The 144179-nt window shown below is 46.5% G+C and overlaps 1 protein-coding gene across 1 annotated transcript; it reads right to left on the minus strand.

Annotated features, from left to right (window-relative positions):
- Positions 1-16913: 16913 nt before the first annotated feature.
- On the minus strand, positions 16914-55841 carry PTP4A3 (protein tyrosine phosphatase 4A3). Its single transcript, XM_059867789.1, has 6 exons — positions 55704-55841; positions 23878-24695; positions 22511-22603; positions 19119-19249; positions 18710-18784; positions 16914-18291 (listed from the first exon to the last, which is right to left on the minus strand). Exons 2-6 carry the CDS (start codon positions 23980-23982, stop codon positions 18174-18176), a joined length of 522 nt encoding a protein of 173 aa, XP_059723772.1. The 5' UTR covers positions 23983-24695; positions 55704-55841; the 3' UTR covers positions 16914-18173.
- Positions 55842-144179: the final 88338 nt, after the last annotated feature.

Below are 144179 nucleotides of genomic sequence, written 5' to 3' on the forward strand. Positions count from 1 at the left end.
ATGCAGTGGCATGGATTTGAATGGCTGTGGAGAGGAATTTTTGACAAGAGCATACAGAAAGAGTACTGGGAGAGCAGCTTTAGGCTGAAGGAGGGTAGATTTAGATGAGGTATGATGGAGAAATTCTTCCATGTGAGATAAGGTCCTGGAATTGGTTATCCAGAGAAACTGTGGATACCCTACCCTTGGAAGTGTTCAAAGCCAGGTTGGATGGGGCTTGGAGCAACCTGGTCTGGTGGGAGGCGTCCCTGCCCATGGCTGGGGTTGCAACAAGATGATCTTTCACATTTCCCAACCCAAAATATTCCATGATTCCATGAAGGATTTGATCAAATCAATATGTGACTGAAGACAGAAACCTGTGTCTGGTCCCAATGTATTAATTTTCAAGGAGGAAACACTGGGGAAAAAGCTGTGAAGGTTTGTAGTGAAACAGGCCACTAAATATATTCCAGCACAAAGCTGACAACAGCTAGGGCCACATGTGATATGCCTCTGGAATCCTAGCAGGGTTGATTTATCTTGGTGTTAGGCCTAATATACTTAAAAGCCCTTTATAAATAACCCAGGACCTTTTGCACTTGCTGTTTTACAGACTTGCTTTGTTTATTTGACTGGTTGAGCTGGGCCTGTAATTTTTAATGAAAATAAACTCCTTGTCAAGGACCTTTTCCTTTTGGGACCTTCCAAAGGACACATAGAGCAATTCTGTGCTTCTTCCCTGCTTCCCAGCAGTCCCATCAGTTTTTATCTCTTTGGTTTATGAAAGGCAAGGCCTGGGGAAAGGTTAACTGAGCCCCCATGGGTCGTGTTTCTTCAGGCCCTCAAAGCAGAATCAAAAAAATCATAGAATCACAGAAAGGTTTGGGTTGGAAGGGACCTTGGAGACCATCTAGTTCCCTGCCATGAGCAGAGACACCTTTGACTATCCCAGGTTGCTCCAAGCCACATCCAGCCTGGCCTTGAACACTTCCAGGGATGGGACACCCCCAGCTTTTCTGAGCAAGGAGTCTTCTAATTTTGGGTTTGGGTTTTTTTGAGGGGTAGGCATTCAACATGCATGTAGAGCTCAAGTTCAGCCCAAAGGATCAAGAGGAATCTACAGTGGAGGGTGGGTGAGGGGCAGGCAGGTGACCATGGTCACGGTTTGGAAAGGGGATAGGAGGATAAATCCCATCTGTTCCTTTTCCTAACATCCAGCCTAAATCTCCCCTGACACAGCTCCAGCCATTCCCTCAGGCCATGTCACTGGTCACCAGAAGGAAGGAATCAGCTGATAGGAGGAACTATATTTGCTACATCTTCATTTATCACTCTGTTTTTTCTCTTCTGCCCTCTGAGCTTCAGGTATTCTCCCTCTGGGATGAGTTGGTTCATTTTTTGCTATGGAGCTGTTTCCCCCCTTTACTTATCTCTGGCACCAGCATTTTTCTTCTAGCAGATCCCGGGATCAGCAGAGGGAGTGCAAGAGCAAGGAAAAGAGAAATGCACACGCTGAATGTGAGGGGGTTTGATCTGAGTGCTCCGAGAGCCTGGCTCAGGGATGAATGAGCCCTCTGGAGAAGAGACCCTTCTGGCCACCTGCTGACTGAGTCCTTCTGCATTTTCACACAAAAAATGGGACATCAGATGTTCTCAGTAATTCTTCTTCTTGTGCATATGAGAAAATCTCCTGATTACATTACAGCAGCAGCAGAAAAAAAGCAAATAAAGCAAGTGTGAACTTAGGATCCAGGTTAAAAGATTTTCACTCAGGTAATTTAGAAATCAACAACATTCACACACAAACACACAAAGAAAAAAAGTAGAAACTTGTGACAATCACCTAGTCAGCTACTATTTCACCATTTCAGAGAGAACAAAGGGGATGAAGGGCTTTGTGCTAGTCAGCAACGTGACTTGGTGACCCTTGGTTTGGCAATGACAAATGTTGTCTTTGTTATCCAAAAAATCCAAGGTCCTCACATCTAGCACGTCGCACAAGGTTGCATTTAAGTGCCACTGAGGCCAAGGAGATCTGAGCACACAGCTGAGAGTGCTCTGCTGAACCACAGCCCCAGCCTGTAAATATTTGTTAACTTAGCCCAAGAGCACAGGGAACACAAATCTTAGAGATCCAATGAGTGGCTGGTTTAGCAGTCAAGGCATTCGACCCTTTCTCTCATTTAACAAAACCAGAAAAAAAATAGTACTTAACTCTTCAAATATCTGCCCTTCATTAATCTTTTCCCTGTAATTATTCACCCAATAAGGAAGCACATCATATAGCTACCTATAAGCACAAGGCATTATTGCCCATTTCATTTGCACTGGAAAAAAGCAAAAAAAAAATTCACCCCAAAGCATTTAAACTGTGTAATTAAGATAAAGCCCCCCAAAACCAAAGGCCTTCTCTCACATCTCTCTGCCTCACTGTGTGATGGGACCATTTTTTTCAGTGTCAGCTCCCCAAATAATGACACAATAGTAATAAACACAAATGACCTGAAGGAGGAAAAAACCTGAGACAACACTCACAAAGTATCTCAGGGGTTTCAGCTCCCCTTACCCAGTTTGATGGAGGCACCATGAAGATCTAGACTGAACAGATCAGCTGAAAGGGTGCTTAGATATTTTGCTGAATTTGGGGTGCACCCAGCCTATGCTGTCTGATCCCAGGCTGGGGAAGCCTCTTTCTGTACATTACTACTGAGAAATGCTCCCCAGGAGACAGCTCCTACCTCCCCAGCCTCTGCACTCCTGAGGAATGCTTTAACTGGGAGCACTGAATGTCCAAGGTGAGATGTGTGGCTTTATAAAAGGAAGGTGTTCTCAAGATGCTGTGGTTCTCCTTTTGGAAAACCTCTGGAAGAGCACTCTCCCTGGTGCACCCTCCTAGGACCACTGCTCTGGAGACTGCTGGGTTTCTTAAAAGCCAAGATCCAGGAGCAATTTCTTGGGCTGGCCCTGAGAGAGTTCATTCAAGAAGGGTTGGGTCCAGCTGCTCCAAGCAGTGAGGTTATTTCATGAACAATCTCCTGTAAGGATTGTGACAGAAACATCCCTTGCTGTGCACGAGGTCTGCCCACCAGCCCCTGGGAATCTGCTCCCTCAGTCTGCAGAAGACCCTTCTGCAGAGCAGAGCCCAGGGAGCAGCAGATCTATGCCCACAGAAGATTTCTACCCTCGTGCATGGCACTGGCTGGAACAATCCTGGGGCCATTTTTCTGACACCAGTTGCTTTTCCATCACCAGTTTGCTGTGAGTGGCTGCAATTCTCCAAGAGCCTGGAGCAGCAGGGCAGAAACACTGAAGAAAACTCATTGCAAACCTGCTGTGGGTGCTGCAGCAGAAGGCTGAGAGCTCTGGAGTGTCAGCGTCTTGGCCAAGGAAAAGACCTTGGCCATCCCAATGGGAGCCTGTGGAGGGCTCTTGGTTTCATTTTCAGATGTGTCTTCCTTCTCTTGTGTCCCAGAGCTGGTTTGGTTAGCCACCCTGGGGGCATCCACCTGAGCCAGGAAGGCAGGAGATGTGGAGGAGCCTTGTGACATTCCAGTGTCCAGGTGACCAGCCATGGCCCATCCCTGACACCCTCAAGCCACGAGAGTTGTTATTCCCAGACCTGTTTAACCACTGTCACATTTCCTGACAGCACAGGGTGGTGGAGGTTATCAACAATGATTGTTTGATGTGTTTAATTGGCCTACAGTTAATTATATAATATTTCTTTATAAAGAAGCTCATGAAAGAGAGCTGCCAGCATGGCTGATGCATTTGTCATTCACGTGGCCTGCCTGGGGGATGGCAAGGTTGGCCTTGTTCAAGTGTTTTAGGCTTGGTTCAGGAACAGTCCACTCCACCTGGAGTCACAAAGACCTGCTCCCAGGTGCTCTCTTTTGTTCTATTTAGTCTGTTTTATTCTACTTAGCCTTTTATATTTTCCTGCTGTTTTCTTCAGGGAGCTTAGTGGGGAGGAAAGAAGGAGAAGTGAGTTTGCCTTGTCATGAATTACATCCCTTCTGTCTCCTTCTCTCCTCTAAGACCACGGAGTTTGCCTTAGGACCCTTCCCTGGTGCTGCAGGGCTCCTGGAGAGGTCATTGATACCCCACATGTGGCTGGGCCAGCACTGGGCTGGGCTGAGAGCAGCTGGGCTGCAGCTCTCCCACCCCAGCCACATGTGCCAGCCAACCCCACTGTTCACTGCCCACCACAGACAAGGGAAACTGTGCTCCAAAAATGGGTCAGAATGCTCCAAAAGAAGAGAATTGATCAACCAGCAGATCAGTGGCTGTTTGAGGCTGCACCTCAAGCCTCCAGTTTTCTCTGCCTCTGCATCCATGCCCTCATCTGCTGCCTCATCCTCCAACCCACAGTGGTGTTTTCTTACCCCAGGCTGGTGGCAGGGTCTGAGATGCCTCCAGAAGGAAACAGGTGCTCCAAATGTAACTGAGCATCCTCATGAAGCCAAATCCTACAGCTCCTCCTTCCCAATCCAGCATGTATCCCACCCTGACTTAAGCCCAGACCTGAGGCTTACATCTTCCTACATCTTCTCTCACTTTTTATTGCAGGCAAGTCTGGTGTGATGGAAAATGCACCATAAACCAAAGCACAACTGTACAAGGCTGTGCAGAGACTCCACAGTGAGGTGCCCCCTTTCTTTTCAGGGGTCAGAGCTGAGAAATGGTCATGAGCCCTTTTTTCCCTCAGAAAGGGATGAATCCACAGCTTGTCCACCCTCCACACCAGCAGGGCTGGGCTCAGAGCAGTTTGTGTAGGTCTGCAGAGAGGACATTGTTCTCCATCACCCCTGGGGCTGGCAGTCCCCAAAAACATGACAGGCCAGTGATGGTTTATGGTCTCCCCAAAGTGCCAGTGACAGAGAGGGGTTGCAAGACCCCAGGGAAGGCTTTGCAAACCCAGCAGGGATGCTCTTGGCACAGCAAAATGCTTTGACACAACAGCCCAGCTTTCTTCCCTTGTTTTCCTAAAGAAGCAAGATTTATGTGAGTAATCCAGGCAGTTTCAATCCAAATGATGCTGAGTAGAAGAGCCCTCGAGGAGATTTTGTTGAGGGAAAAGCAGCCCCTGCCTTTGGGATTGTGGCACTGAGGGGCCCCTCCCTGTGCTTGGAAAGATGGAGGACAGAGAATCACTGGTGCAAAAATGGGCTGAGCTGTTCCTCTCCACCCTGAAAGATGTGCCTGAGGGACATGGTGCAATCCAGAGGGACCTGGACCAGCTCGGGAAGTGGGCCATGGAATCTCATGAGGTTCAACAAAGCCAGGTGCTGGTGCTGCACCTGGGTCAGGGCAATGCCTGCTATCAATCCAGGTACAAGACAGACATGGACCTCTTGAAGTGGGTCTAGAGGAGGGCCATGAAAAAGATCAGAGGGCTGGAGCACCTCTGCTCTGGAGACAGCCCAGGACAGTTGGGGCTGTTCAGGCTGGAGATGAGAAGGCTCCAGCAAGACCTTTTCAGTACCTAAAAGGGGCATATAAGAAAAATGAGAACAGACTTTTTAGCAGGGTCTGCAGTGATAGTTCAGGGGGCAATGGCTTTAAACTGAAAGATGTCAATTTAAATTTGGTATTAGAAAGAAGTTTTGTTACAATGAGGGTGGTAAAACACCAGCTCAGGTTGCTCAGACAGTTGGTGGATGCCCCGTTCTTGGAAACATTCAAACCAGGTTGGATGAGGTTCTGATCAATCTGATTAGTGGGGTCTGGATTAGATGACCTTTTAAGGTCCCTTCCCACCCAAACCATTTTATGATTCAATGAGCCATGGAAGCCTCTCTACCACCTGCCTCTGCCCAGCCTCCATGCAGGCATCCTCATCCACGGCACACTGGCTCTTAAAGCCCCTCCCTGTCTCCTGTGCCAGGCTGGATCAAGGCTTGTGGAGGGGTGGATGCTGGGCATCACCTCTCTTGGCTGTTCACAGCAGGACTGACTTCCATAAATCCCATTTGCAGCCTGTTTTTCAGGAGGGGACAGTGACACTGGAATAAATCATGAAACCAGGTGGTTTTTCACCCAAGCTGCCTCTCAAACCAAAGTGATTTTCCAGGCCAGCTGGCACTGCAATTCTGTGCTGGAGAACGTGGCTGATCCTCTCCATGGTCTCACAGGGGAGAGCTCATGGCATCTCCTTTTGCCTTCAGCAGGACAGGGAGGCCGGGACAAGCTCTGCTTCCCAACAGGAGCACACTAAGGAAATGCCCCACTCATCAGGGCTCATTCCCCATCCGGGGGCGATGGTGGATGATGGGACCAGGCAAGCCCGGCCATGTGTAATGGGAGGAGGAGAATTGAAAGGGTAGGACGCTTGGATTCGTCCCGCTGGGTTGTCATCTCCCCCCTGGATTTATCACCCCGCGCTAATGAGAGGCAGCCGGCGCTGTGCGATGCGGACAAGCCCCGGCTCCGCGCTCGCAGGCGGGAAGGGCAGGGTTTGCCACGTCCTGGCAAAGATGCTCCAGCTCAGCTCGTGTCCTCAGGAGCTCTCGGGCTGAGCCGGGGGAGGGTGGGGAAATGTGAAGGGCAGCAAAAGCGAGACAGGCTCTGCTGGGGCAAGCACAGCCCTGAGCCAAGCTTTTCTTCTGGCAGCCGGTTCCAGGCATTCACAGGGGGATTATCTTTTCTTTCTTCTCTCTCTCTTTTTTATTTTCCCCCCTCCTGAAGTGTCTTGTATGGGTCCTAGCGGGGAGAAGATTATTTAAACCTGACGTGTCCCCTCTGGTCCTTCTAATGGTGCCAACCCCGCAAGGCTGAGGATGCTTTTCCACCTTCGCTCACTGCTCCATCTGCCAGGAGCTGCGGAGCCCACCCTCCACCGAGCCAACCCCCAGGCTCTCTTTGGATGGAGGAAGAGGAAACCGCCCACATCACCCCGAGAATCCCCCCATTGTCTTCCCCACTCCTGGGAAGCCCCGGTGACACCGCCAGGGCTGCAGGGAGGGGAGGAATCTCGGACAGGATGCGAGAAGTGGGAAGGACCCGCAGCGCGGGTTTGGTTTGGCAGCCCCGTTCAGACAATAAAAGGTCAGGCTGCAGAGAAGCTTGTTTTGTTGATTTTTTTTTCTTTTTTTTTTTTTCAATTTCCCTGGCTTTTGTTCAAGGCTGTGTCCTTAAGGACGGGGATTCTCTACGCCGGTGGCAGGCTGAGAGCACGGGTGGGCGGCTGGGTCTTTGTCTGGCGGGGTTTTTAGTGTGCAAATGATTTTGCTGGAGCACCAGCTGCGAGAGGAGGAGGAGGCTGGGCTGGGTGTGAGCTTAGGGAGAGGAGGTGAAACTCTGCACCAGGATTTGGTTTGGTTCGATATCTGAAGTATCTTCTTTTTCACACTGAAGTTTTAGAGGTTTTCAGAGGACCCAGAAGATGAGGAATTGAAGCACATGCTATGGAGGAAGCTGCATATGTGGAATAAAATGAGGGCAAACAGCCCCAAGGAGAGCCTGAGATGAGGCAGCAGGAGAGTCTGTATGGAAATGGTCACACCGGGTTTGAGAGCATGCTTCAGTGGTCTCAGCAGATCAGCTGCTTCACCTTTTGATTTTGGGTAGGATTTGACATTTTTGGAATGGTCCTGCTGCTTCCTAATCTTTTTGGGGCAGGGACATTTTCCTAAAGCTGTGCACCCTCCACTGTATCACCGTCCCTGGAAGTGTTCAAAAGACACTGAGATGTGGCCCTTGGGGACATGGTTTAGTGGTGAACACAGTGGTGCTGGGTTAATGGTTGGACTCAGTGATCTTAAGAGGTTATTTCCAGCCTGAATAATTCTATGATTCTGTAATCACACCCAGCCTGATCCCTGCTGTCCCACAGCCCAAGGGTCAAGGACCCCAGTACTCTGCTGTCACACAAGGAGTTTTGCAGGGTCACTGTGACTGTGCCTCTCCTCCAGCTCACAGAGGTGAGCTCAGACCTCACCTGGTGTATCCTGCCAGGCTCCCCACAGCCATCTCCTCTCCTTGGCTGCTGTGCAAAGAGACACAATGCACCCTCATGACTTTAGAGGCTGCCATAATATCTGTCTTCTATCTGAGTTTCATACAAACTTCAGGACAAAGTAAGGAAACCGGTTTTTGGGATGTAGAACGGCTGCCTCAGGCTCAACCCAAGCAAGCCTGGAGCTCAGATCCTTGGAAGGTGGAAAGGCCTTGATGCATGGGCCAACATCTTCTCCTGGTCTCTGGTACCAGTGCTAACGAGGTGCTGAGCCTCAGGAGCCTGCTGAGCAGCAAAACTGCCAGGGTGGGCCAGACATGGCTAGGGGTGATGTCAGGCTAGTAATAACAACAGGCTGATTGTTAATAAAAACAGTCTGATCTAGAATCTGATCCATGAAAGCATAAATAATAGAAATATAAAAAATGCCGGTCAACGTGGTTTTCTGGAGCAGGGGTCCTGTTGTACCAGCTTGATGCCATTATTTTAGATCATAAGGTTGGCCCATAAACATAACTGTGTATTCAACATGCTTGTAAAATATTAAATTTGTACAGTGTGGTGTTCCAGTGGGGAGAAAAGCACCACACATCAGTAGAGCACGTGTTAAATGAGCTAAGAGTTGGCTGTCTGACAGATCTCAAAAAGTGGTGATCAGTGGGCCATCACCAGGGTCTGGACCTGTTTCTTCAGTGGAAAATCCTTGGCCCAAAGCTGTGCAGCCTTTTCCTCCAGTGAGCTGGAAATAAATGTGAAATTGCTCCTGAAGAAGCTGTGGGGGGAGAAAAATGGGGTAGAAAATGGGCAAACACCCACAAGGACTGGTCAATCCCTCTTAGTATGAAACCATTTCACAGAATCATAGAATCATTAAGGCTGGAAAAGACTTCTAAGTGTATCAAGTCCAACCATTAACCCAGAACCACCATTTTCACCACTAAACTGTGTTCCCAAGTGCCACATCTACAAATCTTTTAAACACCTCCAGGGATGGTGACTCCTCAGCTTCCCTGGCTGGCCTGTTCCAGTGCTTGATCACTTTCTGAAAAAAAATTTTTCCTGCTATCCAATCGAAACCTCCCCAGGTACAACTTGAGGCCATTTCCTCTTGTCATTTGTAACTTGGGAGAAGACACCAGCCCCCACCTTGCTCCAACCTCCTCCTTTCCTCCAGGCCTCAGCTCCCTCAGCCATTCCTCCTCAGATTTGTTCTCCAGACCCTCCCTCAGCTCCACCTCCCTTTTCTGGACAGGACATGCTTTCCACCTGCATTTCCATGCAGATTTCTGTCTGTCCAGCTGGAAAGGACCCCAGTGGTGGATTGAGAGATCAAAATGTGAGGGGCCCCAGCTCAGCCTCTTCAGGACATGATGGATCACAGCTGATGGAGACAGAGACATCTCATTGCAGGGCTTTGAGTGTGGTAAATCTGCATCTCTTGATAGAAACACTCCCAAGAGAAAACAGAAAGTTTGGGTGCCTAAGTTGACTTTGAGTTATGGGTGCATGTAGGGAAGTGATGGAACTGCTTTAGATGAGTTTGGAATACACATCTGAGGAGCTGTGGATGTTGAAATCCTCTGACAAGCTGTGGATGCCCCATCCCTGGAAGTGTTCAAGGCCAGGTTGGACTGGGCTTGGAGTAACTTGGGATAGTGAAGGTGTCCTTGCCCATGGCATGGAGTTGGAATTGGATGATCTTTGAGACCCCTTCCAACTCAAATCATTCTGTGATCCCAGGATTCTATGGAACTGAGTACAATCACACTTTAGAGAGGATCCTGAGCTGTCTGTGGGGGTGGCAGGCAGTCTGGTCATAATTCCCTCTGCAGCCAGGGACATTTTAACCATAACAGACGGAGCTGGAGGGGACAGGTGCAGTGTCAGGAGAAGGTACATGCCCCAAGGGGAGTATCTCTCCAAAATCTCCTTCAGTGACCCAGTTTTGCACACCATGAGCTGTAAGAAGTCCTTTTCTTCTCTGGGATCTTCCTAGGACTACAGAATGATTCAGGCTGGAAGGAGGTCTCCTGCTCAAAGCAGGGCAGTTATGGGGCTGAGCCCAGTTCCTTACAGCTTTACCCTGAAATATTCCCAGAATGGAGACTAGATAGAACGAACTGGGGAGCTGCAAACAGAAGAACTAGACTTCTCTTGCCAGGTGTGTCCCTTGGCTGCAGCTGGGGCAGTCACAGCCGTGCCTCCCTGCATTACCCAGCTGTGTTGCCTCACTCAACCTGGCAGATTTACAACGCAGACAGAGCCACAAGACAGCATTTGGCAGCTCCAGGTGAGGTTTCATGATAAGCCCTTTATCACAGCCCTTGTTTTGAGTGCTGAGCAGCCATCCATGAAAACCGAGTGCCCTGAACGGGGCCCCCCAGAACCACCCTGGCCGTCCTTGCCCGTCACCCACGGCTGCCTGAGCGCTGCAAAACAAGGCGGCGTTGTTTGCTTTAAAGATCAAAGCTCATTTAAATGCATTGCTTCTCCCTGTCTCCACCTGATATCCAGACAAGATGCCCTGGCTCAGGTGAGTCAGCCCCCGGCTGAAGTCAGCCGCAGTTATCTCTGCGAGGCGGAGGCAGCTCTTGCGTCCTCCCCGTGCCAGCGCCGAGCCGCCAGGTCTCTCTAATCCCCTCCGCCCCCGGTCCTTGGACCGAGCCCCGGCTTGGCCGTGACACATCCCTGGAGGCTCCCCGGGTGCTGTGGGAGAGCAGCGCTGCCTCCGCTGCTCTGTGAGCCCCAAGGGAGGTGTTGCAACAGGAGCCAGCACCTGCAGCCAGGGAAGGGCATTTTCATTTTCACAGCCACCGCTTCTGCACGGAGCTCCCCGGCTGCGTGCGGCACATTCAGCTTTCCGGTGGGATGCGGTAGAAGATGGCAGTTGAGATGTTTCCTTTTTTTTCCTTTAAAAAAAAAAAAAAAACCCAAAAAACAAAACGATGAGCTGACAAAGCTCCAGGTGGCTCTTTGGCAGTCACGCTTTTCTCCTCAGTTGCTGAGGCCGACAAGAGTGACTCAGCCCTTTCCGAGCTCCCCGCAAGCCTCTTCTGCCACTCAAATGTTCTTTCTCTCCCATGCTTAAAACAAATTCTGCCCCGAGGTGCTGCCCAGCGACTGGCTCAGACAGGGCAGCACGGCTCCTTGCTGTGGTCATGGCACGAGGCAGGGATTTGCAGGATTCCCTTTCTGAACCGTGGGGGCTGTTGCGTGAGCCTGGGCAAAGAGTTTCTTCTTCCCCTCCTTGTTCTGTTTCCCAGGGAAAGCTCCCAGGGCAAAACCTACCCCTGGTGATCCGTGTTCCTGTACCTTTGCCAAGCAGTGCCTAATTCCCCACTTGACCTTTCAGCTATATTTGTTGCAAACATTTTAATTTTCTTTCCAACCCAAGAGTTGCCCTACATTTTCATCCCTACCAGCATGGGAGTTTCCAGATACTGCAATGCAAGCAGGGCAGCACCTCCCACCTTCCAGCTCTGTGTGCCCAGACCTGGGGTCTGCCAGGTCCTGGGGGGAGGTGAGACCTTTGCCCCTGCACAGCTCATGGTTCAAGACTCCCTGGACACAGAGGGAAGTGGGGAGACCCTTTCAGGCAGCAGGATGTCCTCAGGTGGAGGTGTTGCAGAAGTTCTGATCCCAAGAAGGTAGATGGGATCTGTGCTGAGATCTGTGCTGAGATCTGTGCCTGGGAAGAGCCAGTGTTGGCCATGGCAGCCAGCAGCAGTCCAAAATAATCAAACGAAGGTTTCATCATGGTTCAGAATGTACCAAGGCAGCCCTCAAAAAACATTTTTTAATCCAGTCTTATGAGACTGGACTGTGGCTGGTCTGGACTTTACTGAAGACCCTGCAACCTTTGCTTCCTTGCTCTGTGGAGACCTGGCTTGCTGAGGTGGGGTAGGAATACAGACAGGGAGAGCTGTGAGCCATGGCTCATCTCCCAGGGCTTTGGAGTCTCCAGCATGGTCTGTATGAGTTGAAAGGTCTGGGGGTCCCTCTGTGGTGGTGAAGCTCTGACAGGAGTGTCCATGACAGTCTGAGATGAGTCCCTCCTGAATCTATGGTGCTGTCCCTCGACCTCTGATGACTGGAAAGGGATTCAGGGATGAACCCAAGCTGTGGATGTCCACCTTGAAGTGTGTGTGTGGGGGGGTTTCACTGATTTTGTTGTTGGCAGGACTAAAAGCACTGCAATATGTGACTGTGATGGGCCTTGCAGGTACCAACATCCTCTGCTGAGAATGGTTTAAGGCACTGTGGACCATGGCACCAGTTGGGAAGAGATCAGAGAATCATAGAATGGTTTGAGTTGGAAGGGATCTTAGAGATCATCCAGTTTTGCCCCTGCCTCCACTATGGGCAGGGACACCTTCCACCAGACCAGGCTGCTCCAAGCTCCATCCAACCTGGCCTGGAACACTTCCAGGGATGGGGCAGCCACAGCTTTTCTGGGCCGATCCCTGTGAGTGGCCAATTTAGCATTTCCCAGAACCCTCAATTTAATGAACTTTCATATTACTCCTCTTAGGGAGGGCAGGGACTTGTGCATGGAGTGGCAGCAGCCGAACAGGGAGAGTTGGGATCGGGCTTGCAAAGGGGTGCACGTTTTTGGGTGACGGAGAGCAAGGAGGAATGCAGCAGGTAGGAGCCAGCATGTACAGGCAGGAGCGTGGGTGGGTGTTTCTCCAGCACACACGTTGTGCTCAGCAGTCCCCTGGCCCTCCTGCTTAGAAGAGAGGCAGCAATTAGGCTGATTGAAGGCCCAGTTGCTTCTTGCACAAGGAGGAGGCAGTGCCCCTTGCAGCTGCGGTTCAAAGCCTGCAGGAGATAAGGATCTGCCGTGCCAAGCACTTGGGAAGTGCTGGGGGAATCCAAGGACAGCTCTGGCCACACCACCCTGCTTCACCTCTGTCTTCTTCCCAGCTGGCATCTGGCTTAAAATCCTTCCTTAACCTAAAGCAGCACAGAGGGAGTTTCCTCCCCACTCTTCCATGCAACCCCCATGTAATTACCTGGGAGCTCACACAACTTTATGTCAGCTTTCCTTGCTCACCAGCCTGTTTGTGCAAGCTCCAATGCCTCAGCCTCCATGGAGACTCTGGTCTTTGCCTTCCTTGGTCATAGGGAGCAGAGTCAAAAACTGATTTAATGAGATCAGGTGAGGTGTGCGTAGTGTGTCCTCTGGGTGTGTTCCAGGGTGTCCAGTCAAGGTTAGGGCTCTACTGGATAAAAGATCATGGAATGGTCTGGGTTGGAAGGGGCCTTAAAGATCATGGAGTTCCAACTGCCCCACCATGGCCAGGGAAACTTTCCCCGAGAACATGCTGTTCCAAACCCCATCCAAACTGGCCTTAAACACTTCCAGAGATGGGGCAGCCACAGCTTCTCTGGGCAACATGTGCCAGGGCCTCATCACCCTCACAGGCAAGAATTTCTTCTTCTAAACCTGCCCTCTGTCAGTCTGAAGCCATTCCCTGTTGTCCTGTCACCCCAAGCCCTTGCAAATTCTCTCTCCAGTTCTCTTGTAGGACTGGAAGGTGCTCTAAGGCCTTCCTGTAGCACTTCTCTCTTCTCCAGCCAGAACAAACTCCCCCATACACTTCCACCCTTGGCCAGAATTCAGCTCTGCCTTTGCCTCCCACATCCTGATAATTCCCATTAGCAGCACCAGGCACACAGGGATGTACAAAACAGTGAACGCTTTTTATTTCGCTGCTGGAGTGTAACCACTGTAATTTCATAAAACTCAAAAAAACAAAACAAAAAAAAAAGTGATTACCGAAGGCATACTTTTTTTTTTTCCTTTTAACACAAGACGTTAAGTAAACAGACAAGTTTCTTTTTAAAAAGGTTATAAAGTGTCAAGATCCTATACCTCATCTGCATATTCAGAGTGATGCCATCTGATACAAAAAGCATTGGGTACAATAATTTAGCAATGGCTCAGACAAAAAAAAAAAACAAACCAAGAAAACAAGACCAAAAAAAACCCAACAACAACAACAAAAAAGTCATCTGGGCTCAGTCTACACACTACTATGGTTGCCCAGGGGGTTAAAAAGGAAAATATGCAGTTCTTTGTTGCACAGAAAGGAACAGCAGGGAAGTGGAGAGTTCATTGGGAGATCATAGTCTGAAGGGAAGCAGCGGAACGCCCCCTCCCCGGGAATGTCTGCAAGAGCTCGGCCCAGGACTCCCCCTCTGTGCCAAGAACCAGCCACATTTGTCTCCCACCAGACAGAATCCCATCCAAAGCCACCCGCCAAGCTGCACCTACCCAGAGTGCTGGCAGCAAAATAGATCCAAGACCTTGGAAACTGCATGGAAGTCACGAATCTCCCTGTGCGCTTTCCCACTGGGACTAATAAAAACCAAACAAACCCAACGAAAAAAATAAAAAAGGAAACGACTCGTTCTATTGTGGGTAGAGCCAGACTCTGCTTTCTCGGGAAATTTGTTCCACATAAACCTCTGAAGCTCCCAGCCCAAGCACCAGTGTCAGCCTTACTGCAAGACTCGTAATATCAATTTACAAATGCAAAGTCTTTACATGGGTGTCACCAGAACTTTCTGAAATTAAAGGCTGGACATTCGTGATGGCCACATTTCCTTCCTTCCCACCATCCCACCCCCTCCACATGCTCCACCTGACTGGAAACAAACAACAGAAGGGATATTTGAGGGCATAGGTGTGCTGTGTGCTACCGGTGAGAGGACACAGCTACAAGCTCCTGCTCAGATTTATTCCCTCACACGAGGCTCAGACACGACTGACTCCTGGGTAAAGGCTACAGGCTCTTGGTTTGATGGTTGGGGCACCTCTGCTTTGCCATCCCTTGGGTCTCCAAAGTTCTTGCACAAATTTGGAGCCTTGTCCCTGCAAATTGTGGTGGCTTTCCATGGAGGGTGAGGGGGTGGATAGGGCTGAGAAATTATTAAAACCCAGTTTGAGCCTTTGCTTCTGTTGAAAAGGGCAGGATGAGGTGGCTGGTTTGTAGCCAAAGCCATGGGGGTGTCTGCTCCCTGTGACATCTGCCAGGACTCGACCAAAACAACCGGAGCAGTGACAGCATTGGCAAATACATCAGATTTTTAAGGCTCTCCTTTCAGCATCTTGGCATGAGGGGAAATGAGGATTAGTGTACAAAGAGAGAACCCAAGACCAGCCCAAACCATGAGCCCTTGGCTGCTTAAGCCCCGCTCTGTTGTTGTGTACTGAGCTTCAACCTTCCCCTTTGCTTGTCTCAAGACTTTTGAGCTCTTCTTTGAGATTCATAACCCAAATCCCCCTTGGAAGAACTCTCAATTTCCCCAACCTCTTGCTTCTGTAACCTTCTCTAGGCTGAAACATCAAGGAGCTGGTAGCTCAGAGGAAGGAGCCCAAGTCCATTAAAAAAAAAAAACAAAACCCAAATATTTGGCAGTCCAGCCCAGAGAAACTTTTGAATTCAGCCCTTCATGCAAAACAGCAGCTCTTGGGCTGCCAAGGTATCCTTTCCATGGAAGCAGCACATTTTAGGGTTAAGGGGGAGATATTCATGAAAACAAAAAAAAAAAGGAACAATATCTAGGACAATTAAATCAACATGATTTGGTTTGTTGGTTTTTGTTTTTTTTCAGTGAATCATAAACTGAGGAGGATCAAGATGCCACTGCCAGCCAGATGCCCTCAGGATTTGGCCACATGGCCAGATCAAGGACTGCTTTTATACCCGAAGCTCCCTAATTTTAAGGTGATTGAGTTGATGCTACATAAAGCAAAGCCTGTCCCCCTCATGTTCCCCCCAGGCCAGCCCCCCAAGCTGAGGCCTAAATGAAGTCTTGCTCAAGGACTGATAGGAAGCTGAATTCAAATCCCTCTGTCCCAAGCCTGAGTCCAACTCAAAGGCATCGTGGCTGAATCCCAGGACCTCTTGCCCTGGGCAACGTTCCAGGTGATGCTGCCATGAGCAGGGGTGAGGAAAACTCATCTTGCCAGGACAGAAAGGTCTCCAGGCCCATAAAGCAACAGTTCCCACAAGGAAAGGCATGGGACTGGGAGGTTTCCTGGCTAGCAGGGACTGGGGCTGTCACCACCACAATGCCAAGCCACCTCCTATGTCCCTGGGGAAGGAGCAGCACCTATTTTAGCAGCAGCACAGACCCAAGCAGGAAGGGGATGGTGACCCACCCAGCAGGGTGCTCTAATACAGGGTCAGGCCTTTTTATCAGCCCAATCCACACTATTCCCAATCAACACAGACCCTCCAGCCTTCTCCACGAGTCATGGGAACCAACAGCCTGGGATAGAGCAGGAGAAACTCAAGAGACTGAGGGCTCACCCACAATTATGGGCAGGCCCAAGGTGTGTGGTGTGACAACTCCAGGGTCACATGTGGAGGGTCCCCAGCTCATTCAGCACCACAGCTTATCCCAAAGGATGACCTTCCCTGCCCTGCAGTGGGGTTGGCTCCCATCAGGACAGGTGAAGTGGTGCTGGAAACAGCTCCAAACACCTCAGCTGCTCACCCATGTGGTGGTACAAAGCAGGCCCCAGCCTCCTGCAGGTACTGAAGGTGTCTAACCAGCCTTCCTCACCACCTGTCCCAAGAGATGAACGCCCTGAAGCGAATGTCTCTGGATATCTACATTTTGGAAGGCACACTAACCTTTGGAGAGACCGAGCTCAGGGTCAACAGAATATACTGAGGGCATCTCAAGCTGCTCAGCCTAAAACCCCAAGAGATGGAAGATCAGCCCTCCTTGTCCCAACAACTGTGATCCTCTGCAGCTGAAGTGTGAGCAGCAGTGAGCCCAGAGGACACCTGGAGCATCCCCTGGGCCACATGTATGTCCTGGTGGTAGTGGAGGGCAGCCAGCTGTGACACAGTGCTGGGCATCAGTCTGGGGGAAAGTGGGTCACCTCCTGGGCTCTGCTGGGCAGTGACAGGAGAAAGAATGGCCAGAGGATGTGCGGAAGACAGACAGGGTGTTTTTTAAGTTTTTTTTTCCTTTAATTAGCAAATTTCTTGTTATCCTCATTAAAAGAAAAAAACCCACCCCCACACCCCCTACGTGCCCACTGCTCCAGCTGCTGCAAGCATTCAAAGGCAGAAAGTTGAGAGATGTTTCATGTCCCAGCTCAGGGGCAGCTCTGAGCCCACCCCAGCTGGGTGTGTGCCAGGTGCCTTGGTACAGACATGGAAAAGGCAGGTGCAAAATTAGGTGATGTGCTCTTGCCAGGAACACCCAAAATCCCCTAGGAGAGCTGCAGCCCAGCCCCTTGGCCAGCAAATGCAGTGGTGGTGGAGGACATGGATGTGCCTTGAGAAGCACACTGTGTCCCCAGGGCACTGCAGCCAGAATTGGGGCTTGTGCCACAGCTCAGGGGTGGGGACAGGACAGCAGAGAACCCACCACCCTGGGCACTGAATTTGGAAGCTATAAATAAGAGCACCCCACACTTTGGGGGACCCAGTGCTGATCCAGCACCCCAGCAAAGCTGAGTGCCTCAAAGCCCTGCTGTGGTCCCCGAGGTTCCCAGCAGCTCTGCCTTCACTGGAGCAATTCCCCAATGAGCCCCATCTGCAGCATCCTGGCTGGCACTGAGGCAACAAGGAGGTGGTCAGGTGACAGAGGGGCGAGGAGAAAGGGAATGGTGCTGGGGGTCTTAGCTCAGCCCTTCCCCTGGTCACAAGGGTCACTGAGCTAAGAGCCCCTGTCACCTCTCCCTGCTATCACCACCTTCCCCCGAGGCCACTGTGCCATCCCCACCTCCCTCCCTGCTGCTGCAGCCCTTATTTATAGGGAAGAGGTGGGGAAAGGTTTTTCTGGGGGTGCTCTGGCCCTTCTGCACCCCATCCCTTCTCAGCTGGCAGAGCCCTGCCTGCATCACTCCAAACCAAGCACCCTTTGCCCACCCCTCTCAGTGCAACAGGAGGGGAAAGGGGGGAGGAGGATGGTGATGAAGAACAGTCACACGAGCTCATTGCCTGCTAACACCAGGAGTCTAAGGGCAGTGCTGCCTTCCCTCCTTGGGGCTGCAGCTGGAGGGAGCAGCCTTTTTTGGGGATCCAGCAAGACGAGTGTGCTGTGAGTGCCGGAACACACTGGAGATGCTCCATGTCCCCAGCCCAGCCCTGGCAGAGGGGCAGCACATGGGGAGTGCAGGGCTGGGCCAGGAGGTGAGGGAGTGGGATGTGTGCGAGTGCCTGGGGGTCTGTGCACGGATTTTGGCAAGAGGTCATTGAGGTTACATGATGCAGCATTTGTTCTTGTGGTTATGAGGGTCCTTAAATCGGAGTCTCTGCTTTGGTCGGTATTTTTCCAAGTACGTCAGCTGCTTGCTGTTGATGGCTCCTCTGCGCTTCCTGGGGGGACAGAGAAATGCCAGAACAGTCAGAGGTGTGGCACGAGATTCCCCCCATCTCAAAGCCCCCCTGTCAGGGTGCTGAGCCCCCCTGCCTGGAGCAGAAAGGGATTTTGGAGGCTGAAGCCAGGTGCACACTCCAGGGATGGAGACAGGCACTGACCCCAGCAGCTTTCCTTGCTCATCCACCCTTTGAGTCCCAGGACATGGAGAGCTGGGGAGGAAACATGTGGGGCAGAGGTGGGGTGATTGCCAAAAGCCCCTTGGGGATGCTCCATGCCAATGCCTTGTTTTCCCACTCCCAAAGAGAAAAGCAACCCCAGTGTCACCAAAAACCCCAAACCCTGGGACATGCCAGATGTCTCCATTCCCTCAGAGAGGGACTTTCTGCCCTAACACCACACCACTGCTCCACTTACTGTCGGATGAACTGGATGGCATCTTCATACTTCATCCCACTCTCGATCAAGGCCAGCGCGACAAGGACGGGAGCACTGGAAGGCAGAAACAGTGGCTGTTACTCCCCAGTCACGCAGTCCAAAGGCTGATATCCATCATCTGAAGTTCAAGGAGAAGCTCAGGTAGCAGATCCTCCCCATCAACACCTATTCCCACTAAGGTTTCACAAAACTCTGCTCAAAGAAGGACTAGGAAAAGGAAGGAGGAGTATTGGCATGGTTGTCCCTCTCCTGCTTTCATGGGGAGGTGGCAGCTGTGACAAAGCCAGGCTCAGAGGGGGGCTGGGGAAGGGAAAGAGGAGAGCTGGCATGGTTTTCCCTCTCCTGCATTCATGAGGGGCAGCAGCTGAGGTACTGGGCTCAGACTCACCGCCCCAGGCCGGCCACGCAGTGCACAGCCACGCAGCACCCGGGGTCCTCGCAGAACTTGGTCTTCAACAAGTTGAGCCAGTCTTCCACAATCTTGCTGGGAGGAGGTGCTCCATCATCAAATGGCCAATCCTGCAAGGTTGGGAAGAGAGAAACGCTGTCAAGTCTCTGGGGAAAACCTTTATGGGGTTGGTTTTCACTCAGGGTGATGGTGTTTGGGGCCTCAGCTGCAGGGAGGTAGAAGAGTGCCAGAACTGAGCTCACAGCCATAGCTCTGTGGGGATACAGGTCGTTTTGTGGCATCATCTGGCATACAGGAATTCCCTGGCTGCTTTGGCTCAGGGTTTGAAGCCACACAAATCTAGATCTGGAGACCTTTGGCCTCCTATGGAATGGACAGGTTCAGCCTACAGGAGCACCTGTAGGATCTGCAACATGGTCCCCATGACCTCCTGCTTCTGCAGACCAGGATGGCCACCCCATGCTCCATCCCAATCCAGATGAGCTCATGGAGCTTTGGGATTATGCAGTTCCCATCCTCCCCGCTGCCAGCTCCTAATTCCAGAATTTGGGAGCTCACTGTAGGAACTTTGAGCAAAGGTGGTTTGAAATGGTTGGAATCTCAGAGCTTGATGTGGTGCTGAAATTCAGCTTCCTGCAACACATGGAGGGGAAGACCAAAATAATGGTCTGGGGACTCACTAACACAGCCCTAGAGAGGGAGTCAAAGGAAGGGAGATCACTCCAAATGGGGCCATTTAAAAACCATCCTTCAGGAAAAGCTATTAAAAGACAAACAAAAATATCCCATCTTCTGAGCTTCATCCTCAAGTTGCAGGGGTTCAAAATTGGAGCATGGTGAGGAAGTTGGTCAAATGGATTCTGCATTTGATACCCCTCAGTCCTGGGCTCAGTTATGATGGGTAGATGTCCCAAAATGGGGATTTCTTTCCCAAAACAGATTTGTCAGGAGGAGTGTGGCCACTGGCTGTGCAGCACTGGAAGAGGGAGACAGGAAGGGCAGCATCCTTTGGAGAGGATGTGGCTTGGTGAGCCCCAGAGGGTGGGGGTACTGGGCCCTAATCCTAGATTTTGAGGAGTGAGTCACTAAGCTGCTGTGCTGGAGTCACCCTTGGTGTAAGATGGCAAAATAAGCTGCTTCACTTCAGTGTTTGAACAGGTGGTGAGATTTCTATTGGGATTTGATAGCAAAGGAGCACACTGGGCTTCAGGGTATTTGTAATGTTTGAGCCAGCTCCCCTGGCTGGCCTGTGCCTGTCCTGCAAGGCCATCTCCTCCTGCAAGGCCATGTCCTCCCTGCAGCCATGAGTGCAGGTCAGGGGCTCACACCAGGGATGACACAGCACCCTACAGAATCATCTCCTGATGGAATGGTTTGGGATGGAAGGCACCTTCAAATATCATCTAGTCCAACCCTCTGCCATGGCAGGGACACCTTCCACTATCCCAGGTTGCTGCAACCTGGCCATGAACACTTCCAGAGATGGGGCAGCCTCATTTTCTCTGGGCAACCTGTGCCAGTGTCTCACCACTCTCATGATAAAAACCTTTTTCCTTATGTCTCATCTAAATCTGTCCTCTGTCACTCTAAGGACACTGTCCCTTGGTCTATCACTACCTGCCCTGTAAATAGTCCAGTTCTCCTGCAGCCCCTTTAGGGACTGGAAGGGGCTTTAAGGTCTCCCCAGAGCCTTCACTTCTCCATATACAGACCTATATGTGGTCTACATATAGAGGCATAGAATTGTTTATGTTGCAAAAGCCCTCTAAGACTGTCAAGTCCAACTGTTAACCCAGCACTGGTAAGGCCACCACTAAACCATGTCTCCATGTGCCACATCTACAGCTCTTCTAAACCCCTCCAGGGATGGTGACTCCACCACTTCCCTGGGCAGGCTGTTTCAATGCTTGACAACCTCTTCAGTGAAGAAATGTTTCCTAATATCCAATCTAAACCTCCCCTGGAGCAACTGAAGGTCATGGCCTCCTGTCCTGCTGCTTGTTACCTGTGAGAAGAGACTAACCCCCACCTGGCTACAACCTCCTTTCAGGGAGTTGTAGAGAGGAAAAGATCTTCCCCAAGCCTCCTTTTCCCCAGGCTAAACACCCTCAGCTGCTCCTCATCAGACTTGTGCACCAAGATACATTTACATGCCAAATATATATATGAGGATACAGATAAAAATATACCAAACTGTGTATATCAAATAAAAATATATACCATGATATCTCAATAATATACAGAGATTTGATATAATTATAGAGATATTTCTGTATCTGCAGAGATACATCTATCTATAGAAAACCAGGTTATAGATATCTCTGGATTTGCCTTATATATTTTCTATATGGTTATAGAAATATTCATATAAAAACTATTTAGTTTCTATACAGTCTTGTATAGTTTGTCTAACTCTCTCTATAAAACATATCCTAGATATGCATCTCTCCACATAAGAGGGATATAAGAGACGTAAAGAGGTATGGATACCCTAGATATAGAAACTCAGACTGAAGGCTCCAGTCAGAAATGGGGTAAAATGCAGAATTTGGTGTGTAAGTGAGCAGATATGATCTCCAACATACAGATTCTATATATGCAGGATGCAGTGATCTTTCCAAGATATAACCAGTAGAGACACAGATTGCATCTATATCTAGAGACATCTGCATCTGGATGATCTGTACCTAGAGAGCCATGGGATTATCCACCCATATCCCTGAGGATATAAGATAGAGCCTCCTCTCTCCCTAGGATATACATTATACAGACAGAGCTATATAAAGAGGTCCTACACACAGAGGACCACCCCAGGCGTCACAAGGCATTTACAAACCCTTCCCTAAATAAGGAGCAGAGCCTCACTTCCCAGCTGGAGCTGATCTCCCTGGCAGGGCTATCACTCCTGACATCATCTCCAATTACCTATCAGCCAAGATACAGCCCAGGCAGCTGCATGCTCTGCCTTTCCCAGCTTGCTGCCTGCTCCCTTTCATCCCCCCCAGCTGCACCAGCCAGCTGCTGGAAGAGCAAAAAACCCTCACAGCACCCCCCAGGATAAGATAACGCGGGGAGAATGGGAACCACGCGCATCTTCCCCGTGGGATCAGATGCTCTCATCCCTGGATGCTTCAGAGCCTAAGCAACAGGCAGGGAGGCAGCTGCCGACTCAGCCAGTGAGTCACAGTTTCGGCTGCGTGGGCAGCACGTCTCTTTTTAAAGCACCAGCCTCAGCTCAGCTCAGCTGGGCTTCCAGCTCTGCTCCTGCCTCAGTGTAATGCTGCGCTGGGCTACCGGGGCGTTTAACAGCCCCAAGGGATGAGATTTTTAAGGGTGGTGTTGGGGCAGTGCCCATCCTGCTGCCCACCTACCATGACAGTGATGCCGTCCTTCTCCAGGGGGGTCTTGTCATAGGTCACTTCACACACTCGCACGACCGTGGTGGCACCGTACTTCTTCAGGTCCTGGGGAGGGAAGGAGAAGGAGGGGTCTGAACAGACTCTGCCAGATGCACCCCAGTTAACCCTGACACATCCAAGCGCTGCTATGACCACGTGAAGCAGTATGGACCCTAAACAGTATTGTGCCCCTTTTCTGAACCCTTCACACATGGTCCATCCCTGTCAGGCACAAGGAAACGTGAAATCCCAGGACACCAAAGCCACGTGGCCTTGTAGGATTTCTAACCAGCATCTTCATGACTCCTCAGAGTCATGAGTACCAATGGGGCCATTTATTTTTAAGCCCTGACAGCCTCATCAGCAGGGATTTTATACCTCAGGCAAAGAAACATCCCTGACATGGGTGCCAGTCCTCTGAAGGAGAAATTGTTTGTGCCTGCTGAGGTCACACTCCTGATGCAGAAATGCATGGAGGCAGCTGTGGGGGAGTCGTAGCATGCCCTGCCAAGCCGAGCTCAGCATCTCACAGATGGCTCAGGGGGGCTCCACCTCGCTGCTGTATCCCATCATCACTCCAACACGCTGCAGGCTCAGGCGTGGGACTTGGGATGTTTCCAGCATGGCTCACTGCCCGGCTCGAGGATTGCCCCCGGATTACGCGCCTGGTGCGCCGGCCTCGCCGGGAACCATGAGATCATCCCCAGTGATCCACCTCCTTTGTTCCCCCTTGGGCGCTCACCAGACCGTGGTGAGCCCCACATGCTCAGCAGCCCGGCGAGCTAAGAGACTGGAGGAAAGGGGAATTTTTCTCCCTTCCCGCTGGTGTGGTTCCCATCGCCCTCTGCAGCGAGTATGGGGTGGCTGTCCCCAAATCACAGCCACCTTCCCGTCACCCTGAGGCAGTGGCACTCACACAGCTGCTACCAGTGCTGGCTCTCCAACACCAAGCTTTCCAGCACTACCCAACACACTCTGGGCATTGGAAATATACTGGGATATTTGGGATCAAAAGCCATTATTGAGGTGCTGGGAGGGGCAGGATAGGTTGTGTGTACCCATGTGCATGGCTTCAAAACCCTGCGAACATGACGTGCTAGTGGATCAGGCAAGGTATGCAACAGGAATGGGGAAACTCTGCTCCATCTCTACTGTGCCCAAACATCACACTTGGGGTGCTGAAAAACATCCTATCCCAAACAGCTGGCAAAGATTGGACCCACTGCCCACCAGGTGCTATGGTACCAAAGGGGATGTGCTGTCCTCTCATCAACATCAGCTTTTAGCCCCAAAAGATGCAACTGGACCCTGGTCCCCACCTTCCAGTCTCCCCTCCTTACCTCCAAAAAGGTGCTGAGCGTGGCATTGGTGGGGTTGTGGGTGATGAGGAACCTCATGTTTTTGTAGCAGACCTCCACGGGTGCAGGGCGGTTCATCCGCGCCATGGTGGGGACAGAGGGAAGGTGAGGTGGTGCTGACAGTGGCAGGGGACAAACCCAAGAAAAGAGTGGTGTGGAGGGGCAAAAAAAAAAAAAAAAACAAACAAAAACCCAACGACCCCTCTGCGCCTCAAAAATAAAAATAGAAGGATCGAGAACTCAATATACAGACGTTGTGCAAATAATCCCAACTCCTGGGAGCGCACCGGCTTCCTTGACACACCACAAGCCTCCCAGGGGGGAAAAAAAAAAGCCGAATGGAGGGGAAAAAATAATATTAATGAAATAATAATAATAATAATAATTAAAAAAAATCCCTTTGCTGTAGTGTTGGCGTCCTCTGCGTGTGTGCGATGGCGAGCGGCTGCTGCCTCCGGTGCCGCGCGCTCCCGGGCGCTCTAGAAAGGCCTCTGCATATGGGGGGTGGTTGGTGGTGGCGGGAGGGTGGCCCCCGTCACGTTACCCCATCGGGGTATGTGGAGTACTTGGGGGCGGCACGGGGGGCCGGGAGCCTACGGGGCGGCGTCGGCGGCGTCGGGCAGCGGTGCCTCGCTGGGGCGATCCATGCACGGGAGCCTTGAATGGTTGAGTCGGAGGGTCGGGGTGCTGGGTGGGACGAGGAGAGGCGGCCGGGGGCTGCTTCACAAGGCGGGCTGCCGGGGACTGCGGGGCTCACAGCTGCTCCTCAGCACCTCCATAAATCCCAGTGCAGAGCGAGGCTGCGGGGGAGAGAAAGGGAAATGCGGTGGTGAGAGTGTCCTCCTCCCCAAGGAAGTTCCTGCCTGGTGTGGGCACCCCTGAAGGCACCATCACTTTCTACATCCCCTGCGAGTATCCCTGACCATTCTCATCTTAACAGCAGACCACAAATGAGAAAGCGAGGTGGGGTATTTAAAGCTAAAGCTGAAATATCATCTGGAGAGCTGGAATGGCACTGGAAAGCCAGAGGGGTTAACTCTCATTTCACCTGCAGAACGGAAAGCACATGGCACAGAAGGCCTTGCTCCCATATACCACCCAACATCTGCACCTGCTGGTGGATTTAAGCACCCAATTAATTCCAGCTGACCCCCCTGACACCCATCCAGATCCCCCAGACCTCACCTTTGTGTCCCCAAAAAGCACGTTGAATATCTCCACCCCAAATGCACGCTGTGCCTGAAACCAGCTGCCGCTGCCGCTAATCGGCCACATGCTCCTGGCGCTGGGCTCATGTCCACTAAATGCACCTCTAATGCTCTTAGGAGAATTAAGCTGCCTGCAAATGAGCTATCTTGGGGAGGGGGGGCCGAGGAGGGGGTTGTGTGTGTGTGGTTTTGCCAGGGTTAGTGATGGATGTGTCTCCCTGCCTGCTCATCCACATTCCCACACCGCCGGCACATCGCTCCCAGTAACAGAACCCGGCCCCTTCACCCGTGGCATCTTTGCTTTCAATGATGGCAGTGGGAAGAATTAAGAAAGAAAATCAACTCCCACTGTGGAAATACTCAAATCCATGAGATGATGGGCCCAGTGGGGAGGCAAGGGCTCTGCCAGCCCCACTCAGAGCTGAGGGAAACCCAGCCAGAGCCTCCCCAGGTTGTTCCCCACTGGACTCTTGTTTTGAAGCCGGTCCTTCCCCAGGTCAGCGGCTGCTTAGTGTCGGGTGGCCAGAGCCTCAAAATAGACCATAAGCACATAAGTAACCCGAGCCAGGCCAGCAGGCACCCCCTTGGCTCTCCTCACAGCAGCCAGAAACTTTCCCCTTTGGATTGTTTCACCCTTATGCAATGAGACAAGGTGGGAGTAGGGAGATGAGCTGAGCCCTGACCAGCTCATAACAGCATCTGGGTGCTGACAATGGGTTTGTCCAGGCCTGAGCATCATTTACAACGTGTTTAACACCTCCCATTTCTCCAGTGGTACCCAGGAATGAAAAAGTTAAATAGCAACAGGAAAAAAGCCAGGTGAGGTGTCAGGGGAAGCAGAGCTGCTCTGCTGAATGTGCCCCAGTTTGGCTGCTAAAATCATGAACTCTTCCCAACAACCAGCTTCTATCACACCTAATTTTTTTTTGCCCATTAAGGGGATAATGCTATCCCAGAGTCCTGCAAGGATGTTCTGCAAAGTTCAAACCCTGCTTGGGCTTCAAGGGATGAGTGGGACATTCAGGGGGGACAACTTTCCAGTCCCCAATGAGAAATCAGATTTTAGCAGCTGATGGAGGCTGGGAGCTTGGCTGAGACATGGGAGTGAGGTGGGAGCTGCCTCTCTGCAGCATTTTAGGTGTGATTTGGAGCAGCTAAGCCCACAGATGATGCTGAACCCCCCAGGGTAACTGATCCTCCCCACCTGGACCACAGCAGCTGGAATTTTTGCTCAAAGCTTGTAATGATCATGCAAGGTGGGCTGGAAAACCTGCTTCCCCCACAGTGTTCACCGAGCTTTTTCAGTGATGATCCCACCTATCACTTTGTCTGTGGGGTCTGCTTCTTCCCAAGCCAATCTCACAATGGCTGGGTAAGAACCAATTTGTTATTTCTGGAGGGTATTTCTGGGCTGGTTTTGGCTGTGTGGCTCCTACATGTCCAGCTGCCAATCTGCTGGCCAGCACAACTACAAAAAGGGATGGGAGGTGGGAGAGACGGGCAGCCACAGTTGCTCAAAGGGAAGGGCTGATGCAAAGTAGGAATTGCCCCAAATCATGAGCTTGAAAGCCCAGTTTCTCTGAAACAAAGAACTTGAGGATATTTTGCTTTTACTTTTCATGCCTTTGCTCTTCAAGCTTCCAGTGTGTTTAATGCCATCTGTCCTAATGATTTGATCTGATCCTGACAATCTATCTGATTCGACACATGAGCACCGGAGGTGCACAAGGGAAAGCATCAAAAAATGACTTTTCTCCCTCCAAACAACCTCATACCTTGTTTTAACCTGCTGCCAGGGACATTAATACAAACTGTGCCCATGTTTATCCATGTGCTGGATTAAATCCCACCTGCTGAGCTCCGTGGGGCTGGGAGCTGCTGCCAGCACCAATGCCAGCACTGCCCCCTGTCATCATCCAGCACACAGTTCATGCTCCATTGGTGCTCTGGATCCTGGACAATTTTTTATTGGCTTGGGTGAGCTCGCTGCCAGTAAGGGAGGCTCAGTGGGAACCGCCTGCCTACGAGAACAGCGAGTGCTCCTTTCCCACAAGGTCTCCTCTCTCCAGTGGAAGCGTTTCAAGTATTTTGGCAATCACACATCCCAGCAATTCAGTCCCGAAGCCCATAAATCCCTAATGGGTATTCAATCACAAATCATCCCCGGCGGTTCAGGCTGCGATGCTGATCTCCATATTAAGCGTGGCAGAACAATGTGGAAAGGGGAATTTCAGCTAATATTAATAACCTGCCAAGTGGAATATAAATCCTTCTCATCTGAGCGCTCCGGGGGATCTAGAGGAAGCATGTGAGGACACAGTGAACAAGCTCTGGATGAGGATGCTCAGCAGTGCAGCAATGGCCTGTCAGGCTCAAACCCGTCTTGGGGAACCTCAATTAAAGGAGCTGTAGCCAGGTGGGGGTTGGTCTCCTTCCACGTAACAAAGGACAGGACAAGATGAAACAGCCTCAAGTTGTGCCAGGGGAGGTTTGGGTATAAGGAAAAATTTCTTCACTAAAAGGGTGCTGAGACATTGGAGCAGGCTGCCCAGGGAATTGGTGGAATCAGTATTCCTGGAAGTGTTCAAGAGGCATGGATGTGGCACATGGTTTAGTGGTGGACCTGGCAGTGTTAACAACTGATCTCAGAGATCTTTTCCAACTTTGATTCTATGACTTTCTTTTCACTATGACTGTGGAAATTTCTGCTTCTTACACAAGAATTTTCCAGCCAAGAGCCCACTGAGGATCCAGTATGAACACACACCAGTGTGGCAAGGGAGCTGTGAAGGCTGCTGTTCTTGGGAATGGGGACCACTGAGCCATCATCTCCTTGTCTTACACCCCTACAGCTGAGGGGATCACAGGGGTCTCTGAAATATTCCTTTGCAGTGTGGCAAGACCATTACGAATGTCCTGGCGACATCTCAGATATCCAGGGACTGAGCCTGCAACAGAGGAATGAGGCTGATCTTCCTCAGGGCAACCTGATGGAAAATAAAGGTCAGATCTTCTTCACCCAGTGACTGGAACAGCTTGGTCGGAGAGACAAGCAGCTGTCTGACCTGATGGCTGTGCTGCTGGTACCCGGCTAGTGGGACACAGATGGCGGAGTCAGGTTTTCCTAAACACAGCACATCCCCAAGAGAAGGAAAAGGAAACTCTGCAGAGCCAAAGTGTCGCTCCACATGATTTTTAGCAGCGGGACTCGGAACAAAGGCTCTTACTCACCCAAACAATGTGTATTTCACCCATATATAAATATAGCGATCTCGCAGTGAGCACATCTCCTGTTCAAAGTTCATCTTCAGAGAAATCCAACAAAACACCCAGATGTGTCACACTTTCTTAACCTCTCTCCTGCTTTCAGCTCACCTAGAAAGACACTGACCAGCCCTTTCCCCTTAAGGCTGATGAAGGCCGGCTCTCCCTGCTCCCAACAAGGACTTCCATCACCCTGAAAACTGAATCCAAGTTTCTGAGTATTTCCAGTTATCATCATGCAGAAGTTTCTGCACACATCCATTGCCACTGAAAAGAGTGACCACAAGGAGCAGGTCTGTGAGGCCCAGCTGCACACATAAGATTTGTACCAGCAGTACCACCAGTGGCACCATTGCCACCACCATGAGCAGCACCACCAGCATCACCACTGCCACCATTGCCACCACCATCACTGCAACCAGAATCAGCAGAACCACCACTGTCACCATTGCCACCACAACCACCACAACGACCACTGCCACCACTGCCACCAATACCACCACTGCCACTAACATCAGCAGCACCAGCAGCACCATTCCAAGCACTGCCACCAGTGTCACCACTGCCACCCCTATGAGCAACACTACCACTGCCACCACTAGGTTCTACCAGCACGAGCAGCATCACCACTGCCACCATCACCATCACTGCCAGGGAGAACAGGTCCCAGGACACAGAAAGCCACAATGCTGTGACTGTCCCCAGCCTGTGACTGCAGCTGGGACACAGCCAATGTGCTGAGATCTCCTCCAGTTGCATCCGCGCGGAAGGAAACAGGAAAGGTCCAGGAGGAGAGCGACGGAAACAAAACACCCAGCAGGAGCCGGCATCTGTGGGGAGAGGTGTAAGCAGCACCAGCACGTCCTGCTCCAGGGGGGGCAGAGCTGCACAGAGCAGATGGGATGTCCTGGAAAAGCCATGCTGGGTACCATGGTGGCTGTCGGGTACCTGCTGCCAGGAGTGAAGCAGTGCCCAGCACCATCTGCCAGGGAAGCACTGTGGGGTTTTCCTCCAAGGGGTTATTTTTTTTATTTTCTTGCTGCACGTGATGTTTTCTGAGCAAAACACGACAAGAAGGATTAAAAATGCACAGGTGTAGAGGGAGAGTGATGGGGGCCTCTTGACAGCCCATGAAAACACACCTGCAAGATAAACCAGGTCATGCATATTTCCCCACATCCTTTTTGGTGTGCAGTAAATACTGGCTAACACGAAATTTTGCCAAAGAAAGCTGTGCAGCCCTTGATTTTACAGCTCCAGTTGGACTTAAAGGAGTTTGATAACATTTAGAGAGCAGGGAAAGATGCCAGCATGATGTTGGTGCGGACATTTGCAAGCAGGAGGCACTCAGGGCACCAGGAGAGAGGGAAGAATGGGGAAACTGATGCAACCAGTCAGCCAGATAAAAAGAAGAGCAAAGTCTTCCCAGCACTGTGCAAGCTGGGAATGCACCGGAGGCACTGGTAACATGATCAACCCTTTCTTATCTTGTATTTGCACCTTTTGTCTTTGAAGAGAAGCTGAGGCACAGAGTGGAAAGTGTCTACAAAGGTCCTTTGGGAGGTTGTTTTTCCCTCTCACCCAGATTCACAACCCCTGAACATGGACCCTGGGCTCACACTGGAATTCCTGTGATGCCACCAGTGTCAGGGCTGACTCTCCTGTCCAGAGCTCACAGGGCAATGCCCTGGAGGAAACATGATGCTTCAACCACCCCTTCAACAGCCCTTTAGCTGGAATTTCAGCTTTTCCCTTCTCATGCAGCCCCCAAGCAACTTGAATTTGAGGTCTCCATGGACATTAATTCCTTCTTGTACCAGAAGAGATTCAGCAATCAGAGAATCATAAAAAACACAAAAAGGCACTAAACCTTCCACACTGGGGAAAAGGAACCCCCCCCAGCTGAACACAGTCCCCCATCCATCCATCCCACCCTGTCCCCAGCACTGGACAACTCACAGGCAGCCACCGGTGGCCCTGCTCACAGTGAGATCCTGGTTTTATGATTCGGGATATCCCCTCCACTGCCTTCCCCCAGCAGCCACGAGGAGCTCGCAGCCGCGTGCCGACGTCAGAGATTTTTCCTGGCTTGGATTTGAAGGGAAAGGAGGAAAAAAAAAAGAAAAAAGAAAGAGGGGGGGAGGAAGAGAGGCCAGCTCCAGGGGGAAAAGTAATAACAGGCTTGGGGCTGGCTGCCTCCCAAATCTACAGAGGGTGTGCCCCAGAGGGTTTTTTTGAGGAGGGGTGAAAGGCTCGGTCATTTGGGGATGGATGGTCCCCACGCTCCGGGGTCCAATGCACAGGGAAGTCAGGCACCCCAAATACTGGGGGCCAGCTCCCCCCATCCTTCTGGGATTTCTTTTGGCCAGAAGAATAAGGGGAAAAAAGCAATTCTGTGCGTGATTGGGCATTTCCAGGCTTCAAGCCTTGTCCAGCAGTATCTTTGGAAAGAAAAGAATCCCAAAGCAGCATCCTCACCCCAAAACACACGCTGGGGGCAAACTGACCACAGTGGCTCCCCCCAACAAGTGCCACTGCCATGTGTCTCTTCCACCTTGAAACTCTGGTGCAGCTGAACATCTGTTCAGCTTTTTTCTTGTGGTTTCTCACAGTATTTTGAGCAAATTTAATACTTGTGGCAGGTGGCAAAGCTTAGGGGTGGGGGTGCAGAATGATATGTTTTTTGGGGGAAACACAAGAAACAGCAGCACACTCCTGGGAAGGGCAGGGAGGAGCTGCCATGACCTCCCATTTGAGGTACAGTTTGAGCCTGAACTTCTGTCCCACGAGACCTGAACTTTGCTATTTGCAATGTCCCTCCTCGGTGGGGGGGATTCTGATGGGAAGCTGTCCCTACATCACCTGGTCAGGCCACCAGGAGCCCTGACCCAAGGCCAGCAGAGCCCTGTCTGCGTCACTGGCGCCTCTTGCACAATCCCCAAGCCAGGCTGCGGTGGCTTTGATGGAAGTTTGCTGATGAAGGGGGCTCCAAGGGACTCAAATCTACCCAAAGGGTGGATTTTGACCTGCAGATGTTGAAATGGTGTTCTGTGACATGCTGGGGATGCAACACAGGACAGAACATGCTCTGCCTGTGATGTGTCCCATGGACAGATCTCTGGGGGCATCAAGCTATGGTCAGGATTGTCCAGAGAAGCCAAGCTCTGGAGAAAGGCAGCTATTCCGAGTCAATGGCATCAGGTTTAGATGGTGTTTGTGGGTCTCTGAGTTTCCTCCACCATCCAGAACCTGTGCTGCTTGGGGTTGTCCCCCCAAGCCATCTTGCTGCTGCTCTGCACTTTTTTGTTTTACACATTTCACCCCATGGAGACAGGATCACACAAATCATAACAGGCTGCTGGGAGATGGCAGCCCCACCAGCCTTCTCCTGTATGAGGGACACAAAAGCACTTCTGAAGGCAGCCACCAAGCCCATGGGGACAGTGCTGCAGGGAAACCCCCTGGGTTGTCTCCTCCTCATCCTCTCCAGCCATGGCTATTGTCACTTTAACAGCAGAAACTGCCCCTTGAAACAGCCCCTCCAGGGATGTCCCTCTTCCAGCAGGATGGGACAGAGATGCTCCATGTAGGTGAGAAGTGTCCCCTCAGGAGTATCAATAATACAGAGAAGTCCTGGGGGAAACACAATTGAGTGTCAGCCAGGATAATTAAAAAGCCATGGAGCAAGTGACTGGAGATGGGAAAACAGGCTGCTCCTGGGTAGGATGTGGCAAGGTCTGGCAGTGCTATCAAGACCCCACAACACATCGTGCTCCTGGCTCCTCCCATTAAGCCCAGGTCCTGCAGAGATGGTTTTCCCTAAAACCCTCTTCCAGAAAACTCCTTAGCTCCAGCAAAAAGCCACAGCAGAGCTCCGTGGTTGCCACAGGACAAGTGCTCTGCAAAAGCAACATGTCAACAAAGCTCTAGGGACAAAGGTGAGTACTTCCAAGCTGCCAGTTTTGGATGCATGGCTACAGCAGGGCCTGATCCTGTAGCCTCTCCTGTTCCCCTGCACCCTCTCCTACCCTCCTGGACCCAGCCATCCTCAGCAACAGGGAAAAAATCCTATGGTCCTGCCACCCTTGTGCAAAACCCCAAAGCTGTGCCAAGAGATGTTCCCCACCCGTGGGAGCTCGCAGAGCCAGTGCAGGTGGTTTTCTTTCAAATAGAAGATCAAAGGGCATGAAAAGCTGAAAGTCACAGCTGTTCTTGAGAGGGACAGCAATGTCTCCACTCACTCTCCCAAGCCTGCCTGGTGTGTAAAGCACTGCCTCGTCCTCAGCCTGATTTGCACCCTGTCCACACAGAAGATGGGCGACTAAACTGGAAGGAGGAGCAGAAAGGATCAAGCATCACTTTGGAGGAAGGAGATCAAGGCAGTACAGAGCTCAGATTGCTCAGGGTCTGCAAACCATAATCACAGAATTGTAGACAGATTTGTAAAATTATTCAGGCTGGAAAGGATCTCCAAGCTCATCAAGTCCATCCTTCAACCAAGTACCATCCTGCCCACCAAACCACATTCCTGAGCACCATGTCTACCCATTTTTGAACACTTTAGGGATGCTTTCCACCACTTCCCTGAGTAGTTCATTGAAATACTGAGTTGCTCCTTCAGTGAAGAAACTCTTCCTGATATCCAACCTGAACCTCCCCTGGTGCAACTTGAGGTTTTTTCCCAACTACAAAACTCCTGAAACTCAAAGCCCCTTGGAAATGCACCTTGCAGCTGAGCTCAGATGGACATAAAAAGGTGAGGATGTGGCAGTGGCTCTTTCTCCAGCTCAGGAATTGGTGGTCAGGGAGACTTCACTGCAGGCTTTCACTGTATTAAAGAGAGGTTGAAAAAAAAAATTAAAAAATACTTTTACATGGGCCTGTAGTGATAGTACAAAAAGCAACAGCTTTAAATTGAAAGAGGGCAGGTTCATATTGAACATAAGGAGAAAATTTGTTATGATGGGACTCATGGCACACTGAAACAGGTTGTCCCCAGAAGCTGGGGCTGCCCCATCCCTGGAAATGTTCAAGGCCAGGCTGGATGAGGCCTTGAGCAACCTGGTTGCAATGGAAGGTGTCCCTGTCCATGGCAGCATGGTTGAAACTAGATAATCTTTAAAGGTCCTTTCCATCCCAAACCACTGCATGATGCTCTGAGTGCCTGATAGCCAAAGTGGTTGGGTGTCACCATGAGCCTTCCTCTGGGTTCTTCACATCAGCTCTCACTCAGCTTTCCACTAGCAACTTCATCAAGAGGGGTTCAAACTGGATTCAAGTTAACCAAGGTATTAAAAAAACCTTGCTGGAACAGGACATCCTGAGAATTAGGAAAATGAGATGAAAAACTGAAAAATCCTTTGGGCTGGAGCCCTATAATGCTGCAGCTTGGGACTGGTGGTTTTGGGCTGCAAAAATGGGCTCCCCAATTACCATCAAGCCTGTCCCTTTCTGGGCTGCACACCAGAAACAGGGAGCAGCTGCTGCAGCCCCAGATGAGCAGATTTTAAATCCCATCCTCACTTGTCACACAGAGATGCTCTGGCATGCCAAGGCTGCTCCCAGCCACTGTTAGAGGCAAAACCAGCTAAAAAAAGATGGCTAACTATACGGATCCTGGCACTTCTTGAACTTAAATGAACTGTCTTTTGATACAGAGGATGAAGAGTCATCTAATCCTGTTCCTGTCATTCACAGGAAGGATTTCCAGCAGTGGCTTTGTAAAAGCCAGCAAACGCCCTGGTATTTCAGGAAAGGAAATTGCAATGATTTGCATGAGCAAAAAGCTCATGTCAGAGCCACTGTGGGATGATGATACTTGGTGCTCTTTCCATCCTGTCAGGGAAAGCAAGGAGAAGGTCATGCAGCACAGCCAGCTGGCTTTGATGGACTGCACCCAGGTGATTTTGGAGATCACTGAAGGAGAAGGACCACATCCTCAGGAGAATGTCAGGATGAGGAAGAAATCCCTCCTGTCTAGAGAGGAAACACCACCTGAACACCATAACAAGTGGGAATGGTGCACCCAGAAAAACCAAATCCAACAGGGGGATGTTGCAACCTCAAAGTACCTTTCCAGATACCACTCTTGGACAACATGGAGGTGAAGTGGTCATTACCAAGTGTTTTTGGGGCTGGAAGAACCTGCAGTCAGCATCACTTCTCCCCAGAATGCCAAAAGGTTGGAAGGAGAGGGTCTGACTGTTCAGGAAGTACCCAGGAAAGCTTACTCACAAGCATGCTTTGCCTTTGACTCTCTTTCATCTAGATTTTTGCATAAATCTGGTGCTGCCTTTAGGGAAATGCAAATTCCCTGGAGAAAGGGGAGCGTTTGAAGGTGCTGGCTGTTCTGACGTGCCAGGCAAGGAAGCGACGCTTTTATCACCTGAAAATTAAATAAAGGCTGAGATGTGAAGCCTCTCCACCCTGCTAAGCAGGAAAACTTCCTCAGCTCCTAGGGCCGGATCCAGCAGGGATGGGACAGGCAGGATGCAGTGTTTCATCTGTGCTCTGCACATCCTCCCCAGCCCCAGGGGTGAGCTTTAATGGCCTGGAGACACGCAAGCTGCTCCGGCTCCTGCTTGGTTTCCCGGCTCCACTTGGCTCCCTGGCTCCTGGATGGTTTCTGAGGCATTTTGACACCCCGGTGTGGGTGGCATTTCCAAGACACCCTTGCTGTGCTGGAGCAGGCTCTAATCTAGCTGAAAGCAAATGAGCTTCCCTGGGTAAAGGAAGCTGCAAGCCCAAATTCATCATTTATGATGAAGCTAACTGATAATAGTAAACGTTTCTGGGGATGCACACGCACATGCTCTGCCTCTCAGCAGGGAAAAAGGAAAAGGAGGTGAATGAAAAAGCAACACCAGAAAGAAGCTGTCTGGGTTAAATATTGGCTCTGAAATCCATCCAGAATGGTCCCTGTCCCTCTGCTCCCAGGGGCACATAAGAGGGTTTCAGCCTGGGGAGGAGGCAGACAGACATTCTCTGTTCTGTTGGCCGTGCATGTATCCTGGGAGGGGTTTTCTCCACCTCTTTTTCCTGCTGCTTCCTAAAGAGCCAGACTGCTGCAAACAGAAAACAAAACATTGAGGAATATCTATGGAGACTTTGCAGAACACCCAGTGCTGAGTTAAGGCTCAATTAATTCCCCAATTGTAAGCTCCTTTGGTAAAGAAAAAGCAAAATTAGGGCATTCCTATTAATATACTTGGCTCCATGCTGAAATCCATACTATTTCAGCTATCCTAGAAGAAAAACCCTACACACACAGATGTGTACACAGTACTTCAGCAGTTAGCACAAAGATGTTTTGCTACTTCACAAATAATTTCAATTTGGCATTGCACATGACAACCAAGAGCAAAACAAGCCTGGTGTGGGCTGGACCACAGTGGGACAGAGGAAGCAGAGACAAGGGACACTGAATATGTTCCCTCCAGCTACAGGACATGGGGCTCATCTGCTCCAGGGTAAAGTCAGCAGGTATTGGTTAGGCTCAGTTCTACCAGCATGAGGTTGTCTTGGCAAAGGCACCATGGAGCCGATCTTGCCTTCGGGGAGTTAAAAAATAAATAAAAAAGTTTATTTTCAGCTTGATCCGTTCCCAGCCCATCTCTCTACAAACAGGCAGCTCTGCTGGCAGGGCACTGTGGGCAGCACTGGGACAGGCAGCCAAGGGTTGCTAAATGAGCACTGTAATTCAATGCTGAGGCATGGGGTGAAACTCTGCTGTGTGTTCCCACAGGGAATTTCTCCGGCATTTTCTTTTATCAGCTGGTCGATAAAACATCCCCATCCTGTTTCCAGATCTCCTGTAAGTGTCATTTGTCACACAGATGGAGCACATCCCCTCTGCTGTCATTAGCACGTCCTGGGCTGGCATTTACTAGAAACAGAGGGACTTCCCTCAAGCTCCACCAGATAGTGGCACCTGAAAGATTGTGGAGACCTCAGCAAGAGACTTCCCTGCAAGGTTTGGAAATTCCAACCAACCTCTCCCATGTGGATGGACCCACAGCCTCCCTCTCTGAGCCTCGCCAGCCTCGGCAGGACCGTGGTGATCTGCATCTGGCTGGGTGCACCCATGAAGCCATCACCTAACTCAGGCACAGAGGAACTCCTGCCCCAAATCTGCTCCCAGGAGATTGGCACAGTGGAGGAATAGGAGCCTTTAGTTAACACTAAGCATCAACTCTGAGCTCACACACTTCTCCTGCAAAACTGCAGGCAGGAGCATCATTGCAGCATCACTGCCTCCAAAGCTGGTGACAACACCACCAACTCCTCACCATCCCAGCCACTCTTCCAGCTTGCAGCCACAGCACCCAGGATGAGGAAGATTCACAGCACACAGGACAGTAGTGCATCCCTCTGATGCAGGGCATTGATAAAACCCTGGTCTTCAACCTGCCCACTTCAATTAAACAAACAACAGCTCCACGAAATTCTCCCCTAACTTTAGTGGATACCAATTTTAGCCCAGCTGCCTGCATGACGCCTCTGCTGCATTTTTATGCCTAGCTTCAGGCAATATTCTGATTCTTGTAATGCCTGAAGACAGTTGTAGGGAATACACAGCCATTTTTAAAGCAATGGCAAAAATAAATCAGTGTTTTAAAGGGAAACGGGGTGGGGTGGGGGGGGGAATAGCCTTGTTCTGAAAAAAAACCAAACAAACCTACTAAGATTTGCTGACAAAAACCACCAACATGTGAGACACTCCTATTCTGATCCCCATCTCTGAGCCATGAAATCACAAAGCTGGACCATGGGCTGCCCCACTTGTCCACAGCTCACTGCCACTCTGTGCTTGTTACCTTGGGGGAATGCAGTAAGGTTCCATGGCCGTCCTGTGCAAAAGCTTTTTACACATTTGTTGTCATTCGGATGGGTTTAAAATCTGATTAGTTTTTTTCAACTTTCATTTTTGGAAGTGATTTATCATGCCCATGGATTTTAGCACTAAATGGATGGAGGATGCTCAAGAGCAACTCTGGGATATACAAAAGGTATTTCCATGTCACATTAACCCAGCCTTGTACAATATGAGAATTTCAGACAAACTTTGTCTCCAAATCACGCCTTTCTCAATGAGTTCATTTTCAGGAAGCTGTCCCATCCACTAACCTCAAAAAATGAAAAAAATGTCTCTGGCTCGCATCCATCAAACCAGATAAATGAGAGTTTGTAAGTTCATAACTTGAACTGAAGTTACTAAGTTTTGTCTTTCGTTTTCTAGAGCTGATTCACGGCCAGCCTGACCCGAAATGTGGGCTTGCTTAAAGTTTTTTGTCATTTCAGGGGTCATTTGCAGTTTAAAGTGACGCTGTTTTCCTGCCTGAAGTCTCCTGTGCTCTCATCCTAGCTCAGTGCTGGCACAGCTTCTCTCTGCACTCCCCAAAGCCTGTGTGGACACACTTTTCAAACTTGATAAAGTGAAATGCCCCTGGATTTGCTTCTTTGCCAGAAATTCAGAGGGATGTCAGGCAAGGATTTCAATCCTGGGGCTGTCTGAGCAATCATCCCTGATGCTGAGCACAGGAGAGAGCACCACCTTGGACTTATTTTTATCTCTAGGAAGACATTTGAGCTTTTCCAAATTGAGCTTTTCCCCTCTCTGCTACACCAGCACAAGAATTGTGAGCTTCCTTATTTCACTGAACCCAGCTGTATTTCTGGTCTGCAGAGTCAACAAGAGGAGCAGCCAGCTTTTTGGCTCCCTTGGAAACTCTGCAGTCCAAGAAAATCAGATGAAACATTTGAATGTGCTCAAGCTTGTTCGTCAAGAGTCTGATTTCTGAGGGACCTGACCCCGCACCCAGGCCGGCCGACGCTGCACCGACAGCAAGATTTTTGGGCCCTGTGTGGAATACTCCTGCAACAGCCCTGCTGCCAAGTCTTGCAAAAGTTCCCAGGCTGAGGAGCTGGACTTGAGGAGCATCCACTGCAGGGTTCATGTGAGTTGCTGAAATATCTCAGCTCAGCGGGGAAGGGTCAGAAGTAGGGAAGGACGTGCATCGTGTTGACTACAACTCAACAAAAGCAACAAAATGCCTACAGAGGACTGTGTGACATCTCACATTGACTGTCACAGGAGGGCTGAGGTTGGAAGGGACCACCTCCAACCTCCCCAAGGGTGAAGCATTGCTATAGGCATCCCAACCCTGTCCCCATGCACCCTCATGGACATCCTGCAGATCAGATGGTCACTGCAGTCACACGTTACCACCATGCCTGGATTGATGGATGAGATTCCTGGTCTCAGCTACTCGAACTGTGCTTCTCTGAGGAGATGGAGCACCTAAAGCACATTTCTAGAGTTAAAGGATATAATTTCCTCCTTTTGCCCTGCTCAAAGTCACTGAAGGACATGGAGACACAGATCTCCCTTCCCAAATGCCTTCCCTCAGCTCCAAACAGCACCAAACTCTTTCACTAGGGTCCTTCAGAGACAGGAAATGCACCCTCAACCCCAAAATGTGGTGATCACTCTGGATCCTCCAAAGAGGCTCATCCACAAAGCCCATCTGAGGTGTGGTGCCTGTTCATGGCCCAGGATAAGGCATCTGGCTGAGCCTGCAAGGTGGAAAGTTCAAGTGGCTGTTGTTTATTTGGCTTTGCAGAGAGCAGTCGCCCAGGCTGAACGTGGGCCAAGCACCTTCCCATGGCAGGAAATGCTGCTGGAGTCTTTAAATAACCACCAGTGGTCAGGGCTTTGGTTTACAGCTGCTCTGGATGGAAAACCATTCCTCACTCTGTGTCTACCCCAGCTCTCTCCTCGGTGTAAATGTCAACACTTCTCTCATTACCTCCTAGGTCTTCATGTCCATATCCACCAGCCCCACGTGGAAGCTTGACAGAAGCAGGAAAAGTTCTCCAAGCTCAGGCATAGAAACACATGTGGGCTTCTCATCCTTTATGAAAGAGAAATTTTATGTCCTACAGTCAAAGCTTCCCTTTGCTATTGTGTAAATTTGTAGCTCCCTGGGGCTCTCCTCACCCTCCCCATCCTGCTTTAAGGTCCACACACATCTCCTCACACTCCAACACTGAACCACACCACCATAAGTGCTCCTTACCTTCCTGCAGCTGGACTGGTGTGTTACCAGTTCATATGATTAAAATCAAGAATAAAATCCTTCCTCCAGGGCAAGTAGAAAATGCCAAGATCTCTCCACAAAGGCTTTTCTCAAGTATTTCCCTGGGGTACTAGAAATCAGAAATCTTGCCAAGAACTTGGGTAGAATGGGTCACCCAGCAAATCCTGCTTTACTGATGGAAAGTTCCCAAAAGCTGTTTCACTGGGAAGCCTGGCTACTTGGGGATTTTGGCTTGCCAAGACTCCAGGGAACATAAATGATTTTTTTTTTACCTATAGCTGTTAACATACTAACCTAAAATGATGGGCTGGTGAGAGGAAGCTCTGTAAATAAGCAAAATAACATTTTACAGTTGGAAAACAAGACCTTGTCCTGACCTCCTCTCTTGGGCAGATTCACTGGCGCACAGCAAACCAGTATTTTATTTTAAACTGTGCTTGTAAAAAGTTAAAAAAAGCTGCTTCCTTGACATTTAAGTCAGGTAAGGACACAGCAGGCCAATCTGCCACATAAATAAGCCTGCTCTTGTATACACATGTGTTTTAAAATAAGCTTATGAAATGTAAACACATGGACTTTAACAAAAAATAATTCAGCCTCACTGAAACCATTTAAGTGGGACTGAGCCAGGCTTCAGGGATTCTGCCCAGGGCACGCTAACTTTGACCCAAAAACCCCTTAGAGACAAATAGAACACTTTCATAAACATGCAAAAAGGAGCAAAATTCAGTATTTTTCTGAAGGATCATCCCTAGAGCTGCATTTCTGTCTTGGTTACAGGAAGAAGAGATTGGGGGGGGAAGAATTTCTTCCAACCCATGTGAGCATGTTCCACACTGCTCCCCTTCTTTGTACCACTGAGATGGGCAATTTTTCCATCTGTCTATTTGTCCCTGACCTGTACACCCCAGGAGAGGAGCCAACCACCAAGAAACTTGGGTTTTAAAAATAAAACACAGCCTTGGCTTCAGAGGGGCAGGTGCAAGGTGGAAAACTACTTTTAACCCTCATTCTGCAAGAGGGGAATGCTGGGACCCCTCTGAGTGGTGCTTGTCTGAGTTTAGAAGATTTATTTGGAGTCGATGGAGACATCTGACTGGTGGTTAATCCTGGTGCTGGGCACTGGGGCTGGGGAAGTGGACATCAAAGCATTCCTGCATCTGCTGGGGAAATGGGAGAGGCGGCAGACAGAGCCCTGCCTCCTCCCTGTGTGGCTGCTGGGGCTACAGGCAGCACAGACATCAGCTTGGGGCTCTCCAGGACCCAGAAAAGCTGTCTAGATGTCTGAGCAACCCCCTGAGGATGAATCTTCCCACTTGATTTGCTGGGTTTCCACCCTGCTGCAAACACAAACATGAGGAGAGCTCTAGCCCTCTGATCATTTTTGTGGTTTCCTCTGGACCTGCTCTGACAGGTCCATGTCTTTCTTGTGCTGAGGACCCCAGACCTGGGCACAGTTCTCCAGGGGGGGTCTCACAAGGGCACATTCTGTGATTCTGTGAAGATGAGTTCCCAGCAAACTCACGAGATCTAGGTGTCCCTAGATCCATCCATCCTGGGATGCATGGTAGAAGCTTTTCCTACCACTGACAGAGGATGGTTCAAACCTCTTGTGAGCTGGTTCAGCAGCAACCCAAGAGTTAGCATCTGGCCTGGAGATGAAGAGCACATTAAGGATTTAGCAGGACCTGACAGCTCATAAAGGGCAGCTGTGGTGACTTAGTCAAAGGCTGGCATTCAGGACTTCTCCATCCAAGGAGCCAAACAGCCTCAGGCCAAGCTGCCTCAGGGGAGTTCTGGGTACACTGCATAAATCTCCAACCTTATTAAAGCTCCAAAGACCACAGAATCCAGCTCCTGACCTTCCCCAGAGCAGAAAACGACAAAACGTTTCCTGTTATTTATAGCAGCTGGAGAGCCTGATGGGAAAACCCCACTTGTGAAACGTGGGCTGCTTGCCACGGCTGCTCTCAGGGAACGGTCAAGCTGCTCTGAACTCCAGCCTGGATGGACCATTTCATCTCTGGAGCCACTTCAGCCTGGGCAAGACCACATCTAGAGGCTGCACAAGAGGAACAGGCAAAAGGATCTTGCTCCTGTTGGCTGTTCCAAGTCATGTTTGCATGGCCAACTTGAATTACACAAGGCTGAGCATCCCAGAGAGGAGGCTTCATCTGTGGGATACAGGCACGTGGCCACCTTTGAGGAGCACAGTTAATCTATATGAGGCTCCACCTGGATGTAGCTGACCTCAACTAGGAGGCAACTGTCAGCTTTTCAGGGAAACTGAGGAGGTGGGCCCCTTTGCCCACCTTCACTAGGTGCCACCCCCTCCTCAAAGCATGGCAGGACAGGCACAGGCATGTTTATCTGCTGGTAGTTGGATTTCCACCACTCTGGCACACATGGAAGGTGCTTTCCAGCACGTTCAGTCACGCAGGTGCAGGAAACCTCATGGCCCAAGGCGAGCTCTTCCCGCACCAGGACGGGCTTTGCTGCTGGGAGCCTCCCAGCACTGGCCCTGCTGGAGAGGAGCTTTTACTGTCATGCTGTCGAGGAGGATTCCCAAAGCTTCTGTCTTGGGCCAGTGCCAGTGTGGGTATTCTGCTCGCTCCCAGGCCGAGAGAAGCAAGCTGTTCCTCAGCAGGGCCATGAGATGCTGTGAAGGAACTCACCAGCCACGAGAGGAGCAGACAGCTCTGGAGCTGCCATGATGGTGGCTGAAAGGCTGTGGTGGCACCCAGGGACATGCACTGACCACTGCCCTGCCACAGTCAAAAATGAGCCACTGGGCTGAGGGTAGGGTGACAGTGAGTGTCATCAGTGTCAATGCAGCAGTGAACAGCTGTTGGGATTTAGGAGCACACTGGGAACAGCACAGGTCACACTCTGGAACTTCATCATGAAGCTTCTGCTCCTGTCCAGGTAATGATGCTTTGTGTAGGATTCATCTTGAGAGCAGAAACCTGAATTTAAGGACCCAGGAGCCTCATTAGAGTCATCACAAAAATCACAGAATGGTTTGTGTTGGAAAGGAACCTCAAATGTTGTCTAGCTCAACAGTATTTACTCCTGCAATGAGCAAGGAGACCTTCCCGTAGATCAAGAGACCATTTCAGTCACCTGGTCCCAGGCTTCTTGACAGGCTCCTCCTGTCCTCCTCTGCCACAGCTCTGCTGTTGGTGAACCTGTGTGGCCCCATGGCCAGTGTGGAAGACTGAGACCTTGACACATCCTCAACAACAAAACCCCAAACCAGAGCCATGGCCAAGGCCTAGGCATAGATTTTCTCCCAGGGAGATCTCAGCCCTTGCAATGGACAAGTTCCTTCCAAACATCCCCAGGCAGTTTGCCTGCAAGTCCAATTAATAACTATATTTTGTCAACAAAGTCGGGTCAGCAGCAATTCATAGACTTCACACTGGTTAACCTTTTCCCACCAAACAAGCCCAGGGATATTTTGACTCTCTGCCCTTGAGAAGTTTATTTGTGTAGGATCCATCCACTTACCAGCTTCCGGCAATGAAAAGACACACAAGGAGCGTAACTGCTTTCTAATAGTTGGGGAAAGATTTGATGGCTGCGGTCAGGGCTCCCTGGCACTGGCTCTAGAAAAGCAGAGCACTTGCCAAAGCCACCTGAGAGAGTCCAAGAGGCTTGTAATTAGCCCAGGAGAGAAATCAGAATGACTGCAACAGCCCAACCATGCCCCCAGATGCAACAGTATCTTCTGCAGAGAACCTGGAGGTGTTCTACTTGCTGGAGGCAAAACGCATGGTCTGGGATTGTGGAATATTGAAAGAAGACTCAACAGAGAAGAAACATCAGAGAAAGCCATCCCCGCTTTCAGCCTTGTCCATATGCCACCACCTAGGAGGAGATGACTCAACACCAAACCAGTTCAAGATTCCCCACTGCTTTTCACTGCCCAGGACCACATCTCATGCTGCTCACTGGATTTTGAAGCAAAAGCAGAAGAGAGGGATCAAGGAAAAAGGCGATCTTATCCTTGGCCTGGTGAGGATTTCACACCTCTCAGAAGAAGGACTAAGGAGCAAGATTTCTCACCTTCCTCCTGAGATGTGTGGGATGCATCCCTCAGACCAGGATCACAGGCTGCTACAGCTCACAGGTTGTTTCAGCTCCAGGTAGCCCAGAAAGCTTCACCGTGATTCAAAAGGATTGGCCAAAAGGGATTCAGCTTGAGACTTCCTCACTGCCTGGGCTCTCCTGGCAAATGATTAACAGATGCTGCACTGGCTGGGGAGCTCTTCACCCACACAGAACAGCATCTGGCAGGCCCATTACTGCCTTGTGTGGCGGGTGTGCCCTAGAGAGCCTGGAGATTTATTGCCCAGATATAAAGTGACTGAGCTCTGTCCCAGGAGCACCACGAGGGAAAAGAAAAATTTCTTCATAAAAGAGCCTGCTTATTGCAATTTCAATTATTTGCACATGAAGGGGAGGCCAGGAGGGCAAAGACACCCCAGGTGATATGGGGAGCTGACACAGTGCTGGCTCCAGTGGGTGCTGCCAGCTAGAGGAGGATGTCTGGTTCAGTGAAGGAATGGCCATCCCAGAAAGGGGTAGGGAAAGCTGTGCCTTTTAACAGCAGTTGGGATATTTTCTTCAGCACATTCCTCTCCCTCCAGTAATCTTGTGGGAGCCTGGAAAGACGGGTTGTGAAATGCAATTTCTCCCTGCTGGCAGCTCTGTGGGGACGCCAGGAGCCAGAAGAGCCTTGCACAGAGGCAGGACCAGTGTCCATCACACTGCAAACAAGAGACACCCGTAATTAAACCGGGAGATGAGGAGAAAGCCTTTCCCACCATATAGCTCCTCCCTGGCCTGGATTGCCCCTGCATCAGGATGGACTCAAGAGTGTCTCAGACTGGGTGAAAGGATCGAGGGCATGCTCATCGTGATGCAATATTTACCTCTTGAGATCTGGGTGAGGTCACGCATTTGCATCACTTTGGGCTGTATTTGCTTATGGATAGAGAGTAAAACCCTTCAGGTTTCAGAATAAATCCCAGTTTGGAGCAGTAACTGGGAGAAGAGCACAGTGTGGGATGCACTGGCTCCTGGGTGGCTACTCCAGGCCACATGGGTCCTTATGTGGTGCCTGAAATCTCAGTCCATCCCATGGATGGGCAGAACACTGGGCAGTATCTGGCAGCAGTTTGAGAGGACACTAGTCACAGCCACGTGCTGGGCTGAGCTGTGCACACTGTGGTGTGTCTGTGTGACGTGCCTTCATCCACCTCTGCTTTCAATTAAAGCCACTAATGATTTTAGAGCAAGGAAAGACTGAACCAAGTGCATCCCTGGCAGGCTCGCTAACACTTGCCAGATGTGCTGCTCCTGGCAGGTGCCACAGTGGTTGCAACTGTGCAGGTGGCTTTGCAGGGGGGAAAAAAACAGTAAAAAGAAAAAAAAAAAGTTATGGGTCATTGCCATCAAACCAAATCTTCCAGACTCAGAAAAACTGAATGGAGCCGGTCCTGGATGCTTTGCGGTCTGGGCTTGGGTGAGGCCCCAGGGCTGTAATGGTTTTATTTAGGGCATGCAATAACCTTTGGCTCCTATTGTATTTGGGTCTGCCAGAAAGGCAGTTGGTCTGGCTGGATTAAAGCTGGTGGTAATTACATGCCAATGCCTCCTCTGTAGCGAGGAAGGGCGAAACTTAAAAAGAAAACCACATGTGCATACCCCTATTCGCCACTTCATGTGGGGACACCCTTTAACCTCCCACGAGCAGAAATCCAGTTCATACTCAGCATTAACACTTTGAAAAGTTATTGACAGCACAGTCCAAAAAGGAGGAGAGATGTGGGAATGCTGCTGGTGTCAAAATGCATTTTGTAAGCGACCAGATTCATCCCCTGAAGGACACCCTCTGCCTCGCCCAGCCATCAACCCACCCAGCAGCCTTCCAGCCTTCCCTGCTTCCCCCAGTGAACATGCCAAATACAAACCAGATGCTCCAAAATGCCTGCTTGAAGACATTCCCTTTCATCTGGTAATTGCTGCTTCCGAGGAAAAAGATTTTAAGTGGTCCTCAAACCCTCTTGAGTGACCCAGACACCTATTTTTGTCCCTTTTGGGCTTCTGAGCATCTTTGGCTTTGGCATCTGAGCCACCCTGCTTCTCCTCATCCCCGCTTCCCGGCAGCTGATGGCCAGTCCCAGCCTCCTTGGCAGCATTTGCACCCTTAGGACTGGGTTTATTGCCACCCACTTGCCATCAGCCACATGCAATCCAATCCCACTGCATGGGGTGCCATGATGCCACAGAGATGGGCACCACTGCTCCCCCAGCATCAGATGGGCATGGTGCAGGATACTCAGGCTGTGGGGTGAAAAAATGAGGTGCAGAAGGCAAAACTAAGATACTATCTGCAGTAATAGCAGTGATAACAGCTCCATCTAAAACTGCAGCAGGAGGAAATCCACACAACCCCCAAATCTGACCTACACAAGCCTGAACTTAAATGAGGTACATCTGCACTGAGGATTTTCTCTTGTCCTCCTCAGTCACTGCATTTCTAGCTTTGACAAATAAACAGCCAGTCCTCAAACCTCAGGCTCTTTACTGCTTGTGGTTCCTTCCCCTTTGTTTCTAAGAAATTAATAACAGGAGGAGAAGGTTGCAAAACACACGCTGACCTCCCTTTAAATACAGTGAGAAATCAAATAAATAGGGAGAGAGGAACAAGGAAGATCCACTGCAGGCAGAAAATGCCCAGCTGTACCCACTCTGAGTGCTGGACGCTGTGGATGCTGATTTAGGCAGCGAGAAAATGCGATGCACAAAGCAAACCCAGAGATGAGCACAGGGTGTGATGCACTCCTGTGCTGGAGCTGCAGCTGTGAAGGAGCCCACAGGCTGCTCAGAAAAGATTCAGGAGGGGAAGTTAATGCCCAACATGATGTGCTAAACAACCATGGCCTGGAGGAGTGGAGCTGGGGGTCAAAAATCACTTAATGTGGAAAGATGCAATGGGGTCTGCTGGTTTCCTCCTGATATCTGCTGCTGATGCTCAGTGCCCCATCAGCATCACTCTCCCTGACAGTGGAGATGAGCTTTAGTGGGAATTGTGTTACACCAGCCCAGCAGCTTCACTGGAAACTGGGAGATGAGAATAATCCTGCTAATAAACCGCAGAGGCCAGCTCCTCCTTGATGATGCCAATTTCCGCGTGGTTTAACGAGGGCACAGAATGATGGAAGGACACTGCAGGGGAATATGAAATCCTGCCTCAGATGGACACAGGCTGGTGCAGTTTAGATTGGAGAGAAGGAAAAAAACTAAAAAAAAAAGGTTCTTAACTAAAGGGATACTTGGAGGAAATAAGGAGCAGGTGAGTGATGGCACCTGGAGCATCCTTCCTTCCATCAAAGGTACAAGTTCTACCTGCCAAGGTGAAAGCAGAGGTCTAAATTGGGATGGATAAGCCAGCATCTCAGCATCACCAGAAATAAGTACAGAGATCTCAAAGAAAGCACATAAAAGGCAAAGAAAACCCGTGGCAAAGATGCAGCAGTGAAAAGTGTGGCGAAAAATTATCATCCTGGGGGGAAAGCAAACACCTTGCAGCTCTTCTCACACCATCCTGCATAGTCCTACAGCTCCAAAAGGGGCCAGTGGTAAGAAGCCATGTGTGTATTTTGACCTGATGAACTTTCACATTTTAAATCCACTTCAGCCTTTGAGCAAAGTGCCTGGCACAGCTGTGCATGGGAAATATCAGCTTCACAACACCAGGGCTGAGATTAGCAAGGCCAGGAACACGAGCCCTGGCACTACCAGAAAGAAGAGGGAAAGGTGCTACCGAAGGCTGCACCACGGAAAAAAAAAGCTTATCTTCTGCCAAAATGGCATTAGCATTGCAAAAGAGAAGTGTGCCAATGAAATTAGATAATGGTTTCAAATCTGAGAGCCTTTGCCAGTGGAGAGGATGGTTGGCGTTGTCCTTTTACAGGCTGGGACCGTCCCCAGTGAGGATGTTAAGAAGCAGCATGGTGTATTTTCTTTTTCAATGGGTGAGCTGCAAATCAAGTTGCTGGGGCTGTCTTCACTGCAGGAATGAGAAAGCCTAGATGCCCTTACACCCCTCCCAGCCATGCTCCACCAGGAGCTCTGGGGTTATTTAGGTTGGCAGACACAGAGCACTTGGCAAAGCCTGCCAGAGGATAAATACCAGAGCAGGGAAAGGAGCCATCCAAGCTAAAAGCCAGTGCGGGTACAAGAAGAACAAGGCCAAATGGGTACGAGTCATCCACAAATAAATTTAAGCTGGAAATGAGAGCAGTTTGTATCCGTGCGAGCAGCAAGGCTCTGGCAACAGCTTTCCCAGAGGACTTGCCAGGGTCAAACAGCTCATTAGTTTTAAGAAGGAAGCTGGCAGGGGGTTTGTGTCATGGTTGCTTGCAACAGCAGGGGGGGACCAGCCAAAAATTGGTGGCGGCCCTGGGGCTGCCTTCAGCAGGACATGGGTCTGCAGCCACAGCCCACATCCCACCTGTGCTGATGGGATACGGAGGGATGCAAGCGCATCTGCTTGCTCTCAGAGAGAGCAAGAAGCTGCATGGGGAGGAAAATAAAAATGCACAGCTCCGTTTTTCCAGCTGACAGGAGCTTAAACACAGGCTGGGAATTGGGCTCAGGGCCCTGTGTGAAATTCAGCTTGGCTTGTCTTGAGACAGCAGCTCTACTCCCCGAGCACCCTACGAGCATTTCGGTAATAGCAGGGGAATCAGACCTACTTGTCAAGCGTGTTGCTATTTGTGCAAACGCTCTGTACCAGAGGGAAGCTTGAAGAACAAGTCCCCTTTTTATAGTGCGTTGGATGCTGGCAGTGAGCCTGCAAATTAGAAGGAATTCAGAGAGAAGCAACAACAACAACAACAAAAAAGCCTAAGGGGCTGGAGGGATTAGTTTGGGAGGAGAGGAAAAAAAAAAAAGGAGCTAAGTGTGTGGTCCAGTGGATGCGACTTTGGGTTGGGACAGCACTGGGTACATCCATAGCAAATCTCCCTGTGCCATGTGCAGGTTTCCCTACCTGTCCTTAAGAGGCAAGATATGTTTTCTGCCACCTCAGGAGACAGCTCTGTCATGCCCACACAGAAAAAAAATTATTTAAAAACTACATATATGATAGAAAGTTCAGTAAGAAGCTGCCAGAGTAAAGTTCAGCTGATGAATGAAATCAGTTTGAGCTGGAAGCAACTTAGCCAGGGTGTGTTTGGAAGAATCCCCTGCTACAATGTTTTTTTTAGGGTGGTTATACCCCAAATTAGCTCAGTTCACCCCCAAACCTGCTGAACTGCTCAGAGAAGTACAACATCCCCAACTGGATGTAGTCTTGCTATCGGCATCTTTATTTTTTGGGGCACTGAGAGGGGCAGGAGTGACCTGGATCATGGGTTTAATCATCAGCCTTCAGCCTGGCTGCACTTGCACTGGTGCCAGGGCCCTGGAGAGGGGACTTGGGCAAGAGCCCAGAACTGTCTCTGCAGGGAAAAGCTTGGCTGTCCCCAGCTCGGGGTACTCAGACTCATGGGGACATTCCCGTGACCAAAAAGTTACACCACTCTGGATGCAGCAACACATCACCCTGGGGAGCACCAGCACAGGGACATCAGAGCCTTTCAGGGATGAGACCAACTTTCCAGTTTTTTGACCAAACCTTCCCCTTTTAGTGTCTGTCACACAAGCGTGGATGAAGCTGTAATTTGCCATGACGGGATGTAGGAGAGGAGGGGACACAGAGGATGAGACAAGCCTTCCCTTAAATGCCCCCTAACGCCACCTTAAAAAATAATGAACCAGGGGCAGTGGAGGTTACTAGTTTGGTATGAGAACTTTCATAAGCATGAGAAAAAGAAAGACCACATTGCTCTAAAGTTTTTTTTTTTTTTTTTTGGGTTTTTTTTTCTTTTTAAGCAAGCTTCAGGGGCTCTGGGAGAGTAAAGTTTGCTGCAAAGTTTGTTTTCTGTTGTGCCCACGTTACCAAGCAGAGCTGGCCGTGGAATGTGCGGCCAGGGGCACCCGGCTGTGCTGCACCCCTGGGCAAGGCTGGTGGCCAGGTAGGATGGCATGGTGAGGGTCACTGAGCCTTGCGCATTGCCTCCAGCCCAGGACATTTTCCAGCCACCCATCTTCCCAGTTTAGCACTACTTTGCTTCCAGCAGTGCCCCATTTCCAACAGTTGTGCTGCACATGCAGCTAAAAAATAAACATCATATAGACATCAAAAAAGTGGTTTTTAGATGTTGGGATAATCAGGGCAATTGCCCTGGCGCCTTTCCCCGGCGTGCCAGGGTGCAGTGCGGTAGCCGGCAGCTCCCAAACCCTTCTCCGGAAAAGTTCAAACCCTCAAATACTTGGAATTGCTCTTTGAGGGAATTTATTTTAAAGCTGCTTTAACGGCAGCTGGGAATTACCAGGGAGGCACTTTGCTCTGCTATTTCCCAGCTGCTGACCCCGTTCGCATGAAGGGGGCCCTGGGCAGCCACCCAGCTGGGACGCTTAGGGACATGTGCCGAGCCAGCACTGCCTGGAGTTGCACCCAAAATTCTCCTTGTCCCAGCTTGCAGCAAAAGCACAGAGAGGGGCTGTTGTGCATGGCAGCAGTGAGAAAAATTAACTCCCACATCCAGCAGTGAGGGTGTGAGCTGTGATGTGGTAGAGTTATCTTTAAAGAGCCTGTTCCCATGAGGACTGAAAATTGCACCCAACCATGTTGCTTACTCCCCAGAGCAAAAGCAGAACTGGGAAGCTGTGAGCCTCCCAAAAACTAAATCAACATCCCAACATGTTGGTGGCATGTTGTTTTTTAAGAAGCATTTTAGTCTAAAAAGAAAAGGGTTACTGAGAAAAATCAGTGACAGCAAGTCAGCAGCTAAATGTCATCAGGACTGTGAGTGACAGGTCCTGATGGAAGGCTGGAAAATGCCATTACCAGAGCTGTGGTTGTTCCTCCTGCAAACCTTCCACATCCACATTTCCCTGAGAGGGTTACGGAGCCCCTCTCCCCTCCACACCTACATAGGGACACCATGGCCACCCTGCCTGACTCAAGCCCTGGGGATGAGCTGGGAGCCCTGGAATAGGTGCAGGTGGCTGGGTTGGGTCTCGTGGCAGACAGAAGCAACTCCAAGCCCAACAGCTGCCAGATGTGAACCCACCTGCAGCCACTGAGTCACTGAAGTGAAGGGGCCCCAAAGCCACAGGCAAGGGTTGGCCTGATAGGCATCAGCTCCCTGCAGCACTCGTGGCTTTCTCCTCCCTGCTGTCATGCTTGAAAAACATTTGTGGAAAAACACAGCAGAATGAAGAGGGTTTGAGTGGCAAGCTGGAAAAGGAGCTGGGGGAAATAAACAACTTGGCAAGAAAGGAGGAGCTGAAGGACACAAGTGTTCCCATTTTGGTTCCCAACTCCCTAGGGTGCCGCTTGGAGCATTTATTGACCAACTTGCCTGCCCTCGATGAGCTGGCCTTGCAAACTGTGGCAGGAGGGAGGCTATTCCTGGTCAAGGCATGTACAGCAGCAACACTTCCTTAACTCTATAATCAACCAGTGACACACAAAACACACAGTCAAGGACTGTTCCTGGAGAGGGCTCCGGCTCTGCAGCTACTGCACCTGCAGCATCATCACAAAAAGCCATCAGGTGTTCTCATGAAATGCTTCAGAAGTCCCCAAAAAAGAGGAAAAAAAGAGCTAAGTCCACCCAGGCAGACACAATCTGCTTAAAAAAATCAAGGTGCACCCTTGACTCCAGCAGTGCAGCAGACAGAGAGGACTGAGTTGCCTCTCTCAGTATTAGAAGGAAAATGATCATTGTCACAATAAAAAAAAAATGAGATGCAGCCAGGTCAGGTTCATTAAGGGTGAAAGGCAATGGTTTGACTCCAATTCCAGCTGTTCTCCCCAGCATTGATACGGATCTTCCCAGCACAAGTCTACGCAGGAACTCGTCATCCCCCCTTTCCTTGCAACACGATAGCACAGCACATCGCCCCCAGCTCCCAAGTTAAACATCTTATTAACTGCAGTGACGTAAAAGAGGAAATCTCCGAGAACTATCACAGAGATGAGAAGGAACACATTTACCATCAATAGGCAATGATACCGCTGCAGACAGATCTGCACATAAAGCAGCACCCAGCCCCTCCTTCCCCTCCCTCCTCTAATCACTCCGTGTCATGGGAAACTAAACCTGACATCCAAACAGCCCCGATACGAGACACTCGCTGTAAAAATATTTTTAAGATTGAAAAACAACAAAAAAACTTGCCTTCCAGGAAACCATTTGGATACAAACCCTGCGCAGCTGCAGCCACCCTCGGTGTCGTATTCATCCCTCCTGCTTCAGCTTAGAAAACAGGCAGGGTGGGGAAGGGGAAAGGAAATAAACAAAAACGGGGAAAAGAAGAAGCGATATTGCAGCTGATGAGCTGCAAGAGGCTGTTGGCAAAGTGGTCCAGCAATCATCTGAAATTCAGACATCACGTGTGGGTTCTGTCTGCAGCTCCTGTGCAGCCCAGGCTCAGCACTTCGCCCAAGTGCACACGCAGCAATTCCCCGTGCCGAGCTCTCCCGCCCCACTCCCACATGCTTCCCAGCCCATGCCCCATCCCAACCATACCCAGCAGGTTTTGGCACTGCAAGGTGACCCAGCTGCTCTGGCCACAAAGGTGGATTTTTGCCATGCAAGCGCAGGGCACGCTGAAAAGCATCACTAAGCTGCAAAACCACCCTCCCTTGCAGCTTCTCCACCTAAATCCCAGCCCTGCAGGCAGTGCTGTCTTCTCCACCAGGATGTGTCAGTGGCCATCACCCCACTACATCATCTGGGGCTGGTGGGGGTCCCACTGGCCTGGAGGAGTGCCCAGAACATGCTGTACCTGCTCCCGAGGCCAGCCTGTCCCTGGGCAACCGCAGGCATGTCCAAAACCAGCCCTTGAGCTCCCTGAGCTGCTGTGCTTGCATCAGAGAGCAGTGGGTGAGCCCAGACACCTCTGAGGTGAGGTGGCAGCCAGCTTTTTTCTTTCTTTTTCTTCCCTTTAATTTTCATCTGGGACATTGCTTTACAGCCAAGGGATGCCTCAGGCTCCATCCTGCACTGTCCCACACTGCAGCAGCTCCTGGGAACTCACCAGGATCAAACAATCACCAAAAGTCCCTCTGCAAAAGGCCATGATGTGGATGCAGAGATCCAGCCCCACTGTTCCATCCCCAAAAATCTTCAGGAAAACTAAAATGATTTTTTTATTTTTTCTCTGCTTGCACCCGTTCTTCACACAAATTAGCAAGAGGAATCAGGAGACTGAATGTTCCACACTGCCTCAGCTTCATCACCCGGCTGGAGATGCATCGCATGGCACTAAAGTCAGGCAGATACAGTGGGACTAAAAAAAGAGCATGGTTGCTTTTTTTTTTCTTTTAAAGCCGGATTGCCTTTCACGGTGACTATATTTATAGGTAGAGCTGTTGAAATTTTAAGGGCTCCTTGCCACAGGAATCTGGTCGCATCTCGTGTTCGCAAAGTGGCGTAACTTGGCAAAAATGCACATTTAATAGGCCAATGGGTGCTGCTTCCCTTCCTTAATTTTGGGTTAAATCAGAAAGGGAAAAGGACAAGACGTAAAATTAGCCTCGCACGCTGCTGCCATGTGCCACAGTCTGTATTTTCCAGATTAGGAGCGTAACGAACATGGGACTTCACACCCTCCCCTAGACCGGCACTTTCCTTTTCTGTCAATGACCAAAAAAACCCAGCTTTCGCGGGTGTTTATTTTTGCTTTCGGTTTGTCTACCCGTGGCATACACAAAGCCTCCTCTGCACTTGGTTTTATGGTTGAAAAACCCCGTCAGGGTTCAGCTGCAGAGTGGTAAAACTCGCTCTCCCCGTCCAAAGCTGCCCGTGAACACCACCCGCCAACACGCCGCAGCACACGATGCCCAGAAACCACGCAGTCTCAGCCCAAAAGTTGGCAGTTTTCTTACACAACAGCATGCTACGCTGCTAAACCCCTTTTTTATTTTAATTTATGCTATAAAAGCGTGTTACACCCTGTCCAAAGACGCTACCACCCCACTGAGCACGTCTGGATGCTAAACTTTGATTCCCTATAACAATGCATGTCTATTTAAGACAAAACCCAAACCATAATTAAAGTTATTGATAGGAGACGATGTTTACTGCTTGCTATTTTAACATCTAGTGCCATTGGCTTTCAAGCCACTGATTTCCATGGCTTGCAGGAGATGATGAAGCTGGAAACATGCCCTGATGTTGGGGTTTTTGATGTCTCTCTGGGCACTTCTGCTGTCAAATCAAAGAAATTCACTTAACAGGCCAATCCCAGTGGATGCTTCTCACTCAGGATCGCCTTGACTGGAAGCTGAGTGATTTTTGAGCCATCAAAGCAAACATAAAAATAAAATAGCTGTAACAAAAGCTTTTTGCTTCTGCAAGCAGCCATCTCCCTAAGCAGAACCAACGGGCGATGGCTCATGGCACACACCATTTGACACAAGTTAACCAAAGTTAAAGTTTTAATGTTCCCAAAAGGAACAAATTTCAGGTTGGAGCACTTACCAAAGATTAAACGTTGCTTCACTTGCCCAACTGGCAAATTTGGTGGCATCTGAGATCCCCAGAAAGTGGCTGCGTCAGGGACTGTGCTGCATCAGCCCCTGCCAGCTGGGCAGTTAACTCTGAAGTCAAGTGGCAACACACTGTTAAGTCCCTGGATGCATATAAATATCGATGCAGAACACTGCTGAGCACACAAGGCCCTCAGCTTTCAATCCACCTGCAGCATTTTTAATATAAACTATTAGCAACAATGTGATTAAAAAGAAAAAAAATCAGTGATCCTTGTAACAGTGGAATTTAAATCCAGCTCACAACCTTGTAGGGAGATTGATGACATTTTGTATACAAACAAGACACCAGCCCCATTTATTCATTTTACTCTTTTTCCACTGCTGCCAATAAATATACAACTTCATTAAGGCTCAGTTGTCTTGCTGATCCTCCTTTGGCCAGAAGGTTGCACATAAACCAAACCCAACAGCTCCAGACACTCAGCTGCCCTGCTTACATTTCAGTTCCTTCGAGCAGAAAGATGAAGCTGTAACCAAATGAACCAGAGAAATTGGCAGCAGCACAAACTTGACAGATTCCAGCTAATTGCTTGGATTAGTAATTCCAGTGGCACGCAAAAATCCACTTTACCTACGGCAGAGAAAGGCATGGCACGGGTTGTCCCCCTGCTACGTGACCTGCCTGCCCAGGGAATGGGAACCACTGGCATTCCCAAGCCCCCACTCCATATCAAGGCCAGGAATGGCTTGTCAGCCTAACGAGACACGCTCAAATACAGAATCACTGAATCATCCAGGCTGGAAAAGACCTCCAAGATCACCAAGTGCAACCATCAATGCACCACCACCACGTCCATCACGGAACCGTGTCACCAAGCGCCACAGGAACACGTTTTCTGAACACCTCCGGGGACGGTGATTCCACCACTTCCCTGGGCAGCCTGCTCTAAACACGGGCCAGGAGAGGCCATCCCCGCCGCAGCTACCGATGCAGGGCAGCCCCATTCGTTTGACGTTAACATCCTTAGGGATGGCGAGACCGGACAGCCTGGAACACGGCGCTTCCCCCCTCGGGCCCCTTGTGACACCGATCGCTGCGTCCGGCCCCGGACGGGGGTGGAGAGGCCCCGCGGAGCCCTGACGGCGCCCACGCTGCATCCCACCCACGGAGCGCAGCGGGATAGGCTCTGCCGGGATGCTCCGTGGTCGCACACGGGGTGGGGGACTGCGGCACCGCGCGTGGGCTCCCAGCGGGACTACGGCGGGGAGGAAGCAGCGTGCGTGCCCCCCGCACACCGGTGCTGTGGCTCCCCTCCCTTCATTTTGGGCTCAATCTGAAGGTGCCGTAGCCTCGCTGGGAGCCGGGGGGGGGGGGGGGGGGGGGGGCACGCACGCTGCTTGCTGCCCCCCACCAGAGCCCCAGGATGGCGGCGGCAGAGCCATCACCCCGCTCCGGGGGGACATCGCACGGCGCAGCCTCCTCCGCACGCCGCGGTGGCCCCGCAGCCGGCGGCGCACGGACCCCTCCCGCCCGCATTGTTGAGCGGGCGGACCCACGTGCAGCCACCGCCGCCGCTTCCCCTAGCCCGCCTGCCTCCGCGCCCGCGCACTGACCTGTCCGCCGGCTCCGCTCGGCTCCTCTGGGCTGCGCTCGCCCCGCGCCCGGCTTCGCTCGCCGCCCAGCCGGCCCCGCTCACGGCCCCGCTCCCGCACATGCAGCCTCCGCCGCTGCCGCCGCCCCGAGCGCACCCGCGCACCCGGCCCCGCCCCCGCGCGCGCCGCCGCCGCATCACGTGGCGCCCGCAGGAGCCAATGGGGAGGGAAAGGACGGCAGAGGGGGCGTGGTCTATGGTGGGTGTAGGCGGGGCTGGAGAAGGGGCGGTGCTTGTGGGAATGGGCGGGGTCAAGGGAGTGAGGGGAGCGTGAGGGAAGGGGAAAGGGAAAAGGGAAAGAAATGGAAGGAGAGGCGCTGGAGCAGCTCTGCTGTGGAAACAGGCTGAGAGAGCTGGGATTGTTCAGCCTGGAGAAGAGAAGGCTCCAGAGAAAACTTAGAGCCCTTTACGATGCCTAAAGGGTCTCCAAGAGAGCTGGAGAGGGACTTAGGACAAAGGGCTGGAGTGACAGGAGAAGCAAGAATTGCTTTGAACTGCAGAGGGCCAGGTTTAGATGGGATATTAGGGAAAAAACTCTTCCCTGTGAGAGTGGTGAGGCACTAGCATAGGTTGCCCAAAAAAGGTGTGGATTCCCATCACTGGAAGTGTTCAAAACCAGGCTGGATGGGGCTTGGAGCAACCTGGGATAGTGGAAGTGGTTCCTGGGAGAGTGTTGGAACTGGATGAGCTTTGAGGTCGCTTCCAACCCAAAATATTCTGTGATTCTATGATTCTGTGATTCTTAGAAGAAGAAAATGAAGATGATGAGGAGGAAGAGGAGGAGGGAGAAGAGGAAGAAGAAAGAAAATGGTGATGACGAGGAGGAAAAGAATAAATATGAAGGAAGAGGAGGAAGAAAGAAGGTAAATATAAAAAAAAGAGAAAGACAAAGAGGAGAAAGAAGAGGAAGAAGGAAGAGGGAAGAGAAAGAGGAAGAAGAAGAAGAAAAGGAGAAGGAGAAGGAGGAAACAAAGATGACAAAAAGGAAGCTGAGGAAGACAAAGAAGAGCTTGGGGGCAGAGTCAAGGGGACCCAGCACAGGCCTGGGCTCAGTGCAGCAGTGTCCCCTGTCCTCTGCGGTGAGATGCCCTTATCCCCTGACCGATCAAGGGCGGAGGCTGCCCATTCCTGAGGCTATACAGGATATATTTAACATCTCCCATCAGTGGTTCTGAGTACGTGTGGGGCACAGGGGTCACCCAGTGTGTCACAGACTCAAGCTGGCACAATTCAGGAGCTGCTGTCATTTTACAGCCAAGGCCCTCACCTCAGGTTGTCTACCTTTGTGTCTGCAACCTGTGTCTAGATCTGTGGTGTAAAGAACCACCATAAATTCAAAGGAACAGGAGCAGAGCACCTGATGCCATTGCAGGTTTTCATTTATTTCTAACTTGCTGTGGACTCTCTTAGCAGAAGTCACTGCAGAGGCAGCCAAGGGCTTCAAAAAGTGAAAAGAATAATAGGGGGCTTGGGGTCACAGGCACAGAGGGATGAGGTGATTCCTCAGGAGACCCAAACACGTAGAGATGAATATCAGGAGATGCTCAGATGTTATTGCATTTTAAGGATATTTTTGCCTCTTCCCTGAAAGACACTAAACTGGTGTCCTTTAAACCAGAATAGTCTGAGGGTGCTTTATGTTTCTGAGAACATTGTTAAAGGATGCAGTCCTCCTCTCTGGTTAAGGGATGGCCTGGAAGCAGAGATCATAGAATATCCTCAGTTGGAAGTGACCTACAAGGATCATTGAGTTCACCTCCTGGCCCTGCAGAGGACAACCCCAAAAATCACACCTGAGAGTGTTGTCCAAATGCTTCTTGAGCTCTGTCAGGCTTGGTGCTGTGACCACTTCCCTGGGCATCCCATTCCAGTGCTCAGCCATGCTCTGAGTGAAGAACATTTCCCTAATATCCAACCTAAACCTTCCCTGACACAGCTTCAGGCTGTTACACAACACAGCCTTGACATCCCAACCTGTTAGGACCTACAGCAAGTCCTCCAGCAGGGCTTGAGTAGGGCTGATTTGGCATATGACTGTCTCAAAAGAGTAAAGGAAATAAAAAAAATTACCAAATATTACCAAAAATTTACCAAATTTACCAAAATCTCTTTAACACTTATGAATCTTATGCAACTACAGTGTTATATGTGTAAATGTATAAAATGGATCCTTGGATAAAAACTTTGGAATCTGTTGATTGATTTCAAAGGATATTCAACACATTTGGTGTCTGCAAGTTTGAAACACGCTGCTGGATGAAAGGGATTTTCATTCTCTCCTTCCCCTTCCCCTCTCAAAGCAGAGCATAAGTTTAACCTTGGTTAGGCATCAGCAAATTCACACCTTGCAAAGAAGTCTGCTGAGAACAGAAAAAAACCTGTGATTTCCCTTGCTATTGACATTTAGGTTCTGCTGTCTGACTCCCTGCTACTTTTTCGAAGTGAGAAAATTATCTGGTTTTCACATTGACTTTTTTTAATGAAAACTCAGAGTGTGACTTTTGGTGGTGCTAAAATCAGTCTGGCAAAGCCCAGGGAAAGCTCTGGGGGGCAGAGGTCCCTTTGCTAACACTGGTGATGGTGGGACACATGGAGAAGTCTGCCTGTGACTGCTTTCTTTAAAACCCCAAAAAACCTGAGAACTGAAACAAACAAACAAAAAATACAAAGAGAAATCTTGCAGTTGCTGCATTTGGTTGGGTATTTTTGGTCAAATCTTTTCTTGTTAGAGCAGCATTTCCCTTCCACGGGGATTCCCAGGCACGATGGGGAACTGCACTTGGCTCTGTGGGGAATACGTTTGTTTTTCTGCATCCTTTATTGTTTGTAAAAACGACAGACCCGCCTTTTTCTCAGCCACAGCAAATGTCAGGAATCTGGTTTTTATTTAGCAGAGAACCTGAGAGTGGTGGTTGGCGCAGCCATTCTTTTGCTTCCCATCTGAAATGTCACAGGACAAATTGTAGCACTCGAGCACAACCTCAGCTTGACAGCTCTGGCAGAAGAAAAAGGGCCAGCAGCATGAGGCTCCACCACATTCCCTCAGAAGTGCTGTCAAACCCAGCTTGATCCCTCTTGCATGGGTGAGGCTGAAGGGTTGCTGTGCCTGAGAGTGCTGCTTCTTGGCCGGGGGTGTAAATTCATACCAGTTTGGCTGATGCTCTTGGGCACTACAGAATCAGAGAATATCCTGACTAGGGGAGCTTTTGTCCATTGTGAGCTGGAGGGGAAATGGAGGCATGAAAAATTGATGGGCAATGCAACTGGGGAACACCTTCAGGTCTCCTGGCAAGCCTGAATCCATCTTCAGTCAAGCCTCTGCCTTGCTTCTTTGTATTTTAGAGAAACAAGCAAAGAGAAATGTTTCCACAATCAGGTCACAGCCTTAAGAGGATCAAGTAGGCTTCATGTTAGCTGTAATTTCTGAATTTGAATGGATTTTCAGCACAAATATCGACAATCTCCTGTGCACGTGAGCATCCTTGAGCATGTTTTTCAGCCTAATGCACTGAAAAGCAATGTGGAAGGATTGTAACCTCTGCACAGATGCTAATCCCAGCGGGCTGTGTTTGCCTTAGTGTTAGTGGAAAGCCTGGCTATGTTTTAATGTGTACTTGTCAAAGTGCTTGTATTATAGCTGGGACACTTTCCTGGATCTAGTCCACACAGCCTCCATGTTTGCAGAAAGGATAGACATGCAATCCATACACCTGCTTTGTCTAAATTTCTATAATCTTTTTTTCCCCTGCCCCTTCTGTCATTTCCATTTCAGCCAAACTCAACTTTCTTCAAGCCAGGACACCATTAACAGTGAACTGATGGAAAAAACAACTCTGTTTTTTGCCACCTGCAGACAGCACTTCTCACAGCCTTTGTGTTAAGAGGGGGAAGCAGCAGAAAAGTGATAATTCTGGGTTGGAAAGGTTGAAGGAGGAACCACTCCTCCAGGGTAGGAAGTAAAACATGAATTCTTGAGATGTCAGTTGTTGGTGTTCCAGCACTCATACCTCCTTTCCATCCACCAAATGTTCAAATTGAGCAAGTCCTCCACTGAATTTCTCTGCCACTGGTGCTTGACCCTCTACACCAGGTACTTTTGGTCCTTTGGTGAGACAATTATCACATCATGTTCCTCTGGGGCTGCAACATCTCAGTGAGGTTTCCTGACTCAGACATCACATTCATGGGCATGAGAAGCAACCTGGATTTCTCCAGCCAGCAACTGCTATGTGTTGACTACTGGTTACTTTTTCTTTCTGGGAGAGATAAAAAAGTTGAAAAATGTGAAAAAACACCCCAAAACAACACACCAAAAAACCCACCCCCAGAGCCTTTGCAATAGTTCTGATTCAAATAATATTTTTTTAATTTAGTTTTCCTCCAGTAGAGGCTAAAGATGGAGCACTTAGCTCTTCAAGAAGAGTAATTTAATAGCTAGACCAGCACTTGGAATTCACTTGAAGGCACTGACTAATTCAGCACATGAGCGAAACTGAAGTTCACTCATACGTGGTAACGCCTTTCTTTTTCCCACACTCATCAAAACCGTGTTTGCCTACTTCACAGATTCCCCAGGTATTAATAGCCAGTAAAGGCTTCAGAACAGAAAGAGCTTGGTCCAGAGACTCCAAGGTTGCACTTGCATGTGAAAGAGATGGGGTAGGCTGTGAAGGGAACTCTACCTCGGCTGTAGATATCCTGGTTTCTTACAGCTGCCCGCCTACACAGCTGAAGCTCAGTCCTGCTTTCTCAGGCACAGGGCACAGTCCCGGGCTTTTCTCTGGGCTGAGAACATCGTTAAATCCTTGCAGGCACCACAATCTGGAATGGCATTTTTAACCACATCAGGGAAGGCGGGATGGGTCTCCCAGGGCAGGGCTTCTTCACATGCGATCCCTGCACGCCTGGTGGTCCCCAGCATGTCTGAAGGTGGTCTGCAGGATGATTGCAATTAAGAAAATGAAACCATACACGTTGCATTCCCATGCACGCAAGCAACCAGTCAGAAAGGATGATGAAATAACAGTAGCAGATAAAGATTTTGAGTTTTAGGTCCTGGTGATGGTTCCTTCATTGATTCTCAAATTTTGTGCTTTTTTTGGTGAAAGGAGCTGAATTGATCATTTGGTTTAGGGAGATTGGTGTGGGGCAGCTGGTTGCCCCACCTCATCTGGCACTGGAAACCAGGGCTGGTCCATGCTGCAAGAGCACTGCTGCTGCCAGAAGGTACCTGCAGCCAGCCCCACATACCTATTCAAAGCACCTTCCTTATCCTCATTACAGGACATTCTTGCATAATCTCCCTTGTATGATAAGGAACAGTGCCTACTTTCTGTCTCACACCCAGGCCTCCAGACATAGCCAGGCCTAAGGAAAGGACTATTCTGTGTAACCAGCTCTGCCTGGGAGTGTAGACACATCCTAAGGACATGATACTATCTGGACGGGGGGAGAGGGTGCTGCCCCAGGCATCCAGCACTGGGGCTCAGCTGGCTGGTTTGGAGACAGCAGTTTGAAAAGGGTGAGAAACACAGCACTCAGAAATTTCTCTGTGCTTCAAAGGAATTTCCTCTTTGGTCCTATTAGAGAAAAAACTCCACTGTGCCTAATTTCTTTTGTTTGGGGTAACTTTGCTGTTTACTCTGGGGAGGATTTTGAAATGGTGCTGCCGAAAATTGACTGAGGGAAGGGGGCTTGCCCACCTTCACCTCAATAACAAAGTGTCTGGATTACCATCTGAACCTCAAAGAAATTGACCTGACACCATTCAAACCAGTAGAGCCCGAGGATGTACATAGGGTAGATCTCTGGCCCCAGCCATTTGTTCTCCTATGAGGTCCATAGGATCCCACTTGGCTGGTCCTGCATTCACTCCTCTTTAGATGATCTCAGTATTGATGAAAACATCTTTGATGTGGGTTAGCTCAGACTACTTCAATGAAACGTAAAACTTTGGTAAAAATACAAGCACCTGGAGCAGAATCTGGCCTTTCCCAGGAGGTTTGGTTGCATTCAGTGATGGATGTGAAAGATACTCATGGTTCCTGGGATGGCCAAGGCAGGGGATGAATGAATCAGTTTGCACTTGGGAGCATGGTGGGGGGTAACAGGGCTGTTTTTTCCTTGCAGAAGTGCTGCAGGTGATCCAACGCAGACCTGCACTGTTCAGGAGAAAATAGAAACTTGTCTTTAAGCTTAAATTGGAAAGAATTCTACTTTCAGTCCTCATGGGCCATGGTTTAATACTGGTGGTGGCAGCAGAGTGAGCAAAGCCTTCTGATGATTTCCTCTCCATTTCATGGAAGGTGGAGGCAGGCAAATGTTAAATGACTTTCCCGAGGTCGTGTAGGAAATCAGTAGGGCAGGAGCCGGGTCATTAGAGCATCCTTTCTCCAGAATTTAACAAGAAGTGGGCCAGAGGTGCAGAGAACGAACAGGACTTGCCCAAGGTTGTGGAACCATCCCATCTCCTGAGGCCCTGACAGCAAGATTATCACTCACTTCCCGTATTTGCACTGCAAAAGGTGAATGGGAAGGGGTGTGTGGGGGAAACAAGCCGATTGCCATTAATTCAGTTGAGCTTGACTGGACATGCACAAGCAATCTGGAAAAGGAAATAGCTCTAGTTCTGTCTGGTTCAGCAGAAGCTCCGCCCACTGAAGCTTTCCGGCAGGAAATCAAGTTACAAACATTAAATGATCTGAGCAAATTCTCATACACTGATCCCACCCTGGGGACAGGACACTTTTGCGAGCTGCTTATTGAAGCTGTAGTTTCAGATACCTTAACCCTTTCTGCAGGGGCACTTGGAGGGCATCACAGTTTCTTGTGCTGTCCAGGGAGGAGAGATCACAAGCAAGAAAAAAAAAAAAAAAGGATTTGCAACTGTTGGGGGTCATTCTTCATCAATAAAGAAGCCCTGAAAGCTGTCTTTATGTGGAGAAAGAAAGGGGAAGGCTGCGGAGTCATTCTTCTACTTGCTTTTCCTACTGAAAAATTGAGATCTGTTGACAATATGTTTCCTGGAACACCCTAAAGATGACCAAAAAACGTGTGGTTTCTGGCACCAGCCTGACTGTGCAAGTGAAACCTCTCAATGGAGAAAGGAACCAAATTGTACTTGGACTATTTCAGACCCTTTGTTTTTCATTAGGAGAAATGCCTGAGAAACAATGAGTTGTCATCATAAAAATCCACCTACTGCTTCAGCTAAGGGTTAAAATAAGTTGTAATCTGCATTTAAATGATATGATGAACCTTAAGGAAATAAATCTTGATTCTTGGTAATAGCCTTGAGATTTAAAACAAAAAAGCACAGAGAGGAGGGGAGCTTTTCTTTTCAGAGAATTGGAAGCAAAAAGAAGCATAGTTCATATTTTTCTCTTTATCCAATTACTGGTAATATAGATGAATGTCTGACACTGAGGAAAGAGGGGAGGTGGAAACTGCCTGCAGAGACAGCGAGGCTGTTTTTCACATGCTAGCTGGTTTGGGGGACTTGCAGCCCCTCAGCGGATTGCTGGAGAGTGGGTGGGTGGGGATGGCCCCTGCAAACAGTGCTTCCCTCCTGAGCCAGCCGTGTCTCAGGTTTCCTTTCTTTTTGCTCGAAGAAGCAGAGCATCTCCTGTTGAAGGTCACAGCTTTGATCCCCACGGCTCACTCTCGTGTTTATGGATGGCCATTATTAGTAACACAGAGTAGTGCATGCACTGCTCCGTGCCTGCCCTTGTCTGACTGCAAGGGAGCAGGGGCAGGATAACAAAAGAAAGTATAAATAGAGCCTTTTTAAAAGCCTGTTAAATAGGAAGAGACTTTTAGGGAGGAGAGAGAAAGAATGAGACGTGTTACCATAGGAACTGGCAATAGTTTATTTAAGAAGGGCAAAGAAACAAACACCACAAAAAGACGAAGCCAAGAGGACCTGGGGATTACTGAAGGAATATGTCAGGATACAGACAGGAAGGGCCAGGTAAGAGCTGTGAGCTTCTACAAAACTGTGCTGAAAAAATTCGTCTCACTTTACCTCTTGCAAAGTGGTCTGGAAAATGTTATGATGAAATGTGTGTTTCCAGTTAGGGAAAGTGCATTTCCAGGTTTTTTGAGGGAGATGGAGGCTGGAGAAGGGCATGAGAACACATGTCGTGTTGGTGAAATCATCAGGAGCAAAAGGCCATGTTACCTCTGACTAATCTGAACCCACTTAGTGCAAATTCACGCTTTTGGTCACCCTGATGTTAGAGGAATAGCAGAGGATATTCTGATGTGTTGAGGATGAGTAATATTTTTGATGATGATGATAATAGTGATGATGACATGGTTGCCCCATCCCTGGAAGTCTTCAAAGCCAAGTTGGATGGGACCCTGAGCAATCTGGTCTAGTGGAAGGTGTCCCTGTCCATGGCAGGGAGTTGGAATGAGATGGTCCCTTCCAACCCAAACAATTCTATAACTCTATGGTTCTCTGTTATTTATTGTTCCTTTTCCCCCACAGGAAAGTTCTCAGTGGGTCAGGAGCAAATACTGAAGAGTGCGAGTTCTTCCAGCTGTGATGGACAATAGTTCTGTCTGTCTTCTTTATCCCAACTGCTGTCTTTACTTCTCAAATTTACTCTGGGTTTATGTATTTTGTAGGTAAAACAGCTGATTGTAACAATTCACCTTCATTTTTCCCATGCCCAGAGGACACATCCTATTTGAGGACCACCTTATGCTAAATGCTGCATGTTCATAGGACAGAAAGATGCTTTCTGGTCTGAAGAGAACTCAACACCAGGAGAGAAACAGCAGATAGAAGAGCAGGTGTGATGATGCTTGGAAAAGACACAACGGGACAGTCCCACTCTTGGTTTCAGAACCTCAAAGACCAGAAGCAACTCAAAAGTCCCTGCAGTTCAGGTCTCTCTTGCTGTTTTGTTTTTAATCTTTTAGTTTCTAAATCAGTGTAAGGATTTTCTAGTTCCAGACTCGTAATTTTGAAAACTTCAGGTCTGGTACTGGAAGAGTTCACATGATGGAGAAGCCATAAGAGAGAGCACGTGTCTCTGGGAGGAGAGCTAAGAATTGCAAAAGTTATTTCTTTTAAGAACTGCACCAACAACTTTTTGAGAGTGAGAGAAACAGTTGCAAAAGCCTCCTCCCTCTCTGCAGTGGAGGAAGGACACTGAAACTTCTGTCCTTTCTAGCTTCATGATACCAAGTAAAGCAAATTCTGTCTTTGCACTATGGAGAATCACAGAGCAGGAGAGTTTCTGTTGAGTTTCTATCAAGAGGCCCCTTCCTCTTGCTGAAAAGGAGGCAGATTTTTTTATAAGCTGTGGAGTGTGAGCTGAAAGCCCTATTTCTCCTTAGAGTAATCATGGAAGCATAGAACTATTTGAGTTGGAAGGGTCACTAAGGATTATCTTGTTCAAACTCCTCTGCCAGGGGCAGGGACACATTCCACTAGACCAGGTTACTCAAAGCCCCATCCAACCTGGTCCTGAACATTTCCAAATCCGAAAGTTTGTTCTCAATTTATTTCTCCAACACCTCTCTGCTCGCTGAGTGCATTGCAGCAGCAGCAGCACCACAGCAGCAGCACCACATTACTGATCCTCTGGGTGAAGTCTGAGGCACAGCTTGCAGGGTTGATGCTTCTGTGAGCCCATTAACACAGACATGTTTGGCAGGGGATGGAAATGAATTCATCCAAAAAATGCCTTAGGTTACCTAACTCAGGCCAGTTTTTTTGCAAAGCCAAACCTATGGGTGTCATATTTATTTTTAGGTTTTGAGCTAAATTCTCTTCATTTTCTCCCTCAAAGCAAGAGGCAAATCAGAACCCGACTGCTCCACTTTCTACATTTCCCTGACCCTATGGAGAGTTATCCCATATGCCCACCCATGCATGAGAAATTCAGGGTGAGCATTTTCGGAAGGTTTCACACAGCCTTTGATGTCTCCCAGCCTGGGAAATTTGTCCTCCTCCTGCTTCCCAGCTTGGAAGGTCTCACTGTGGTATCTGCAAGAGATAACGCTCCCTTTCGCAGTCTACACTCCGGGTCAGCCTGACTGCTTGCTGTGGGACTGCAAAAGGGATATTTCCCTCCAGATATTGCAGAAGGGCCCTCTTGGAAAGGCTGGCCAGCCTGCAGAGCTGGGCAGTCCAGGCCACTCCTCCCTTCTCACAGAGATTGAGTTATGCCAGGCTTTGACCTAAGTGAAACTGCTGACGGTCACAGGGATTTGACTAATCTCCTTAGGTCGCTGTGAAATTTGTGATTCCTTTTAGGGAATAGAACTTTTTTTATGATTTTCTTTTTTTCCCTTTGGGCTAACTTGCAATGTAAAAATAAACTGGAGCCCATGGTGGGAGATTAATTTCCTCCCGAACTCAGGAAGGGCAGTCAGTCAATGCAAGATCCTCCTGGCCCATCCCAGGAGGATGCTGCTTCTGAATTCATTCCTGGAGACAGCTGCTGTCCGACCTTGCCGTAAGACTTCCTTCCCCCATGCTCTTCTCCTGGCCCTGCCACAGCCCTGTGAGGTCTGACTGCAGCCCCTGGGTACAGCCTAAGACATTTCCTTCCCCCCGGCTCTGCTCTGCTTCAGAGCCTTCAACTAGCAATACTTCTGGGGCTGGGGAGCTGAAATGATAAAATCCTAATTTCTAACCATATTTGACCTTTTTCCTAGTGAAGGGAGAGCCCACATCTCCACAGGTATCCAACATCCAGGGGCTTATGAGTAATTTTGTCTTCATTTTCATGGCTCAGAGAGCATCTTTGAAGTCTCCCTCCAGGGTAGTTGTGTCCCTTCTGTGCAGAAACCCCCATTCCTGTGGTTTTCCCAGGATGCTTCTGCCTTTTTCCAGAACTTGGGAGGGTTTGCCTCATGCCCATGATGCATCTCCTACTTGATCAGTATTAGCCCGCCTTTTCTGGTGCTCTGATCCTTCCTGACCCAAATTACATTTAAAGTCAGTTTCATTATAAATTCCTCAAACACCCTTAGAAGAGTTGCAGTTTGCCATTGTGCTCTTGTACCCAAACCTCTGCAGAAACCCTTGACCCTTGTGGAGGTTTGTACATGAGTGACAAAGAAACCTCCACAAACTGCTCAATGCATATGGTTGCTGTACAATGCTTGTATTAGTCAAATAATTAAGAACTGGTTGCTCACAGAAATGCCAGAGCCTGGCTAAGTTTTTTTTGTTGTGCTCCAGGGGTTCCTGTTCTGGACATTCCCATGAATTAAACTGAGTGAGCTGGCAGGGAAGAAACAATCTCTGAATGTTGGCATGAAAAGCCCACCACAAATTCAGCTGTCATTGTCCTTCTGCTTTGAAAGTTTTAAGCCCTTTAATTAGGGAGAAATGACAATACCCAGAGTGGGATTCCTTCGCTCATACTTTGGCATGTAGAGTTGAGATGTCTGGCTTTGGATGAGCTAGTCACCATCAGCTCCCTTTGTTGCCAATGCAGAAAAATAGGAAGAACCAGAGTGTGATTCAATCTACAATAGTGTCTGAGAGAGGTCAGATGAATCACAGACTGTAAAGGAAGCTGAATCTGTGTGGCCAGACATAAGATTCTACATTTTAGAGGTCTAAATTTAAGTGGAATGAATTCTACTCCTGTGACTCAGGTGGTAGATCGTGCTGCAAAGACAAACTGACTATGCTGAGTAATGCAGCTCTGATTTCGTGACTTACCTTCACCTCTGCCTCTTTGCCTTGCCCGTGTAAAGGTGCAGCACTATGCTGTTGACTCATTTCTTGGCCCTCAGTGGCAGGACTGTGCCAGGTAGCATTTAGCTGGGCACAGAGCATGTGCTTGTCTTCTGGGGCTGCAACCATGTGGCCTTACCTCGTGCCTTCAGGTTGCTACATACTCTGTCCTCTTAAGACAAGGCACCTCTGAATTAATAAAAGTGCTGGAGCATATAGTCACAGGCAAGGTCTGAAGAGCTCAAGACTGCCACACTGAGAGGTCAAGAACAGGCTGAGGGCTCATGGTGTCTGGGAAAGCTGGGGAGAGGGCCTGGGATAGGGGCAAGGAGGTGAATATGGTAGGGGTGAACATGTGAACATGAGTAATTAAAGGCACAAGATAACAAGAGAAAATATTGGACTCGTGAAAAGTGGGGTTGAAAGGCAGGATTGGGACCACCAGGTAATCTACTCTAACATAGGGGGTCACATCTGGGTTCCTAAAGCCAAATAATGAAAGAGGTGATTTTGCTGAAGACTTTGCTGCTTGTTTCCTGATCCTTGGGTCTGTGTCCAGTGGTTCACATGGTTCATTGGGCAACCAACAGCGTTGCCTCCCTGTGAGCTGCAGCGATGGGGATTTTATTCTCACAGTGCATTACTAGAAGTTCTTTTAACGTTTTCCCTAGAATTCCCTGGCTAGGTTATCCCTAGAAATCACCAGCTGGGAAGCAGGATTAACAAGCAGTTGTGTCCTCCTCCTCTGAACCTCAAGGGCATGTCATTGATGCCACTCTGCTCCAGGGCCCTGCTTCCCCAGTGGGAATCTGTTTCTTGTTCCCTGTGATATGTGGCAATCCTCTGCATTTGAAATAGATGTGCCAGACTGTGACAGGGAAAAGTGCCTAGGGCAGGGCAGATTGGAGAGAGCTGGCAGGGACCAGAGTCACAGGGTGTCTCTTGGGTGCATTTCTGCCTCTCTTGCTTCTTCTGACAGGGAGAAGAGGACACAGCTCAGGGCTGTGCTTCTCTGTCTGAGCCAAGGACATGGAGAAGCTGTGCTTGTGCCTCTGGGGATGTGTTCAGAGCAGGAACATGATGCAGACAAGAGGACAGCAGAACCTGTCTAGTTGCTGCTACCAGGTAGCACTGTCCAGGAGGGGAAGGTGGTTTTGCAACAGGTATTAAGGGGCTCAGATTCAGAGGTAACCTATTCAGTGAGGAGCCTCTGGCAGGATGGAGGGGACACTTTCCCCTATCCCAGTGTCTTGGTTTGAAAAGACAGGAGTCTGCTAAGGAAGGCCGGAGCCTCCCCTGAAATGGAGAATGTAAACCCTCCCCAACCCTCCGAATTGCTATAAATTTTAAATTAAGGGGTTCTCAGGCAAAAAAAAAAAAAAAAAAAAATAGGAGCAGGAAATAAACAGTTCTTTAATAGGGAAGAAAAATAAAAGGATAAAATAATGCAGTACACTAGAACAACACTGACAGAGTCAGAACTCAACCTGACACCCTGTTGGTCAGGGGCTTGGTAGAAGTCCAATTGGAAATGTGGCTGCAATCCTCCTGGAGTGTCAGGTGTGGTTCTGTTGGAGCAGGGGTGCTGTAGAAAAGGGTGTAGTCTTCCTCCGAAGATCCAGAAGAGGCAGCTGCTGTTCCTCTGGGAAATCCAGTGGAGAAGCTGCGCAGTTATTCCAGAGTCTCCAGATTATATCTGGGTAGGAATGCTTGGCTCCTCCCTCTGGGCAGAGCATCTCACAATGGGATGCTCTAGTTCTTATCAGTCACGTAGTGACATTCAATAGCCTGTTATCAGTAGATGTCCCCTCCCGAGGCAGGAGTGACTGTGATCACTCAGAGAGAGAGATAAGGCAAACTGCCCACTTGACACCAGACAACTGCCATACACATAGTAATAGAATACGTCTTGCCTTGCAATCTGGAACACCCAGGTTACTCTAACCCCCATCCATTCTGGCCTTGGAATACTTCCAGGGATGGGGCATCCACAACTCCCTGGGCAACCTGTGCCAGGGCCTCACCACCCTTACTGTAAAGAATTCTTTCCTAGTGTCTAATCTAAACCTATTCTGGTTCAAATTAAAGCCACTTAAATGGCCTCTCTAGTCACTGAGTCCTGTCCTGGCTAGTGCCAATGCTGTCTACAGGTCCTTGAGACTCACCTGGAACTTCTTTGCTCAGGATCTGGGCCAGTCCTGCCTAGAAGTTGTAGAGTCAAGTAAGTTCAGTTGTTTGCCCCAAGTGCTCAGAGACAGGGCCAGCTGGGCCAGGAGGATGTTCCACTATCTCCTGTTGTGAGATTCTTAAAAAACCCAGAAGCTTTTCTTCTTCCACAAAGCCTAAGAGACCCTGACTACTTTAATTCATGCTAGCTATTAGTACAGTGATAATTAAATAATGATGAATGCTCCAGAGGGAAGTGCTCAGTAGATACATGACCTTGCTGCTAGAAACTGTCCCTTCCTTTCTGCTCATAATGCTGGTGTAGCTCCAATTAACCTTTGAACTGCTGAATAGATCCACATAATCCCAAAGAGATTTCCATGCCAATCTGGTGGAGACTTATGGGAAAAAGCAATGCCTTAAATTACAAGCTGCTTGGTATGGGAAAAACTCCTTCCCATTTCCTCATTCTTTGTAGCTTTGAGTTACTGATTGTTTGGTGTAAACACGTGTTGGGTGGTGCATTAGGCTGTGGTGAAGCTGGAATTTTATCCTGAAATATGTATGTGGTGATAGGATCATTATTCATCCCTGCATGCCATACCTGCTCCTGTGGGCACAACTTGTTTTGTCAGTGGATGCTGAAGGGGTGGAGCAGAGAAGAAGTTTGGATCCTGGAGGAATGGGTCAGCCTCCCATGAAGTGGTTTGTGGTAGTCCACACCTGAAATGGACTCTGTTTTCAGGGTGCTGAGATGATGAGTGCATCAAGAAGTCAAACCCTTTTACCACAGAAGGGCAAAGGTTTGGAGGTCTGGGCTCTGTGTCCAAGTGCTCTGCTGCTGGCTGAGTGATGTGTCTTTAAAAGGCACCAAGATCCTGGTCCAAATTTTCTTGTCTCACAGCAGTAAAAGTTGAGTTATTCCTGGGAGTGCTTTGCTGCCTAAGGGAGAGAAGGATCTGAACCACAGAAAGTGCCAGCCCGTGCAGAGGAGTTCAGCTGGCAAGAGAAGCCCTGATGGAGGCAGTGAGTTGAATGCAGGGATTTGAAGCCATTCATCCTGTGCTCCCATGTGTTTGTGTCTCCCCTCGGTTCCCACGCCTCTGCACTTCCTTGTTTAGCCCAGGCCCGGAAGCAAAACTGCTGAAATGCAAGGAGGAAAATTATTCTCATGGTGTTTCCAGTCCAAACAGAACCAGGAGGGAGAGAGGAAATCTCATGAGGAAGCTTAACAGATTTTCAGCCCGGTCCCACTCAGAGCTGTGGAGCTTCTGGTGTTTCATCTGAGCCTCTGGGCCCAGAGCTCTCACCACATTTCCATGTGCCTGGAAGTCCCGCAGCACCAGAGGGGGATGACAGCAGAGCTGATGTCCAGGGCCCTCCTGCAATCCCATGGATCTCAGCTTTCCTCTGATCCAGCCCAGGTTCAGTGAGGAGTGGTGTGTTTGCTGCTTGTTCCCACCATGACAAGGATGGTGAGGCTGTGGGTGACCTCTGCAAGTGGGAGATTTTTCTGCTGGAAATGAAGCTCCTCCTTTCCTCACACTCAGACAGGATATCCAAGATGGAACCAGAGGCTTTGATCTGGAAAGCAAGTCTAGTGCTCTGCAATAGCACCAGACCTCTGGGTATCTTCTCTCCTCAGATATCTCCACATTTCCCCATGTGAGATGTGTGGTCCATCAAGGGAAGAGGTGGGAAGGAAGGGCTGTCCTGGAGCATCTCTTTTGAATGCAGAGTCCTAGAAATTGGCACCAGTGCAATCTCCTGACAGTGTGGGAGAAGATAGCAAGGAATTAGTTGGATGTTGCATCCAGGCACTGTCAGACATCATGCTAGGATATGGGAAGAGGAAGAAGCACCTGATCATCCTTGGATGGTGCCTCCTGAAGCCAGGATGGTCAGCTCTGGGCATTGCTGTTTTACCCAGTGCCACCCTAATCCCTGTTCTTGCTCACATCCTCTGGATGCCTGGTCTTGTTTGCCTTGATTTCCTCCCCAGCAGTGGTCTGTGCTGGCTAATTGCAGACTGTGCTAAATCAAAAAGTGTTTCGTGTGTATTTGGCTGTAAATTTGTCACCCCTTGCTGAATGATGGTGGCAATCAGGAGCTTGCTGCATCTCCAGCTTTTGTTTTGCAGTGCAGCTAATGCAGCAGCAATTAATCCCCCAGCAAACACAGCAGAGGTGAATTCAGCACTGCTGGGGACAGAGATAATCTTGGGATAATTTACAATTGTAAAGCCATGCTCAGAGCAGGAGAGACCTCTGGGACTTGCTTTGCTTTTCATTTCAGAGGGAAGGCTGACTGAGTGACAGAGAGCTGGCATTAGCTGGTGTATTTGTCCTGTTTTCATTGGACCACTTCCATCTTCTGGCAAGGAGGAACTGGCTTTGTGATGAATTTTATCTCACACAGGAGAGATGAGCAGTCTGAAGATGGTCTCAGCTGAGCAGTGAGAGAAATGAGAAAAAGAAGCTCTGATTCTTCCCTGTCCTAACTGTGAGCAACTTGCCCCAAAATGGTAGAGAATTCCTAACCCAAATACCAGGGATTCATGCTGTTTGGATCTTAAGGAATCTTAAGGATCCCTAAAGACCCCCAGGAGTGATGTTCTGCCATTTCTTTGGTTGTATAAGGACCCCAGGGAGCAGCTTTTAGTGGAGGTGCTTCAGCCACGTGTGTTTTAAAGTCCCCTGGGGCCATCTTAGCACAGGTCTCAGTCGCATCATCAGGTATGAACAAGCTCCTACAAAAAACCCTCTGGGATGCTGCTGGGGAAGAAAATTCTTCTTTGAATGTGGATTTTCTCCTTGCTTCTCAGCCCAGCCTTCATGGGAATGTTTTCCTTCCCAGGAGGACAGGGGTATGGGCTTGGCTGGGAAGCACTGAAGAAATCCTGAGTTCTCATTTCTCCAATGAGGTGAACACAAGTTGTTTCAATGTGTGAATCCATTTCACAGGTGTTCCTTGGAACAGATAAACATCACCAACATTTTTTTAACCCACAGATGGAGACATTTAGTCTCCACAATGTTATGAACCAGAGCCAAAGCTCTGCAGACCTGTGGGGAAGCTAGTGATGTGTTGTGTAATTAAGGTGTTATTTTAGGGTCAAATGAACTAATATTAGGAATGGCACCCAAACATTCACTGAAGGCACTGGGAATGTTTAGCAGTTATGTTTTGGAGGGGCTTTTCTCCCCTTAGTGACCCATAACAGGGCTGTTTCATGCTGAGGATCTGGGATGATGAGGCAGAGCAAGACTAGGTGTTCAGACCTGTAAAGTCTGGTTCTTACTGAACCACAGTAAAGTGGGAGAGTCAACAGGGTAGGAAACACAAACTCTTACCAAAAAAAAGTGAAGGACAGGTAATTAAATGACCATTTTACAAACACATGACAGGTAATGAAGGAAATTAATATCAGCCATTAGGAACTTGTCAAGAGAAAGCTTTTGGATCAATCAAATTCCATTTGCAGGAGTTGTTCTGGAAAGGAGAGATGCAGTAGCTGCCTTGGCTCCAGCAGGGCTTTCATCAGTAATCTTCTAATACAGCTGAAGCACAACTCAGACACTTTTTAACAGGACTTCTGAGAAGGATGGTGATGGTGAACACAGGTCTGCAGGGTGGGTGGATGAATCCAGAGGAGGAATATTCAATCTGCTGTACATGCAGAGTCAGGAAGGGCTGAGAAAAGCACTAGAGGATTAGATTGGGAAGGAGAGGGACCCTCAGTTTGTGAAATAATAGCCTTTCCAAAGTAGGGTGAGATTCAGTCAGGAGGTATGTTGGGTGGAATAAGGCAGAAGGAACGTTCAGCTGCATGAAGACAGGATGGGGAGCAACTGGTTTGGGCAATGGGTTAGAGGCACTGTGAGTCAGGAAATCCACCCTCTGGAGAGAGCACTGGGAGGTGTAAACAAGCACACCACCTAGTAGTAAACTCAGAGTTTACTACTTAGAAATGGGGCAATGTATTTCTGGATTTAAGTCTAGAATAGGGTGAACGAAAAGTCTCAGAAATTGGTTCAAAGAACTGGGGGTTTTGGCTGAAAAGGAGAAGTACAATCTCCCTGGGTCATTGTGATGGTTTTTGTGATGTAAAGAGGCTGTTGTAAACAGAAAAGAAATGGCAATACTGTCTGTTGAATTTCTATTAAAAATGTATACTGAATTCTCCTGAGTTTAAATATAGCTCAGCTAACAGAAAGGACATTCTTCTGGGAACTGGGATTGCATACACTTAATTAATGATAATGAACACTGCGCAAAGATTTTGACTGCAACGTATTTCAGCAACACTTAATCCAGTCTGGACATCTGTAATTTGATAAAGTGCTTGCCAAACAGGGGTGGAGGGAAGGACTAATTATATAGACTACAATAACTTCTCTTCCTATGTTCAATATGATATTCACTGTCAGATGAAACCTCTTGGAAACTTTGCTCTTTTCTTTTATTAAATCTGTCTCTTTAGTGGCTTTTAAACAAGAACTATATTATTAATTTTGAAATAGCATGTCCAATAAATGAACTTGTATTTTTCTTTAGGTCTTAAATTCAGTCTGTTATGAATTAATTTGCAGTTCTGACTGGCTTGAGCAATATGAGGCAATGTTTTGGTAGGTAGGTTGTTTTTCTGCCTGTCTGTACCCCTGCAGGTGTTGATAGATAAATCAGGGTGTGGAGTGTCTGTCCTCATCAAACAAGTGAAATGGTGAGGACAGGGCTGTGCTGAGTACTTTGGGGAATGGTGGCTTCTTTGTAGATACCTATCACAGAATTCCAGAATAGTTTGGGTCAGAAGGTTCCTTAAAAATCATCTCATTCCAACCCCCTCCCATGGGCAGGGACACTTTCCACTAGACCAGGTTACTCCAAGCCCCATCATTCTGGCCTTGAACACTTCCTGGGATAGGGCAGCCACAGCTTCTCTGGGCAAACCTGTTCCAGTGTCTCACCACCCTCTCAGGGAAGAATTTCTTCCTAATATCTAATCTAAACCTGCCTGCCTTCAGGTTGAAGCCATTATGAGTGCAAGGTCTTCACCAAGGATGCAGCCAAAGCCACCAGAGTGTGAGATTGTGTGAGACACTGAGAAGATTGTGTGAGATAAACAGCTGTAAGGCTGTTGTCCCTAATGAAATGAAAAGGAATGTAAAACATATGCTGAATTGTGGACCTGCTGCTCAAATCCTGCTCAGGTAGTGTCAGCAGAGGAGACCCTCATGGTGGCCAGTCTCAAGAGCTCATTGCCATTCTAGGATGTATTTGTAGGGGTGTCCTACATCTTTTGATCAAGGAGGAGCATCTTCAAGCTGTTGCCCAAACCTTTGGTAGCCTCACTGGACAAGTGGCATGTCACGGCTGAGAGTGGTGGCAGAGGCAGCAGATGCATAAAATCATGGAATGGTTTGGGTTGGAAGGGACCATTCAAGATTATGTAGTTCAAGCTCTTGTGCCGTGGGAAGGAACACCTTCCTCTAGATTCCTTGTATGCACAGACAGCTCTGCTGCCAGCCCTTCAGGGAGAAGCCAGGAGAACTCCACAAGGTGGCATTCCTTGGGTGGGTAAACAGGGTGCAGCAGATGAATGCTGTTTAGAAATCATAAAAAAATAATTTAATACAACTGAGTGTCAGCTTTCTGCACAGTGAGCTGTTGGATCCAATTTCTGAGTCTGTTCTCAGTTTGCCACAGCCAGAAGCACAGAGAGGTGTGCTTAGCCCTAGAAGTATGCAGAAAAATTACCTATCTCTCAAGTGCTTTTCTCCCCCTTTGCTGGAGGACTTCACTTGCTGAGTTGCTGTGAGATAAAACAGCAAAGGGAGAAGAGTCCAGGCCGTCCTGCATCCCACATGGCCAGGCAAAAGAGCGCTGCTGTGCTCTGGCTTTTATTTGCCAGTGGCAGTGGAGAGGAGTTGACAGAGCCTTGGCCACATCTGCCTCCTCCTCCTCCACCCATTCTTCATCTCCAGGAGCTGGGACTTCCTGTGGTTTGGCAGGAGTTCTGTAAACATGTTCCCCAAAGTGCCTCCCCCTGCCTGCCACCGCCTCACGCTCTTGCAAGAGAGGAAACACCACAGCCGGGAATGTGGAAGGGGATTTCCATGGCTTTAATGAGGTCGGCCTCCTTCTCCAGTCCATGGGATTCCTCCTGCTGGCCCCTGTCAGCCCTCAGGGAGATCCTGCCCCACTTGGTGGAGGGCTGGGACAGTGCCCAAATGGCACCAGGGGTGGTTCCCAGCGTGGGGCTGCTCAGCTGGCTCCCTCCCAGCTTTCCAGCCTGATGACCACCTTCCCAGGGTTTTTGTTCCCCTCCTTTAGCAAGGGAACAGGAGGGTGAAGCAGTCCTTGGAGGAGAGGGCGTGTGAAGGAGACCTCGAGCCAGGGGAACGGGGGCTGCAGAGCACCCTGGCTGCCTTACAGCATGGGGCTGTTCCCTGTACCTCTGTGCCATCTCCAGCTCCAGTCTCCTCTGGGGACCCATTTCCTGCCCGTGGACGTGTGTGTGGCACAGAACATCTAAATTCCACAGAGCTCTTGCTAAATTAGGGGTGCATCCCAGTGGGGACTCATCTCCAGACCCTTCAGCCCCGCCAAGGCTGCCCAGACATGGGCAGCGCTGGCTGGCACGGGTCAGGACCAGTACAGAGTTAAACATCTGCATCTTGGACCACCTCCTGAGTCCAAAGACCCCCCCCCTGTCCTGCAAGGCTGTGGGGACATGGATACTGCTCCTATTCCACTTCTTCCAGGCTGAGGTATTAGGTCCAGGCTGTGGGCATTTCTCCTGGCCCTCCAGGGGCCTCCCCGGTGTGATATCCTGAGATCCCCCCAGCTTGAATCACCAGCCCTGGGGTGAGGGGGGGAAAGGGCTGTTGCTTTCCCATGTGGGGACCAGGAGAGGGGGACAGGCAGTAAACGCAGTGCATGGGTGACATCTAATGTCATATTGGGGTAACACAGGCTGGGTTTTCCAAATTATCCTACTCATTGTAGGGGTTTTGGAGTGAACAGGATGATCAGGCCCATCTGGCTTTAAAGGGCACCTTTTTTTTCCCAGGGGTTTGTAAGTTTGAACCTCCCATCTCCAAAGCTTTTTGGGAATTTTAAAAGGTACTTCAAAGGCTTTATGCTTAAAATGTTAATCTATAAATGACTCTGTACTTGGAAAGCTGAGGTTGTACTTTGAAATAAAACATTTTAGGGTCTTGTAAGGGGAATTTCAAGACTGAAGATCGTTCACTTGATTAGATCCACTTTTCAGACAGTAAGATTTGACTTTTTGCCTTGCTTTGTGAGGGTATGTACATGAATGCATATATACATTTATAAATATTTAACTTGAGAAACTGTTGCCAGAGAGGAAAGAACTGTGAAAGAAGATTCCTTCACACTGTCTCTTCCTGTGGGAATAGCTTCTTGTTTTTACTGCTACCACCTTGGAACATGTCCAGACCTAGGACTATTCCCATCTCCCTGCTTTGTTAGGTCTTCACAGATAGACAGTAGTCAGCAAATCTATTTCCCTTCAATTGTCTAAATGGGGAGTGCAATTAAATTTGAGCTCAGGTTCCTAGCCTGCACTTGGTGCATGGCTATTCCTTTTTCAAACCTGAAGAAAGCCTTTTCTCAGTCTGCAGGCGCTGGTGGTGCCATGGCCATGGGGGATGCACACCCCCGGAGCATCCTTTGGGAAAGTCCCTGCAGAGAGCTGATCTCTGCAGATTGCAAACAACAGCTTTGTTCTGGACCCTGCTGTATTTTCACAGAATTATAGAATTGTTTGGGCCGGAAGGGACCTTAAAGATAATTTAGTTACAACATCCCCTGCCATGGGATCAGCAATTTCTAGTTGATATTGACCCAGCAGCTTCTCCTGATGTGAAAACTGAGGATGACAGAGAAGCTGTTGCTCTCCCAGGCAGAGAAATGTTTATTTGGACACATCATAGCTTGGGTCCTCTATTTTGTAAAGCCTCCATGTTCATGAAAGATCTATCTGCACCAGAAGCTCCTGTTCCATAGATGAATTTGGTAATGTCCCTATCTCTGGTTCTTCCACAAACCATTCCCAGTTTTTGGCCAGATTTTTGACCAGAAGGTGCAGGGAACGCCTTAACTCTTGCTCCTCAGGCTAAGTTCTTCCTTCTCTTTCCCTGCTTTGAAAACGAGCTGCTTTCCCCCATCCTTCTTGCACCAGCCTGGCCTCATTCCCAATTTTCTGCTCCCAGGGCATGGCTCCAGCTGCTGCACCAGAGCCACCACAGTGCTGGCATGACCACATTGGATTTGCAGGGCAAATCAAAGGGGGAATGGGGATGTACAGCTCAGCCCAGGCACTTCATCAGCCTGGAATAGCAGGAATAACTTTTCTTTCCCTTTTCCTCAGCATGCCATGTTGTGAGGGAAGCTGGAGCCTTCAGTTTCCCGGAGGCTGTTGGAGAGCTAGATTAATTTGTGAATGTTTATATTTTCAGAACCTGCTGCAGTGCCTTGAGGAGTCACTTACAGCCCCATCAGTGGCTCATTGATGCCGTGGCTCATCGAGTCCAGGAAAACAAGCATCACTAGGACCAAAGCAAACCCCACTGCTCCTCTCCTTCATAATGATAGCAATTAGTGCTGGCTGGCATTTCGCTAGCATTAGTTAATTACTCCTCAGAGCTTCCTCCAGGAGGGGAGTTGCTATTTTTAGCATGTTTTACACTGAGAGAAACTGAGGCAGCAGTCTGAAGGCTGTTGAAGGAGGGAGGGAGAAGAGGACAGAGGCCAGCACTGTGACTGCAGCCCTGAACATGCCCAAAGCTGCTCCCTTTGCCCCTCAGTCCGCTGAAATACATTTGACTTGCACAATTCAATCACATAATTCCTAATGCCAGAAGGTTTGTTTGCATTGGAAACAGCATTTTTTTATTTCAAAATGGGCCATTTGCCTTAACCCACCAAACAAAACTTTCTTTTTTTTTTTTCCCCTCCAAACTGGCCATTTTTGGAAAATGAAAATCAAGGGTATTTTTGGCTTTCACATTGCTGCTCCCTTATTCTGTCTTTTCAATGCAAAACTGAATACATTGAGAGAAGGACACAACTAAAAATGTCCAAATGCACATGCACAAAAAGGGGTCTGTAAAAGTTTCATGTGCAAAAGGTCACTGGGATGCAAACCCCTGTTCTTCCATAGCCCACAGACTGAAATCAGCAGTAAAGTTACCTAATTCTGCCTTGATGGTTTTAACAGCTCCAATATTTTGAAAGACAAGTATGTTCTTTAGTTTTCCAAGCCAATAATGTATTGCTTCTTATCTGTGTTTATTAATTCAGTTTTCACTGCCCCATAAAGTCCCTTAGATGCTGGTGAGGAAAGATGTCTGGTAGATTTGTCTAGGTAAATGCAGAAAATAGGAATATTCCTGCTTTGTAAAGATGCCAAGCACAATGCTGTTGTGTAATTTTACTGTTTGTTTTGCAATAGATGAGGTTTTTTTCTGGTGCATCCAACTTCTAGGACCTTCTAACCCATTATATTCTCAGGCTTCATGATAAAAAAAAAGTTCTAGCTGAGAAATACAAGCTGGAAATACAGCAGAATGCCAAGGGTGAGATACCAAGGTTGTTGCTGCTGCTGTTTTTGTTATCATTATTCATAAATGTCAAATTCTCTTGTGGTTTTCAAGCGGGGCATGTGGGTTTTAAGGCCTGACTCAGGATTTTTCAGTGTCTGGGGGTGGCTGGAATGACAGTCACCACGGTGGGAGCAGTCAGCACAACCAAGCACAAGTTTTAGCTTCCATCAGTTAATTTATTTCTTAGCCTATAGGCTGATAAATATGACATTACTGATCATTAACTAAACATGTAAATCCTGGGATTCATATAAATCTGAAAATTTTCCACTGATACGGGTTTGTTTATCAACAGGCAGCCTTAAATAGGGCTGCTACTAATTTCCAAAAGTATGAAATATTTTCTATAAAATTAGTTTTTTAGTTAATTAACAGGCATTTTGCTGAAATTCTTGTATGTCCTACACCCCCATCAGGCAAATATACTTGGGATTCAGTGTACATGTCTGTCTTTCTGCTCTCTTCTGGTCTACATGTCTCAAGTGCACAAATTTCTGCTAAAATCCTGGACTCAAACATCTGCCTCCCTGAGGAACTCCAAGGCCATGCAGGGAGACAATTGTTTCATTTTCCTTGTAAAAGACCCATCTCTTTTCAGATTTCAACATCTTCATGGTGCAGCCCCAAATCATGACTTTAGTCCTGAATCCTCTCAGTTGACATCATGGGGGTTTGGAAGGTCCTGTTTGTGCTGGTAATACCCAGGGAAAACAAGGAAAATGCAGAGCTATCCCACTGGAGAGCAGGCATGCCCCTGGCTCCTCAAGAGATGAAGCTTCTCCAGCCTTGAAAACAACCTCTTTTGCTCCTTCTCTTCCCTCTCCCATTCAAGCTTTTTGCTGGAGTTGAGGTAATTTTCCCAGTTTGTCCCAAGTGCTTTAGTATTTGCCTGTTCAGGGCTTGGCTGGGAACAGGCCACAGCTCATGGCTGTGATGTGATGAATCCTGTCTACCTTCATCCTCACTCAACACCACCACTGTACCTCTCTGGAGTGCCAGCAGTCCTCCCTGGACATGCCTCCCTCCGTGCCTTCCCAGACTTCCAAGACCTTTTCTCCTTGCTGATGGATTCTCCTTGCTGATGCCACTTTTTAGGAGCACGGTCCTGGGGGACAGCCACTGCTCATCTGCTGAGCAGGAGGGCTGGAGGAGCTGCTGCTGCTGGGATGCTCTGCAGTACATGAACACCTGGGAAAACCTGTTGTCTGAATCTTTTCCTACTTCCAGGGCTGAGCTGCAGGGCTGGTGGGGGGAAGATACCACTTTTCTCCCTTAAATGTTTTCTTTTCTTGTGCATGACCAGAGGTTGCAGGTTTCCAAGTCTGTCTATGAAGACAAGTGTATTTATGTGGGCAGTTAGTGATAGAACAAGGGGAATAGTTTTAAACTGAAAGAGGAGAGATTTAGATTGGATGTTAAGAAGAAATTATTTCCTGTGAGGATCATGAGGCCCTGGCACAGGTTGCTCAGAGAAGCTGTGGCTGTGCCATCCCCGGAAGAGTTCAAGGCCAAGTTGGACAGGACTTGGAACAACCTGGGATAGTGGAAGGTGTCCCTGTCCAAGGGAGCAGGTTGGCACGAGATGGTGTTTGAAGGTCCCTTCCAAACCGAGCCTTCTTTGATTCTGTGACTTTCAATAAGTAGTTTAGCCATTTGAGTGCTGCTCTTCAGGCCTTCTGTAGTGGGATGTCTTTGCCCCTGCCTTCTCCACTGCAAAGCCCCCCAGACTAGTCTGATCTTCCCAAGAACAAATTATGGTCCAAGAAAATTCATTTCTCTCAGAAAACCTCCCCCAGAAATTGTTTTAATCTTGCAGAAGATACTTGCATACATGTTTTAACCTTGCAGAAGATCATGCCCATAAGGGACATTATCTCACCTCATTGAGAAGAGGGTTTGGCCTGTCAGCCAAGGGATGGCAGCTGCAATGCAAAAAGGTCTCATTAAAGGACCTGTGCTGGAGGGAGGAATGAATTGGCATAATGCAGTTATCAGCTGATCAGGTTTCTTTAAACTCATTTCCTTCCAGCCCATAAGCAGAGAGAGGCTAAACCACTTTTTTTTTTTTTTTTTTAATGTTATTTTGCAAAGTTATTCTGCAATTCAGTATTTGTTTATTTTTCTCCTCCACTGTCCCAGAGACAGCAACCTGGTCTAGTGGAAGGTGTCCTTGCCCATGGCAGAAGAGTTGGAATGAGATGACCTTTAAGGTCCCTTCCAACACAAACCTGTCTGATTCTGTAAATAATAACTAAAGTAAAGGCTTTTCTTACTGCAAAAGAAGCCTGCTTCTATCTCTGTGCAGATGGAATGGCTTTTATTGCTTTTATTTATTTTTTACACATACATTTGGGTGTAGAGATAATCCTCAGACGCAATCTGTTCAATTCTTCCTTGAATATTTTTATCAATAGATTTCTCACAAGCTTCTGAATGTAAATCAGAATTCCCTGGAGCACATTTTTTGTTATCTCCAAGAAATGAGAAACAATCCCCTGTTATGGAAATCCAGGTATCTTGTTAGAGATAAGGACAACTCTCAAATAAATAATTTCCTTATTTATTTTAGGTGAAAAATAAGAGTAACAGAAGAAAAAGAAAAGATAAAAACCCAACTCTGTAGGACAGACAGGGTTTGGGCTATAAAATGAGGTTGCCAGTACTTAATTTTAAGTCTCATTTATGGATTGCCCTAGTGAATTTGCAATGTGATTTTTGTCTCCACAGCCCTATTTCAGAGGTGTAGAGGAGGTTTGCAGGTTATTGCTGTGCATCAGGCAAACTGAGGCCGTGCTCCGTGTTGATGAAACCACAGCCTGGGGCCGTTCCCGGAGCAGGTTCAGGGATTCAGCAATTCCAGCTGATGTGTTTTGGAAGGGGGACAGACTTTGGCAGGCAGGCCCTGGCCCTGTGCCCGGGACTGGGTCTGGGTGGACGTCAGCAGCTTTGGTTCAGGGAGGAAGGTCGTGTGAAACTGCTCTGCCCACCCTTGCTGCCGTCTGCGGCCGAAGCCAAGGACCTGGAGCCAAGGGCAGAGCCTCACCCGTGCCGTGCCTGGGATTTACATCCTCCCCTGGGAGCCTGCTCTGGGCAGGGAGAGCTGCTGATGCCTGTCACCCCACAGAACCCAGGCAGAGCTGTTTCAGGGGATATACTTTGCTTGAGAACCTCTCTGGGGCACAGGGGGGGTCTCAGGTGGTCCTGCACAGCCTCCGCCTTCCCCTGGAGGATATTTCCCCCTCCAGTTTCGCAGCACTCTGTGGGTGCCTGTTGGAACCCTGGATGCTGAGAATTTTGGACTTTCTGTGCTGCCAGGCACTGATCCCCAAGAGAACACTGCATTTGACCTGAGGCCATGGAGAAGGCTTCCAAAATGGAATGACAGAACTGGGATTATGGGTGTGCAGTTTGAATAGAAGTGTGTAATATCACATGGTGGAAAACTTAGAGTTTAAGGTTTTAGGATATAGTAATATACACAAAGGAAGATGGAGGTTTTAGGGAGGAGGCTGGTCCTTCTTCTTTACCTTCTTCACCTTCTTCTTCACCTTCTTGATGGGTTTGGGTGGTTTTGTGTAATTGGATTGAAAAGTCCACATTTTGGGCCATGGGTGATTAGTTGGGTTAAAAGTAAAAATAATTTAGGTGTCATTTTCTAATTGGACAGTTTATCCTTAAAGAGCCTTGTAGAGAGTGATACACTGCCATTTTTTACCGTGTTAAAGTACTGTAGAACTCACAGCTTGTAAGACATGGATGGGAACTGGTGAACATCTGAGTCTGAACAAGAAATACCAGCTCGTGATTTAATCCTGACCTTGGCAGAAAAGAAGCAAAGAATCCATTAGGTGCCTGCTGGTTTGATTTCCATTTTCACCTGTTTTCCAGTAGGTTTCACTGCAGGCACATCTCCTTTTGCTCCTTTGCCAGGTGTTGGTGGTCATGGCTCAGAGGATTGAAGGGATGGAGAATGGCACAGCAGCTGTAGGATGGATTTGATGAATTGCATACAGGGGATGCTTTCTAAAGTTTCTCTGTGCTTGTGAAGCTTACTGGACATGTTCAAGAGAAGAAATATGGGAAGTGTGTAGCCATCTATCATCCTTTGGTGAATTCTCGTTATCCAGCAGCGCATAGTCTTGCCTTTTTCTGAGATGAATGTGGAAATCTGAAATAATACCATCTCTTTCCCCCATGACAGTTATTTTTTGTTATCTCTCTACCCCCTGTTTATTGCCCAGTAAGAGGGAGTGTACTCTCCTTTTCCTCTTTTAATTAGCCAAATTAACTTTATTTGCCAAATAAACCTTTGCAATGAAATCACAAACTACCTTTGATATAGATTTCCACACCCAAAAGCTGATCTATGATCCAATTAAAAACATACAAATGTTTAGTCAGTGTGATTGTTGTTTTTGCCATGTAAGGGAGCTGGAGCTCAGGTCCTGGAGATTTGGGCTGTCCTCCCAGTGTGGAGCAGTGGGGAGTCAGCTCAGGGGGGCTGGTGGGCGACCCCACCCCACTGCTTGATACTTGTGAGCCACTCACAATCAGGAATTTCCCTTCTCCCTCTTCTCTGTAGTCTCACCTTCTCTATTAAAAAAAAAAAAGAAATTACCACTTTTCAGCAGATTCATGTGGATGAGTGCTGGAGTTGTGGGGCCACCTCTGAAGTTGAACTTTTATAGATTGCTTTTTTGGTTTTGTGGTTTTTTTTTGTTTTTTTTTTTTTTTGTTTTTTTTTTTTTTTTTTGTTTGTTTGTTTTTTTTTTCCCCTGGGCTCTGTCCCCTCCTTGAGCTTTTTGATAAAAGATTCTTAACCGCTTTTCTTCTTTTTATTGGAAGTGTAGAATATACCATAAGTTTCTGGGCCATGAGAGATTCACAGGCAGGCAGAAAAGGTGCCAGCCACAAACACATGAGCTCCAGCTCCTGTCCCTCTGAGCTCCCAGCAGTCCCTTTCCTTGCCACCATTTTCCTCTGTGTATGATGGAGATATTTTTTTTCCTGCTAATATTTTTACCTGTCATTTAAGTGGATTTTGGCATCACTACAACCATAGAACTGATAATTTTTCACTTATAAGATAAAATGATTTCCAGAGGGAGGGGTTAATTCATGTTCCAGTACATTGGAAAAACTTCTTCCTGCCAGGAACTGTTTTTTTCCCAAGACAGAGAAATTCAACAATACCAGACCTTTGATTTCAAGTTGTTTTTTTTTTTGTTTTTCATGTCCATCATCCAGCATTCCCTCAAGTTCACCTTAACCTCCAGCATATCTTGGCAATGACCTGATTTTCATGTTACTGGTACCCATTTGATGCTGAATTTGCAAATCATGTGCTCTTCTTTACCAAGATAGAAGCGAAATATGGTTTTTATGCTCTGACTTCTCCCCCACTGTGCTGGGAGGCCATGCTGGGTTATCCTGAACTGCTCTGTGAAGTAAGGAAATGAGAGCAATTACTTCAGCCATATGCTTGAGACCTGCTCACCCTTCTGAATCCCAGACGTATTTTCCAAACCCTTCCCCTCAAAGGTCCTGACTCTCCATCACTTGTTCTGCAATTACTTCTGTTATATCAGAGCTCTGAATGCTTCCCAGAATCAGAAGAATGGTGGTTTAATAATATTTTTTGCTGGTGAAAATATAGTAGAAGATTAGTTTTAATTTTTAAATGGAGGTGCACAGGTTCCTTAGATAGTGATCCTCCTTAAATTCTAGAGGCAGGGTTGAAGAGGAAATGGCATATTGACTGACAAACCAGCTTATTGCCATTTCTTTCTGTGCTTTGTGAAATAATATCTTCAGTTTGCTCTGTAAGAACCAAATCAGCCTCATCCTCTGTGTGCTCAGTTCCTCAAAACCTGCCCCAAAGTATCTTTCCATAGTTGTTTAACAATGTGAGTAATGTTTAATTTAGGCTTGTAAATATTTTTCAGCCCAGTTGCTCCCAGACTGTGCATGAGATCACAGTACAGAAGTTGAAAACACCTCTTAGTCCTGCTGACTTCTTCATGCACCTCAGGATTTATTTAGCCTTCAGAGAGGCTCTGCTTTCCCAGACACAGGAATTCCCTGTTACAGGAATGGCCCAGATCCCTGTGTTCTTGTCCTCCTTGTAGGAGTGAGCAGAATGATGCTGAACAGTGCTTTAACATTAAACAAATGTGTTTTAGGCAGCTGTAGCAGACACAGGGAGGTGGGGCCAGACAGGTGCTAAGTCAGGTACAAACACAGCACTGATGGGAGGAAATAGGAAGGAAATGACCATGAGGAGGTGAGGTCGGCTGGGAAATTATATTTTAAATGATCTTGAAACATCTTTGTACCACCCCTCTTCCTTCTCACTGCAGGGCAGGGGGTAGATGTAAAAGGAAGATAAAAGACACTTTCAGAGCTTGTATTTGACACTCAAATTGCTTTAGACAGTGTGAACACCAGAGAATGCATGGATAAAGATTTCACCTCAGGACAGGAGACAGAAGCTGTCTGAGATACTGCAACAATTAAGGAAGGTCTTTAGTCTGCAAAACTGAAATAAAATCTGATATCACATTTTCCTCTAACTCTAGCCCAGTGATGCAAGTCTATCTTCAAATAAATATGTTATTTCCTGCTTTAACCTTGTCAAGTGATGGAGCTAATTCATCTTTTATGTCATATCTAAGGGTCTGGGAATCCTTTGAGCAGTGCTCTGGTGCTTTACTGGTTTTCTGCTAAGTGAGAGAGATGCCACATTGCTTTGTGGTGTGCAAAGGGTGCCAGCACTGGTGTCCACATGAGGGCTTGGTGTGTCATGTCAGAGCAAGAAATGTCTTTAGATAACTTGCAACAGTTGAGAAAACTCCATTTACTCCTGGGAGGGTCTCATGTCTGTCAGTAGTTTCTAGGTTTATAGGTGTCACTCTTTTTCAGGTGAGGCATTATCTACACCACAGCACATTCCACGAAGCACTGAGTTGGACTTGGTCCTTGTAGGTCCTTTCCAACACAGGTATCCCTGGCAGTGCTCAGGTCCAGGTTGGATGTGGCATGGAGCAACCTGAGCTGGTGAAATGTGTCTTCTCCAGAAGCACAGGTCTTCTGTGCACTCCATGTTAGCATGTGGCTACATCGAGTCTCTGAGGAACCTCAAAGGAGTCCCATTTCTGTCCCATTCAAGCCAGTGCTGCCTGCTCACTTATGCACCTACAGCATTATTCAGAACATGTGGCACCCTTCAAAACACAATATTAGAGCCCTGCTTTATCATTTCATGAAGATTCATTTTCAGAGGGTTATACCAACTCTATTTAAATTAGAAATCACTTCCATTTTTTATGCCTGAGGATTCATAATAAGAACAACCAGAGCTCCCAAGCACAAATAAAGAAGTGAGTGAATTTCTCATCAGGAAATTACCACTGAGGTTATTATTGACTAGCTTTTGTTTTTTTTCCTGATCATTAATGTCGTTCTGCTTCTCTGGATGCCTTATTGGCAAGGAGCAGAGTGAACATCCCATGCAGCAAGCAGAGGAGAGGCAATCTAAATGTAAAATTAGTTAAGTGCTGTGCTGCTATTTAATGCACTCTTGCAAGCTTAAAATGTCAGGAAGGAATTTTGCTTAGAGAAAAGAAAAACTGACCCAAAAGGATGGGGTTTTTTACCAGCATTATACTCATGAGATCATTTACATTGACACTGGGTATGATTTCTTTTGGAACATTTTATTGGTTTTTTTTGCTAGTACAAATTACAGCACAGAGGTGGGATTCATTATCCAAATGAAGATGCTCAATGCTGTCTGACATGCCTGGCAGCATCCAAAAATCTCTGTGGGCAAGACAGAAATAGCCCAGAACTTATGAGTGACCAACCTCTTCCTGGATCAATAGCTCAAAGGCATCTGTGTTACAGTGAATCATTCTCCAGCTGACTCTGCTCACCGCAGAAAGGACTTGATTTTCTGGACTTCCAGGGCAATTTCTCAATACGGCCTGTGATACCCAAACTGCCTGGGAGTGGCAGAGGGACACTGGAGATCTCTGCTCTAAGCATCAGAGTGCTGCCCGTGGTCTGCCTTGATTTTAAAGGGAGATCAAACACTCTCACACAACTAACACCTACATGTGGACATCCTAAATCCTGAGTGCTACCTGTGATGTCAGCCCGGGGTGGCTCAAATCCAGCCTGGATTTGATGGATCCTCATCCAAAATCATGTGCCAGGAAAGGAAACCAGTCAGGAAAGGTCTGTTCATGTGGCTGATCCAGCATGTGTGTGGGTGCAACCCCAAACAACATTCTCATCACTTACATGAATTCTGGAATACAAATGACATGGGCTGAGGAGGATGTGAGGGAAAAGTGCAACCTGTGGGGAGGTACCTGAGCTTGGATTTCTGGAATCATGATGTGTCTGCTTTGTCTGGGCTACAGACCGTCTGACAGCCACAGATGTAGACTTGGCCAGATCATGTTATCATGGATGGAGTGAGGCACTTAAACAGGCTTTAACCCCTCCCAGTTCCATTATTGGGTAAATCTGCAGCAGAACTGGAGTTTGTTACTGGGACTGGATGGGAGGCTGGAGGGAGAAAATTTTTTCATTGAACAAGCAGGTGAAACTTCCAGGCTTTAGCTACCCATTAGTTTAATTATTAGGTGATAACAGTAGTTAAAAGGCATCGCTATTAAGGAAGGTCTCGTTAATCATCTTGATAAGAACGAGAAAAGCATATTTATCTCAGTGGCAATGAGATGTAAATTAGAGGAATTCTCCTCTTTCACCCCACTCACAGACACTTGAATTTTCCCTTAATTACTTGAAAATAGCAGCTTATTCAATTAAGCAGCAGAATAGAACATAACCCCCTTCCCGACTTCTTAGGCTCTCTCTTGGTTCTTTCTGTGTGGTGCCAGACATAAGTGAAGACCTTTCTCCTTACAGAGCTTTCTTGGTCAGCAGCATTAGCTTCGTTTTATAGAGGCAGATCTGAAGGACACAGAGAGATCAAACAACATTCTCAGAGCCGTTGAGGGAATGGGAGGTGTCAGGGAGACCTGAACCTGCTTCTCAGAGGGCTGACACTGCTTGTCAAATCAACAGCAGGGATTTTTGCTTCCTTTATAATCTGCAAAGTGATGATAACAGGCTTCTCTGCATGGATGATTGGAAATTTCTGGAGGTGGCAGTGGCAGAAGCAGTTTCCCCCTGCTTTTTCTTGATTGAAAGGAAAATCAATGTCAGTGGTATAGGCTATAGAGTGATGTTGTGCTAAGCTGTTCCACTGTTGTCCTGCCCACTTAGCACATCTATCATGGGCAGGGTTCACTGCTCGCTGAGCATGCAGTAGCCAGAAATGCAGTGCAAATGACAGCAGCCTGCTTGTCTAACCCTGTCTGACTAAACCTGAAAAAATCCACCTCGAGGTTTCTTTGTGAAGCCCTGAGCTATTTGCTGTGTGTCCTGGGGTTGAAAGAAGTTGACACTCTGGCACAGAGCACTCTGCCCTTTGCTGTGGCTAGGTAGGTGCCCGAGTGTGCCTCCCCTTTTCTGAAAGATGGAGCTGGAAAGAGACTCCTGATATTGGGTGCACACTGTCATTCCAGGGTAGAAACCTTCCTGCAGCATATCAGGCTCTCTGTACTGCTGAGGATGAAAAATGTGGGGTTTTCACATATATCTGGACAGTTGGAAGTGCTCCAAGGGTAGTCCATAGGCAGGACAGGACACCACCCCAAGCCTGCCAGAGTTCAAGGAGTGTTTGGACTATGCTTTCAAGCTCATGGTGGGATTTTTGGGGCTGTTTTATGCAGGGCCAGGAGCTGGACTTAGTGGTCCTTGTGGGATTCTTCCAACTTGGGATATTCTATGATTTGATGACATCAGGGACTTGGGCCACCATCAGTTGTCTGGGCTGCAAGACAGTCCCAGCAGCCACCTGGAGGGTTTGGGTTGTCCATCCTCTGATCTCCTACAGTGTCTGAGGATCCAGATAGCCTGGGAGGTCCTGACAGCTCAGCACTGCTGCCAGGCCAGGGATGTACACAAGCGCCTTTTCTGGGCTGTGTGGGAACCAGCTGAAGCCTGGCAGCTGCAAGCTGGCCATGCCTGTCCTAACAATGCCTGTGCAAAGCTATTGTCTGCCAGGGCATACACCATCAAATCCCCTTTTCTATTTGCAGCTCTCTGGGTTCATGCCATGTGTTTGAAAGTCATTTTCCCAGAGTAGGCTGACAAATATGAAAAGCCAAATGCCCTTCTGCTTGCAGAATGGGAGGAAAAGCCTAAAATCTTCCTTGCGTCTTCCTTGATATTCAGTGCAAGAACAGATGGATGGAATGTATAATTCCATAGGAATGCAGCTGTAATTTCATGTGAACTAATACCCGTCGTTAAACCAGCTACCAGAGAGGAAAAAGAATCCTTCAAGCTGGTTTTAGCAGACACCTGGTCCCTCTGCTTTTGCTTGTTTTCCTGCTACCAAGATCCCTCACCGTTTCTCTGTGCGCTATTCAAGATGAAAAGAGCATCAAGAATTTCCTGGCATGGTCTGGGTGGATGGATGTAGAGGAGCTATGGTAAGGCAGGATGTTCTTGGAGCTGGAGTTTTTCTTGGATGTGAGCCCAGGATTTTTTGGATTGGGGGCCAATTTTACTGAAAGGTTCATGAACTCTTGAGGACTGGGCCCAGATTTCCTCTGTCAAAGCTCCACACAGCTCTACTGGGACAGACTGGAGCATACCATAGCTGTAACCATTCCACGAGAAATTTTGGCCCTCCAGAGTTCAGCTTTGTTGTGTTTGGCCATAATTTCTGCAGGTGAGATGGGAGGTCAGCACCCTGGGGAAATGGGCTGCAGTGCTGAGTTTTAACTGGGAACCGGGTGCTTTACAGTGGGGCTCTGTGCATGGAGAAATTAGAAGGTCTGGGGTTTACACCCCTTCATCTTCTGTGTCTCCTCAGCCATTTACTGCCATTCTTTCATCCCTTTCCCTATTCCCTCATTGGTTATGCCCACCATTCCTCTGTGGTGATCAAAAATTGTCTCCTCCAGAACAGAACTTTTGTTTTTACACTGCTTTGTGCCCTGTGCCCTGGAGCTGCAAAGCCAGGGGTGACCCTCTAGGAACACACTGTAAGGCAAGGAGAACCAAACCTGGTGAAATCTCATGTACTGCTCACTGAGCAAGAGTTTTACAGCAAAAAAATCTACCCATGAGAAGCTGTTTTGGGGAAGACTGACTGCTTTATTGCAAAATAGCCTGGAATTGAACTGATGTTTACATGTCCGAGGATAATCAGGAATTCGGACCCTGAAGATGACAGAGAAGCTAAAGTTATGTGATGGTAGGGACATTGCCAGTGAGGCCTGAGTCCAAAGGTCTCTGCTTAGCCATCTTCACAGTTTTAAGGCTGCTTCAGGACTATTTTGAACAGATAAAGGGCAACACTATACACACCAATCTCCTTTTTCCACTTTTCTTTGATTATCCTCCCCACTCTTCTGTCTTCCCCACATTTCCAGTTCTAGTTCCCAGTGCACAGCTGCATTTCCTGCCATCCTTCAGGATTAACCTGAAAGCTGACATGGAATCACAGAATCACTTAGGTTGGAAAAGACCTCCAAGATCATTGAGTCCAATCTTTGTCCAGTCACCCCCTTGTCAGCTAAACCACAGCAATGAGCATCATGTGCGGTCATTTCTCAAGCACCTCCAGGGATGGTGACCCCACCACCACCCTGAGCAGCCTATTCCAAAGATTAAGCACCCTTTCTGTGAAGAAATACTTCCTGATGTGCAACGTGAAGTTCCCCTGGCACATCTTGAGGCTGTGTCCTCTCATCCTTTTGCTGGTTGCCTTTGAGATCCTCATGGAGATGTCTCTGGTGGGCAGAGAGAGAGGAATTAGAGAAAGGACAGTTAATTGCCTGGTGCAGTAGCCCATAGCACACACCTTGAGGTGCTGCAGGTAGTCCTGGGGCCAGGGGGGAAGCGTTGTTCCTCCTGACCTCTATTAGCTGGAGGTGGCCACATGCCCTGAGGTGTGCATATTTCTCAGCCTTGACAAAGCTCTGGAGATTCTGCTTTAAATCATAAATAAGAGTAGTCAGGATTTTCATGTTTCTCATATAGAATGGCTTTCCAGAAGGCCTGAGGCACTCTGGTTTATTGGTAGAACTGCAGCGTGTTCAATCATGGGTGAATCAGATATGGATGGGGTTGTACAAGCTCTGTGAGGTCTGGACATCACAGCCAGAAGTCTTGTACCAATCACACTTGTGCTCCTACTTCTCTGGATATATTTATTCTTGGATTTAAAAAGTATTTTTCCCATGTACTCCTAATTGACAAATGGAGGAAATTAAGTTACAGCATTCTGGGGAATAACAACCTCACTGCTTGAGTTCCATCATATGTAATGTACTTCATAACTTAGGCCCACACTGAAGTTCTTTGCCAAATTACAGCTTTTCTGAGCAAAGAAAGTGCAGTTTTCCACACTTTTGCTGTAATGTGCTTCCTTGCTGGTAATACTGCTTTGACAAATGCACCTTTCTGCTTACACTGATTTGATTAATTTTACACTCAAGTTCTAACTGTGTTGGAAGAAATTGCTCATAATTTTGATAAACTTATCAAAGAATTTCCTTCCAATAGAGTTACCTTTTTAGGCAACTCCAGGTGATCTATTGTCTTGAGTTCCCTGGAACCCCACCTTACTGGAGGGCAGTGGAATTTGAATAATTATACTGTGTGTGGATGTACTTGCTGTGGAGCTGGCAGTAAATATTACTTTTCTACCCCATCTTTCTTTTCCTTCTCAGGAATAAAGAGATTTTTCTTAAGTACATTATACCCTTCCCATGTTAACTTTTTGTTAATCATCTAAGCCATTATATTTTGAACACATGATTCAATGCCTTGCTAGGCTTGTGTCTACATGAAAGAGCCATTTATCAAAAAAACGTGCCTTTGGGAGAGAAAGCTTTTTCACTGAAATTAAGATTATCCTATTGTTTGACAGATCCCATTGAGATCATCTACTGAACCCAATCAAGGACCTTCATAATGATATGAAATGGTAATAATAAGGCAAGGTTCTGTTTTCCTGACTCAGCCAAGGGCATATAATTAGGTGAACATCAAAACTAATTTTAAAAGTGCTGTCTAATAATGTGGCCTATTTTGCTTTTACAGGCTCAGTTGGTTCCATTCTCTTATGGCTTGACATTTCAGTGTAAATGTTAGTATCTGAATTTAAGATAAAACTGGTGGGGTTTTTTCCAGTTTTCCCGGGCATTTGTCCACTTTCTAGCTGATGCCAGGTTTTATGGGTTTTGGATTGTTTTTTTGGTTTTTGTTTCTCCCAGGTAGTTATTTAGGATTAGAAACTCCTTATATGGACATCATCACAAGGGATGGGCTCTTGATAAAGATTTGGGGTGATTTGGTGACAGGCTGGCTCTGCAATGTCCTTTCCATGAACTGACTGCAGTTCACCTGCAGTACTTCCCTGAGCACTGAACATGTGGACAGCATATCCAACAGCCCTGTCTTGGATATATCCCTCTTCCTTTATATTTCTCCACCTATGCTTGAATAGAGCTTTAGGCCAACTCTTATTGGGTGCTTGTTTTCATCCTCTGTTGGCTGATGTCATTCTTTCCTGCTCAATAAAAGCCAATAAATATTGCATTAGTTAACTTGTCAAGGTCACCTTCTCTCAGCTTTTCTTCTCTGTGACTTTTTTATTGTCACATTTAGGCCCATGTCCATGTTTGTGCAGCATCTATAGCACCACCTTGGCCTTAGTCTCTCCTCTCTGCTTGTGTGGAATGAGGATCAGCTCGTGGCTGTGTTAGTCACCTGGGAATTATATCCAGAGAATCCAAAAATGGCTTGGGTTGGAAGGGACCTTCAATATTATCTTGTTCCAGCCCCCTTCTGCGGGTAGGGACACCTTCCACTGTCCCAGGTTGCCCCAAGCCCCATCCAACCTGGTCTTGGACACTTCCCAGGATGGGGCAGACACAGCTTCTCTGGGCAACCTGTGCCAGGGCTTCACCACCCTCAGAGGGAAAAATTTATTCCTAAAATCTAATCTAAACCTCCTCTCCTTTACCATTACCCCTTGTCCATTACTATGGGAAGGGGTAGTAAAAAATCCCTTCCAGCCTTCTTGCAAATAAATTCTTATTGTAATTAAATTCTATCTTTTTCTGTCCCTATTGCCTTTCTCAATATTTTTACCATGGCTTCACAGAGAAAACAAGGTTTGAAGAATACAAGGAAGTTGTGAGTGTAAAACTTGTTGCAATGCATAAATTTTTGCCGATCCATTTTCAAGTGGGGAAAACAGTTTGATGTCTAAAGCAAGCCAAGGGTTCAATAATGTGTACAACTGTCATTTGAAAGCAGTGAAGGAAGAGAAGAGAGGTGGTAGCTGCCCCATTGCTGGAAACTTTCAGGTTTAGGTTGGACAGGGCTCTGAGCAACTTGATCTGGTTGAAGGTGTCCCTGATCATGGCAGGTGGGTTGGACTTGGTGACCTTTAAAGGTCCCCTCTAACCCAAAATAGTCCGTGATTCAGTGATTTATGGCTTGGCTGGCTGCACTAGCATGGGATGGCCTGGCACCCCACCACAAGGAGTGAGTTAGTGGAAACCATTTGCTTTCCCTTCAGGAATAAAGTGAGTGAACCCACTAAAATCAGCCCAAATCTGCTCTTACCTCTGTTAGTTTTTCGTGGGAGAAAGCAGCTCCATTCCTGGTGCTTGGATGGCAGTGTAGCAGTTCATGTCCTTAGTGCTGGGCTTCTGTTTCAGTCCCAAGAAAGTTTTTGTTGTGCAGCACAGCAAGGCCATTAATCAACAAATCAGTAAAAGCACCATGAAATCACTCCAGTGATGCCTGAAATGGAGAATTTTTGTAGGCAATAACATAGCTGAGACTGGAACATTGGCAGTGAGGTGCTTTCGAGGGACAGGGTTTGTGTGAAGGGGTGGCAGCACTGCCCTTTGCTGTTTTAGGTGGTCACAGTCACTGACCTTTGCAGCTGTGGGAGTGAAGAACATGGAGGGGCCAATTTGGGATCTCCAAACTGTGAGCTCAGAGGCTCCAATACAGCAGTGGCTGCATTGCTGCAATGACTTCTCTGACTTCCTCCCACAACCACATCCTGAGCTCCTGAGAGTTAAGCAAGAAGGGGATAACACCACTTTTAGTGCTTGGGTCAAGCTGTAGAAACATTTGGGTAGTTTCTTTTGTAGAACAATTTCCTCACAGTTCTTGTTTTTGGATTTTTTGTTTGTTTGTTTGGTTTTTTTTTCCCAGAACAGATACTCAGGAAGGGTTAATCTTGGTATCCACTGATACCCTGTACCTCCTTGCTGCCTCTGCTACTTTGCTCCCATCAGGGATGCTCTGCTCTGGCAAAACTTGTCATACTTATGAGGGAGTCTCAGATTTCCAGGTGGGCTCTGCATTTCCCATTTTGGGAGGTTTGAGAGGTTTCCTGGCTGAGCAGGAGAGGGCAGCAAAACATTGAGGTTGAGAGAGAGAGAGGGAAAGAAATCCCCTCGCTGAGCGTGCAGGAGTTCATATCGCAGTTTCAGGAAGGGTGCCCTGGTGTGGAGTGGGATTTGGGGTTTTCTGGTGCTGCCCGTGGAGATGTTTCTGCAGCCTGGACAGGTTTGCTGAGGTGGGCAGTTTGCTGTAGCTCACACCCAGAGCAGTCCTGCAGAGAACACCAGGCTGAACAGGAAGAATCCCTGCTCCTTGGATGGTCAGAGAGGTGGAAAACTTGATGACCTGCAGAGCATGACGTGTCAGAGCCAACTGCCTCAGAGAACAGCAAAATTTTCACTGAGAACTGTGAATGTGGGGCCTTGGAGGAGGCATTACCTCTCTTCTTTCTTGCCCCATGATGTGCAGCCAAAAGCTTCCAAACCATGGAACAGGACAAAATTTCAACAACAACAAAAAAAGGATCAAGATCTTGGCAAAGATGGGAACAAACACAGTCCATATAACAATTGGTGTGGAACAAATAAAGAGTGTTGAGGAATGCAGTTACTGTGGCAACCTGGTAAAAATAGATAACAGCAGTACAGAGGTGGAAATAGAAGTGAGAACAAGGAAAGCATCGAGAAGTACGAATATGAGAGTCAAAACCTGGAGCAATAAAATTATTGTCAGAGAATTAAAGCTGAAGCTATGCAACAGCATTGTTATGGTGCTGGTATTTAATTGGCAGAAGTATGGCCAGAGACAAGTGTCCCTGAATAAAACATCAGTTTTCATGCATGGTAGGTATGGAGACTATTAAGAGGTAAGTGGGGGAAATGGTTATAAATCTGAAAGCACAGGAGAGATCAGATGGATACTGGAGCATCCTGGAGTCACATCCCAGAGCATTAGGAAGCACCAGCTGGGCTACAAAAAATAGGAAAGGGGTTTATTGCATTGGGGGAACAGTGATAGGAATTAACAAGGGGTTCTCAGGGTTGTGTGGGGATATAGAATGGGACATGGTGTTATACACAGACCTGGCTTCGAGCTTAGTAATTTAGTTATTTCCAGGTGGAGACAAATCTTCAGCAAAGATCCTACTCCCACCTTGCTGTCTGCACAGATCTTCCCTAGCTGTAATTCCTGGGATTTTTTTGGATCAAAAGCTGACATGAGGTGACATTCTGGGGGTAAGGCTGGTGGAGATACTCTGCCACTGCCCATTAACATCCCAAGGATGCTGTTCAGAACCAAGGTTCCCAACTCTCTGGAGATATTCCTGGGTTTTCTGCACACCCTCGCAAGGATTAATGTGCAACTGCACCTGATTGCTGCCATGGTTTTCCACTGCCTTGAATCAGGAGTCAAAAACTGCCTTTTTGTGGACACTTGTGGAGGATTACAGAATCATAGTGTGTTTTGGGTTGGAAGGCACCTAAACAGTCACCTAATTCCAACAGCCTTCCATGGGCAAGGACACCTCCCAGCAGACCATTGTACCTGAAATAACACCTTGTTTCCCCAGCAAGGGGGCCAAATAACTTATCCCAATGCAAGGGGAAGGTTGTACAATGAAGGCCTGTAAATCAGGAGGAAAAAGGGCAGCCATGGCCAGGCAGTGGGAAATTAATTGTTGTGGCAGCTGAATGTGATTTGACACTGTTAGTTAGCACATTAGTTTTGATGGTAAATAAATGTCCCTGTCTGTGGGAAAAGGTGCCATTTTGAAAATTGCTTTTACAGCAAAATGGAGCTTCAGTGAAATGAGAAAAGAAAAAAACATCCAAAACACCCGTGATTGTACAAACATTATGTTGTGAAGTAATCAATACTACTCAGAGAAAAGATGAAATATACTCATTTTTTTTCATCTCAGCACATTTTCAGATGGCCAAAGGAACTGTTACTATAACAGGCAAATACATAAACACAGTATTGGAAGGATGGTAATATAAAATTAGGGTGAAATAAAACAGAGTAAGAAAGTCAAAACAAACCCTCTCTGCTTTACTGAAACAAAACACTTCAACACCAGAGTGAAATGAAGAAGTCAAAACAATCCAAATTTCCTGTCAGATATTTCACTAAAATCAAAATATTTCAACACAATGTCTCTGTTTCCAAGGAATGTTGTTTACAGGTGGAAAATTGTTGTGTAACAGATGCTTCCAACTTATTGTAAAGTTGGAAGCACACCTGAGAAACAGCATTTTTGTGGCCAATAGAGTTGGACAGCTTTGGGTTTTTTTTAGGGTTTTTTTTTTTTTTTTTTAGTTTAGGGAAGCATCACAAGAACTCACTCAAGGAAAGAACACGCTCAGTAAAGTGGGGAGTTTCTGCTGTGGTTGATGCTGTTTTCCTGACATGCCCATTGGAAATTGAGCAAACATTCTCTTCTGCTCCATGGGGAAGCAGGGAGAGAAGGATTGCCATTTCAGCACCAGTAACATGGAAGTGCTATGGTTATTAGTGACAATCTATATTTCAATACTGCTCAGAGGCCTCAAATAAGATTAGTGGCTCATTATGTTAAGCTATATGTAAATAAACAAGCATGGAGTATTTTGTAAAGTAGCCTTTATCTACACCAACACAAGGAAATAAGGGAGACCAAGAGGATTTTTTATAGCTCTGAATTTATAAAAGGGGGAAAAATTATGATTAGCTATGATTATGAATAAAACTGGCCAAAAAAGACAGTTACATTTTGGCTCCTTGAGGCCAAGGTGATTGGGTGTCTCATGAGAGTTTGATGTTTTGTAGAGGATTTCAATGATACTACCTTTGGATTGCCTGTCTGCCCCAGTCTTACCACAGCAAGCAACTTGAAATCCAGCTCTTCACTGGGACTTGTCATTCATACAAAATTCCCTCTGAAATGGTTAGATACTGCCTCAGGAGTCAGTCTCTGGGATATGACCCTTGTGGAAATCTCTAAGATGGAATTGCAGAAGTCTGCTTACTTTTATGGAATAACAATAGAAAAATTGTTAATACAACAAAAAAAGCGTTCAATGGAGGTTTTTTTTAAACCTAACACAAAATGATGAAAACTACTTTTGTGCATTCTACTCCAGCTGTAGCTAAATGAGCCCAAACCAGTCTGAACTTTGAAATTTCTGTCCCCTCAGTTAAATTCTTGTAAGCCTAGTCTGTGGCACAGTCAGAATCTCTGCATGTTTTCTGTGAGCAGCACAAAGTATTTACCAAAAGTTAAAACCCAGAAAACAAAATCAAACCCACCCTCACATCCCCATTTGTTCAGCTCACGTGGTGACTCTGAACACATGGAGAGGTTCAATTTGCACAATGAATTTTGGGGCAAGATTTTTATCTTGGGAGCTTCCATGTCAAATCCTTTATTACATTCCTGTCTCTTATCCCTTTCTGCCTTCCCACATGGAATTGAGGCTACCTAAAATAAAATCCTTTGGAGGTAGGGGAACTTCCCACACTCCTTACTTTGCAGCTTCTTCATTGTTGTACTATTATGGGTTTTTTTGCTCTTGGAAACGTGAGTTCTTTTTCCTAGGAAAGCCAGGTAAATCCAAGCTGCTGTGGTCCCAGAGATCACTGATAGTTTTCCTGGATGGTCTTCTGTTCCCCATGTCCCAGAATGTTTGGGTTTTATGTGGCACAGGGACTTGATCTGGAAAAGAGAACTGAGAATGAATGTAAAAGTTAGGATAAATCCAAGTTAACAGCCAGTTCACTCTGTGGCAAGGACAAATCAGCCCTGCTGCTCCAAAAAGCCATTAGATGAACAGGTGAAATGTTTCAGGGTGGACAGAGGGGAAATTCAGCAACTGGTGTTCATCAGAGCTGCATTTCCTGCAAAAATGTACCTCTCTGCAGCTGTCCTTTCATTTAGAGAGAAATAATCTTCAAGCATCTGCAAGAAGAAAGAAGTAGGAGTGGTTATTCTATAATTAATTATTTTCTACATTCATATTTGGAACATTTTTTATCTTGACCAAAATAACATCACCGCCAGCCAATTCCCCTGTACCCCCCTGCTCCCCCAACAGCAAAAAGTGCAAATTGAAATACATGATTTTTGACTATTTTTCTGCCTTTTTTAGGTCACATAAATCTCAGGTTTGAAGCTGGAGGCAAGCAGAGCCCCAGAGATGCAGGAGATAAATGGAGATGAGTGGCTGTTGGAAATGGGGTCTGCATGTGTTGAGGGTGCACAGATTCATCCTCCCTTTGGCAAATCCCATTCTGCTGCTGAGGGCTGCAGACCTGCCTCTAGCTCAGGGAATTCACTCTGGCTGCACTTATGGGATTATTGATGCCTCCCAGGTGCCTTTCCCACCATACCCCTTCTTTTCCAGTGTTGGAAAACATGGCAGGACTCACAATCACATCCCCTCTGTAGTCCTTCACGACTGGGCAGTGGTTTTTAGTTTTGATAGTCTCAAAGTCCTTGCTATGCCATTTTGGCATTAAAAATGGCTCAAGGCTTCTTAGCAAGAGGCAGAACTGATCAGGGTCAAGAGCTGAGCTGCTCCTTCTATGGGAGAAGAGGAGCAAAAAGATCTTGCACTGTGCAGCAGATTTGGGATGGAAATTTGCAGATTTGGGATGGAAAGCTGTGAAAAGAATTTGCAGGAGATTTGGGATGGAAAGCTGTGAAGAGATGAACTTGCTACACCACCACAGCAGTGAAAGGTTTGGATTTATCCTGAGAAACTGCCAGAGGTCTGAGCCTACTCTCAGTTCTAACAGATACCCTTTTTTCCACAGCAGAGCTGTGGGGATGTCACAGGTGGTGTGTGGGGACAAGAACTTTTGTTTGGGGTGGTGAAGGAGAGGGGACACCTTTTTGAGTCCAGAAAAGGGCAACAGAGCTGGGGAAAGGTCTGGAGCACATCTGATGAGTGGCTGAGGGAGCTCAGGGGGCTCAGACTGGAGAAAAGGAAGCTCTGGCGGGGGGATCTTATTGCTCCCTACAACCTCCTTGACAGGAGGGTGTAGCCAGGTGGGGGCAGATTCTTCCCCCAGATTACAGGATGAGAGGAAATGCCTCAAGTTGTACAAAAGGAGGTTCAGATTGTATATTTGGAAAATTTTTTCATGGAAAGGGTGGTCAGTCAGTTGAGCAGACTGCCCAGGGAGGTGGTGGGATCACCAGAGGATCTGTCACCTGGGAACATGGTTTAGTGGTAGACCTGGCAGTACAGGGTTAACTGTTGCATTCAGTGATCTCTGAGGGCTTTTTGAACATTAATGATTTTATGATTCTCTAAGAAAAGCGGGGGCTTGGAAGGAAGAGGAGGATAAAATTTCTGCAAATCCTATTACTGAGAAGTTCTCAAAAGCCATGTTTTTGATGTGCACCCAGAAAATGAAATCAAATTGTTTGCATCTTCCAAAATCATAGTTTAAAAAACTCAAAACTTTTGAGCTGTGAAAGGGTGGTGGATTCTTACAGGAAAAAGGAATCATATTGTGGCACCTTAGGTTGTTCATCCTTGATCCATGATGAAGGCAAATGTTCTTGAACTGTTCAAAACTGAGGTTTCTGTAACCCAAAATGCAGGGTGTAGGTAAATTGTTTGTCCTCCTTTTATTTTTGCAGAAGGAAGAAATCTCTTGCTAAAAACCCAGCAAAATTCAGCTTCCAGTTCTGATATTTTTTCTCAAATAAATGAGTGCTTCTATTTTGTTTTCTTCTGGGCTTGGGGAACTGTGCAGAAAGCAAAGTTAATTTAACCACTGGGACAAAATTACAAGTTTATTCCTTAACAAACAAAACAAAATATTCAAGCTTATGGCTAGTAGCAATGGTTCAAGAGGGCTTGAATCCTGGTATAGTCTCTGGAGACAAAATTTTTCTGAAGAAACAAAAAATAGAAACAGGCAAGAATTTCCTCTCTACAGAGAAACAACACTCAATCAGTTTTAGTAGATAAAATGTTTTCTTAACTCCTATGGCATTTCACAATTGATGAACATTTCCAAAATAGAGATAGTTAAAATATTATCTCTTTCCCACAAGTCATTTTGGCTTATATTCTGACTTTGTTACTGTTGTGACCCAAGCTGTTTGAATTTATAATCTCCCCCCTCCACCATCTATGCTGGGATGACTAATTAATGTGGCTGCCACATGTAATTGCAATAATGAATATCTTGTACCCTCACATTGTGTTTTGATGTATTTTGCTATCATTTTGAACCAGGGATCCAAAAGAAGACAAATATTGTTGTGCCAGTCAATGTTTTTGCTCATCTAAGGAACAGAAATAAACAGTCTCAGGGTCTCTTAGCTATGTCTGTTGATTAAAACCATAGGAATTAGGCTGGATTTTCTACCAGGTCACCTCTGCAAAATTGTGGTTATTAAATTCAAGTTGATGGCCCTACAATTAGGAAGGTGGTCAGAAAAGAGGGGACAAGAAACTTGTTCCATTTTCCCCTTAATTTGTCTTCAAGAAAATGGAAATATATTCAAGGCTTTCTCTCATTATTTCTCAGAAGAAGGAACTCCAAAGTTATTGCACGGAGGAATATTAAAAAATACTTTTTGATATTAAAACTCAGGTACCAATGCCTGGAGAACCTATTTTCCTTGAAAAACCTGTTTTCTTGAAAACACTGTCAAACAGATTTTCCCAAATCCATGGCATCTGCAGTCACCAGAGCCAGGAATCTTCATCAGCAACAGATTCTGTGGAAAAGCCCTCTGGTGCAAGGACTTCAACTTAGATCCTCACCAAGAGACCCTTTGCCTTGCCCACCTTGTTTCATTAATATACTTCACATTATTTAAAATTATTTTGGAAATATTGAACTTGTGGTGGGAAAAATCATAGAGATGTCCAAGAGAAAAAGGAATCCTCCATATCTAAATGGCAGAGACTTTTTTTTTTACAGGAGAAGAGGGAAGTTTGACACAAACCCCAAACATCAGTTTAAGTGTTGTGCTGCTACTGAGAAAATGAATGTAGAATGATGATATGAACTACCTGGAGATAATCTGGCAATCTAAAAGAATATTGGATATCTATACAAAAATGGATATTTATTAAAAAACCCCCAAAACACATGAGAAATGAAAAAAAGGCAGAAGTGAAGCATTCATCCACCTGAATGCTATGAAATCATTTAATCTGAGAGCCCTGGAAATGGTACTTGCATTTGGATACTTTAAGGGTCCACCACACCATTTTGAGAATTTACCTCTGTGTTTTCCAGAGGGAATGCCAGACCTTTATTGAGTGTGGGCTGTTTTCTCTCAGGGCCGAAGGCAGGACAGGCAGGTCAAGAGGTAAAAGCATGTCAGGCTCTGTGAAAAAAGCAGACATCCAGGGGAGAGAAGTTTTTGTGCTGTGAAGCTGTTAGGCATTAGTGAGCTCATGTCTGCTGCCATTCCTCCTGGAGGAATTCCTTAATGTGCAAAACCTTCTTACTTTACACCTTTTTTTAAAATTTTATTTTAAATTTTTCTTGCTGTCACACAGAGCACCAGCAATGCTTCACTAGCGCTTTCAGCACCTGGTCCTTGCCTGAATCCTGTCAGCTATTTCACTCTTCCTTGAGACACTCTGCAGGGTGCCTGTCCTGTTTCTCCTTCAGTCTCCTCTTTTCCACTTTTCCATGCTGACCACAGCCTCTGCAAGTTTGGGTTAGACATTGGATGATCCTGGTAGGTCCCTCCTCAGCTGAGATGTTCACATGGGTATCCTGTGATAGGAAAAAGGGGAAGGGCCTTACGATGGAGGGAAGGTTAATATTAAATATTAGAGGGAAATTCTTCTCTGTGAGGGTGGTGAGATCCTGGCACAGATTGCCCAGAGAAGCTGTGGCTGCCTCGTCTCTGGAAGTGTTCAAGGCCGGGTTGGATGGGGCTCTGAGCATCAGTGGAAGATGTCCCTGTCCATAGCAGGGGTGGGACTGGATGATCTTTAAGATCCCTTCCAACCCAACCCATTCTATGCTTCTATGATTTCACTTAGGCATGAAAAAATATTTTTTTTTATTTTCCTTTTTAATTTTGTTTTGAAGGTGGACAAACAGTAGAGCAGTTTGTCCAGAGATACTATGTCTCCCTCCTTGAAGATGTTCAAAACTCAGACAAGCAAACTACTCTGGCTGACCCTGTTTTGATAAGAGGGTTGGAATAGGTGTTTTCTGTTCTAAACTCAACAATTCTGTGATCTTCCTGTAAAAACATCCTAAATTATTTCAAACTAGTCTCTTTATACCTGAAGATTAAAGCAGGGAAATGAAAAGAGGAAGACTGTTAAGTCTAAGGTTTTATCTAATACTCTTGAACTTCTAAAAGCTTTATTCTTTCTGTTTTTCTTTCTTAGTCAAATATCAATTAGGTTAGCACCATAGTTATATAATGATACCCTTGTTATTCCCTTGTGTACAGTGAATAGAAGACACTTCATCTTCAGAGATAAATGATCCAAAGGTTTTTCCTTCTGTAAATCTGAGACAGCCACAACCCTTCAGCCCCTGCAGGACTCTTCTCCCAAAGTCTCAGCTAAATCAGTGCCACACTGAGTAAACATGGGCTCTGCCTTACAGCCCAGACTATTTTGGAAGAGACCTGAAAAAGATTTTGAAGTCTTTTCTCCAGTAAATAAACAAAAATCCCCACAGCTGGATAGTATCCTTCCTTCTCTGCAAGGCTTTATATGCATATTCTTATTTAAATGTCTTTGTAAGTGTCCAAGAAAGTAACACTTCTCTTTGTTTGGAGGATCTTATTCTAGTAAGTCTTTTTTTAAAAAATAGGTAAGTGTTTTGGTTTGAAAGCAAAACCAGTGAGTGACTCCAAGTCAGAAATACAATTTATTAGGAAAAGGGAAAAAAAACCCCAAAATACATGCAATAATGCAAAAGAAAAACCACTGAGAGAGTCAGAATACAACCTGATACCCTGTTCGTCAGGGTGTTGGTAGCAGTCCAATTGGAATGGTGGCTGCAGTCCTCCTGGAGTGTCAGGTGTGGTTCTGTTGGAGCAGTGATCCTGTAGAAGGATCTACATCTTCCTCTGAAGATGCAGTGGAGAAGGCAGCTGTTCCTCTGGGAATCCAGTGGAAAGGCTGTTTTGATGTCCCAAAACCTCAGATTATGTCCAGTTAGGAATGCTTGGCTCCTCCCTCTGGGCGGAGCATTTCACAATGGGATGTTGTGATTCTTATCAGCCCTGCAGTGACACTCACTGGCCCATTAACAGCAGATGTCTTCCTGGAGGGAGGATTGGTTTGTGGAAGATAAAGAAAACTGCCCAATTAACAGAAGATAACTGACACACCTCTAACAGATGGCAAATAGAATACATATTGCCTTGCAATCTAAGACAGTAAGATTTAAGAAGTGGATGCAGGTTTTCTGCTTTTGCATGTGTTGTTAATAATACCTTCCTTGATCATTACAGTGTTGTGGCAACACATGGAGGACAAAAGACTGTTGTTCTTCCTCCTCTTTTTTTTTTTTTCGATAACCTGAATTTATTTATCTGTGACAACAGAATTTTTCCCAGATAAATTAGGAGTCTTAGTCTTCTGCCATCCCTGTTGGGAAATGTATTGCCCTTGCTAGGCTTGAATTGCATCACACAACTACTTCCAGGGAATTATTGAGTCCAATAACCATCCATCACCCTGGCAAAGTCTCAGGGTCTCAAAGCCCTCTCACATCTTTGTTGACCACAGCTGCTACAGCCCTGCAGTAGAGAAATGAGCTCACTGAGGAGGCCCATTTCATTTTTCTAAGGACTTAAGGATGATGGTGGGAGTTTAAAACCAGAATGAGCAAATAGCAGTGGTAGGAGCTAGTCTCAATAGGTGTGTGTTTTTCAGCAGGAAGGTGGGATGTTATCAACTGAAATGGGCTGGAGATTGAGCACAACTCCTGGAAGCTGCTTCATGGGGAGGTGGAGGTGTCACTGTGATAATGCAATCACAAAATCCTCCCTCCACCTGGAGGAGAAGAGGAGCTGCAGTGGGGTGGTTACTGAGCGCCCATTCCCATTTGCAAGAGAGGAGGATCCCCTTGATTTCATCTGCTCAGGAAACAAACTCATGGTCTGACTCAGGGTTATTTTCTGACTATTCATAAAGTAGATCTGGTGGTCATGAAATGATAAACTGATGAAGTGAGGTTCTGATGATGCTTTTGCCCAGAGCAGAGAACAGGGAGCAACAAAACAGCTTTCCCGTGTCCCATACTTCCACTTTTATCCACTGCTTCCCATAGGATTGCTGTGCTAGCAGCACTCACCCAGCAAGCCCCTGGATCTCTTTGATTTTCTGTTGTTAAACATATGTGGTATGTCAAAAATGCCTTGGGTTCCTATGCTCAGGTAGGAAAGTTCCTAAAATCAGTAAAGTCACCAAACCAGATGATGGTAGGGTGTATCAGAGAAGTGCTATTTTCTCTTATAATCTGTCCTTATAGCCCTCTATGACTCCCTGTGCTTGCCACACCCTGGGATAGGACACCAGGAGCTCTGATGAGCCTCTACAGAGGCACATCTTATTAGTTATCTGCAAGTTCTGGAGACCTTTCAAGGTTATAAACAAATGGCCAAGGGGTCCTGAAGTCAATAAGCAGCGTTTGTGTCGTGTGTCCAGCCTCCTGACCCCTCCTGCTTCCAAGAGGAACTTTATCTGCTCCAACATCATGGGAATCCATCTAAATAGATGGGAATCCATCCAAAAATCTCCCCAAAACACAAAGGGATTTGGAAGCTCAGAGTCTGTGGAGCAGTGGCATAGAGCTGTTGGTAATTAGGCCAGGTTGGTAATTAGGCCCTGAGCAAGTTGGTGTAGTGGAAGATCATGGAATGAGATGATCTTCAAGTTCCCTTCCAAGCCAAACTGTTCCATGAAGATGAAATTTCACTCACATGATATTCATCAGTATCTAGCTTTGAAGAATTTGAAATACAGCATGGTGTGTTCAACATTTTATTAAACATTAAATATGCCTAACATGGATGCCAGGCATTGGCAGAAGTCTTTTCTGAAGAAATTATTCCCCACTTTAAATTACAGCAAAAATGGAAAGATTTGGAGCCTGAGAGAGACATTTCCTTTTATGAAAAAGCTGTTACTGGCAGTCCTTAAAGGTGGGATCAAGGGATTTAATAAATGTAATTTACTTTTTATTGCTGCTCAGAACTGGAGCTACTTTGGAATGAAATGGGGATGTGCTGTGGGAAAGCGCTACCCTGAATCTTTCCCCATCAAGCAAATCTGCCCCAGAGCAATATTTTAGGGCAGTGTTTTGAAATGGGAAGGGTAAATCTGCAGGAACCATGTGTGCCTTTGCCCTTTTGCTCCTTTAATCCACTCAATCACATCTGATTCTTGTGGCTCAGAAGCATTTGTCCAGCTGAATTGTCTGGGAACTATTCTCTCTGATATCTTTCTGAGGAAAGTTGATTAATTAACACATTATTCAGTCTTGCTCCTATGCTGCAATGGGTCTTTGCTTTGCAGAGGGAAGATAGGCCCTGTTCCAAGTCCTTCCTTCAAAGCAGCATCTCTAAATTTTAACTGTTAGCTAAAGGCTGCAATTCTCAGACAGTCAAAAGTAGCTTTCTTCTTATTCATTCTCTGTTAAGAGATAATTTTTGCTATTTGTAAAACAGAAGATCATCCAGAAAATCATGTAGTAACTAAACTGAACACCTGGGAATTTCCTCAAAGAAAATTTAAGTTAGCCAAAACCAGCATGAGGATTTTTCCTGCAGCAGGGCAGGATATAGCTTGAAACATCCTTCTGCCTGACAGACATCAATGAGTCTCTGGGAACCAAGAAATACAGCAGGAAATATCGAACTTGCAAGGAGAAGTGGTGGGGAAAATGCTGAGAAAAACAGACCTGCTACCAAAATTGCTGATCTGTGTCATTTGCAACATCCTGAGGAAAGTTTTAGTGTGGTTTTTCTTTCCTTTCAGCAAACTGCTCACAAGCCTGCTCTGCTTGGGGTTTGCCTGCCAGCACTGTGCCAGCAGCATCTGGGGTGGACTCTGTCTGCCAGGAACTCACAGCCTCTGGAGTCTCCAGTGCTGATGGCTGGGCAATGTCAGCCAGAAAACCTCTGGGGAAGAAACACTGAGGTTTCACTCTGGCCTGCAACTGTTCCACTTTTTGGAAAATTTAAGTCTCCCATGATATTGATTTGACCTTCTTAGACCTTTGCTTAAAAGAGGTCAGCAGTGGTCCATGAAATCACTGTGTCCATCAGCTGGTCCAGCCACAGAGTGGAAAGCTGGGTCTGAAATGGGGTGAGAGTACTCAGGGTAGATCCTTCCACTTCCAAACTTTGCCTGCCATCTTCTCACAAATTTAATAATTTTAATGAAAGGAAAAAAAAGACAACCCCCCCAAAAAAACAAACCAAAAACCCAAACCAAGGGAATGGTGAGATTCTCAGAAGAAAGCAGGAAAGATCAAGGAAGTTTACATTGCCTCAGGTTCTGGAGTATCTGGGCTGTAAACCCCAGAATGATCCTAGGAGGTGAAGATTGATTCAATTTCCCTGAAGAGCATATCTTGGGGTAATGTAGCTGAACAGGAAGAGAAAGGGAAAGGAGTTCCTTCAATGTCAACAGCAGTTTTACCCCAACTTCTAAGGATGCTTTAGAAAAATCCTTCTAAAGCTTTCTTTGCTTGAAGATGGACTTCCCCCTTTGTCTTGTCTAAGAAACAAACAGATTCTTAGGGCATTTCTCCCTGAGATGCTGCAATGAAGCATCTGGTCTTTTGACAGTGAGAAAATCCAGAATGGGAAAAGACCGACAGAAGAATGGAGGGGATAATGTTACACTGGCAGCAGTTATCCCTTTCTGTGCTGCAGCTTGGCTATATCCTTCTGATTTCTGAATTTTTTCTTAAATGAAAAGAACACACCTGTCTGTAGAAGTCTTTTTAAAAGCCTTCAGATTGGCAGTGATACTATATAACAAATTTTGTTTTAAGCTAACACTTGTAAGAGTTCACTTCCTTGATAAGCTTGGATGGTATGAGGGATCAATACTTTGAATGGTAGATCCACCAAAAGAACAAACAGATTCAAAGGCTTGGAGTGTGGAGAAACACAGACATTCCACATGACTTTATAATTTCATTGAGATTGCTGCTTAATGATATATCACAACTTTTTTTAGAAGAATATCTGACTTTTATTAAGGAGGTCAAACAGTGGAGATTTCCCTACATCCCATCATAATCAGTTCCAATAATTACTTTTTCTCTGTTAAAATAAGTATTTCATTTCCATTTCAAACTTTGTTGACTTTCAGATAAAAATTAATATCTAGATCTTTGTATAAATATGAAAATTCTTAAAATGAAAGCTTCTGACAGAGCAAAGGGTTGCACGTCATCAGAAAAGTTCTTTTTCCAAAATAGAAATGAAACTAAGTCTTGTCATCTCTTTCCTCAAGTGCAAAAAATATCAGTATTACACCAGTAAACTGGAAGTTAACTGGGCACTGATGGAAAATGAGCAGGTTGATGCCAATTTAACTGAGATGAGAATGAGCTCTTTGGGTTTATTGTCACCAACATGCAGAAAAGTAGTTCAGGGAGGTGGCTTTCCCTTTAGGGCAGTGGCAGTGTGTTTGAAAAATGAATCGGTTTCCTATTTTGAGAAGTTTTACTTGTACAGGCACAGAAACTAACACAGCTGGCTCCAGAATTTCATTATATCATAAAAATAAGCATAGACACAGAGATATTTAACAGTTTGCCTTAGGAAATGGGAATTCTTCTCTTTCTAAAAAGAAATGGAAAAATAAGCTTATAAGCAATGAAGTGTCTCTTGCCCTAAACGCTGCTGCAGTTCTACAGTTGAGGAACTGGAGAGCTCACAGATTGTCCAAAAGAATATTCAGCAGTTTTACCATCTTTGTGCCTCATCTCTAATATATTCATTGCTGCCTTTAAGATAATGATTAGTTGTGATTACCTTTGCAGGCAGAGTACCTTGTGCCAGGAGGGGGTGACTGGTGCCACTCAGAGCTGAGCTGTCTCACTCAGCTGCAATCTCCCCTTGAGCTGGAATGATTCTGAAGTCAGAGAGACTTTTTTACCAGTGGCAGATCTTTGGTAATTGACTGATATCATGCATAACCTTGTAGTTTGGCAACTTTGACTTGTCAGATGGCACTTTAGAATCAATGTTCAAATGACTGTGCAAATCAGTAACAGAGTGACTCTTGACCTCAAACTTTTGCAACCTTTGATTAAAAAAAAACCAACAAAACCCACCTTTTGCTAATACCTTTTATAGTGGTTCTTAAAGTGATCTAAATCACCCATTCACAACATATTGGTGTAGTTGTCAGGATGGGGAGTAGTATCCCTGATTGCTTATGGCAGCATGGAATAAGTCTGAGTCCCAAATTCTCAGAAGAATGGTCTCACCACCACTGGCATGACTGGAGTGTAACTGCAAAGCAAATAAAATTAGCAAGAGGAAATATTGAAAATGGTAGAGGAAAAGGAATTATTTGTAAGATGTTAGGCAGCTGCTTAGAAGCCACCTGTGAGGACAGGAAAAAGCATAATGTAGAGAGACAAGATCTGAGAGAGGGAATAGAAGGCAGGGGGGCAGCTGAGTTACTACTGTACATGCAAATTGAACAGTTACAGAAGTAATTGCAGGAAGAAAAGGAGAAAACACAAAAGTTGGAAGAAAATATCTGGATGATGCCCATGTGGGCCCCACATTCATCTAACCCCATGCAAATTAGGAAACAGTGTCCCTAGAAGATTAGGATGGTGATATTCAGGGTGATCCTGATGATTATGATGAGGGAAATGATGACCAGTTGTTTCCCTCAGGTTCCTCTGAATATGAGACTATACCCATCATTTAAATAGAATGAATCTGATTCCAGCTGGTCCTTGAAATATCAGCTGAAATTTCTAATGGGATTGGGAGCACAAATTTCAGCACTAACATGATAGGATGCCAAGAAGCAGGATCTGTGACCTGGGCTGAGGAGAGTTAAAGTCACCAGAGAAAATGGAGCAAGTGTTATTCACCAAACCATGAAGGTTGTTATGGCACCCAGGCAAGAAGCACATTCATCTACTCGCTTTGTGATTAAGAAGCAGAATGAAAATATTTTGGGGTTTGATGTTTTGACCACATGAAACAGGTGCCTGCCAGATGGCAGTGTGTGGTTCTTACAATAAGGCCTTTAATGGTTAACTTGACTGAATTCAAAGAGACAGAACAGAGACATTCCATGTGGGGAAAGGGGCTTCTGTCTTTAATATGAGCAGTTAGACAAGCTGAGCCATGAAGGGGCGACCTGCCTGTAAAACTCCAATAAGACTTGTTTTGTTTTTGCCTTTCTAGGAATGATCAGGCAACAAAACTGGCGGCTCAAAAAAAAGGAGACTCAAAGGAGACTTTAACACTCTCTACAACTCCTTGACAGGATGGCTGTAGCAAGGTGGGGGTTGGATGCTTCTCCCAGGCAACAAAACCTGTGGAAATGATCTCAAGCTCCACCAGGGGGGATTTGGGTTGGATATTTGGAATAATTTCTTCACTGAAAAGGTGATTAGGCATTGGAATTGGCTGCCCAAGGAGGTGGTGGAGTCACTGAGCCTGGAGGTGTTCAAGATAAGTCTGGACATGGCCCTCAGTGCTGTGGTTTAATTGACATGGTGGTGATCAGTCAAAGGTTGGACTCGATGATCTTGGAGGTCTTTTCCAACATTAATGATTTTGTGAGTCTGTGGTATCAGGAATGATACAGCACATATCCTCTGGAGATCAGGCTATCCATTGGAGGATTGCTCATCCTTCTCAAAGGAGAACCCATCACACACATCAACACATCTTGACCCGCAGGGTGAAGACCCTCACTTCTTTATTTCTGCTGTGATATGGTAACTATAGGTAAATTCTACACCATGCACCACATGTCTTCCTCAGATGTGGTTGCAGTCTGCAGCAATAGCAATTAAAAGGGAAGGCGATGAGGGCACCTTGACCACTGATAAACAAAAGGTAATTTTGGATTATGGTACTCACTTTGAAAGGGTTTCCAACCTTGGTGACATCTAGTTAATGACACTTATTACCCCATTGATTGTAAAGCCACAGCTTTTACTTCAACAATACTCAATGCTTCAGTATCTGCCTTATACCCAATTATAGTGCTGATTAATTCACAATGGAACTGTCCCCTATCTGTTAGAACATTCAAGTATGTGCCCCAAATGGGAGCAAATAGCCAACTGTGGATGTTAATGCCTGACTGGACAGGAACAGCAAGGATTGATTTGTGAAAATAATGCTATCAAGAACTAAGACATTTGCCTTGATGTTTAAGAAAATGTCAACATAAAGTTGAAACCCTTGAGATTGTACTTGCATATATTGGAAATGGATGTATCTGTAGGAGAACTGTGTGATTCTGTTTACAGAAAACACCACCGTAGAGACACATGATCACTTTATTAGCTATATCTGTCCTTTTATCAAAATGATGGGATGTAGCTTTAACAATTCAGCTCCCTCACAATTCACCAACTGCTACGATCCAACTCATCACTGTGTCAAGTTTCATTGCCTGCTGGAGTGAATTTGGTCTAGCAAGAAACTTGCAATATGATGGTCTGAGTCCATGCTGAAATGGACAACAGCACAACAGACAAAGAACCTGGATTACCATCCATCATCAGGCAGAGAAGATACACCATGTCCTGGAAAGAGTGCAGAAAGACAACATTGCTGGTGGGAAACTATTTTTGGATGGCCACCCACAGCAACTGGAATTTTGAATTTAGTGTTGCATCCAATTGGATGCAACACTATAGTGTTATAGTGTTATATATAGTGTTATATAACACTATATATAACTCTATAGTGTTATATATAGTGTTATATAAACATTATAGTGTTTACTGTTTATAATCATCCTGTATATCCATCAGAAGACAAACCAAATTACATCCATCCAAAATATAAACCAATGAACTGATTACATGAAATGTTATATAATTGCATTAATTCTGACCCGTAAATGAGAAAACCTATCAATTAATTGGATGCTTACTTCTAATCTGCAATATGCCACATATTTATGACAAGGAGGCAAGAGATAACTGTACTACTACTCAAGGAATTGGTGATGTATATTAAATGTAGTCACAGGGTAAAGGGACTCAGAGCTGGACATAGGATATGAGGTGTGACCTCCCCAGTGCCCAGCACAGAGGGACCATGACAGCCCTGGTCTTGCTGGCCAAACTACTCATGACAGAGAATGACAGGATGCCACAGGCATACATCTGACCAAAATCCCGCCCCTCTGCCCCACCACCGAAATAAAGAATGGACATTTTCCTTGGCCCTGCTTTGTTTTAATCCTTTTTTAAAAACACACTTTTTAGAGTCTTTCACAGTAGCGACAGATTAAGTTCAAACGGGGCTTTTGAATTTCTGAATGTCTGTCTACATGAAGTCTATGCCAAGGACTGGGACAGATAGTGATGTGGGTGGGAAAAGCACTTTGGCACTTTGGCACAGGGCTTCCTCGGGGATATGTAGGGGAGGACCAGAAAATGGGACAAGAGACAGCTGCAGGTCACTGGGAGAGGAACAAGCGTAGGCAAAGTTGAGGGGCAAAGGCCTTAAAAAGGCCTTTGTGTCCAGGGACATCTGCATGGAAATTGCCAGGCCTCTGGGAGACAGGGCGGCCATGCCCACCAGGCCTTTGTGACCCACAGTGACATTGGGCCCAGAGGCCATTGGGACATGAGTACATGTCATGAGCCTTGGGGCTATAAATACCCTGCAGTGGCCACTCCCAGGAGAGCAGCTCTCTGAGGAGGCAGCAGCTTCTCTGGAGGCAGCAGCTCACCCGGGAGATTGTGACCAGTGTTCATCAGAGCACTTCCACAATGTCGCAGAAGCAGGAGGCGAATGCCCATGGCCTGCCCCGTGAGGGGCAGTCACTGCTGTACCGGCGGCGGCAACAGGTGAGGGCCGAGGATGGAAGGACAGCCGGCAGTGGGACCTGGGGGAAGCCCTGGGGCAGAAACAGCCAGGCCTGACACCAGGCCATGTTCTGTGGAGGGTCCAGCACTGGCATGGCCCAGGCACAGCAATGGCCCAGAGGCAGTGAGCCCAGCTGGGAACCCGGCCCAGCCTGGCTGCTGTGGCAGCACCTGCCTTGGGGCCAGGCCCGGGCTGGCAGGCACATGGGGGACACTGGGCTCCCACAGCCACCTCCATCCTGTGCCTCCTCCTGCTTCCCACAGGTGACCCCCAGGCAGCCCCAGGTGGCACCTCAGGTCACCTGGACGACCATCACACCCATCCCTGGGGACAGGCCCACTCTGTTCCCCATCCAGTCACAGAGCCCCACCATGTCCTGCACACGCAGGTGCAGCCAGGAGGGCGGGCACTCAGTGCCCTGCAGCCGTGTCACAGGGTCACAGAGATTGTCTGTGTCAGACTTGCCGCCTCTCCACGGCCCTCACTTGACACTGGCTCCTCCCTGCCAGTTGAGTGCTCAGACATCAAGATCATTCACTGACTGTGTTAAGCTGCCCCCTCTGCCAGCCACAGCAGCCTCTGGATCCTCTCCCAGAGGCACAGCATGTGCTGTGGGCCCCATGGACAGGGGCCAGCCAGAGCGTGTGCCACCTCCTCCATGGGGCACTCTGGCTGTGGGCAGATCCCAGGGAACACCTTCCCTGGAGAGCAGAACTGAAGGGCTCTGGACTGGCTCAGTGGCAAGGCGGGCACACCCCTGGCCACCCGTGGCACCTGCATGCGGCGTGCTGCTCTGCATCGAGATGCAGCCGGCTTGGAAGCTGGTGGTGGTGCTCTGTCTCTGAAAACCCGCAGCCCTGTGGCACTTCTGTAAAGGAGCTGGAGAAAAAGGGGGAGGTGGAAGAGCTCCCAGAAACAAAGGCTGCAGGAGAGTGGGACCGAGACCTTCAGAGCACATCACTTGCCTCGTTGAAGGAGAACGAGGGAGAGGAAGAAGCTTGTGCGCTGGCTGGAAATCCCTGGGACAAGGGGCACAGCAAGCTCTTCCTCACCTTAGAGCCTGCGGAAAACTCAGGTTTCTCAGCTTCTCCTTTGTCTGGAGGCCCCTGTGAGGAGAGGGCAACTGAGCATGCTGCACTTCACAAGCAGCCGTGGGTGAGGCCTGAAAATTTGCTTCATCCCCTGCACAAAAAGAGAGAGGAGCTGGAGAAGGTGGAGGAAGACAAAATGCACGCAGAGTTCTTTGGAGACATCTTGTCCTCCATGGACAATGAGGAAAGCCCCATGACGTCCAGCTGCGAGCTCAGGGATCCATCAATTGCCAGCCTGGAACCAGCTGCAGACCCCTCGGTGCCACTCAGTGCTTGCAGCGTGGCCGAAGAGGCTGCAGGAGAGGCACAAAACTACTCAGAGCTTGTGTCACCTGAGCTGTCGGCAGACTTAGGGTCTGACTCTGAGGATTCACTGTCCCTGGAAACTCTGCTGAACGAGCTCATGGAGAAGTGGGAGCAAGAAGTGACAGGAGAGAGGGACACAGAGGTAGAGAGCCCGTTGTCCATCTTGCCGTGAGATGAAGAGCTGGAGCCAGAGCCTAATCCTCCGGACAGTGACCTCAGCGACCAGGGGCACAGTGAGCCTCTCCCCAGGGCACTGCCCCAAGAGGCAAAGGGGTTTGCAGGTTGTGCCTCGCCTGCCGATGCTGCGGACAAGGCCGAGGCAGCAGGCATGGAGGCTGGCCGAGCCCAGGCCGCCCCTCCCCAGGAAAGGCCCTGCAGGGATGAGCCACCGGCAGGAGCTTGCCCGGTGCCTGCCCAGCCCTTGGCACCCTCTGTTCCTGCTTGCCCCGCTGGCAGCGCAGCCGTCCCGCAGCCCCCGGCCCCATGGCCGTGGCGCTCCATGGCCAAGAGGGCCCGGCGGGCTCTGCGCCGCCTTTTCCCCTTCAGCTGCCTCAGGGTGCAGCCGGAGGAGTGAGCCCGGGGCCAGCAGCAGGACGATGGCCAAAGATGCCAGCTCACCCTGACAACCCAGCTCCGCGGCGCAGCAGCAGTTCCTAGAGGGAACGGCACCAGGGAGATGAAAGCACAGGATGAAAGGATGGATGGGTGGATGGTGGCCAAGGCAATCACTTACCAAAGGTAGGCCCTGCTGCCAGCCCCAGTCCCTCACCCCAATCCAACAGCAAGGCAGCCTGGTCAGGGAGAGCCGGCTGAGGAAGGGTGACAGCGCTGCATTGTGGAATCCCTGCTCCCTTGAGCCCCAGGCTGCATTCTGGGGGTGCATCCTCACCCTGCCCCAAGCCACATTTGAAGCTGAGAAATGCTCCTTGGGCCTCAGCATTGCACATAAATGAAGGCAAACCCATTCTCTCTTCACACGTCAGCTAGAAAAATGCCTCCCTGGATGCAAACAACAGCATAGACTGGAGAAATGCGTTAACCCTGGATGAATGACCTGGTGTCCTCAACTCCAGAAGAAGCACCAGACTCCAGTGCAGAAGTTCAGGGAGGGGAAGGACCAACCGGACACCACTTGCAACAAGCATCTTGGACTTTCCTCTGTCTGACTCCTTCCCCTCCCCACTCACACACTTCCCCATTCAACTCCACTCCTGCTGTTCCCCAGCCCAGCCCACCCTTGATCTTCTCCCTCTTTCCTTCTTACCCTCCTCTGTCCCATCCCTATCTCTCTACCCCACATTTATTGTTAAATAAAACCCCCATTGTTCACTTTGATAGATGATCTTGTTGGCACCTTAATTTGGGCAGAGGCATCTCTCACATCTGCTCACATCTTAACAGGGCCACACATCTGCACACAGCACTCGAGGTGTGGCCTCCCCAGTGCTCAGCACAGAGGGACAGTCACTGCCCTGGTCCTGCTGGCCACACTAGTGCTGACACAGAAGGCCAAGAGTCCGCTGATCTCCTGGTCCACTTGGCCACACATTGGCTCACATTTGGCCACTGTCAACCAGCACTGAGAGGGCCTTTCCTGCTGGGCAGATTTCCAGCCACTCTGGCCCCTACCTGGGGCACTGCAGGGGCTTCTTGGGACATAAGGGCAGGACACAGGCCTTGCTCTTCTGAAGTCTTACTCCTCTAGCTTCACAACATCCATCCAGCCTGGCCCCATCTGCCTGCAGAGCCTTCCTACCCTCCAGAAAATTGACACTCCCACCACCATGGTGTGGGCTGTGAACTGACTGAGGGTGTCTCATCCAGATAATTGGCAGAAATATTAAACAGAACCTGCCCACCTGTGATGATATTTGTGAAAACTGTCTGTATTTGATACCAGCAGTTTGGTTGTGCTTTGGTAAGACTGGATTTAGGATGGTGACTGGTGACAATGATTCATCTGCTCCTAAAACCTGTGTATGGAAGAGTTGCAAAAGCCAACTGTTAGTGTCCTTAGAGTTTTGCATAAAACCAACAGATTAATGAAGCTCTTTTGTGATTTTGAAGTGCTCCTTCCTGCTTTATGAGAGAAACTAAACTACTTGAGGTCAGAGCATTTTTAAGTAGGTATGCTTCCCTAGTTAAAAATATGGATGTTTCAGGGAATTGAAAAAAGACACATGGTTTTCCCAACAGTGGTTATTTTTTTGATTGTTGGGTTTTTTTTTTCCTCTTTCCTGATATTGACATTTCAATTTATGCTAATTTATACCACTTGAAAAACCCAAATAAATCACTCGGGCGGAACTGAAGAGAGGGTGAGTGTAAGGAAATTAAAATTATGAAGTTGATGTCTGTGCTAAGATAGCACTTGAGACACAAAGCATTTGCAATCACTGTAGCATGCATCTAATCTGTATGATACTTAATTAGTTTTTCAACAAGTGGTTTGAATTCCTTTGAAAATTTGTAGACCTTTGTTTATTGCTAACCAGCTTCCTCATGTCCACACAATAAATGATCATAGAGCTGGGGCCATCTGGAAACCTGAAAACAGGATGTTTTTCAAGTCTTGATAAAGAAAGATTTAAAAAAAAAAAAAAAAAAAAGCAAGAAAGTATCAAAGCTGTCTCTCTCTTTCCCAGTTATTCCAGCCAGATAAAATTGTGGGGAGGGTCTTCAGACAGCTGGTTTGATCTACTGACTTTTCTGTTGTATTAAGAAAAAGTTTACATAAATGGGAAGAAAGGCTGAAGGATGTGAATTCCAGAATGCTGCCCATGAAGCCAAAGTAAATATTCTGAAACTGGATCTGAACAAGGAGTGACCATGGGCAATCAGTCTGAAAGCAGTCACAGCCCCTAGAGCCAAAACTGCAGGACTAGTTGGAGATGTTGATAATAAGACACAAAGATACAATGCTAATCAAGTCCAGGCTGGCGGTGCTCATCCAAAAATTGTTCCAGAATGTGGAAACCCATTGGTTAGATAAAACTGGGAAAAAATTATATTGCCAAAATTTCCTTGCTATCAGTGCTAGTCTAGATACTGAATGAGGTTACCCAGAATGTCTATAGAGTTTCCATCCTTGGAGATATTAATCAGATTTCTGGGACAAGGCTCCAGGAATCAGGTCTAATCTCAAAGCCCTTTTTAGACCAGGGGTTTGGACAGGAGGATTTCTTGAGGCTCTTTCTGACTTGAATTTTGTTATGATTCTGAAAACTGTAGCTCACCCTCTTTTTAAAAGAGGATGAGCTACAGAAGGTACAGGGAAGGACAGCAGGGACAACGAAAATGCAGCTTCATAGGAAAAAGCATTTTTAGGTAAGCCATGACCTATTCTTGTCCCAGGTTGCTCAGAAATGTTTGCTAAGCTCGAAGGGGACACCACCATAATGAGCAATACTCATAAACCATGTAATTGTTTGCATCCAGTGTGCTTTTACAGACATCTGCAGATATAAGGACATATCAAACACCGGGACCAGCAGGAGAGGCACTTCACACTGGGTGATGTACAGAGCTGTGGGAGATGAAGGAGTTGCCCTTTCCTGAGGCAACAAGTTGTTGTTTAGCTGGTCAAGTGCCGGAGATAAGACATGCAGGGAGTCACTTTCCTCTCCAGTCGCCTGTTTTCATGAAGAGGTATTACAGGACTGTCACCTTAATAGGAAATAAACCAGAGCTGGAGAGGAAAGCTAAATGTGCTCAAATGTCTGTGAGGGCCTGGCTGCAAGGACAGCCACCTACAAGGATGTATCCACAGTGAGGGACACAGGAGACAGTCTTTGTCCAGCAGAAGAAGAGTCTACAGAAAATCAGATAAATAGAGGAATACAGAGAGAGAAAAATGTCAATATTTGCACATCAAACAATATTTTTTTTTCATTCTTAGTGTGTTTTTTTTTTTTAAAGAATATTTTTAATTTATTGCCACAGGTAAGTGAGAATGCCAGAAGTCTGGAGGCAGTAAAACAGCCATTGATAAATTAAAAGTGGGGGAAATTTCCATCAAAAGCCATTAAATGTAAGGATCACACCTCTGTCAGAGGAAGTCCCTAATGCTAGAAAATGATTACTGGCCCTGAGCCAGATAACTGATCTCTGACTGTACTACGTTTTGCTCACTACTTTTGTTCCCATAAGTGTTTAATACATAGTTTAATATATGGGTCTAGAACTGACCTACTGTGAGAGGCATTACTCATTTTAGATGGTTTTCTGGCAGTCACACCAAATCTGCACAATTCTGGAAACACTCCCCAGGAAAGCCCAGAGATGAGAGGTGATGGCAGTGCTCTTGTTCCAGCACAAGCAATTAATTTTTGGTAGAAATTGCCAACTGAAGAGCTGTGCCCAGCATCCCAGGATTATCTCGTTCCAACCCCCTGCCACTGGCAGGGAGACCTTCCACTAAACCAGGTGCTCAGAGCCCCATCCAGCCTGGCCTTGAACACTTCCAGGGTTGCAACGTCCGCAACATGTCTGGGTACTCTGTTCCAGGGCCTCACCACCCTCACAAGGAAGAATTTCTTCCTAATATCTAATCTAAATCTGCTCTCTTTCAGCTTAAAGCAATTCCCCTTTGTCCTGTCACTACGTGCCCTTGTAAAATGTCTCTCTCCAGATTCATTTTGAGACTACTTCAGGTACTGGAAGGGGCTCCAAGGTCTCCCCAGAGCCTTCTTTTTTTCAGACTCAACAATCCCAATTCTCTCAGCCTTTCAAGGAATCTGGTTACATGAATATGGTTGCTTCCCTTATACATCTATGTACTGACAACTGGGTACCTGCTGCCTTGGAGCAGCTGTATGTCAGAGCACTACAGAAAGAGCCTGAACTTTTAATCCTGAAGGAGTTGGAATGAAAACATCCCACTGGCCAAACTGGAGCTGTATAGCAAGACTCCTTTTTCTTGAGTCAGTGGAATCACTGTGATGCCTTTCAACAATATTTCAGCACAAACCCTAACCCCTTTACATGGCCATTAATCTCACATGCCAGATCTGAGCATAGTTGGAAGCCTTTAGCAGAGATAACACAGCCACAGAGGCTGCCCTGAGGTCAAAGCCTGCTGCTGTGGAAATGAAATATTTGCATAACCTTTTCTTTCAGGAATTTATGAGGTGAGCAAATGCACTCATTCAGGCTGCTTCCTCAATGCTTCACTGAAGCTGCCAGACTTGGGACAAACAGTGCAGTGTATTTTTGGGAAAGAACATGATTATCAGCCCTGAATGGACAAGGTGAGGCTGTGATGGGAGTACAGGGACAGTTATCCTAGGCAGAAAGTATCTAGAGGAAGCCATGATTCGGCATGAGCACATTCTGAATCTATCAACCAGCTCAATTGCTTGGTCTCCCTGAACACCCTGGGGCCAGAGACTGTACATCAAGACTTGCTTTTCACTCTTCCTGTGGCTGTAGATGTGTGAGATCCTTCTCAGACCTGGAATAAAGTGGATAGTGATCACTCTTGTGCATCTTGGAAGATAAATTTATCTCCTGCAAGGCAACTGCTGCCCCAGCTCACCAGAGGAGGTCCAACTCAAGAAGTTGCTCTGTAATTAAACTCAGGGTTAGGAAGCTTTTCTTTTGAATCCACAACTTGCAGCTACTGCATTTGAAAATGTGACCTGATTGCAGATTTTCAATTCCTTAAGGGGGGGCTACAAGAAATCTGGAAAGAGGTTTCTGACAAGGTCATGGGGTGACAGGACAAGGGAGAATGGCATTAAACTGAAAGAGAGATTTAGATTAGCTTTGGGGAAGAAATCCTTTCCTGGGAGGGTGGTGAGGCCCTGGCCCAGGCTGTGCAGAGAAGCTATAGCTGCCCCATCCCTGGAAGTGTTCAAGGTCAGGTTGGATGGAACTTTAAGCAACCTGGTTTAGTGGAAGATGTCCCTGCCCAAGGCAGGGGGTTGGAATTAGAGAATCTTTGAGGTCCTTTCCGACGCAACCCATCCAGTGCTCACACACAACTGCCACACTACGCTTTGTGGGGCTGCACTCCTGGTGCTACTGACCTTCAGATGCCTTTCTGGCACTCAGACAATAGTTGCTCACAGCTGAAACTCCTGCTCTCAGACTACTTAGTTATTTGTTCTTTTCCTCCTAAACTGCCAGTTTTGCTTTTCCTAACTTTCCTTTCAATGTGTTGTACATAACTAGAGAAAGCTACAAACCTCATCTGCCCAGAGAGCGACTATCAGTGGATACAACTGTGCTTTTATTGTTTCCTTCTTGTTTAAAACCAAACAAATGAATCTTTTCATTGCATTTAAGACTCTCTTATATTTTCAGAAAGCACATATTGTTCCCTTCTGATTTCATCTGACAAAACACATACTGGCTGGTTTCAATTTATTTATTTTTCTTCCTTCCTGGAATTTTCAAAGCAGTGAAATCATCTCGGTCATATTTACTCTTCCATTTGTGCAAGAGAATCAATAATTATTGTACCTCAAATGTACCAGAGATATTCTTAGGCGTGAGATAATCTTATCCCTGCCCAATGTTGTGTGGAATGAATACAGGTTCCCAAAGAGATGCTTTTTATTGAGAATTTGCTCTGACATGTGCCCTTTATAGAAATGCATTTTTACAATTAGAAATTAAGAAGACTACAATAAACCCCATCACGAACAAGGAAAAGATTAAACCCTCAGCATGCATGAAAGTTTTGTGCATAATAATGCTTTGAACACTACCAGATGTAGTAATCGGCTTCTACTGGATGGTCTCAGAAGAGTCTGAGTGTTGAGAAAGAGTTTCTGTGCAGTTAATGTGCCTGGAAGGTCAAATTAATGGTTTTCCTAGCAAGTTCTGAGCCAGTCAAGTTACTAAGAAAGAAGGCAGCTGTGAGTTTTGTGCCTGATCAACCTGGAAGCTTGAGTTGTGTGAGCAAGATCTGGAGCACTTAGGAGTGCATACATTCCTTTTTCACCAGCATTTCAGGCTACTATTCCTAGGCTGAAATACTTCTTGTTCTGTAAAAACCTCCATTTCCACAGCTGAGAGAGTCTGAGGTGTTTAGAAAAAGATTTTGCTCTGAGGTTTCCATATCCCAGCCTATGGACCTGTTGAACACTGTAAGATCACCTCTAAATTATGAACAGAGGGAAAGTAGAGATGGCTGCTCACACCTCCCAGGATGACACAGTGCATCAGAAATGGATTGAAGTGCCTAATTTGAGCGACCAAAGTAGAGGCAAGTCCTCAGATGCTGCAAACTGGTAATTTATGCCAGCATAGGCTCTGCTTGAGGGTATTTTTTGCAATAAAGAACAATGGTCACTTGCAGCATCTGGCAGACTTCAGAGGAGTCCCCAGCAATGAGTTGGAAAGCTGCTTGCTAAACCCAGTTTGTGTCAGCTCACATTCAGCTCTGCAGCATTGATGTGGAAAGGAGATGGGGAAAGGTCACCCCTGTCTCCTGCAAAAAAAACCCAGAAACCCCGGATGAAAGGGAAAGGGGGAATTCCCAAAGCTGCATCCAACAGAGCAGGATTTCACCAGAGTTTTTGGTTGCCTCTGTTTGATAAACAAGTGAGACATCTGAATGGCTCTTGCAGCTTTTTCCTAAGGACCACAGCTTCATGATTTTTCCCTTTGAAGCCTTTGCATAATTTTCCACTCTTTCCTTACTCATGGAGGGAAAAGGAATTAATTATTTAGTTCTCTTTCTGAAATCCTGTTTGTGGACTTGATTTCACATCTTCAAAGCTTCCCTTTAGGTCCTTTAGAGCTCCAGACTATTTTATTAATACACATTTTTGGAAGCTCGACCCACGGTTAAACACTGTTCAGAAATGTCTAATTTATTAGATGAATATGGCCACTGAAAAATCTAAAATTTCTACTGATGCAAATCCCAGCCTTGCAGGAACAGGTGTGTGAGTCATCCCACTAAAGTGTGGTCAGTACAACTGCTCTTGCATCGTGTTAGGCAGGTATAAATGTCTGAATACAGGCAAAGAAGCCAAAACTCATGATTTGGCTGAAGAGACAAGTGCCCATGGATTTTTCTGTGAACTGCTCCTGCTCCTTGGCTGGAAAGTTGCTTGACTGGAGAGAGCTGCCATGTAACTTATGATGTATCTCATCTCATAAAATTTACAGCAGTGGTACAAAGCCCATTTTCACACATACAAGAAAGTCAGAGCAGGACTGTATTGACTTGTTCAAAAGAAACTTCTGCCTTGATAAAGAAATCAGGAGGCAAGATTTTTTTTGTTGACAAGGTCAGTATTCCCATTCTCTTGGTACTCTTCTTGTACTGCCCTCCAGCAGTGCAACCCTCCAGCAAAGGCTGGAGGCCAGGACTGACCTTGTCAGAGTCATTAACTCTTCCCAGGTTGGATTTCTTTCTTTTCCATGTTGGAGTTCAAAGTCCTAAAGCTCTAATTAATTCATATAAGCAATTGTTCTTGATGAAGCAGTTATCCTTTGAATATCCCAGGGCCTTCCATTTGAAGAACACAGGAGTTTAATTCCAGCCACTGCAGTGAAGCAGAGGCAGTGTATTGAAATCTGTGTTCCCTCCTGGACTTAAAACCCTGTAGAAACCATGAGTTTGCACTGGCTGGGGTTCATTTGGAAAATTAAAATTTCAACAAAGATTAAAACATAAAGCCAAAAAAGTCTGGCATTTTTTTTCTCTAGAAAGCAGTGATATCTCACCAAACTAGCCAAATCCATGGCATGTAATTAGTGAACAGTTGTTATCCTAAGTTTTTTTATTCTGCTTGCTTGTGCAGCAGAAGGAGTACAGAAAGAAAACACAGGATATCTGTAGAAGTGTTGGACACATGCTATGACCTGTCCTAGAAGGCCAGGATAACCCAGGTTCTTGTTTATAAATCCCTTGGGAGAGATTAGAGTGAAACAACACAGAATGATCAGTTTTTGCAAATATACACATGTAGGATTTGTTGCAGAACAATTTATCTGCACAGAAAAATGGGTATGGACCCATTCTGGTTGTTATTTATAGTAAAATGACAATATAAAAGCATAAAGATACCACTTACAAAACCATGTAAGAAAGAAAAGGAAAAGATAGAAGTAGAAAGATCTCACCACCTGCTGGGCTCACAATAAAACTTGGTTGTTGCAATTTTGATGTCTGTTGATCAAAGTGATGATCACAGACCAGACTCATCAAGTGTTGGGAGAAATCCCAGGAACACCAACTCTATTGGATTTACATCCACTCAGATTCAGGTGGGAATGCCCAGTACCTCCCTTGAGGCAGGGAGTTTCAGCTGGATGTTGGTTTGCCTCTTTCCTTATCTTGTTCAACACCAACTGTAGTCTGAGGTGGGCACCTGGGCAGGTACTTTGCACATCAGCAGCTTCCCCCTGAATGTTGGAACCATCAGCATTCCAGTGTCTCTTCCAGTATCAGTGGTGGACACATTCTTCTCCCAGACCTGGGATGATTGGACAATAGTATTCTCTTTATCTTATCTCAAGTTCCTGTCCTGGTCCTAATTCCAGTTGGAAGGTACATTTGGGGACTGGAAGGTACATTTGGGGAGGGGTGGCCTTCAGTGATGACAGACGAGCAGCTGTCTCTGTGCAGTTTGCTACAGTGGACAAAACTCTTTAGAGGTATGGAGGAAGAAGATCTGCTTGGTTTCTTTAGTCTTAATTTTACCTCCAAAATACCACTGAGGTATAATATTCATCCCCAAATAAATTCAGCTGTGTCTAGAGCCTGGTTTCTATGACAATGTTTTATGGTTGGCATGTGTGTGATTAAGCATCCTTACTTTATAAAGGCAATTTTTTCTGCCCTTTGGGAGCAGTCCCTGACTTGTGCTGCTCCTCAAATGATATTTACACATTGCCTGGGAAAGACCTCCTTGAAAGGCTTGAAATTTGCTCCAAGATGGAAGTGGTCCTGTCAGTGATAAATCAGTGCCCAAGCCTGAGTGCTTCTTACTTGTCCAGTGCAGACCACAGTGGCCAAAGGCTTGGATGCAGAACAGGGATGCCTCTGTATTCAGAGCATGCCAGGAAAGCTGTTAAACGCGTTGTCAAGCTTGTGATGACAATCTCTGCAACCTCTGTGGGTGATACTTGATCTGCATGTCCTGTATTGCCTCTCCTCACTCTTGTCCTGTGAAATTAATATTCTGAGCATGGACCTGTGTGTGATCTTACCTCTGCCAGCAGGGTCTCACCTCCCTTCCTGCCGTAGGGAAAACAGCACAGAGCCCTGAAATGTGACACATTTAAAAAGAACCATGTTTCTGCATGTAAAAGTGCAGCACAGAGCCCTGTGACTTGGCAGTGCCCTGACCCAGTGGTTGCTCTGCTGAGATCGAGGTGAAAAAAACACAAATAATGACTGAGGTCATGGACACGATTTGTCATTGTCCTATTAATCATGGTGGCCTTCCTGTCCCCTGTTCTCTCCCAACACACACACTTCCCTGGTGGAGTTTCAGGATCATGGAAACCTAATAAAGAGCCATTTTCACAAAATGAAAAAAGGAGCCATGCCTAGCAATGCTGCATGAAAAGGCCGATTTGCTGCTGTGGTGATGTTTGTCATCAAAGCAAACAATTTCTTATGAGTCTGCGGGAAGTTGCTGCAACCCCAGGGTGGGACTGATGAAATTTCTGTGCTTGAATGGGTACTGGGTGTATATTACACCTCCCTTCTGGCATGAGAATTGAGTCAATGGCATTTGGTCAATCTTGGTGCATGTATTGCCTGCAGACATGTTTGTCTGAGGAAGTGGGGGGTAAATCTGTGGGCAAGCAAAACCCGAATAGTTTGTGAACTGTTAAATGAGATGCCCTAAGCCAACCTGTAAATATTGTGCTTTTTCCCTTTACATAAGATGCTTTTGGCCAACAACTGCCAAGACTAAGACAGTCCAAGTTATTGGAAGAAATTATGTGTGATAGACGTATTTTGGACTGAGCTTGTGCTGTTTCCTAAGAAAAGATCTCTTCCTTAGACAAATTTCTGTCTTTGACAGGGGTATAAGTGATTTTTTAGGTACTCATCAAACTTCACAACAAAAATAGCATTTTATCAAGCAAAAAAATCTTTAAAGGCATCTTTTTTGAGGGTATGTTGGCACTGGTGACTAGGGAAAAAAGTGTAAGCTAGGACTAAAAAAAGGGTGAAGAAAAGTAGCGGAAAAGAAGACATCTGGTTTTGTGGATTTATTTAATTTACCCTTCCTTTCCCAAATCACTTTTCCCTGCTTTTACACCTTCCTTCCATCTTCCAAACCTGACTTCGGGAATCTGAGGTTCTTGGTGGGGGGCCTGAGGCAGAAGGAGTAAAACATTGTTGGAATTACTGCAGAGCTGATGTCACAGTCCCTGGAGACTGTGAGTGATTGAAATGGTGCTGGAAGTACGGGGTCAATTTGGGTAGCAGAGTTTGAGGGCCTGGCATAACACTGATATTAAAGGTCAGGGGCTCAGATGGTATGGATCATATTTAAAAACCAAAAGCTGCATGTTGGAGGGAAGGGTTGTGTGTTTACTGAAGGGGAGGTATTGCTTCCATGGAGTATGGAACAGGTCTTGGGATGACAGGACATGAGAGAGGCTGTATTGGCTGTGTGGCCTCATGTCCTGACTCTAGCAGTGTCTGGGGTGACACCAGGTATAAGAGCAAGGTAAACATATTTCAGTAAATTATTCTTCTGGCATCCAACTACTTAGTGTTCAGAGATTTCCTGAGCTGGAGTGGTTTCTGTGTATTTTGTAAAATTGGGGCTCTCTTGGCATGCACATACCCCTGAAAACTCACCACTTCTCAGCACCTACAGCATCCTGTGGTGAAGAGCTCCCCACCTTCATGATGAACTCTCTTGGGTTTGCTTTGAACTTGCTCCTTGGGAGAATTTGAAGCCCATTCTTATTCTCTTTCTCTGTCTTGTCCCCATTAGAGAATAAAGTGTGGCAGTGGGAGAAGTGTCTGATGGGACTAAGGAAGGATGTGTTCCTCCAACAAGTCAAAAGAGAAGGGCAGGCCCAGCCAACTCTTGTCCCTATTGCTCTCCCTGGGAGGGATGAAAGGGTAGAGGGACAGAGGAATGAAGGGATTGAGAGGCAGAAAGATGAAGGCATGGAAATGCCTATGGATGGAGCAAGCTCAGTGTCCCCTCTGTCCCCACTGTGCTCAAGCCATCAGTGAGACACACAGACAGCAGCTCCCTGCAGAAGTTGCAAGTCTAAAATGGTTTAAATTTCTGGTGACACATTCACTGGAAGCAGGGCAGATGGCAATGCTGCTGATGGGCTTTATTAAAGAGACACTGGACACTGGCCTGACAAGGACATTGCTTTCAGTGTCCTCAGGATTCTTTGGTTAAATAATGAAAGCATTGGAGTTTTGGATTTTTTCCCTCCTGTTGTTATTTATTTTTTTTCACTCTGTCATTGTTTTACTATGACCACATCCCTCTCCAGCTGCACATTAGCATTCTTCCCCTCTCCAAATCCTCCTCCCTCATTTCCTGCCCACGTTGCTCCCTTCTCCCACTCTTCCCCAGAGCTGCTTGTCATCACACAGTGAAACGGGAGCAAATATGTGGATATCAGTGTGGAGTCATTGCCCACCATTGCAGCACAGCACCAGCAGGACAGAGACAGCAAGGAGGGCAGATTGTTCCTTGCTCTCTCTCTCTGCTCTGTGGCAGTTATCATGCTGCCATGGCATTTTCCAGCCTGATATCCTCATTTTCCTTTACCTGGCAGCAGAAGCACTTGCCAAGGTCTTTTGACTTGGGAAACAGCTCTGTGGATGGTGCATGAGAGATTTTCTGGGATGTGGATATAACAGGAATTTCCAGCTGCAGTGTCTGTTATGTTGTTTTCCTTATGGTTCTGGAGATCTTACTGCCACCCACACATTTGTGTGTAAGACACTGCCTATAGCTTGATATAAAGATCTCTAAAGAGTATGGTTGGTCACAGAAAAGTTATAAAACCAACATGTTTTCAGCAAGTGATGAGCTGATCTCTGATTGAGGGGATGGTGATGATAAAGCAGGAGTGTTGGGGGTGCTCTCCTGTTTGTGCCTGTGAGGTTGCACTGAGATGCTCAATGCAAATGCAGTTTAAATTGAGAAATTGGAAGTGATCTGAAATGAAAGGAGAATCATTCATTTTGCTCCCTTTGCTCGCAGCACATTTTCCTCTCTAAATTAGCTGGCATGAGAGTACAGGCACTGAAAAAGGAGAGGGAAAAAAAAGGGCTGGGAGTTCATTTCTTTGTGTTTCACACAGGGCTGAGATTCAGCTAATAAAGCAGAAGGGAATGTGCTGTGTGAGGGAACAGAGCTCTGGCACTGGCAGGCAGGGAGCTGAGGAAACACAGCAGGTCACTCCCTGGGTGTGTGATGTGGGTGCACCCTTCACACATCAGTTCTGACCTCTCTTGGGAGGCACTCAAACAAACCCTCATGAGAGAGAGAGAAAGGGGTTTGTTTGCTAGGGAGTGCCTTGAAGATCAGATGCCAGCAGCCTTCTGGGGTGTTTATCTCAGGCAAACCTGTGAGAAAATTCTGCCAGCGTCAACGTTTTGAAATTAGTATCTGATTTTAGGGACTTCTTGGTCATGCCTCACTACTCAATAGAAAACATACCAAAAATTATGGTGATGAAATTCTATGCATTTGCTGGAACTCATTCACCAGAAGTTAGATGTATAGTAGATATGAGAATAATGCTTTTTTTAAGCCCTACATTGTCTGATAAATAAAAAAATGCATCAGCATTCTCTTTCCCACAGGCACTGCCTTTCATTCAATACTTTAAAAAACATAGCCCAGACCTGAACATTGCTTGAGGGTACTGTGTCCTTTTAAAAGGGCTCATAGTGATTTCTTCTCATGTTCTTCTAATTCCTTTTCATGAAGGATATGATAATAGTTGATGTAAAATTCAGTTTGGGACAAGCTCTTGGGATGGGCTCTGCAGTGTGCACTGATATTTTGGGATATTGGAATTACATAAGAGGAGGTGGTGAGAAACTTTAGGCAAGGGCATGTAGTGAGAGGGCAGGGGACAATGGCCTTGAGATGATGGAGGGCAGGTTCAGATTGGATATTAGGAAGAAATTCTTTACTGTGAGGGTGGTGAGACACTGGCACAGGTTGTCCAGAGAAGCTGTGGCTGCCCCATCCCTGGAAGTGTTCAAAGCCAGGCTGGATGGGGCTCTGAGCACCTGGTTTAGTGGAAGGTCTCCCTGCCAATGGCATGGGGCTGGAATGAGATAATCCTGGGATTCTGGGCACGGTTCCTCAGTTGGAAATTTCTGCCACAAATTAATTTCTTGTGCTGGAACAAGAGCACTGCCATCACCTCTCATCTCTGGGCTTTCCTGGGGAATGTTTCCAGAGATGCTTTGCTGTGATGTGCCTGACAGAAAATGGTTTAAAATGAGTAATGTCTTTCACAGCAGGTCAGTTCTAGACCCTCATGCTGAGATTTGAAGAATTTTTATGTTAGTATTTATTATTATTTTATTGTTATTATTATGTACATGCCCCATCCCTGGAGGTGTTTGGGGCCAGGTTGGAAGAGGCTTGGGGCAACCTGGTCTAATGGAAGGTGTCCCTGTCCATGGCAGGAGTTTGGAACTGTATGATCTTCAAGGTGCCTTCTAACCCAATCCATTCCATGATTAAATGATTTAATGATTTTTTTTGGTGATTATTTAAACATAATCTACTCAGATAAGCATATGGCTGGACCATTGATTTTTAACCATTTCAATCTATCAGTGGTTTTTAGCAGGGAAGTTCAGCAACTTTTAGCAGCTCAGTGTTTCACAAGAAACAGAGGAATATTGAAGCTGCTTCCTTGCTCCATGGAAATGTTAACAAACAGAGCTGTCACCTTACAGCAGCTCATTGAACCTAGTTTTGAAAGCTCTTTTAGAGAAGGCTTACACCTTTCCCTAGGTGAGCTCCTCCAGTGTCTGGCTGCTTGGATAAACAGCTTGCAAACATCTTTCAAAAATTTCTGTTCTCTTTTCTGCAGGCTTATTCCAGACAAGAGACATCAGGGCTTGATTTAACCCGAGGCAATCACCAATGTAAAGCATAAGGCTGACAATTAGTGTTGGAGAAGCAGCAGATGGGGGGACTCTGCTGCTGCCTGACCTTACTCCATACTCAGAGGACACCTGTCACCTGTGACAGTCCTGATCCTCCAGCAGTGCTGAGCTTCTTCCTCTGCTAAATGGTCTCTATTTACTCTTCTGTTCAGAGCAGTGGTTAGCTGGAAAATGTCCAATTTTGTGAGTAACAGCTGTTACTGTAGAAGTGACAGGCTCCATTAATCTAAAACAATCTCCAACCTGAGCTGCACAGCCAAGCAAAGGGACCTATGCCAGGGAAACTCTGCTGCTGCAGATATATGATGCATTAAGGCTCTGAGAAAGGCAGAGAGCATTTGCAGTCTGTCAGGAAAATAGAACAGCTTATGGGGAAAAAACCTGCAGTACCAGCAGCATCCAGACAGGCCTTTTTGCACCATATTTTTCTGTTGGGTTCCCACTGGTCCTTAAGAGAAATAAAAAAGTGGACAGTGGGCTTGTGATATCATTTTGATATGGCTTTCAGGATATTACCTTGCAGTCAAATTTCATTGTGTCAGTACTTTAAATAGTTTGTTAAAATGGTCATCCCAGAGGCCCCTGAGGAAGTGGAGTTATCAAGGCAAAGTGAGCTCACCCTGCATTGGCTGCACAGGTTATCACTCACAGGAACTTCTTTTGACATATAGCAAGTGAGGAGAATTGTGTCCATGTAAACCTCCATTTTTTTGTCAGTGAGTGACTACAGCTTGTGGAACTGCAGTAACTCAGACCTGAGTCTCATTTCTCTTTTTTCCTGGTAGTGTTGCATTCAGTCATGAGTGAGCTGTTGTAGAATCATAGAATGATTTGAGATGGAAGGGACATTAAAGCTCATCTAGTTCCAACCTCCTGTTGTGGTCAGAGACAGCTTCCACTAAAGTAGATTGCTCACTTTGTATTTCTGTAGTTCCTCTTTCCCATGGGCTTCATTAGGCTTAAAAAAAAAAATAAAATGAAAATAACTTCACATTACTCTTAATTAGACATTTTTTCCCCTTTTCGGGTTTCTAGGGACAAAAAACAAATCTGTTTTCATGTAACACATTTGCCTAAGTTTGCAGAGTGCCATGGATGAAAGTCACAGGGACTGGTGTTTGTTTTTGCAATAAAGATTCAGAGGACTCTGAGAGCTGTGAGCCTGCAGAGAGATAATAGACACAAGAGAGCTTGAAAAACAGCAGCTCTTGCTTAAATTCAGCAGCTTCAAAAACCAGGCAAAGGCTGTGATGCAGAGAGCTTTGCAGACCGACAGAAGAGAGCCTGAATTACTCATCTGAGCCCAGCCACCTTCAGACAAGGAGACAAGAAAAGGGACCAGCTGTGGTAACGTGTAGAGAAAACCTGTCCTGATGCCCATCTGAAATTTTATGAGGTTTGGATGGGGAGATGCCTGGCATGATTGTAGGACACCAGCTAGTTTTTTTCACTCAGGCCTGGCTTGCAGAGGAAATCACAGAGTATAATGTCTTGCACCTCTCCCAAGGTGTTCTCCAGAGGCAAATTCCAGAGCCAGGTTCAGAGAGTTCTCCCCTGCTTATGTTTGCTGAGATCCTGTATCTCTCCAGGTTCCTGCAAGTGTTTCAGCTCTCACAAATTCAGCAATTTTTGTATTCCTGAAGGTATGTAAACTGAAAGGTTATTTCAATTGACTTCCAGCTCTCTGGAAATATGAGAGGCAGAGATTTTGCTCAAGCCTGCCCTTGACTTTCCTCAAGAGTTTCCACACTTCTCTGTGTTACAGTTCTGTCCAAAGAAGCACTATGGCCTCTTCTGCTGTCAGGACCTCCTGTACTCTTTCCTCACTTGTTCACCCCATTCTGATGCCCCAAAAGTGCCTGGAATAAAATGGTTAATCCATGTGCTTGTGTTTGCACATGAACAGAGATCAGAACCCCCTCTTATTCAAATTAATGATTTAGGTAGGGATCTATTTGGTTACATATGGATTCATTTAAAGAAAATAACAGCCTAGACAAGAGGCAAGCACTCAGAAAAAATAACCATTCCACTCCTCTGGTTCCTGTCTCTACTGTCCCACCAGCATTGCCTTCAATAACCCTTTACTGTTGTACATGAATTTGGTCATTTTATGACTTCCTTATCCTTTATGAAGTTTTCTTCTTCTTGCTGCTGTACAGCACAATCCCTCATTCTCTGCTTCTCAGGGGATCCATTAGTGTTTCATCCCCCTCTGGATCACAAACTGCTAGTCACAGAGAAGTCTTCACTTTCCTACCTTAACTCTCAAAAAATTGCAGGTAGTGATGGTGGTAAAAAGGCAGGGCTTGAAGACAAAAATAAATAAAAGCAGCTCATTTAATCAATTGGCAGCACTTACAACAAAATTCAGAAAATGTACAGCACACCAAAAGGCAGGCACTTTAAATCCCTAAATTTTGTTGAGAGGCTGCAAAAGTGTCTGAGAAGTGTAAAAGTGTTTTTTGGTTTGTGGATGGCCTCTCAAGTCACTGCAATTTCCTGATGCTATAATAATAAAAGCCAGAAAGACTGCTCAGCCCAGCTTTTCAGATCAAATTGATTGACAGGAAGACTAATCCCATGGAAACCACAGAATCTGCCCCCATTTTCTCCTCCTAAGACCCTCATGCATGACTGAATCTCATTTACCTCTGCACAATTTAGTGTAATTACCTCTCTCTACTTCAAGCAGAACTTTTTTTCCTGGCAAAGGTGTTTTGAAAGATGAGATTGAATGTCTCTGGCAACTGCACAGGGTTTTAGTCTCTGTACTGTAGAAAAATACAAACTTCATTCTTCTGATGCCTCCACTGTTTCAACCTCCTTCTTTGCACATTTCTGTGTGCAGTAGAAAAGGGATGTAATTCCTATCTGGTACTGATTTTCACTCTCTGAATTCAGCTTCTCCTCATACAGGCATTTTGTTCAAATCAATGTCAGATCTTATGGAAAATAATCAAGACTGTCTCTGCCAGCTGTACTGATTAAGGATAGGAAAGAGAAATTTGGGGCCGGGCAAGCAGAGATGTAAATGCATGACAAGATGTTTTCAATGACAAGAGTAATTGAAATGTACAGTAGAACAGACTCATGCACAATGAGATGTCTCTGATTTTTCCTCTCATCTTGGGAAGCAGCAAGATCTTGGTTTCTGAGGCAGACACTGACAAAACTCTATATTTTCCCTAATCTGTATGTGTTGAATGATATATAAATAATTATGAAACAGCTCCATAACAGCTTCCCATTTTATCCCCAAGCCTCAGTAGAGCACAGTGGCACCAGCATGGTGGCAGCAGGGGGGATGGGTCATGCTTTGACTCTATTCTACTTAATATTTTGCAATTTTAGGAAAACTCCAGACTCTCCTGAAGTCCTGATTGCCACCAGGTTCTAAGGCACATCACAGGCCCAGGGACAGAGACTTCACAGATGTTTTCTTTGTGAAAAAAATGGACCATAGGATCATTTAGGCTGTAAAAGACCTCTAAAATAATCAAGTTTATCTGTTAACCCAGCACTGCCAAGCCCACCACTCAGCCATGGTCTCAAGTGCCTCACCCACATCCACCTTTTGAACAATTCCAAGGATCGCTTCCCACTCTGGGTATGTTCTTTCCCACCTGAATTTCTTTTTTCCTGAGCAGAAATGGCCACTGCCAGAGAGGCTGGGCCAGTCCTCAGATGGGCAAAGATTTGGAGACCAGGCCCTGGAAGCAACCTGGGGGTTTGATGATGAGTGAGCAGAGCTCCCAGTTGAGATACCTACAGCAGACATTGCTGGGCAGCAGCTTGTGTCCTCCACACTTCAGAGCTTTTCAGTGCCTGCTTCTCATTCCCAAGCTTTTCCTGTTGTACTGAAGAACTCCTGGAAATTATGAATGCTAATGCAAACTGCCTGGCAGGAGAGGAGCTCTCAAGCCTTGTGTGAGGAATTTGTATCACTGCAGCACCAGGGATTCTCAGGAGAGGGTCAGGACTCTGTTTGGTGGGGATCTGGAGGAATAAAAAATAGCAAAGCTCTCAGTCTTGGGAATAAGGAACGTGGAACAGCATCTGAAACTAGTGAGAGAGAAAGGTGGGAGAATAAAGGAGGAAAAACTCTCCACTAGGGACAGGTAAAGCCACTTGTGCTGCTTAGCCTCAGCCAAATCCTTGTGAAGGTCTACCAAGGCTTCATAAGCATGAAAATTATACACAAACATGATTTCATAAAAAGGATAATTTAACAATAACAATATTAATGAATGGTTGCTTAAGATGGTTTAATTTATAAATAGACCATGTTAAAGGTGAAGTGGGGTGTTTACAGGGCATTCCTGATAAGAACAGCGAGCTTGAAAACAGTATTATTTTTGAATTTAGGACCTGATTAAACACTTGAAAGTCATTGCACACCTGGTTTTGAGTGTAAACGTGTCAGGTCAGGATCTAACTCAGTAAACCTGGACAACCAGGTGACTCCCTCTTAATTATGGGGTAGCTTCAGGGGCAGGGAGGAGAAAGGAGAAAGAGATGCTTCTTGATGAATAGCAGCATAGGACATATAAATAAAGCAATTTATAATATTTAACATTTTTAAAGTTTGTTGCTCTCTGTCTGGTTGTTGTTTAGGCCATTCCCTAACACAAGAGTTCCTCCATGTGCAGAAAATAGCACAAACAACATGATCCACTTTGTTTTAAAAAATTGAAACCTGGTCTTTATCCCTGAACTCTTACATGACGAGCAGAGCAAAAATCTCATTTTATAGCCTACATGCAACTCATTTCCATATAGGGAGGTGCCTCTGTGTCATCTAACTCAGAAGTTCATGGTTACGGAGAAGAAATTTTGGATGACCCAAGGGTTAAGGTACAGCCACCTGTCCAGGCTGTGGGAGTGGCAGTCACCCAGCCTAGAACAGCTTGAGGATCTGGGCAATGGAAACAGAAAATGAAGCCACAGAAAACACACTCTGCTGGTTCCTGCAGGTCTGACTTGGAGAAACCCCCTTGCTCTGCTCAAAATCAGGCATGCAAAATTCCCATTGTGCAGCTTCAGATTTTGCAATTGGCATAGAAGAGCTGAAGAGGGTGAGAATGCTGTAAATAATGCTGGTCTAAAAAAGATTTCTGGTCAAGCCATTTCCTCAAGAGGGCATTGACTTCAGTTCAAACCATGCCAGTCTCACCTTTCCTTAAATATCTCTGCTGATGGAAATTTTGCAGCTTCCCCATTTAAAGGATTTCTGTAAGCTATTGCTTTCTTTTCCTAATTTCTTTGTAAAATTAAATTCTTTAAGAATTTTCTGTGTCTTTCTTAAGCAATCCATTCCTTTTTTTTTAAATGTTTTTTAGTTTTTCTGTTTTTTCTGTATTGTTGCTTCTGCAGAAATACCAGATTCCAGCTCTGGCTATAAGTAGCTAATGTAGTTGTGTGATGTGATCATCTTTAAGAGACTTGTCTGTTTGTCTGAAAATAGAAACAGTCAAAAAGACCCTTTTTAAAAGTTTTTTTTCAATTAAGACTTTTATCAGGTCATTACATGAAAGTTCATCTTCTAATCAGAGATTGTCATATTCCTTTAGGTTAATGCTGCAAAATAACACCTGGAGGGCTTTTAGGCATTAGACAGTTAATAGTCTGTAAAACTTCTCTTCCAAAATCTGGGGAGCCTTGTGTTGCTAAGGAATGGTAGAAGATGTGTTGCACTTCTTTATTAGTGAAATCTCAGATACCTGGTTGGGAATGGAACACATTAGCAGAGTACTGTGACACTCCATCAGAATTTAAATCACACAACGAGAACAGAACTACTGGCATTTCTTTCTAGTATCAAATAATCTTTCCTTCATGCTTGATTTCTCTCTAGAGCACAGCAAAAGGACAGCCTTTAACAGCTCAGGAGCCCCATCACAAAATTCGCATAGGATGTTGGTATGAATTCTGACTTTGGGGAATATCCCATGGTGCCTATTTCTAAGGAGAGCATTGCTCAGGTGTTTTTGGCTCAATTTTTTGACTCAACCTTATCCTGCCTTCTCTCCCAGCATCTGCAGTGGCTCCTGGTACCATTACAGTTGCTTGGATTACACTTCTTGAATAGATGAATAAAACACTGAATAATCATAAAACCACAGAGCAATTTGTGCTGGAAAGGACCTTAAAGATGACCTAGTTCCAAGCCCCTGCCATAGGCAGGGACACCTTCTGCTAGACCAGGTTGCTCCAAGCCCTTCCAGCTTGGCTTTGAACTCTTCCAGGGATGGCATCCACAGGTATTTGCTGTGCCAAAAAAGCACTTGCAAGGCAGAGCTGTGGGAAGGGTTTGTAAGGAAGGACCTACAAAGTTGTTTTGTGAGGGAATTCACATCCAGCTCAGCAGTCTGGACAAGTTTAAATAGGATTTATTGCTCAGCCAGGGAGATGTTTGTGAGGTTTGGGTCTGTACATCCAACTCCTGAACTGTGATCTGACTTCTGCAAGCCAACAGTTTCTCCAGGGCTTTGTGGCTGACAACTACATCCTGTGATTGCTGTCCCTGAGGACAGATCTGGGGCCAGGGTTAATGGAAACCAGTTCAGTTTAATTTTTTTCAGCAAACTTTCTGAGCTAGCAGCTCCCGTTCCTCTGTCTTGAAAATACAAACTCAGTGATGGACTTGCCGTGGGTTGACAATTTTTAAAACAGTGCTGATCTCTCTAGAGGTGTGTGGGAGTTCTCTTAGACCTCTGTTTTACCAGACTCCAATTACCAGTGCCCTTGTATCTTTATTTAACCCAGCAGCAGCACTGAGAGTGGCCTAGGGGATGAAGCTGCGGAAGCTTTCTGTGAAATATCCTCTAGTGTGTCTCACATTTTCTGTTTTGAAAATGTCTCACTTCTGATAACCTGTTCAAAGTCAAGTTCAGGCATTGACACTGATGTGGAATTAGTTTGTCAGATATTTACATCACCCTTCTTTAACATGCTTTCCTCTAAACCTACGGATGTCTGGAGCAATTTTAATCAGTAAAAGCACAATGTTCTGAGTTCAGAGACCACTTGAGCAGTGTAAAAAGTGATTTTTCAACCATTTTATCTTTTGATGCAAAAACTCAGAGTATTGATAAACTCCAAGTGAAGTCCAGGTTAAGTTATTGCCAGTACCAGTTTCTGAAAAATGACCTGAGTATGGTTTCAGTTGTGCTGTTATGCAGCCATGGAAACCTCTGAGGTATTGCCCAGAGAAGCTGTGGCTGCCCCATGCCTGGGAGTGTCCAAACCCAGGTTGGATGGAGCTTGGAGCAGCCTGGGATAGTGGAAGTTGTCCCTGCCCATGGAATGATATGAGCTTTGAGATCCATTCCAGCCCAAACCATTCTGTGATTCTGTGATTTTCACAAACCCAACAAATCCATCCTGTCACAGCTTCCACCTGCCTGTGGGGTCTTGAATATTTGACCCTGTGCCTCTTTTCCTTCTAAACAAGATTTCCTGTGACATTGACAAGGCTGAAAATCCAGAGGTGGCATTAATGTCACCTCCCTTAGGTGGTGCCTTGCTCAGTGTTGGGAACACCAGGCTCACCTTGCAGGCACTGCAAAGGAGCAGACATTATCCACCTGACTGATTTCTAACATCTGAGTTATAGCCCATGATAAGCTATTATTTTTTTCATTGACTCTAAAAGCACATTCATTTCTAGTTCAGGTGTAGACCTTTAGACCTTTTGATGAGATGAACCCAAATCACACAAGGTTTTGACTGAAGAATGTAATTTTATTTAGAAATGCTGTAAATCAATAATTTTTAATCTAAGGTACTTTTTCCGAGGTGTCATTTTTTTTTTAATCAAGAAAATTTTCCTCTCTTCCACTTTTGGTTTGTCCTTTTTTCTTTGGCTCTTGTTCCTCCTTTTAAATTTTTTTCTCCAGCTATGACTGCATTACATCCCTCTTAGAGCAGTTTCCTAACTTTTTCTGCACTTTCTATTCAAAGCATAAGAAAGTTCAGGAAAAGTTAAGCATAGAATTGCTTTCACATACTAATATTTCATAAGATGTCCAAGGAAGAATTTTAAAAATTGTTCAACAAAAGCTGATCTTACATTTTCAGCGAAATGCTAACTTTTAATGAACTAAAGAGTGATGAACTCTAATTATAACAATGAACTCTAATTATACCGTTTCATATTTTCATCAATACTCAGACTGACTGCAAATGTTGGAACAATGAGGTCTCTTTTACTGACGTATCCAGAAATAGTTTTATCTATAAAATTCCAATGACATTGACTAAAGAACAAGTTGTTCAATTCTTGGAAGAGCTTTTTACTTAAATGTTAGTCTTTTCTTTGACTGTAGAAAGGACAGATAGTTAAATGAATAAAAAAAATAACAAGAGACAATGGAGAGACCTGGAGAATAAATGGTATTCATGGTTTGGAGTTAATCCAAACCTTCTATTGTGCTGTGATGATCTCAATGGCAATAACTCTGATCTGCTTCTGATGAAAGAAGCTAAAGAAAGATGGAAAGGGACTTTCACAAGAGCATGGAGTGACAGGAAAGGGAGAACAGCTTCAAACTGAAGGAAAGTAGGTTTAGATCAGACATTTGGAAAAAAAATCTTCTCTGTGAGGGTGGTGAGGCACCGGCACAGGTTTCCCAGAGAAGCTGTGGATGCTCTATTCCCAGAAGTGTTAAAGGTCAAATTGGATGGGGCTCTGAACAACCTGTTTTAGTAGAAAGTGTCCCTGCTACTGGCATGGGGATTGGAATGAGATGATCTTCAAGGTCCTTTTCCAATCCAAACCTTTCTGTGATTCTATAATTTGTGTAAGTGTTAATACATAAGTTGTGAACAATTCAGGAAACCTGAAAAAAACCCCCTTGAGTGTCACTTCAGGCACCATGGGGTGATAACAAGGGGGAGGATGGTGTGAGAATGTGGGGTTCATGCTGGGACTCCACCAGGGCCAGCGTGTGCAGTTCTGACTTCTGCAGAGATGCTGTTGGAATTTAATAAGGCAGAACACAAGCAATTAAGGAATTTGGATTTCTCTGATGTCAGAGAGAAGCAGCTAATTGGATGTTCAGCCATTGACTGGGAGACTGGGAGTGCATGTTTTCTTTGTGAATGTGAATTCCTCCTGGGCATAAATCCCTAGCAGGAGAAAAATTACTGGAGGTACCTGGTTATTTGTGCTTAAACTGTAGAAAAATTAAACTTGGGTCTTTTTTTTTTTTTTTTTTTTTTTGTGCAGGACTTGGTATAGGGGGAATCACTGCTAAGATGCAGTTATTACTGTTAATGAAACAGCATGCAAAATTTACCCTTTTCTCTCTAAGACCTGCAGAAACATTTGAATTTAAATAGTGCACAGAGAAGCTTATTTTGCATCCTTCTAATTAAAAGATAGCTAAACTCCTAAAAAGGTGTCTGGGTGTAAACCTGAAAAGAGATTTGAGCCCCGTGAGCATCACCAAAATTTCTGCTTGGTAAATATGCAAATCCCAAAGTGCTGCAGCACTCTATTAGAACATGATCTATTCACTGAAAACTTAGTGCTGGTTACTATGCTCATGCTAACTTTTTAATGGTGAGTCTGCACATTTTGGGGGGAATATTTGAAATGGGGGTGGATGGGAGGACTGTGCAATCAGCCACCTTATCTTTAACTTCCCATCCAATTTCCATTTTGGAAGTCTTTAATGGGGAAGCAAAGCATGTTTAATTGATTGCCATTAAAATCTTCAAAGGAACAAGCAAGATGAAAGTTGTTTCTAATTACTGCATTATGATGTAAGCTTAACAATACGACACTTCTCCAAATTGATTTTATTAGAATTTAAGATGAGGAATTAATTGAGTTGCTATATTGATCCATTTTATTTTTCCCCCATTTAACATGTCCAGTGGAAAAAAAAAGCTATTGAGCTGTAGAATAGTAATGAGGACTTAAGAAGGGAAGTCGAATTGAAGATGGATTGGCCAATAAAAATAACTTATAAAAACCATAGTGTGATGGCAGAATATAGTGGCAAAGACCAATTAATATCTAGGTTAATTAGAGTAAATTAAGGTTAATTCTTTTGTCATTTAAGTGCTATTTTTTTGTCTTGCTTTGTCCTACCTGTTTGTACTAGAATAACTGCTTTCCTGGTAAAGCAATATTCTGAAATATCCATCCAGTTCTGCTAAATTTGCCTTTGAAGATCTCTTTGGAATTACCCCCAAAACCTAAATACCAATTCTATGCATATGTTTGCTCTTTATTAAAGTTCTTCTTAAGGGTATTTAAGATTGTTTTATTGCTCTCATTCTGATTCCTGATATTCCATGATTCCTGATATTTTCCTTGTGCGTCAGTATGAGACAGGTGCTGTTAGGAAATTTAGGTGCTTAGAAATATAAACCATTAAATCATTTTTGTCTGATAGTTGTTTTTTATGTTGTCCTGGGATAACTATCCCTAACTACACAGAGTCATGGAAGGGATGATACAGGGATGGATCAACCCCCTCAAGCAGGTCTGGTGAAAGCAGACTGCAAAGGACTGTGTCCTGTTGAGCTTCAAGCATCTGCATGGATGGAGACTGCAAACAGAACATTTTCTCTCATTTCTTTCTGAACTACAATTTCAAAACTAAGTGAAAAGTATTCTGAAGGCAAAATGCTTCTCCAGGAGTTTGCTGCTGCAACTGAGATTTGAGGAGTGCTGTTTTGGCTCTGGTGCTCTTGCTGGGTAAATTAACTCAGAGATTTCAGAGTTCACACTGCTGCTTTCTCTGTCCTTCATATTGATTATGCTAACTGGAATATTCTGTGTATACAGAGAGATTGCAGTGTAATTAAATACATGATTTATAATTGCATTTTAAGCTCTGGTACAGTTTAGGAGAAGCTGTTTCTATTTGAGCCTCCAAGCTGTAAATTCTCGGCTGACTTCTGCTAATACTGAAAGCTGTAACACAGCTTAGAAAGAAATGAGAATGGACACACTTGGAGGTGTTAATTATAGCCCTGCCTGGGTTTCCTTGGAGTTATAGCTCTTCATCAAACATTGATATCTTTCCTTGAAGACAGAAATCCCCACATTATTGATGTTCTCATACCCTGATGAGCAGAGGGAAGAAAAATTGTAATGGAATTACAAATGGTAACTTAAACACCACACCACCACCAATATTAATTTAAAAAAATAATAAAAAAAAAAAAGATTCCTCTCTTCCATTGGAAAGACTCTGGCAAAGGAACAATGATGCCAGCTTTCCAGCCAAGGGAGGGCTCTTCAAGACAAGTTGTCTCTTTTGCCACTAAATAATTGATGCTGTGTTGATTCCTTAAGTTTTATCTTTCATGTTTTCCAGGTTCTGTTCTGCATTAGTATATAACTGTGAACTTCAGATAAAGTGTTAGCAAGTTCTCCTCACAGCTCAGTCACACAGAACAATCCTTTTCCAGCCCCAGAACCAAGGACACTGTTGCAGATTCAGGCCCAAAAAGTGCAAACAACAGAGAACTGAGGAGAGCAAACTGGGAGGGTGGGACTTCATAACCTGAAGCTGTAACTGGACAATGAACCCCAATATGTAAATGGACCAAAACTTATAAAAGTGTGAAAACTCGTGACTCAGGGTCCATCTTGGGTGGAGCCAGGGCCAGGCTCTTGCACTGCCCAAGGTGTGTCATTTGAAGGCCTTTTGAATAAATCCCTGCTTAATTCCTTTATCACTGCCTAGCCTCTGTTCTGGGCAGCCTCTCCAGGATCAGTGCAGAGCCAGTTTATTTGCAGCCATGTAACAGAATCTTATCAAAGCTCTGTTGATGCAGGTCCTTTGTTAAAACCTGACATAACCTCTTTTTCCAGATAATCAGGTCATGGCCTCTTACCCATTTACTGATAAGTGTTTTTTGTTTTTTTTTTTTTTTTTTTTTTTTTAACATTAATTGGCAAAGTGATTACAGAAATAGAATGTTGTATTCAGGAGCAACTTTAGAGAGCTACTAGAGGATCAAAGACTCCTGGAAGTTCAGAAATTGCCCATTTCAGAAGCTCAAACTCAGCTGAAGCTACTGGCATTTGGAACATTGCACTACAGGAGAAAGGAGTGTGTGTTCAATAACAGCCCAGCAAGGGAAATTAAAGTGAGCAGCAAATATCTCAAAAAAATTTTTTTTTTAAAATTCTGTTTTCAGTTCAAACACCAGGTGTAAAACCAAATAAGTGAAATGTTGATTACAGAAACTTTTGAAGTGAAATGTTGGTTACAAAAATCCACAATGAAGAAAGAGACCTGAGATGCAGCCAGGAAAAATGTCATTAAACGAGGAGTGATGGCTTGGTAGGGCGAGTTGGTAAACTTTAAAAAGTTTTCCCAGTGGTAAATCTCAAAATTCTTTTTGTTTAGATGTTGCAGAAATATGGTCTGAGCTCCCAAATGGGCAGGTACCTGCTTCACCAAAGAGACACAGAACAGCTGCTGAATGAACACAAGTATTACTTGATTGCTTAAAATTAAAAGTAAAATTAAGAGCTGTGGGTCTTTATAAACATGAAATGTAGCTCTGTCTCATTCACTCACCCTCTGGCTGAGGAAGGAAATCTGATGAAGCACAAGAGGGTGTGATTAATGCCTCCAATCTGCAGTGCCAGTGAGAAAGGCTCCAGAAAAAAGCTTGGAGGGTTGGCAGAAAACTTCAAGTGCCTTGATTGTATTTTGTTCTTAAGCTGCTGATAGTGACACCATGAAATTGTTATGAAATTTGCCATGAGTGTGCCCACACACAGACACACATTCCTGTGAGTTTCTTCCAAAAAACCTCTGGAGGCCAGGAGGAGAATTATTGCTCTTCCAAAGAGGAACTGTTTTCATGGCTTGCATAGTCAAAAGGTGGAAATAAACCAGTATTTTATGAGTCCTAGAATAAATTGCTTCAATTTATTTCCTCCCTGAGCATTTGACCAAAGAATGGTGCTAAGTGAGAGCTAATGAATTCACCAGGGAACAAAAACAGAGTAAATACATTTTGTGAAGGATCAATTAGGGGCTACAGTCTCTATCTCTGTGCCCATTTTCCTCACTTTCCCACACATTTGTGGATTTTATCTCTCTGCAGAGCAAATAAGGTTGGATCACAGCTCCTGAAACTGGTACATGCCTGGCTAATGAGTGGAGCAGGGGAATTATGCACTGTAGTGTCTGTCACTCTTGCAAATTTTCTCCCAGATCTATTGGCATGGATCTGAGCAAGCAAACACATTAATCTATGCCCACTTCACTGAATAATTCCTGTAATTAACTGTGATGTGCCTGTCAAAATAGAGCTGGGAAAGCCATTGAATTTAATAAATGAGGCTTGAGTGGTGCTCCATACCAGAGGTAAAGTTCCCTTCACCAAACTTCAGCTTTTAAGCATCAGTTGAAATCTAAACCGTCCAGGTTCCCTCAGTAGCAGCTGGGGAAGGGATGGGAGAGCCTCCAGAGAGGGCTGATGATGAGTTAACAGTTGGTCTTGATGATCTCAGAGGTCTTTTCAACCTTAATGATTCTATGATTCCACAAAATGGCTTCTTACATGATCTAAAATCTTCTCTCCCTCCTTGTTTGTTCCATTTATGTTTGGCCCGTGGTATCACTGTCTTCTCTGCCATGGGAAAAAGTGCCCAAGTAATTCCTAAATGTTTTTGATGACCTCTTTCTGTCAACACTTCTCTAGAGAGAGCAGGAAGCATTGGGAATTCAGCACAAGAGCAGCATGATTACAATTCTTCAGGGTGCTTAATATCAGTATTGTCTTGTATGCATACATATTTGAATGCTCCATGCTCCTTTTTTGCAATAGACTGCTGGTGGTTTGAAGTGCCTATAAAACTGCTGGAAAGTGACAGTGCCAATTAATCTGTTGACAGATTTGTTGTTTAAATATTAATGGGACGTTAAGCAAATGTTGGCTGCTGCCCTGAGATCCCTCAGAGTGCCTTCCTCCAAAGAGCTGAGCATTTCCACACACTGAAAATGTCCTGGAAACTGCAGGATGGGAAGGTTAGCATAAATTTTCTGTCCCTTTTCCCCCACAGCTCCTAAACACACCCTAAATACCATCTACCCCTGTGAAAAAAAAAGAAGATTTATAAAAACCTTAAACCCCTTATAGCAATAAACAATTGAGTTGTGGATTTGTAGAGGGTACAGCAGGGAAAGGTTTAACTCCTGACTGCTTCACCTTGGCAGTGGAATGAGAAGTGGAAGTGGGGGCCTGAATTTATCTGTCTGCTCAGTTGGTGATGTGGGAAACCTTGGAAAAGCCTCTGGAGAAGAAGGAAGTTTTGGAGCAGGATAAAGATGAGCTTGTGCTGTATCACCCACGAGTGCTGTGCCAGGGTGAATTTGGCTTCCTTGGGGCTCCTGGGTGCAGAGAGCTAGAAACAGGACATTGGTGGAAAGCAGGTCCGGCTCAGACCTGTCCATGAAAAAAACCATGGGGTACAAAATAAGGACATTGATTTCTTTGCTTTGATTTCCCTGGCCAAATGCAGGGACCTTAAAGAAGCCCTGGAGCACCCAGAGACTGACAGGCCGTGTGAACCTGGACATCAGATTGAGGCAGCAGCAACATGACAATAAAGATGCCTCCTGCTCTGCAATTTCAGACTGCTACTTTTCCCATTTTCTTTTTCCATCAAGCTCATTCGTGGTTCTGAACAGTTTCTTGTCATTTCATCCTTTTTCCTCTTTTATTCCGATGAGTTTCATATCTCTGAACCCATCCATCACATTTCAATTCAGTCTTGCATTGCTGCTGGAAGACTCCCAATTTAATTTCTATTATTTTAACACATTACATAACAATATGAACATAATTTGTCGACTGTTTCAAATTGCACACTTTTTTTTAAATGAAAGTTGTGATAAAGACTTTGAAAATTTTGAAGTATCCTTGCTGTAACAT

Source organism: Haemorhous mexicanus, chromosome 1, assembly GCF_027477595.1.
Source record: "Haemorhous mexicanus isolate bHaeMex1 chromosome 1, bHaeMex1.pri, whole genome shotgun sequence".
Lineage (NCBI taxonomy): Eukaryota > Metazoa > Chordata > Aves > Passeriformes > Fringillidae > Haemorhous > Haemorhous mexicanus.

What these genes read in the sequence shown, in the direction of transcription:
- PTP4A3 (XM_059867789.1), bottom strand. Translation starts at nt 23,982, where the DNA reads ATGGCGCGGATGAACCGCCCTGCACCCGTGGAGGTCTGCTACAAAAAC. An exon ending in AGGACGGCATCACTGTCATG is followed by an intron (nt 19,250 to 22,510) that starts GTAGGTGGGCAG and finishes CCAACCTTGCAG; the next exon opens with GATTGGCCATTTGATGATGG. An exon ending in GCCATCCAGTTCATCCGACA is followed by an intron (nt 18,292 to 18,709) that starts GTAAGTGGAGCA and finishes CTGTCCCCCCAG; the next exon opens with GAAGCGCAGAGGAGCCATCA.